The sequence below is a fragment of the Microcaecilia unicolor genome, chromosome 4 (genome assembly GCF_901765095.1).
Source record: "Microcaecilia unicolor chromosome 4, aMicUni1.1, whole genome shotgun sequence".
In the NCBI taxonomy this organism is placed as follows: domain Eukaryota; kingdom Metazoa; phylum Chordata; class Amphibia; order Gymnophiona; family Siphonopidae; genus Microcaecilia; species Microcaecilia unicolor.
This window is the reverse complement of record NC_044034.1, coordinates 371,440,030-371,572,416: the sequence shown is the minus strand read 5'-3', so window position 1 is coordinate 371,572,416 and position 132,387 is coordinate 371,440,030. Positions and strand designations below refer to the sequence as shown.

The window sequence follows — 132,387 nt, the reverse complement described above, 5'->3', positions numbered from 1 at the left end:
GGACCGTACAGGTCTTTTTCTGCTGTCATTTACTCTGTTACTATGAAACAAAAAGGTAAAAGATCAGTATCAGAGACAGACCAGAAATTACCCCAATTAGAAAAATAAATTTGTCCACACAGTGGTTAAAAAAAAAAAAAAAAAGAAAAATCTTGCATTTTCAGTTTTTAGTGTTTGGGAAAAAAAAATGTTAGGTTTGGGAATGTGCGTGTCTTACATTTTTGAATTTTGCATAATAAAAGAGGAAATTGTGTGGTACTGGTCAGACTTATTTCCTGGGATTTCCAGTCTTTTATTCTGTAATTTGCTATTTTGTGTCCTAAAAATAAATGTTTTTATGGGAAAGTTACTTACCTGTAGCAGGTATTCTCTGAGGACAACAGAACATGTATTCTCACACAGGGATGACATCTATCCAAAGGAGCCAGTGCGGTCGTGGCCCAGCATAATATCTCTTTAAGAGGCCTTTGGCAGCGTCTCACCGCGTATGCGTGGCTGCCCTCCTGCCCACACGTGAGCGAGGTGGGACCAGCAGTACAATACTCTAGCTGAAGGAATACAACTGTAAGGGGAGGTGGGAGGGGATGTGAGACTTCATCATTTTATGCTGCATTAAGGCCTGAAGGAAGGCAGTAGCCAGACCACCCAACAGGTCTGCATTTGGAAGAAAAATATAAACTGAAAACAGCTTCTTTTAAAAGCGGAGCAGGGCTTCCGGTGGAGCTGCCGGCCAAGATGGCCGCCGCACAGTGAGCTCCAGCTAGCAACGATCGGGGACCCCACCAAAACGCGATGAAATAGCTTCCAGAGTCGGCAGTTTAGCCTCCCCTCTCCTCCGGAAGGCGCACCAGCGCGATTGAGACCCGTAAACCCCGATTCGGGGGGGAGAAAAACGGCGAGAACAGATCGACGGCGGATCCCCGCCCACGTGAGGAATCGCGCCGAGAAAAGAGCGCCGAAATCCGCAGGCTGAGAAGCCTTCTTCTTGCAAGGCATAAGAGTAAGCAAAAGGGCTTGGCGATATCAAAGGCAGAGCGGAGGGGGAGAGGGAAGGCGAGCCGCAAGGCACGGAGGAAACATCGAGCGCAGCCCCCGAATGGCGGCCACGAAGTAGGTGGGAATATAAAAATATAAATGAAAGGAGACGCAGGCAGCTCTACAAACCGGCACAATAGCCAGCAGAATCGGCAGTCTGGACTTGGGCCTCTGTCTCAGCTAGTAAAACAGTAAATCTAAACAAAAAATTGGCAGTCTGGGCTTGGGCCAATATTTAAACTATTACAGCAGTAAGCCGCGTGACTCCCCAAAGTAGCTGGCAAAGAAAAGGGACAGACGCCATTACACTCTGCAGACAGATTACGTCGTGCTTACCCTCCAAAAGCATTTTGTATGGCGACCAGAAGTACAAAAAAAGAGCTGGAGAAGGACAAAACCAAGAGCGGAGGACCAAAAATGACGGAGAAAAACCCGCCTCCATCGCCACCAGTGAGCTCGGTTTGGGCCTCAGAAATAGTAGCAGAGGTAAGAATGGCGGTGGAGGACACCATGAGCCACAAGTTACAACAAATAATTGATAAGCTTGATGGCATGGACCAAAGGTTTACTACTTTTGCTAACGAACTTCAGGAGGTCCAACAGCGACTAGGAGACGTAGAAGATGCCTCACAGGAAACTTCTAAATCCATTGAACACCTCCAAAAAACAGTAACAATCTTAGAAGAGAAAGTGGATGATTTGGAGAACCGCTCACGTAGAAACAACCTCAGACTGATAGGTATACCCGAATCAGTACCAGATGCAGATCTGAGAGGTTTTCTGGAACCCAGGCTCACTAAGTTATTGCCAAATCAGAGCACGGCGGGGCAACTGAAGATAGAACGGGCGCATCGTTTGGGGCCGAGGAAGGAGGCAAATACCCACCCACGTGTAGTCATACTGAGACTGCTTAATTATCAACACAAGATGGAGATCCTAGCAACTCTCCGGAAAGGAGGAACGTTGGAGGTGGAGGGACAAAAGATACTATGCTTTCAAGACTACTCAACTAAAGTGTCCCTCCAACGTAAGCAATTTTCGCCCATTTGTGGGCGGCTACACAAAATGCGGATAAAATTCAGTTTATTGTATCCGGCTAAACTCAGGATTCAGCATAATGGGACAGTGAGAATCTGTGACACGGTAGAGGCCGCTCAAGAATTGGTGGACCGGATAGAGAGAGACAGCTCGGAAGCATCAAGAGACACATGAGTAAGGAATCCGAGGCTCACCAGTGGGAGAGACACTGCTGAACGACAGGGAGCAGCGAGAGACAGAAGATCTGTAACTATAATTGTGTGGTTGCCAATGTTGGACTTGATACTGTTATTTGATGTTATCTAAGGGGGGTTGTGAACATTAAGGGGGGGGGAGGCAATATGCAACATATGCAAACAGTAAGAATGGGGTCCCTGATCGGAGCACGGAGGCAGACAGCACACTTGGTGCTGTTCAGTTTGGGGGAAGGGGAGAAGACGGGAGGAGGGGGGAGGGGAGGGGGGGAGGAGGGGAGGGAGGGTATAGAGGAGAATAAGAGCTTCAGGGCAACAAGGGAAACGGGTAACATAAGAAACACACAAAGAGCTTCACGAGGAGAGCACTCTAGTGAAAAATCACAGTATCAGAGGTGGGGGGGACACTGGCTGGGATGTCCCCCCTGCACAAAGAGAGATATTCACCAGGTATTTAAAAAACGCTTGAGGATATGTGATGGTCCTTAAAGTTGTAACATGGAACGTGGGAGGCATCTCATCGCCGATTAAACGGCAGAAGATCCTTCACGCACTCCATAAGCAACAGGTATCAATAGCAATGCTTCAGGAAACACACTTAACAGCTAAAGAACACGAGAAATTATGTCGATGGTGGGTAGGATCATATTATGATTCACCAGCACTGGGGAAAAAAGCAGGGGTAATAATACTAATCAAGAAAGGGATTCATATTACTACACATAAGATCATAGCAGATAAGGAAGGAAGATATGTGTTGGCACACCTGACAATAGAGCGTCAACCAATGGTTTTGTGCAATGTATATGCTCCAAACACTTACAACAAAGCATTTTATAAAAAGCTTCTGCATCACCTAACAGGTCTGGAAGGAGTTCCACTGTTGTTAGGAGGAGATTTCAACGAAGTGGGAGACCCCAAACTAGACAGGTCACAGGGGGACAAAAGGAGGGGAGCGGGAGCAGAATCTAGAGGAATTGGACTATTGAGTGGGGTTCTTGACCTGGTGGATGTGTGGAGAACACTACATCCGTTGGAGCGAGATTACACTCACCTGTCCCGGGCGCATGCCACCATGTCGAGGATTGACTACATTTTTATCTCCCGTCCACTATTTACGAAAATCCGCAAGGCGGAAATAGGACCCATAAAAATATCAGACCACGCAATGGTAATGGCCATGTGGGAGCCCACAGAGAGTAAATCTAGTTCATACCAATGGAAGTTCCCTACAAGGCTATATAAAGATAGGAAATTTCGGGAATTTATACTAGCCAAATATAGACAGTTCCAAGACACTAATCAGGAGCATAGGACAACTCCCATATTATACTGGGACACAGCAAAGGCGGTATTAAGAGGTGAGATTATTGCATACACAAGCCACCAGAAAAAGATATGGGAGAGGGACATACAAAGGTTGGAAAAAGATATTACCCGACTGAGACGCGAGTATGGACACCACCATAATATTCTGCTGAAAGCTAAGCTTCTAGAAATGCAGCAAACACTAAATGAGAGAATACATGATAAAACACAAAAGAATCATATGTATTATAGGTATCACTTATACAAATTTGCAAATAAAAGTGGTAGGATGATGGCCAGGATGGCAAACCCAAGACAAGGAAATTACAAAATAAACGCGTTATACTCTTCGAGAGGGGTATTAGAAAATAAGGATGATTGTATAAATCGTATCATGCAAAAATATTATCAGAAGCTTTATGCTTCACCTGACCCGCCCCCAATGGACAGTGAGATATATCTAGCAGGGCAGGATCTTCCGCAGATAGACGCACAGAGCCTAACCATGCTGAATGCTCCCATGTCTGTTGAGGAGGTATTGTGGGCAATACAGCAAGCACCCCTAGGAAAGGCCCCAGGCCCTGATGGATATAGGGGAGAATTATATAAAATGATGAAGGAGGAAGTAGTAGAACCCCTTACTGCAATGTTTAACACGATAGTGCAAGAACAACGAATGCCCAAGTCATTACGAACGGCGCAGATTATAGTTCTTCCAAAGCCAGGGAGAGATGTACAAAAACCTGAATCATACAGACCTATTTCGTTATTAAATTTTGAAGCAAAATTGTTTGCAAAAGTCCTGGCAAACCGCCTGTCCCGAATACTACCAGATGTTATAGAGGACTCGCAGGTAGGATTTGTACAGGGCAGAACCATCACTAAAAATGTAAGGAAGATATTGGTAACATTGGAGGAGGTATCTACAAAGGCCACACCATCAATATTAGTCAGTTTTGACGCCGAAAAGGCGTTCGACAGGGTGGTCTGGGATTTTTTATTTGGCACGCTAGACGCGTATGGCATAAGAGGACCATTCCAGGATGCAATTAGAGCATTATATTACCTCCCACAGGCTCAGGTGTGGGTTAATGGAATTCTATCCCCTTCGTTCCCTATCCATAGGGGGACCAGGCAGGGTTGCCCCCTGTCACCCTTATTGTTTGTGTTAACGCTAGACCCACTGCTTAGAGATATCCAATGTAACCCTGATGTGCAGGGAATCAGGGTGGGTACAAAAAACTTTAAAATAGCGGCTTTCGCTGATGATTTGTTGGCACATGTGACTTCTCCTGAAACATCACTGAAGGCGCTATTAGAATGTATGGCAGAGTATGGGGACTTCTCTGGCTTTAAGCTAAACCTGGAAAAATCAGAAGCCTTATGCAGGAAGGAGGCCCAAGTGGGAGAGTGGCACCGACAGCTTCCATTGAGATGGGCAGAGGAATCCTTTCGATATTTAGGGGTGCGATTAACTATGGATACTACCACTCTGTATAGGATAAATGTTGACAAGCTGTTACAGGATACCAAAAGGGTTCTGGAGAGATGGAACCACTTGCCTTTATCACTAATAGGCAGAATAAATCTCTACAAAATGATCATATTTCCGAGATGGCTCTATATCATGCAGGTGTTGCCAATCCATATATTAGGTAAAGATTTACGGAAATTAAATAGGATGTCTAGGCAATTTGTGTGGGGGGGGAAGAAGTCTAAAATGCGATTTGAATATTTATATGATGGATGGGCTCAGGGTGGGCTAGGTTTCCCCTGTATTAAGCGATATAATCAGGCGTGCCTTTTGAGACATATCAGGGATTGGACACTTAATACACATCAACACACACCGACGAACTGGGAGCGAGCGCTATTCGACCCCTGGCATTTGAACTTTCTTCTGCAGGCAAAAACAAAGAATTTGCCAACTACTTGTAGAAGAAGTATACTGTTGCAACCACTGCGACGTGTCTGGCAGTTCCTAATGCACAGCTGGAGACAAGACCCGAATGTTAGTGATCAACTTCCAATACAGGGGAATAGGGATTTCCCCCCCGGGTTAGAGAAAGGGATAATGGCTAGATGGTCGGAAATGGGCATCACTTTATTTGAACACTTAATGAATGAAGAGGGAAACCTGCATAGCTTTCAGAGCCTGCAGCAGAGACAGGTGTTGGCCCAGAAGGACTATTATACATACAGACAATTGCATCATTACTGGCATAGTTTAGATCAGGCAGCCCTGGGCACAAAATTGGGTCAGAAGATACGTGAATTCCTGGAGGGGGATGCACATGGACAGGTATCAATATCGAGCTTACATAAGGCTCTGGTCCCGCTAGGTCCTCCCAGAACATATGAGAGGCTTAAAGACACATGGAGCAAGGACTTGGGATATGAGTTGAAGGGAATAAATTTTGCAAAACTAATCAAAGGTATACCGGGGCAGGTGGGGGGAGCAGAATTACAAGAGAGTCAATTTAGGGTTATTCATCGAGGCTACATAACACAATCCCAGGCTGCAAGGGCGGGATGGGGCTCTGATCCCCAATGCCTTAAATGTCAAAGAGAGAGGAGCACATTTTTGCATGCATTTTGGAGGTGTGATAAAATTAAAACATTTTGGAAAGCGATACAGGAATACCTAGAACAAGTATTGAGGCAAAGGGTGCACCCCTCTTGGAGAGGAGTACTCTTGAACAAAAATAATGCATATGGGATATCGGATAAAAACTTGGAGGGATTTTTATGTAAAGCATTTGCAGTGGGCAAAAAATGCATACTGAGACATTGGATGCAGGCAGACCCACCCTCTGTTTGGTTGTGGAGGAATAAGCTACATGAGCTAATGTTGTGGGAGGCAAGGGATGCATATGATAATTTGAGGAAAAGAAAGAAATTTCTTAATGTTTGGACTCATTATTTGCAAAATATATCCCACAGAGCCAGAAGTGCTATACTTAATAGATTAGGACCGATACAATGAAGTTATGAGCTCCTCGTGTAAGTGAATAAAGATTGGACAAGGTTGTACAAGAGTGTCAATAGGATGTATGAAGCTTTAATCCAGAGTGTAATGTTTCATTTTCTTTTGGGGGGGGGGAGGGGAAGGGGTAAATGTTAAAAAAGTGATGGGATAGACATGCTGTCAGATAAGGTGCTGTTATAGAAACATTGATAAGTTATACACTGTAAGCATTTACTATGTTTGAATTGAAGTTTGACCATCAATAAAAACCGTTTATACTTAAAAGCGGAGCAGGTGGGGGAAGAGAGGTTGGTGGTTGGGAGGCGAGGATAGTGGAGGGCAGACTTATACGGTCTGTGCCAGAGCCGGTGATGGGAGGCGGGACTGGTGGTTGGGAGGCGGGAAATACTGCTGGGCAGACTTATACGGTCTGTGCCCTGAAAAAGGCAGGTACAAATCAAGGTAAGGTATACACATATGAATTTATCTTGTTGGGCAGACTGGATGGACCATGCAGGTCTTTTTCTGCCGTCATCTACTATGTTACTATGAAATGTTCCACTCTGTCATGCAGTCATGTGACCCAGTGAACCTACTTTTTTTTCCCCACCATAGAATGCGTGATACCCCAATATCCTTGGTGCTTATTGAGTATCCTAATGGTGTTCACCCCCAGTCCTCGGTGACCACAACGGAGCCACATGTTATGCATGAGATTGCTATTACAGAGACCTGGTTTGGTGAATTCCATTATTATTAATATTTGTATAGCGCTACCAGACGCACGTAGCGCTGAACACCTGACATAGAGAGACAGTCCCTGCTCAATAGAGCTTACAATCTAAAAATAATACAGACAATTAAGGGTGAGGGAAGTACAGGGTGAGAAGGAACAAAGGGAGGGCAATTTGAGTAGTGGTTAGGAGCCAAAAGCAGCAGTGAAAAGGTGGGTTTTCAGCATAGATTTGAAAACAGGTAGAGATGGAGCTAGACGTACAGGCTCCACTATGGCCATATCAGGTTATAATCTGCTACAGCGGGGAAAAGAGATGGCTGAGAAGGGGCAGGTGCAACATTTTATATCAAGAATATCAAAGTGACTGAAAAGCCAGGGGCAATGAGTAAGGAGACAGCACTGTGGACTATCTTTTGGAAAGAGAAGATGGCAGTTACATCCATATCAGTTTTGTATACAGACCTCCATTTCAGATGAAGAACTAGACAGAGATTTGGCCAGATACTCAAAGACTGTCATTAATAGACCAGGGCCCTCTGCTCAGCAAAGAGAGACAAAACACCAGCAAAACCTGTACCTATCAGGGCCGCCGAGAAGGGGGGGAGCAGGGAGGACAAAATTCCCTGGGCCTCCAAGATGGGGCCTGGCGCTGGGAGTCTCTCTCTCTCCTGACGGGACCCGAGTGATCGTGTCCCAACAGGAGCAGGAAAGAGAAAACTCAGGCACCGAGCCCCCCTTGGAGGCTAGGGAGGTCCCGGAGCTTACTCTACCGCTGCTCTTCTGCCCGTTGCTGAGTGGCTGTTTTTCCTCTCAGGTGCGCAGGCTTGGTTTTGAAACTGAGCATGCCCTGAGAGGAAAAGCAGCCGCAGGGGCAGGCAGTCAGCGCTGGAGGAAGACGTCTTCTGCTGGCGGGGCCTGGGATTTCAGCAGTGGCAGTGATCGGGGTGGTGGCGGCTCTGCTCCGGGTCTGTTTCACTCTCTCAGCAGCCCTGGTACCTATACATGAGGTTTGAGAGACAGACACGGACAATTTTTGTCCTCAGAAACATTTGAAGAACATGGAATACATGAACCCAAAATCTTGACACCACAGAAGTAAATTCTGCACAAAGCACAAGCAATTTAGTTGTCAAAGAAATAAAAGAAACAGAATCTTTGAATTCATTCCATAGTGTGGTGTTTTTGCAAAGTTTATTTGTTTGTTTTGCAGAAATCTGAGCCACTTTCAGGAGGTACCATGCATGAGTTTATCATGGGATGCCTTTTGTACAACTTCATTTTTATGAGGGTTTCCATTCACAGCATACACAAAAAGGAGACAACAGATATTTACACTATTTTCATACAAGGCCATGAGCTTGTGCTGTTTTCATGGAGCAAAATGCAACGGAGTTCAGACAGCAAAACACATTAGACTAACAGGCATCACATTTAATCAAAATGAACCTGAAAAATTATTCTATTGCTTGTTATACTCCATAACTTTAACCTGTTCATTCAAACCAGGCGAGTGACCTGTTGAAATAAGCCTTCTGTTTACTTAATATATACAGATATAAATACACACGATTTAAAGAACATGGAACGTTGTAAGAACTGAAATAACGCCTTGATGGTGGCTGAGTGGCCACATCCTATCGCCAGCAATCAGATGTGCAGCCATAAACGGTTACCTCAGGGGTCTGGAAAACTCCAGGGCCATGGCTAATCAGACACGATACAGTTCTCCTGAACGACCCTGTCAAGTAGAGGCCTTCACACGCTGGATGAGGGAATAAGCGAAGCCACAACATCTCGAGGAGACCTCACTTCATTTTGGTAACATCAGAAAATTCTGAACTGCGATTCAACCTACAGCCTTCATCATGTGCGAATTCCAGGATACAGCACAGAAAAGGAGAATTACACTCAATACCAAACACGTACATTTTCTTTACTTTTCTCATTCTTCTAAAAACATTCTTGCATTTAATTCGAACGCAAGCTTATCTGGGTTCCCTAAGACACAATCAGTATTAAATGTAAAAAAAAAAAAAAAGTGTTACCTCCTGGACAAAAGTATAGAAACAGCAGAGAAATAACCTTCTAAGAGTTGATGATCACAGTAAATCATTATGTTACATCATGATCTGAAAAGTAAGCAATTAAACAGAGACCAGCTCTTGAAACAATTCTTACGCTGCCTATTAACCAAGTACACATACACACAACTACACGCATTCTGTTACACAGCTTAACAGTCTGGCTGAACAGTCCTGCTCCAGGACCCACCACCTAAGAACGGCTAAGGGGTGACCAATTGCAAAGCAGCATTAGGTACGTTAGGGGTCGGATGCGTGTTTCTCCACGCTGTGGTTATAGATGAAGCATTAAGCTTCACCATGACTAGTTTTATTAATTGCATTTGCAACTTTTGACCTGATCTTAAAATGTTTTTTATTGGAAAGGCTAGATGTAGGCAATGAAACAAAAGGAAAAAATACTGACGTTGCATGGTGGAATCTGCTGGTTCATTTCAGCGCATTGGGTTTATCGATTGACTAAGTGAAATAGTGTCATTTAAAAACAATTGTTATGGGGCCCTCGTTTGGGCGAGTTAGTGGGGGTCCCCTTTTCTGCTCTTCACCCTAGTAGAGCCATCCATCAATACTGAAATTTGAATTTGGTGAGTGGCAGCAGATGGGTGGCTCTGGTAGAGTTGCGGACAGTTATTAGGGGTTTCTCCCTAGTAGACATGACGTTGTATTCTCGTAGTTTGATACAGTTTTCCTCTGATGGGTGTCATTAGTGGACTTTAGGTTGTTTTTCTCTACACAACGTCAATGAACATTTGTACACTTGGAATAGGGCAGGAGATTGGGGAGGTGGGAGTAGGGTGAAGGGATGGTAAACGCTGATGACGGAATTGTCATATTGCTCTTGCTTTCTTGGTTATGTGACAAATGGTTGTGTACCGAATTTGCTGATTGTTATGTATGTTGGCTTTACTACATCATCAATAAAATTGTTGAAACATAAAAACGACTGTTATTTGTGAGTGGTTAGTCTGTTCTTGGCAATTTAAGGCCTAGCTTAAGTGGAGTTGCTTATGGAAACATGCTCTATACAGTATAATAGGCTCTGGACCTTATTCAGAAAGGATATTTTCCCCATCTATTGCCTATGGTGGGGTCCTTTTATTGAACAATGCCCTTGCAATCTTATAGAGCACTAAATGTTCATCTCCGATACAATGTGAACAGAAGAGTTATTATAAATCAACTTCTAAGCCTGGCAGCTTGATGGGTGCACTCAGGTCAGTCAGGGATGCTGCCGAGGCGTCAGTCACAGCTTCTGTGGGAGAGGAGAGGGATCGTGATGAAGGCCCAGGCGCAGGGTTCACCCACTTCCCTCAGCTTCAGGACACTGCCAGGGTGACCAGGCAGCAAATCAGCAAGTGCTTTGCAAAGGAAGGCTCAGAGCACCAGAATTCAACACTGGAAAGAGGGCAAAGAGGGACTACCAGTCCGAAAAGAAAAAAAAAAAATCACTGTAAACATTTACCAGCGAGTTTTTCAAGGCTAAATAAGGTGTATGGATAAAAGATCCTTAAAAGTGCTTTAAAAGTGTTATTTCTAATTCGTTCTGGTTTGCTTGAGGTTTATAGCAGGCAGTTGGAGAAGGGGTGCGTCTCCCCCCCCCCCCCCCAACTTAAAGTCCTCAAACCTCTGCAGGAAAATGCATCCTGCCACTGACTGTTTAGACCTGTTGTGTCACTTCCTCTCTCTTCTTCCAAAAGGAAAGTCTGACCTCAAGCGTGCATAGTCTGCTTTCATGCCAGAGCAGTTTTCCCCTGACCTGTCCAGTACATTTAATTAAAAAATAAAAATCTGGCTCAAAAAAAAGAACATTTTCCTCTTGAAATGTTAGCTGGATGTTTAATTTGACTGGGCAGCTGTGGACATTGGTGAGAGAGAAAAGTATTTTCTCAGCAAAGGAGCTGAAATTCAGCTGTGTGGCACTGAATACACTCTGCTAAGGTCATCAGATAAAAATATCCGGGTAACTTTCAGATGGTTTTGCTGGTGATCAGCTAAACCAAGGCCGCTTCCCCCAGAATTGCCAAATTGCCACCTCTTTTCGAAATCTTCTCTGGTCAGCAGAGGGGGGCATTTTAAAATCAGACTTGTACTCTGACAGTTACAGGGAGAAATCGTTTTGAGTACCAGTCTCACTGTACAGAGGAAAAGCGGTGGGGGTCTAATAGGTCTTTAGGCAGAGAGGGACTCATTTCGGCTACTCAATCCTGCTATTTTTAAAAGAAGATACATTAAAATACTGGCAATCGGGTCCATAAAAGCATAAGATACACAGAGGGGCATTTTCGACATGACGTCTAAATCCGACTTTGGACGTTTTGCAAAAACCTGTCCAAAATCTGAATAGGAAAGGAGGTCATTTTCAAAAAAGAAAAACGTCTATCTTTTGTTTTCGAAAATACTGTTCCCAACAACGTTTTGTGAGTTGGACGTTTTGTTTTTTGGTCCATTTTTGGAAAAAAAACAAATCCCCCCCCCCCCCCCCCCATCCAAGTGCAAAACGCACAAAATCAAGCCGTTGGGATGTAGGAGGAGCCAGCATTTTTAGTAGACTGCTCCCCCAGACATCCCGGGACAGCAATAGGGCACCCTAGGGGACACGGCAGTGGACTTCATAAAATGCTCCCAGATACACATCTCACCATTACTCCCTTATCTTGTCTGCTGAGTCCCCCAAAACCCACTACCCCCAACTGTACACCACTACCATAGCCCTTACGGGTGAAGGGGCACCAATATGTGGGTATAGTGGGTTTCTGGGGAGTTTTGGAGAGCTTACAGTTTTCGCCACAAGTGTAACAGGTAGCCTGAGTCCACTTATCTGCAGTGCACTGCACCCAACACTAGACTACTCCAGGGACCTGCATGCTATTCTGATGGACCTGAATATAAAATCTGAGGTTGGCACAGAGGCTGGCAAGCAATGTTTTTCATCACATTTTTTAGGGGTGGGAGAGGGTTAGTGACCACTGGGGGAATAAGGGGAGGTTATTCCTGATTTCCTCCAGTGGCCATCTGGTCATTTAGGGCACCTTTTTGTGCCTTATTCATTATAAAAACAGGTCTAGCTCAAAACGTCTAAGTTTTGGTCCCGGACGGTTTTGTTTTGTCTAAGTCTTAGGAAAGCCCAAATTCCGCCCTGAACGCCCCCTTGATATTTGGACGCACTTCAGAGAAAAACGTCTAAAAATAGGTTTCAGAAATACTGATTTGGATGGTTTGTGTGAGAAAAACGTCCGAATGCAGACTTACGCCACTTTTTGCAGGTTTTTGTCTTTTGAAAATGAGCCCAATTGGTCAGATATGGGATATCTCTGCCAAGCACAAAACTTTAAAGGACATACAAACATTTCAGTGGGTGCCAACGCTGAGTTCCATTTCATTTGTCAGCTACTTTCTAGGCCAAAAGGCTGAACTAGCTGGCAAGCTGAAATACTGAGAGAAGCCCAGAATGTCTTCCCGCTGTAAGGAGGAGCATTCAGATCCTGGTCTGAGTGATTTGAGCAGCTCCCTCTGCCTCACTTTACCCAACTGGAGCTGGGTAACCCTTTCTTCTTCAGCTTAGAAGTTGTCGTACAGATCAAGCACCAGAACTGCCAGCCAGACTTCACATCTCAGCTGCTGCTATAGGTATACTTCTTAAGACTGCAGCTTAGAACAAATTAAGATGCACTTCAGAGAAAAGGCCCTACAAAATAACAAAAAAAATTCTTCCTCTCCCCACACACTACGGTAGGTGGGTGAAAGCTACAGCCAGGACGACAGACTCATGCATGTGCAATTGTTACAGTCCCAGTTCATTAAATGGCTTCATGCACAGTTTTAAAACAAAAACAGGCTGCCCACCTGTGCTACTGTTTTGCAACACTCAGGGCCACCCTTTCCCATTTACTGCCAGCCATAACGCAAACATTTTAACTGGGAGAAGCAGCACAGTATTCATGGAAAGACTTCAATAAGACACGTGGCACAGTTCTGGAGTGATGCCAGCACTCGAGTGCAGATACCATCGGGCACAGTGCTGAAGTGATGGCACACTGCTGCCCATCTGGCAAGAAACATGGTTTTGGTATTACGCCTCTCAGTTTGACCAAATTTACCAACGAAGATGCCAAGCCAAAGTGTTCTGTTTGCTCCTTAGGAAGCCAAACACATGAAGTAAGGCTGCGGGGTGTCTACGCTTCATCCTACGCTCTGGAAGGTGGTCTAGGCATGCAAGCAGGACAACACTAAAGCACCGTTTGAACCTTGACTTCAGTGCAGCCTTACTTGCACGTCTGAAAGTTCTTATGGAAGGTAAAAGCCAAATAATCAGGCTTGAAAGACAGCAGAAATTCCCCTTAAGTTTGGTAACAGAAGGCAATTGGAAAAATGAATTATCTTCAGCAACACATGAACAGTAAACTTAAGCTGTACATGGCAAATTTGCCCATCATTTTATTGTTAAAGGAAAGTCTTCGTGGTTTACACCCTGGAAAACACCTACCCCGAAGCTGCCAGAAACCTAGCTCAGAAATGAAAATTATTCTCTTGGCAAATCATTAATTTAAAAAAAGAAAATGCTTTAACTAGGCTACAGTGTAAAAGTTACATAGGGTGAACCCGTCTCAAACCGGTATAAAAATATCTCACGTCGAAAATGTCTTGAAGAGAATCATTTGGCTGCTCAAACCCAATAGATGCAATCACACCAAAGGACTGAGCGTTTTAATTCAATTTAGAGCACTGAAATGAATTTAACAGCAAGGTTTTAAGTAGCAGAGATTATTTTTGCGTTTTTCCAATTCTAGACCAAATGTTTTCCTAGTAACTCACAAGACGGGACCCCACCCAATCAAAAAACTGCAGTATGCAACTTAAGCCGAAAACTGCTTTCCAATCACACGCAACTAACCCCTTATCTGTCAACCACCACCAGGGTGGAGAGGCACCAGCTCCCTTCACCACACTCCCATCTTCCCAGTGGACCTCATTTTACACACGTAGCTTCCAGCTTCAGAGCAATGACACTGCTCAGCTGTCATGTTTACAGTGGTCCTTCCATCTCCCACAAGCCCCTTTGTTAGTGACCTCTAAAGGAGTACTGTAACATCTCTTCAGTAAAGGTTATAGGGACTCATTCTAAAATGCTTGCTGTAAAACGCATTTTATCTTTTGTTAAGTGAATTTACCCTGAAGAAAAAAAACAGCATTCAGTACCAGTCTTCCTGCCTGCAGATCTGCAACCTGAAACCCCCAACCTATCACTGTTCAGGACGATGCAGTGTGGAAGCACAGGGAGGACCTTCAGATGATACAGACCACCACCCCCCCTCACCACGCACTCAGAAGAATGAAGGGATGCAGAGTGGTAACAAAGCTCTTGAGATATGCAGAGACCCGTCTTCTTGGATGCATGCTTTGAAGAACTCCCGTGGTGCCTGGGGGTGTCCACAGGCAGATTAGCTTAGGATAACACATTTACTATGGTGGCACAGATGAACGCAGCTTTACCATAAACTTGCAATAGCAAGAAATGAGTTTTCTGGCCTGTGTCTGGCAGTCAGACAGATTTCGAGGTTTCCATGACATCCAGGGAAGAACTGAACCTCCGACAGCCGCAAGTGTCCAACAGATTCAAGTGTAGCGTGGCATCTCACACTGCTCGCAACGGTTCATTAGGGGGTGATTCAGGAAGGTGCAGCTATCACAATTCCATGCAGCCCCTTCAAAGTCCTCATCTCTCTGCTCTACTCCAGCTCTCTGCTTGGAACTTGGCTGGTGATCTGTAGGAATCAAGAAGAATTATATTATTGCAAGAATTTGGAATAAGCCAACTGATGAGCAAAATGCACAATATTGACTAGACTCAGTAAATGGGACTCAAATTTGGGTGCAGAAAAAAAATGCACGCTGAGCACTACTTATAAACAGGGCTCCGAGTTGGGTGCTGTTCAGAGCAAAGCAGTGAAATCTGGTAAAAATCCTCATGCGTAAGTTAGGTGCAACCCCCCCCCCCCCCCCCCCCAGTATCTCTAGTGAACCCTGGCCCACCTATGCCCCTCCCATGGCCAAGTCCCTTTTCCAGTTGCACGCTCAAAAATTTGCAAGAACATCTTTATAGAATAGCACTTACAAAGATGAACACTCAAATCCCAATTAAATGCAATAGTTGGTCGTTAGAACCCAATTGCTAGTTATCACCTTGTCACTTAAATTGCGTACGCAAAATCGGCGTGTGCCCAAATTTGTGCGTGCAATTTTGGGCACCATGTCTAGAATTTGGGGGTAGATGACCATTTTACGTAAGCTTTTAGGGAAATCTCTTCTAATCAACTTGATGTTGATTAGAAGAGGTTGACGAGAGCTACGTTTTCTCTGGTGTTGGCTTTCACACTGTCTTCATTATGGAGCCCTTTTACAAAGGCGCGCTGAAAAATGGCCTGTGGTAATGTAGATGAGTGTTTTGGGTGCAAGCAGAATCACTTTTCAGTGCACCTGTAAAAAATGCCTTTTTAAAAATTTTTGCCGAAAATGGACATGCTTCAAAATCAAAATTGCCGCGCATTCATTTTGGGTCATAAGTACATAAGTATTGCCATAAAAAAAGAAAAAATACAAATGGATGGTAGGGGGTCGTCTATGATGAAAATAGTCGCATGAAACTGACAGTCAGCCAGTCATTCGAAGCGACAGTATGAGACTTCCCTTGAACACATTCATTGAGTGATCCCATTTACTTATCTCTACTACTCTGTTTTTGAGCTGTTTACACACGTAAAGTACAGTGTCATTTAGAAGTTTTGCAGTATCCTAGAAATGAAGCAGTGGATTTTTCCAAGTCCATTTAATAATGCCTTATGGACTTTCCTTTAGGAAACACTGCTCAATAGGAGAACACCTACTTAAATTTATAACAACATACAACGCAAATAAGCAGGTGGAAAATAGAAAAACCGTAGAATGTAATGCGGAGAAAAGGAAGGAAGGACCTCAGACTTGTGACATACAGCAATTACGCTGAAATATTATAGCCCATAAGGGCGTCACCATTTGTCAATCACTAGTCACTTTCCCACCTTCCTCTACCATATGAAAGCATAGTCAGACGTCAATCTTATATAAGACCCACTCCATGCTTACAAATTTTACGTGCCACTATTATTAACTAAAACACAAAAAGGCCACTTAGCTCAAGACGGTCGCCCACAGGCTGCCCTGCCCAACGGTCCCATTTCACCCACACTCGGGCTTCTTCAGGGGCAAAAAGGGAACAGCTCAAAGCTCACGCCGCTCAAGTGGCTACACGATTTTACCACACCCAAACTCTATGTGTGGAACCAAGGCAGCCATGTTTTTCCTTTAGGAAGCCATCCAAACCTTTTTTAAACCCCACTAAGCTAACTGCTTTACCACATTCTCTGGCAACGAATTCCAGAGTTTACAAATTGAGTGAAGAAAGTGATCTTACTTTTGCTTCCGAGGATGTTTGTCAATCATTCAGCTTTTGGGGTCTTCGACAGCATAAACAGCTGCTCTTTATTATCAAGGCAGGATTTACGTATTGTTAGCCCAGTATCCCGTTTCAAAACAGTGGCCAACCCAGATCAAAAGTACCTGGCAGAAACACAAATACTATTAACATTCCATGCTACCAATCCCGGGGCAAAACAGCAGCTTCCCCATGTCTATCTCAATAGCAGACTATGGACTTTTCCTCCAGGAACATGTCCAAACCTTTTTTTTTTAAATCCAGATATGCCAACCACTGTTACCACATCTTCCAGCAACGAGTTCCAGAGCTTAACTCTTCTTTGGGTGAAAAACTATTTCCTCCTATCTTCACTGAGTGTCCTCTAGTCTTTGTACTTTTTGAAAGGAGTGAAAAAAAAAATCGATTCACTTTTAGCTGTTCTACATCACTCAGGATTTTGTAGACCTCAATCATATTCCCCCCCACCCCCACCCAGTCATTTCTTTTCCAAGCTGAAGAGCCATAACCTCTTTAGCCTTTCCTCATATGAGAGGAGTTCCATCTCTTTTATCATTTTGGTCACTCTTTTTGAACCTTTTCTGATTCTGCTATATATTTTTTAAAGATACATCAGCCAGAATTGAATGCAACGCTCAAGGTGAGGTCGCATCATGCCACCACTGCATACTGGGCAGAAGATTTCAGCATATTGTCTACAATAACACCTAGATCATTTTCTTGAGTTCTGACTCCTAAGGTAACTATGATTCGGATTATTCTTCCCAATGAGCATCACTTTACATTTGTCCACATTACATTTCATCTGCCATTTGGATGCCCAGTCTTCCAGTTTCCTAAGGTCTTCCTGCAGTTTTTTACAAGCAAATTGGTGAGGCAAGACTTCCCTTGGCTGAATCCATGCTGACTTTGTCCCATTAAACCATTTTTACCTATGTGTTCAGTAATTTCACCTTGCATCCAAACCAAAGTTTCAGCGTGCTTGTCTGACATTGCTGTCTGGATGTCTCAACGCCACCTGAAATTAAATATGACCAAAACCGAGTTTCTCATTTCCCCCCCCCCCAAACCCACCTCCCCGCTACCCCCGTTTTCTATTTCTGTTGATGGCTCTCTCATTCTCCCTGTCTCCTCAGCTCGAAACCTTGGGGTCATCTTTGACTCTTCTCTCTCTTTCTCTGCTCATATCCAGCAGATTGCCAAGACCTGTCGTTTCTTTCTTTACAACATCCGTAAAATCTGCCCCTTTCTTTCCGAGCACTCTACCAAAACCCTCATCCACACCCTTGTCACCTCTCGTTTAAACTACTGCAATCTGCTTCTTGCTGGCCTCCCACTTAGTCACCTCTCCCCTCTCCAGTCGGTTCAAAACTCTGCTGCCCGTCTCGTCTTCCGCCAGGGTCGCTTTACTCATACTACCCCTCTCCTCAAGACCCTTCACTGGCTCCCTATCCGTTTTCGCATCCTGTTCAAACTTCTTCTACTAACCTATAAATGTACTCACTCTGCTGCTCCCCAGTATCTCTCCACACTCGTCCATCCCTACACCCCTTCCCGTGCACTCCGCTCCATGGATAAATCCTTCTTATCTGTTCCCTTCTCCACTACTGCCAACTCCAGACTTCGCGCCTTCTGTCTCGCTGCACCCTACGCCTGGAATAAACTTCCTGAGCCCCTACGTCTTGCCCCATCCTTGGCCACCTTTAAATCTAGACTGAAAGCCCACCTCTTTAACATTGCTTTTGACTCGTAACCACTCGCCTCCACCTACCCTCCTCTCTTCCTTCCCGTTCACATTAATTGATTTGATTTGCTTACTTTATTTATTTTTTGTCTATTAGATTGTAAGCTCTTTGAGCAGGGACTGTCTTTCTTCTATGTTTGTGCAGCGCTGCATACGCCTTGTAGCGCTATAGAAATGCTAAATAGTAGTAGTCCCATTGACTGTCCTCTTTCCATCAAGTCTCTGAGATGTCTATTATATCTACCTCTTCATTTAGTGCTGTATATTCCAATTCTTCTATCTTATTTTTTAGGCTTCTAGCATTTATATACGGACACTTCAAATTGTGTTTTTTCCTTGCACCTACAAGCTGCTTTAAAGTTAATGGCGATAATTTGCATCCTTTACTCTGCTCTCCCCTTAAACACTCCTGGCTTCCATTCACCACTGTTGAAACCTCTCTATTGGGATTCCCTAAAAATCCTGTTTCAACAGTATCCTTCAAGGATACTTCACAGCGAACCATGCGCTCCTTGGTGACTGTCGGCTCCCCCCTACCCTATTTTAATTTAAAAGATGATCTATCTCCTTTTTAAATGTTAGCGCCAGCAGCCTGGTTCCATCTTGGCTAAGGTGGAGTCCATCCTTTCAGAATAGGCTCCCCCTTTCCCAGTTCCTATCAAATCTAAATCCCTCAACCCTAATATTTGAAGGTTTTTGGATGTGTGAAGTCTTCTATTTTTGATCTGACTAATTTTAGAAGCGCCATACACCAGCGCTTGGGCATCTATCAAGGACAGACGCCTACATTTTGATTTCACAAAGCTTGGTTATGGATATCTAAACCTGAAGAATGTCCAAATGGCAAAGGGGAATGACATGGGCATATTGACATCCCCCCAAAAGTAAGACCTACCAAACTTTTTTTTAAGCAGGGCCGCCGAGGCCACCCGAGGTCGCCGGGCCCCCCCCCCTTCCGTCGCTCCCGGAACTAACCTGAAGCTCCTTTCACCTTCGCAAGTTCGGATTCGGATTCGAAGCAGCAGCGCAGCAGGGCAGACCTCTCCTTCCTTCCGTGTCCCGCCCTCGCCTGACATTACGTTACGTCAGGCGAGGGCAGGACACGGAAGGAGAGGTCTGCCCTGCTGCGCTGCTGCTTCGAATCCGAATCCGAACTTGCGAAGGTGAAAGGAGCTTCAGGTTAGTTCCGGGAGCGACGGAGGGGGGGCGCGCGACCTCGGGAGGGGGGGGGGGCCACCGATGTTTGCCAGAAAATAAGACATCCCCCCGAAAATAAGACCTAGCGCGTTTTGGGAGGAAAAATAAATATAAGACAGTGTCTTATTTTCGGGGAAACACGGTATTGTGGTAGGACCAGGGCGGGCCCAAAAATAGACCTTTATTCCCCATTTCAGGAGGGGAATGAACGTCTATATCCAAAAATATGGAAGTCCAGGTTTACCCTTCCCCATGACAATATTGCACACATGGTGCCAGTGGTCTAGAAAACAGCTCTCCTTCTCATGCTTTTGTGGTGGAGGCAGCTGGTTCTTGCAAGTTTATTGTCATCCATCTGGTAAAGCAGCAACAGGGAACAACTGGAAAAAAGAGTAGAAAAACACAAAAAAACAAAACATAAAAACACCCCCCCCCACCCATCAAAATAAACCCCAAATCTGTCAGCATCTGTGTTTGAAGATGCCAAGGAATCCTATCCCCCTCCCCTGCCTGGATGGGTACCATGTGCTCGAGGGCTGAAGACTGACCTTTCCTACGAGGCTTTGGTGGCACAAAAGGACCGGATGGCAAATTGTCGTAGAAGTTGCTCATGGCTTTTGGATCAAAGTTTTCTATTCCTAAAACAAAACACAAATCACAAAAATGTACCATTGCAGCAACGTATTTATGAACAGAGACAGCTCACCGGTCACACGGGTACAGCATTAACTCCCTAGAGAGTGGAGTGGGTTGTGCTGAACTTCTTTAGAGTGGCACTAACCTGGCAATAATCAGGCATCTGCCTGGTTACCACCAGGTTACTGTGGAAGCCCTTACCCTGCTCGATGGGTAGTGGTAAGTGCTTTCTTACAGAAACAAATGCCAATAAACGCAGTAAGTGATAGTGCTTAATTTAGCTAATCTAATACTATCATAAAAATTCACTAGTCTCAAACATTCAACAATGCTCTACCAGGGGTTTAGTCCTTTGGTTCTGAGGGCTTTTCTCCGATTAAAAAATTAAAAAAAAAATGTTAAAAAACATATCTGGAATGCACTGCCTGAAGGGCTCCGCTTAACACAAGACTACCTCTACTTCAAGAAGCAGGTGAAAGTTTGGCTCTTCAACCAAGCCTTTAAATGAAGAAGTAACTAACTTGTTAGTCTCATCACACAGACAAGGATTGAGTCGGGCTGCACATACTGCAGCGGGACATGTTTATCCACTCCTACCCTAGCTGAGACAATATTTAACCATCTCTCTGACCTCATGCGCAACTTTCTTCAAATCAATCACCTTACTTTCTAATTCTTCCTACTTTCTTACTCATCTATATGTTACAACTTTGCCTTACCCTTCACTACCAATTCTAATGTTCTAGTACAAATTGTGTTGTCATTGCAAGTAGTATACCATGCCATACTTTGTATTGTTGTTCAAATATTTTTACTGCTCTAATTGCCTATTGCTCGTGTTTGATCTATTCTTACTGTACACCGCCTTGAGTGAATTCCTTCAAAAAGGCGGTAAATAAATCCTAATAAATAAATAAAATATCAACATTGTTGAATGTTTGAGACTAGTGCATTTTTATGATAGTGGTAAGTGCTCCCTGCCGCATGGCCATGCGATAAGGGTTTTTTTTGGGGGGATTTTTACCCGCTGCGGTAAAAAGGGTTGTGGCACGTGGAAAAAAACAGCCCCCCTGCTACCTCAGGGCCCTTTTTCCCCGCAGCTTAATAAAAGGATCCTTAAGTGATGAAAGCTCTCTTTCCCTAAGTGAAAGAAATGCCTCACAACAGAACATAATGACCTTTACCAAAGAGAAGGTGTGGATAATATGCCTTCTTAACTGAAGAATATTAAGTTTATCAAGCACTTAATTCAACATTTTTATTATGTGAAAGACATATATTAAAGTTATAATGAAAACCCCAGAAAAACTGTACACACGTTTTGAAAATCAGCTAGTGACAGTGAAGTCGAAAGATCATCACAAGTCTCAGGAATTCAACCTTCAAAATGTCTTATTCACAAACCCCTCTAAAAGGTTTGGAAGAGTCTTCTCTTTACCTCTTGACTGAAGGAGGTCAACTTCTTTCAGTGTACAGTCAATGTTTATCTGCAGTTGTCTGTTCAAGCATCTCAATCTGGTCATTTCCTCTGGCTAATAAAAAAATATCCCCAAAAGAGTAAAGAAGGAGAAATGCCAGTCAGTTTCATTTATAAGGCTTATCGAAGAACAGTTGGTCAATTTAAGCTAACCTGAAATGACCCCACTTGAGGAAGCAGGTTGATAGACTGCTCTCCCACCATTCAAGCATGAGGCAAGAACATCAGGGCAAAATGACCAATGTATGCTTGAGTCTGGGTAGATAAGAACATAAGAAAAGCCATACTGGGTCAGATAAATCGTCTATCCAGCCCAGTATCCTGTTTCCAACAGTGGCCAATCCAGGTCACAAGAAGAACCTGGCAGAAACCCAAACAGTAGCAAGATTCCATGATACCAATCCCAGAGCAAGCAGTGGCTTCCCCATGTCTATCTCAATATCCTTGAAGAAGTGTGACGTCGTCATATCTTCTAGCATTTTATGAAGCTTGACTGTAGTGTTTTGTAAACGTACTGATAGATCACTTTTAAAACTGACACATCTAGGGTTCTTCCTCTTCCAAGTCCGCTCAACAGAGAACTTCATTTTGCAAAACCACTTTGGTGTGTTAGGGGCAATTCTTATAAATCCCCTTGATGATTCAAGAAATTTTGCGAAATAAAAAGCCTCCTCTGGGCAGAGTCAAAAGAGGAAGAACCCTGTACTGAAAACATATGAATGTGAAACTTTAGATGGACATTGTATATTAAAATGTTATTACAGGTGTTTATTTAGATAGGAATTCAAGTTGAAATTTTGGAAATCAGATGAATTATTTAATAGGGGAGGTTTTTGTAGGATCAATGAATTAAAGCTACTCTACTCTGTAAGGGTGTGATAATCTAAGGTCCTTTTCTCCTCTACTTGGATACTTCTGAATATAAATATTGATAATATTAGAAACAGTTTTTTGATTGTTATGAATCCTCCATAGGCAGAATAAACTAAGATTTTTTTTTTCTGTCCTTTACTCACAACTATGGGATTTGCAAGATGTTAAAAACTAACCCTTTTGAGACTCTGCCCCCAAGGAACAAGACATAAGGCAAGATCCGTGAGAATTCAATTGCTAGGGGAGAAGGACAAGGAAGGAGCAGAAAAATGAACGGGAAGCAGAAAGCAAGGGAAATAACCACAAGTAAAGACAGATGCCAGGAATAGTCTGACATACTGAATTTGCATATTAAAAACACAACCTTCTCCATTTCACATACATTGTGTGATATGCAAAAGATTGACAATTCAGTTACGCTGTCACTGGAATAATAAATAGGTAACATAGTAGATGATGGCAGAAAAAGACCTGCACGGTCCATCCAGTCTGCCCAACAAGATAACTCATATTTGCTGCTTTTTGTGTATACCCTACTTTGATTTGTACCTGTGCTCTTCAGGGCACAGACTGTACAAGTCTGCCCAGCACCATCCCCGCCTCCCAACCCCAGCCCCAACTCCCAACCACCGGCTCTGGCACAGACCGTATAAGTCTGCCCAGCACTATCCCCGCCTCCCAACCACCAGCTCTGGCACAGACTGTATAAGTCTGCCCAGCACTATCCTCGCCTCCCAACCACCAGTCCCGTCTCCCACCACCGGCTCTGGCACAGACCGTATAAGTCTGCCCAGCACTATCCTCACCTCCCAACCACCAGTCCCGCTGCCCACCACCGGCTCTGGCACAGACCGTACAAGTCTGTCCAGCACTATCCCTGCCTCCCAACCACCAGCCCAGCCTCCCACTACCGGCTCTGGCACAGACCATATAAGTCTGTCCAGCACTATCCCCGCCTCCCAACCACCAGCCCCGCCTCCCGATCCTGACTAAGCTCCTGAGGGTCCATTCCTTCGGCACAGGATTCCTTTATGCTTATCCCACGCATGTTTGAATTCCGTTACCGGAATTCAAACATGCGTGGGATAAGCATAAAGCTCTTTTGAGCTGCTAAAAATCTGTTTATCCTGGAAGAATGATGTTTGTTCAATAGTATTTTGATAAAGAAATACTTACAAAGACATAACACTAACTCTGGCCTTATGGCTTCAATGGATTTCAACATTCCTACAACATCTACCTAACACCTTCAGAACGTAAAATAATTAAAGAGATATTTTTTTTAAATAAACTTTTATTAGTGACAACAACAATTAACCATTCCAGTCTTATCACGATGGACATAACATTTTCATAACCATCATATAGCTCTTATCTCACATCGTCACACATTTTGCTGTTTCTCCCCCCCCCCTTCCCTTGAGCTAATCCCTCTCCCTCCCCTCCTCCCCTTGCCCTTCCCACCCCACCCACCCGCCCTTCCTCCCCAGGTAGTACTCTGATAGTATGTTTATGCCTAACCATTAAGTACTCTACTCCGTGCTAAGGGTGTTAGAGTATCTAGGAACGGTTGCCAACACTGGAAGAATTTGTCTCCCCTCAGGGATGCTAGATCAGGTAAATCTTTCCGTTCCATGGCGCATAATGAGATCATGTAGGCCCGCCACAACTGGATCGAGGGTCCTTCCTCTTTGAGCCACAGTTTAAGTATAGATTTCTTCCCCATCATCACCGCTCTCCGTAAAAAGGCTTTGAGGCCTGTTTTCTTTCTGCCTCTGGTTGCATACATCTCAAACAACAAGCCAGGTTGTCGAATAATTAAAGAGATATTAATAAAGGTTTCACCTTATATACTTTTTTTTTGCGTTATCGAGTTCAATTAATATTGAATCTCTTCTTGAGGTTAAAATCTCCTTCCTCAGGAGACTCACGACAAGTGGTCTAGGTGACCCAGATAAGATAATTAGCTACATGCGGTTGACCAATGAGCCACTCAGAATAGGGGGGATGTGGAGTAGGACTCTCTGAAGAACCAGTGGCATTTTGCCACTAGGACCTGTATAGTTTCCATTCCCATATGCCTACTTTCAAGTCAGCATTGACTCAAGACACCTGGAGTATGAATTGGCATTTTCCATTTGGTTCCATTATGCAAATCTGTTATAAATTGACTTGAACCTCAGGCAAATGGCGGAAGATAGGGGAAGCTGAGTTGTATCATTTCTCAGATGGGAAAGGAGAAGCACCCAGGCCTAGCTGAAATCAGACCTCTGGACTGACAGTTATTAGGAAGACAAGCCTTGGGTAAATATACACTTGCTTTTCCTCTTTATTCAACAAAGCCAAGTACTGGGAAAATTTAATAGGATTTGCTTCTCTCTTGTAACCAAACTGAACTGTGTTTAAAACAGTGGTAAAGCAACTATGTCATGCCACTACCTTGCATCTGAGTTTTTCTCAGGAGGAGTAGCCTAGTGGTTAGTGCAGTGGACTTTGATCCTGGGGAACTGGACTCGATTCCCACTGCAGCTCCTTGTGACTCTGGGCAAGTCACTTAACCCTCCATTGCCCCTGGTACAAAATAAGTACCTGAATATATGTAAACCGCTTTGAATGTAGTTGCAAAAACCTCAGAAAGGTGGTATATGAAGTCCCATTTCCCTTTCCTCATTAATGAATTGCTGTCTTTGATTTATATCCCACAAATTAATTGTACTGTGATTATTTAATTTGTGCTAATAAAGTCTCAAATCCATTCCATGAAGGAGTTTTATTTTTAGTTTACTAAGAGGGTATTTTACTAAGGTGCGCTTACGTTTTTAGTGCGTGCTAAAAATAGGCACACACTAAACGTCAGAGACACCCATAGGAATACATTGGTGTCTCTAATGTTTAGCGTGCGCTAAAAACATAAGCACGCCTTAGTAAAAGATCCCCTAAGGTACCAGCTCCTTCTGGGAATTGTACACACACGCTTAAAAGGTTGGGCAGGTAAATAGCATATACACAATTTTCCTTAACAGAGGCACTCGTACATCAGCGACACCTAGTGGCTAAAAGCTGGGTACAGATTTATCATGGTTCTGAAGAAGTCATGGTCTGGCCATAGACTACTGCAATATGTGATCTCGACTGCGGGCTATCTAATGAGAAGAACACTGGCTGTTTCTGACGAAGTCCTATTGCTCCATAAACCCAGTAAAGGTCGTTTCTCATTGTGCTGGAAACACAAAGAGTCAGATGCACTAAAGTCGTCGTTAGAGTCGTTCCCTACCGAATTCCATAGCGAATCGGTAGGGAACCGCAATGCATCAAGGAAAGGGAATGCAAATGAGCTGCTCGTTGTAGCTCACTTTCATTCTCTATTCCATCGTAAAACAGAGCAGCAAAGCATTACGCTGGCTGCTCTGCGCATGCCAAATATACAAAGACGCGGTGCCGCTCACCCCCCTCCCGCCGCAATAATAAAAACAAAAGTGCAGTTGAGGCCGGCCATCGAAAAAAGCCACCCGTTTTCACCGTCATTCCGCCCCCCGCCGCAATAATAAAAACAAAAGTGCAGTTGAGGCTGGCCATCGAAAAAAGCCGTCCGTTTTAGCCGTCATTCACCTCCGCAATAATAAAAAACGTCTTTTTTGGCCGTGCTTCACTCAGCTGAGAGACCTGGAAGTCTCTGAGCCAATCACAACGCATTTAGCTCAGCGAGAGGTACAGACCTCTCGTTAGAGTTTCCAGCGTTAAGGAAATCGGAAAAGCTTAGTGCATCTCATTACAATAGGGTTTCCACACAATTTGCTCACCTGCATTCTGTTTTCGTTAGCTGCTACCGTCGTCGTAAAATGGCTTTTAGTGCATTCCAGGGTTTACTACTTGCTCGTTAATGGCTCGTTAGGTTTAGTGCATCTGGCCCAAAGACAGCAAAGTAATACTTCCAGAACCCCCCCCCCCCCCCCCCAAAAAAAAAAAATAATACAAAATATTCTGGCATAGTTAAGTTTGTGACTTTCATCTTATTATTTGTTTGAACCTGTTAAAAATCAAATAGCTCAGAGAAGTTTCTCTTGCAGAACTATTTCTCTTTCAATGCAAAGTTGACTAACTTTTCCTCATTTGCCTGTAATCAAAGACCCAGGCTGCGTAACCATTTACATTTTCCATTTTTTCTTCTGCTCCTGACAAAGACAAATGCAGCAGCAAGAGTTTGTGGTTGGGTCTCCCTCTTCAACTGGTAGACAAACCACTGCCCTTCAAGATCAACGGAATAGCTGCACTTACAAGTCCTACTTGAAATGGCAATACCTGTGGCCATCTGAGGCCAAGACAAAGCATTAGCCACTGCAACCGTTCCTCCTGGCCAGCATTCAGGATTCATATTTCTTCATCCGAAATACAAAACAACCAGTTCAAGTCTGAATGAACGACATGCATCCAACACTGAAAGAGTTAACCGTCTAGGCGTATATGGTCTACTTACCGTTGGGTTTGATGTTGTACAGCTCACTCTCCTAAGACGCCTCTGCATCAGGTCATGCTCCATACCGTTCACGTCCAACTTCAGAATTTCAAGCGCATCCTTCTCAAATGCCAACGCTTTTGCTAGACGCTCCATCCTTGCCCGCTGATGCAGGAGCAAGGCTACAATATTAGACGCAAATACAAATTGACAGAAAGAGCAAATGTGTTATTTATACGGCACAAGTCAAATCAAAATAGGTTGTTTTGTCCATAAAGAGTTGAATGTGCATGCCAAAGTTAAAGGTTAATAAAGAATGCAACGTGTACCTGGGAATGAACTTCATTAAGAGAAATACATTTGTTTCATGCTTCACTGTCACATAGGCCTGAAAGTGTATTACAGTCAATAAAAATAACCAAAATATCAAGTCAGATACAAATAACACAAAAGCAACATAACAGAGTTACTTACTTGTAGCAGGTGTTCTCCAAGGACAGCAGGACTTGAAACCTCACATGAGGTGACATCATGAATAGGGCGTGGTGTGAGGAATGGCACCCCAGCAACTTTTCTGGTCCATCTCACTGTGCATACGGCCTATTCCCACCTGACGTCACGTGGGTCTTCCTTAGTCCATTTCTAGCTAAAAGGAACACAAACCCTTGGGGAGGTAGGAAGGCTGTGAGGATTCAAGTCCTCGGAGAACACCTACTACAGATAAATAACATTTTCTCTGAGGACAAGCCAGGACTGTGAATCCTCACACATGGGCCTCTCTAGCTACAAGCTGCCTTAAACAGAAAAGGGGGAAGATCAAAAACAAGCAGCACTGCAAACAGGCAGACACCAATATCTTTGGTAGCAATGGGGGGAGGGGGGATGGAGTTGGATTCTAAACCCCATATAAAATATAAAACAACCAGTACTTTTATGCTACCTATACCACTCAAATCTGTTTACAATTTAAAAATACATTATCAATAGAACAGAATCCTCTTCAGCCTGTAGCCCCATCCAACAACCAACCAACCAACCATGGCCTCCTTCTCCTCCTTTCCTGAGATCACCGAGAATGAAACCTCCCGCCTTCTTTCCTCCTTAAGTACATAAGTACATAAGTAGTGCCATACTGGGAAAAACCAAAGGTCCATCTAGCCCAGCATCCTGTCACCGACAGTGGCCAATCCAGGTCAAGGGCACCTGGCACGCTCCCCAAACGTAAAACCATTCCAGACAAGTTATACCTAAAAATGCGGAATTTTTCCAAGTCCATTTAATAGCGGTCTATGGACTTGTCCTTTAGGAATCTATCTAACCCCTTTTTAAACTCCGTCAAGCTAACCGCCCGTACCACGTTCTCCGGCAACGAATTCCAGAGTCTAATTACACGTTGGGTGAAGAAAAATTTTCTCCGATTCGTTTTAAATTTACCACACTGTAGCTTCAACTCATGCCCTCTAGTCCTAGTATTTTTGGATAGCGTGAACAGTCGCTTCACATCCACCCGATCCATTCCACTCATTATTTTATACACTTCTATCATATCTCCCCTCAGCCGTCTCTTCTCCAAGCTGAAAAGCCCTAGCCTTCTCAGCCTCTCTTCATAGGAAAGTCGTCCCATCCCCACTATCATTTTCGTCGCCCTTCGCTGTACCTTTTCCAATTCTACTATATCTTTTTTGAGATACGGAGACCAGTACTGAACACAATACTCCAGGTGCGGTCGCACCATGGAGCGATACAACGGCATTATAACATCCGCACACCTGGACTCCATACCCTTCCTAATAACACCCAACATTCTATTCGCTTTCCTAGCCGCAGCAGCACACTGAGCAGAAGGTTTCAGCGTATCATCGACGACGACACCCAGATCCCTTTCTTGATCCGTAACTCCTAACGCGGAACCTTGCAAGACGTAGCTATAATTCGGGTTCCTCTTACCCACATGCATCACTTTGCACTTGTCAACATTGAACTTCATCTGCCACTTGCACGCCCATTCTCCCAGTCTCGCAAGGTCCTCCTGTAATCGTTCACATTCCTCCTGCGACTTGACGACCCTGAATAATTTTGTGTCATCGGCGAATTTAATTACCTCACTAGTTATTCCCATCTCTAGGTCATTTATAAATACATTAAAAAGCAACGGACCCAGCACAGACCCCTGCGGGACCCCACTAACTACCCTCCTCCACTGAGAATACTGGCCACGCAATCCTACTCTCTGCTTCCTATCTTTCAACCAGTTCTTAATCCATAATAATACCCTACCTCCGATTCCATGACTCTGCAATTTCTTCAGGAGTCTTTCGTGCGGCACTTTGTCAAACGCCTTCTGAAAATCCAGATATACAATATCAACCGGCTCCCCATTGTCCACATGTTTGCTTACCCCCTCAAAAAAATGCATTAGATTGGTGAGGCAAGACTTCCCTTCACTAAATCCGTGCTGACTTTGTCTCATCAGTCCATGTTTTGTATATGCTCTGCAATTTTATTCTTAATAATAGCCTCCACCATCTTGCCCGGCACCGACGTCAGACTCACCGGTCTATAATTTCCCGGATCTCCTCTGGAACCCTTCTTAAAAATCGGAGTAACATTGGCTACCCTCCAGTCTTCCGGTACTACACTCGATTTTAGGGACAGATTGCATATTTCTAACAGTAGCTCCGCAAGTTCATTTTTTAGTTCTATTAATACTCTGGGATGAATACCATCAGGTCCCGGTGATTTACTACTCTTCAGCTTGCTGAACTGACCCATTACATCCTCCAAGGTTACAGAGAATTTGTTTAGTTTCTCCGACTCCCCCGCTTCAAATATTCTTTCCGGCACCGGTGTCCCCCCCAAATCCTCCTCGGTGAAGACCGAAGCAAAGAATTCATTTAATTTCTCCGCTACGGCTTTGTCCTCCTTGATCGCCCCTTTAACACCATTTTCGTCCAGCGGCCCAACCGACTCTTTGGCCGGTTTCCTGCTTTTAATGTATCTAAAAAAATTTTTACTATGTATTTTTGCTTCCAACGCTAATTTCTTCTCAAAGTCCTTTTTTGCCCTCCTTATCTCCGCTTTGCATTTGGCTTGGCATTCCTTATGATCTATCCTGTTACTTTCAGTTGGTTCTCTTCTCCACTTTCTGAAGGATTGTTTTTTGGCTCTAATGATTTCCTTTATCTTACTGTTTAGCCACGCCGGCTGACGTTTAGTCTTTTTTCCCTTTTTTCTAATACGTGGAATATATTTGTCCTGAACCTCCAGGATGGTGTTTTTAAACAGCATCCACGCCTGATGCAAGTTTTTTACTCTGCGAGCTGCTCCTTTCAGTCTTTTTTTTACCATTTTTCTCATTTTGTCGTAATCACCTTTTCTATAGTTAAACGCTAGCGTACTTGATTTCCTAGTTTCACTTCCTTCAATGCCAATATCAAAACCGATCATATTATGATCACTGTTATCAAGCGGCCCTCGTATCGTTACCCCCTGCACTAGATCATGAGCACCACTAAGGACTAAGTCTAGTATTTTTCCTTCTCTTGTCGGCTCCTGAACTAGCTGTTCCATGAAGCTGTCCTTGATTTCATCAAGAAATCTTATGTCCCTTGCGTGTACAGATGTTACATTAACCCCTTGAAATGCACCACCTGTTCCTCCGATCCCATCCCCACCAACCTACTTAACACCATCTCCCATACTGTCACCCCCTCCATCTGTCGCATCCTTAACCTTTCTCTCTCCACTGCAACTGTCCCTGACACCTTCAAGCACGCCGTAGTCACACCTCTCCTTAAAAAACCATCACTTGACCCTACCTGCCCCTCCAACTACCGCCCCATCTCTCTCCTCCCCTTCCTCTCCGAAACACTTGAGCGCGCCGTTCACAGTCGCTGCCTTGATTTTCTCTCCTACTTATGCCATCCTCGATCCACTTCAATCCGGTTTTCGCCCTCTACACTCGACAGAAACAGCACTCTCTAAAGTCTGCAACGACCTGCTCCTTGCCAAATCCAGAGTCCACTATTCCATCCTCATCCTCCTCGATCTATCCGCTGCGTTTGACACTGTCAATCATGATTTACTTCTTGCCACACTGTTCTCTTTTGGGTTCCAAGGCTCTGTCCTCTCCTGGTTCTCCTCTTATCTCTCCCACTGCACCTTCAGGGTACACTCTCATGGATCTTTCTCCACTCCCATCCCACTATCTGTTGGAGTTCCCCAGGGATCTGTCCTTGGACCTCTTCTCTTCTCAATCTACACCTCTTCCCTAGGCTCACTGATCTCATCTCATGGTTTTCAGTATCATCTTTATGCTGATGACACCCAGCTATATCTCTCCACACCAGACATCACCGCGGAGACCCAGGCCAAGGTATCGGCCTGCTTATCCGACATTGCTGCCTGGATGTCCAACCGCCACCTGAAGCTGAACATGTCCAAAACTGAGCTCCTCGTCTTTCCACCTAAACCCACTTCTCCTCTTCCTCCATTCTCTATCTCAGTTGATAACACCCTCATCCTCCCCATCCCATCTGCCCGCAACCTCGGAGTCATCTTCGACTCCTCCCTCTCCTTCTCTGTGCATATCCAACAGACTGCCAAGACCTGTCACTTCTTCCTCTTCAAAATCAGCAAAATTCGCCCTTTCCTCTCTGAGCACACCACACGAACTCTCATCCACGCTCTCATTACCTCTCGCCTTGACTACTGCAACTTACTCTTCACTGGCCTCCCACTTAGCCATCTATCCTCCCTTCAATCCGTTCAGAACGCTGCCGCACGTCTTATATTCCGCCAGAACCGATATACTCATATCACCCCTCTCCTCAAGTCACTTCACTGGCTTCCGATCAGATACCGCATACAATTCAAGCTTCTCCTCCTTACCTATAAATGCACCCGGTCTGCGGCTCCTCACTACCTCTCTACCCTCATCTCCCCCTATGTTCCCGCCCGTAACCTCCGCTCTCAGGACAAAACCCTCCTTTCAGTACCCTTCTCCACCACTGCCAACTCCAGGCTCCGCTCATTCTGCCTTAGCTCACCCTATGCCTGGAACACTCTTCCTCAACCCCTACGCCAAGCCCCCTCCCTACCCATCTTCAAATCTCTGCTTAAAACTCACCTCTTCAATGCTGCTTTCGGCACCTAACCTTTCGAGAAATATAGTATGCCCTATCAGATTGACTCTACACTTGTCTTTTAGATTGTACACTTGTCTCTTAGATTGTAAGCTCCTTGAGCAGGGACTGTCCTTCCACGTTAAATTGTACAGTGCTGCGTAACCCTAGTAGCGCTTTAGAAATGTTAAGTAGTAGTAGTAATAGAACAGAATCATTTCACATAAAATTCCAAACAGACAGCAAACGAAAAAGATCATCCTAAATATTTAGCAAATAGCCAACTTTTAAAAATGCTATGACATTTCAATTAATTGTACTCTGAACCCAATATTACAGATAAAGCATCCACCAATTTGGTGCCTTTCCCTTAAATGATCTATTGTATATCGCAAACAGATTCTTGAGGACTGTCTGATCAACCTTCTCCTACAAGAGCATGCAACTCTGGAACGCACTGCCACGCGGCCTGAGAGCGGTCTATGAGTTGACAGACTTCCACAAACGATTGAAGACCTATCTCTTTGACAAAACATACCGCAAGGATCAAAACATATAAATCCCATATACACCATAACAACGCCTCAAGATATTACCCCATGTACTCCACTTCCCCGTACTCTCTCCCATTCAACAATCTACCCACAGATAAAAAATGTCTACCCCCATCGCTCTCTTGTTATTATTCGATCAACGTAGTAATTCCCCAACGTCATATCCTTTAGTTTCTACGCCCCAAAGGTGATTGATCTGACTCTGTCTTCCTTAACTATTCACAATGTAACCATAATCGTAATGTAACAAACTGTATTTCTATTATTTACAATGTATTGTAAGCCACACTGAGCCCACAAATAGGTGGGAAAATGTGGGATACAAATGCAATTAAATAAATAAATACCATCATACCAAGAGCATCGATCTAGGCCAGTGTTGCCCAACCCATAGACCGCGGACCAAAACCTGGACCACCAACTTCATTTTCTGGCCCGCAGCAGCTCAGTAGAAATACAGATTTCTACAACGAAGTCCCTGTTTCCCTGCCCAAACTCCTCCAACTGCGAGACTTGATACTGCGAGACCAATCCAAACTTCCAGTGCTGTGCGGCTCAAGCTCACAGGAGTTGCAACAGGGAAGCAGGGATCTCACCAGAGGACTTTGCAGCTGAAGCCAGGTGTGGAAAAATCCAACTAAAACAAAAGGAGACTCTTCCTTTTCTCTTTCTCTGCTACTTTTTATAGATGTAGAAGGTAGGGCAAGTGAAGGGATCTATTGCTTTGCTCTCACACCTGACATTAAACCTTTTGCGCCCTCTTAAGTGGAATCCAAGTTCACTGAAGAAAATGTTAACCATTTAGTATCCAAACTCTTGAGGGCTAAGGTCTCTTTCTTGAGATGTAACAGCGCCCTAGTCCTTGCACAATCTGTCGGAAAAAACTCCAGTCTCATAGAATTTCTGATGGAAAGGTCCCACAGAAGTGGGAAGCATGTTTGTCTTGCCCAATAAGGGGCTATAAAAATCACGGCTCCCTGATGTTGACTGAGCTACAGAATAGTCTTCACTATGAGAGGTATTAGAGGTTACGCGTATAGAAGACCCTGTCCCCAATGGAGGAAGAAGGAATCATAGCAACATAGCAGATGACGAAAGATAAAGACCTGTATGGCCCATCCAGTCTGCTGGTGTAGGTTATAGCACAGCACCTCTGGATCTTTGTTTAGCTGTTTTAATTTGGTATCACTGAGGTATTATTACTCTTTTGTATTTTTAACTGTAGTAACATTTGGTGTAATTTTGGAAGGGTGATTTTATAATTTAATTAAACTCTGGAATTCGTTGCCAGAGAATGTGGTAAAGGTGGTTAGCTTAGCGGAGTTTAAAAAAGGTTTGGGGAAAATTCACTATTTCTGGGATAAGCAGTATAAAATGTTTTGTACATTTTTGGGATCTTGCCGGGTATTTGTGACCTGGATTGGCCACTGTTGGAAACAGGATGCTGGGCTCGATGGACCTTTGGTCTTTCCCAGTATGGCAATACTTATGTACTTCTGTAGTTATGACTGCAATATTTATTACTGCAATATGGTCACATTTTTTTTGTCAATACCTGATTGATCAAACCCAATCCAATAATGTTACTAATTTTTGTAGATCTCATGTTTTCTACCACCACCTCTGTTGGAAATCTTTGTGTCATCTGCAAAAACTTTTCTTTCTAACCCCTTGGCAATATCCCTCACAAATATATTACACAGAAATGGCCCCCGGAATAATCCCTGAGGCACTCCGCTACTCACTTTCCGTTCCTCCGAGCAAATTCTATTTACCACTACCCTCTGTGGTCTGTCAGCCAACCAGTTTCCAATCCAGTGACAGGACAGGAGATAAGGGGATCACGACTCAACAACAGGACTGATCAGTTCCAAGGGAAAAAAACAAACTGAGAAGGTCCTGTGCGACAGCGGCAGGTCAGAACAGGAACACATGCAGTGAGATGGGCCAAATGCTTTTATAAAAGTTGTTGGGATACACTCTCCAGCGCCGGCCTCCATCGGTGACATCACCCCAAGTGTGAGGATTCACAGTCTTTCTTGTCCTCGGAGAATTCTAAAAATCAATGTGCAACTAAAGCAGAACCTAATCCTCCCGATACATACAGTATTTATTTATTTATTCATGACATTTATACCGGGGGGCGTAGCCAGACTTCGGCGGGATGGGGGTCCAGAGCTCGAGGTGAGGGGGCACATTTAAGCCCCCCCCCCAGCGCCGCTGCCACCCCCCCACTGCCGCCACCACCAACTTTGACCCCCCCCCCGATGACCCTCTCGTCCCCCCTCCCTCGCCATTGTCGCCTACCTTTGCTGGCAGGTGACCCCAACCCCCTCCAGCCGAGGTGCTCTTCTTCTGGCGCAAGTCTTCGTTCTGTTTCTGTGAGTCTGACGTCCTGCACGTACAACGTGCAAACAGAACTACTACTACTAGTACTATTTATCATTTCTATAGCGCTACAAGGCATAAAGAAGAGGACCTCGGTTGGCAGAGATTGGGGTCCCCCGCCAGCAAAGGTAGCAGACGACGATGGCAGGTTGGCGGTGGGAGGGGGTCGAGAGGGTCATCGGTAGGGGGGGGGGGGTCCAGGGCCAAATCTATGGGGGCCCAAGCCCCAGTAGCCCCACGTAGCTACGGCCCTGATTTATACCCTGAAATAGACTCAAGTTCAATAAGGCTTACAAACAATAAAGTGAATAAAACATAATTATGAAGTACTTCAGCCTTGTTAACTCTACAGTCACCTCTGATGAAATGTTACATGGCATGAAAGCGTTGTATGCTTGGTCCTTTCTAATACAGAAATCAATGTTCCACAAACAATTAAGTCTTCCATGTTCTGGGGCCTGGTGTATATCCAGACTATTCTTTTCTTTGTCTAATGGCGCTCCAAGTCTCTGCTGGGTATATCATAGAGCTAGGCAATACTGCTGTAATACACCAGCACCCCAGTGAGTCTGGGTGCTTACATCAAAGTGCTTGAATGGGCTCTGCAACATTTAGCAGAACGCACTGAGGGAGACTTTTACTAAAGATCAGCTGGAGTTATCTGCAGGAGGGCCCATAGGAATAACTTTATGCACCCTGGTGCATAAAATCCTCTATGGTGAAGCTCCAGCATATAAGGACACCCTTATCAACTTGCCACCAAGGAATTCTCACAAATCATCTCGTTCATACTTAAATCTCCATTACCCAGCATGCTGTGGCCTCAAATATAAAACCACTTATGCATCCACCTTTCCCTATATTAGCGCACATTTGTGGCATGGATTGTGGAGGAGTGGCCTAGTGGTTAGGGTGGTGGACTTTGGTCCTGGGGAACTGAGGAACTGAGTTCAATTCCCACTTCAGGCACAGGCAGCTCCTTGTGACTCTGGGCAAGTCACTTAACCCTCCATTGCCCCATGTAAGCCGCATTGAGCCAGACAGAAGCAGAAGCCTGCGCAGCCACATTGGTGATCTGCAAGGGCCAACTTCTACATGGAATGTTGCTAGTGGAATAACCACATTCCATGTAGAATCTCAAATAGTAGCAACAGTGGAGGAGTGGCCTAGTGGTTAGGGTGGTGGACTTTGGTCCTGGGGAACTGAGGAACTGAGTTGGATTCCCACTTCAGGCACAGGCAGCTCCTTGTGACTCTGGGAAGTCACTTAACCCTCCATTGCCCCATGTAAGCCGCATTGAGCCTGCCATGAGTGGGAAAGCGCGGGGTACAAACGTAACAAAAATAAAATAAATAAAAATAAATCTGTAAAAACTACTCATGATCATTCGACTTTCAGAAAATCTCTCAAAACAAATTTATTTGGAAAAGCTTATGCCAAAGTCCCTCCTTGTATCCGTAACTCCTGAATTGTCGCTATCATAACGACATGTTGAACCCTATTACCCTTCACCTTCTCTTCTCCTCTGTAATTACTCACTAACCTCCTCAACTTCAATGTACTCGATTGTTTAATGCCTGTTTGATGTATGTCTTTCAGGCTGATGTAAGCCACATTGAGCCTGCCCGTAGGTGGGAAAATGTGGGATATAATAAATGCTATAAATAAATAAATAAACGGGCCCTGCTACAGATAAGCTAATTTTTAGTAAAAGACCCCCTGAATTTTAAAGAAAAGTAATGTGTGTAAACTTGTTTTCCTGATTGGCTCAGAGGTAGCCTTCTATGAGTAGAATATATTATTTCATCTTTGTGGACTTGAGCTGAGAACATTAAGAAACTGTAAATGCTAAGAAAATGGTAAAAAGGGATTTTGCAGTTCTATCAGGCTTACAATAACCTCTATTTTTACATATTTATATCAGATGTTTAACTACTAACAATCTTAAGATATTAAGCTTCATATTAAGTGATAGGCCTACAACAAAGACAAGAAATGTATTTCAGTTTTTCCAAGGCTTCCTAAAGCTTAAAATTCAGCTGGGATAGAGAGACTCTCACTCCTACAGCGAGAGGACAACTGCTGAATCTATGAACTCTGCAGAGACTTATATTACTCTAAGGTCTCATAGACAAGAGACGGAGAAGGGAAGGGGGTGGATTAGGAGTGAGTTGGGGGTGGGGGGAATCGGCAATGAGTTTGGTTAAGGGTTAGGTGTGGGATGGTACTCTTTAAGATTGCTTCTAGATTATTGCAGCGAGAGTGGGGGGAGGGAGAATAGGGGGGTCAGGGAAAATGAAAAAGAAAGCTGAATTGCTGGTATGAAGGCATGATGGTGTTGTAATTAGATGATGTTAATATTGTTAGATGTTATAATGCTGTAAGAATCTTTAATAAAAATTATTGAAACACTAGTAAAAAAAGGCCCGTTTCTGAGAAATGAAACGGGCGCTAGCAAGGTTTTCCTCTGAGTGTGTATGTTTGAGAGAGTGTGTGTGAGATTGACTGTGTGAGAGACTGAGACTGGGTGCGAGTGTGTCTGTGACAGTGATAGTGTATGTATGAGAATCAGGGTTGAAACTGTACAAAGCAGATCGTAGATAAACCAAAGAGATATTTTATTAATATGATAAAGATAAAATATGCACGGCCTATTTTATGGCCTGTGTCGGGCTATTTTATGTATACAGACTATTGTATGCATATTTTATCTTTATCATATTAATAAAATATCTCTTTGGTTTATCTACGATCTGCTTTGTACAGTTTCCACTTTGGAGTTTGCAGATCGTCTGCCCCTTTGTTTTCTTGAGAATCAGGGTTGCCAGGTGGAAAATTTTTTTCCCACCCAATCCAGCCTAAAAACAGCCCCAAACCCGCCCAAACTCAAACCCCGCCCCTGACACCCCCACCCCGTGTCATCACCCCGCCCCCGCCGTCATCAACCCCGCCCCCGCAGTCATCGGCCCCGCCTCCCCGTCACCGGCCCCGCCTCCCTAATCATCGGCCCCGCCCAGAACATCACTAACCCCGCCCAAAATGTCACTAACCCCGCCCCCCGCAGCCGAAAAAACCGCCTGAAAACCGCCCAAAAGAAAAAAAAGAAGCCCAAAAAACCGCGACCCACCGCGGGCAAAAATTTCCCACGGCGGGTCGCGGAAAACTGCCCAATTGGGCGGTAAAACCGCCCACCTGGCAACACTGATGAGAATCAGAGTGTGTGCCAGGGGCCCATCACTCCCTCCTCCCTCCCAGTTCAGAGTTTCCCTCCCCCCTCCCTGTGCACCCCAGCTGACCTTGTTAATCACCCAGGGCAACCACTCCAGGTGCCTGAGAAAACAATTGTGGCAGGAGTTAATTGCTTTACTTGCAACTCTCTTTTCCTTTGTGTACTAAACCCGATATCGATGCCACCTCAAGTTTCCGGCTGGAGGCTTCAATTAGAATGTTGGAGGTGCCTTTTATATATGTCCGCGGCAACCAGTAGTCCCGTGGCCTCACCTCGACCTCGTGGCTCAAGCTGTTGGGAGGCGAGAGACCCGGAGACGCTCAAGCACACCCAGTCTGGGCTGCGGTGCGGGGAAGCGGACCGAGATCCCGGCGGGAACTGCCTGGCCCTAACCGCCGAACCCACCGACCTCGTGGCTCGGGTTGTTGGGAGGCGGGAGACAACGCGAAGACCCGGAGGCGCTCGGATACACCCAGTCTGAGCTGCGAAGCGAGGAAGCGGACCGGGATCCCGGGAACTGCCTGGCCCTGACCGCCGAACCCGCCGCCAGCGTCGCTGACCACTGCCCGCAGGCACCTCCGGCAGATTGGCGCGCCTGGGCAAGGCGACTCGAGCAACCAGCTGAGACTTCATCATCACGGGTTCAGCGCTACCCGGACCCAACGGACGCGCCGCACTGATCGACATCGCTGAGGGAGGATCGGTGCCCTAGTCCAGGGGCCCACCAAGCGGAGGACTGGCTGGTGAGTGCCTAGACCGACCTGGGGTGCGCCGGAGATAGTAGACCAGGGCCGAATTCAGGTGAACTACCGGCGGGATCTGGTGGGCTGGAGGCTGATCGCTGCTACCTGCCAGCCACGCGACCGCCGAACCACGCTGACCAGGACACATCGACGAGGTCCGGGGACTGGGTAATCAAGCGGGGACATAAGGAGAAACAGGGCCTCTGCCTGCTTGCTTGCTTGCTTTGATTCGACCTTGCTTTACAGTCATGCCTGCTACTACAAAACTGCCTTTGATTCTACCTGCTTGCTTTGAGTTTGCCGTGTAGCTTGCTGACTCTGCAAATCACCCAGACTGCCCGGACATCCAAATTTGGAATTGCACTGGAGAGTGCGATTCAATTGTCTGAATATAAGGAGATACAGGGCCCCTGCCGGCTTGCTTTTGATTTGATTTTGCTTTTGCTTCATAGCCTTGCATAACTTTAAAAATGCCTTTGATCTTGCTTGCTTGCTTTTGATTTGCTTTTTACCTCGCTTGACTCTGCAAATTACCTTTGATTTGACAAAGGACCTGATAGAACTGCCACTACTGCTGCCAGGACGCATACGACCTGTCTGCTTTGCCTACTCACTTTCGATTTGCTTATCGCCCTGATCTGATCTAGCAAAATTGCCTTTACCTGCTAACTTTGCTCTGCTTATGCAATTCTGCAACACTGCCTACAAACACACACCAAAAGCCTCTCACACTGTTCTGCTTCTAAGCCTTAACTCCATCTACCTACCCTACATACTGTAAGCACCTGCACTACAACTGAACGATACCCTTACCACTTAGATCACTAACCCAAAGGTCTAATTATGCCAATGACTTGTTGAATTAATTACAGCTATGGACCACCTGTTCTAAGCACTGCAACACCTGCTGACACAACCACCGTCCTGAACCAATTGTTAAGACAGTCGATGCACCACAGATATCACAGACTCCGCCCAACACATCCACGAACACTGTCCACAAACAACTGACATCACTAACAACACCCAATACTACAACGAATACCATCCACAAAGCCAACATGAATACCAACAAACTACTGATAATAATCTACCTCACTCCCATAATCTACCACGCATGGACCACCCCTAACATCAACAACAACCCAACCACAATCCACCAACTCTATGCACAAACAATCAACAACCCACCAGACCAAAAACACAACAACCAACCTAAAGGAAAAAACTCCACATATGAACCTCACCAACAGAAAGAAAAAAAGAAAAGCAACAACGAAAAATTCAACCACCGAGATAACAAACAACTAATAAAAATAAATACATCTAACCTCCCAACAGAACCATACCGCTTCATCCGAATAGGATACATCAACGCAAGATCAGCAGTAAGTAACTCAATAGACATACTAGACTGGATTACCAGTCTAGACTTTCTATTTATCACCGAAACATGGTTCCATGGTCCCACAGACCCCGCCATCAAAGAGACATGCCCACCAGAATACAAAATCACCCATTGGGCAAGAACATACTCCTCGCCCTGCTGGCCGTGGGGGCGGTGTTGGACTACTTCTCTCTCCCTCCTCCAGATTTCAACCCCTTCTTCCACCTCAATCTCACTGTTTTTCCTCCTTTGAAGTCCACTCTATCCGCCTTTTCTCTCCTCTGCCTCTTCGAATAGCGGTCATTTATCGTCCCCCTGATAAGTCCCTTTCATCCTTTCTCAGTGACTTTGACGCCTGGCTTGCCTTCTTCCATGATCCTTCCTCCCCCTCTCTCATCCTTGGTGACTTTAATATTCCTGCTAATGATCCTTCCAACTCCTATATTTCCAAGTTACTCGCTTTAACGTCGTCCTTTAATCTCCAACTATGCTCCACCTCCCCCACTCATCAAAATGGTCACTGTCTTGATCTCATCTTCTCCTCCAACTGTTCACCTTCTAGTTTCCTTGCCTCTGATCATCCCTCCTCTGATCACCATCTTATAACTTTCACACTTAAATCTCCTCCCTCCCAGTCCCGTCCTATCCTATCTAATTTATCTAGGAATCTTCACGATATTGACCCTTCAACTCTATCCTCCCATGTTTCAAACCTCCTCTCTACTGTGGCACCATCCACGTCTGTCAACGAGGCTGTTTCTTCTTACAACAATACTCTATCCTCTGCCTTAGACACTGTTGCACCTTTGATGACCCGCCCTGTAAGGCGTACAAAACCCCAACCTTGGCTGAATTCTAATATCCGCTACCTACGTTCCTGTACCCGCTCCGCCGAACGCCTCTGGCGGAAATCTCAGGCCCTTGCTGATTTCTTACACTTTAAGTTCATGCTGACCTCCTTCCAATCTGCTCTTTTACATGCCAAACAGGATTATTATATCCAACTGACCAACTCTCTCTCTCCGCATTTTTAGGTATAACTTGTCTGGAATGTTTTTACGTTTGGGGAGCGTGCCAGGTGCCCTTGACCTGGATTGGCCACTGTCGGTGACAGGATGCTGGGCTAGATGGACCTTTGGTCTTTCCCAGTATGGCACTACTTATGTACTTATGTACTTAATCCTCGACTTCTCTTCACCACATTGAACTCTCTCCTCAAGGTGCCCCCTCACCCAACTCCCCCTTCATTATCTCCTCAGACCCTTGCTGAATTCTTTCACAACAAGATTCAAAAGATAAACCTTGCTTTCTCTACCTCACCAGCTCTCCCTCCACTAGTCCGTTCCCCTCTCTCTCCTTCCCCTCATTCCCTTTCCTCCTTTCCTGAAGTTACTATTGAGGAAACTACACTTCTCCTTTCTTCCTCAAAATGTACCACCTGTTCCTCTGATCCCATTCCCACCCACCTTCTTAATGCCATCTCTCCTACTCTTATTCCTTTTATCTGTCACATTCTCAATCTCTCACTTTCCACTGCGACTGTTCCTGCTGCCTTTAAACATGCTGTGGTCACACCTCTCCTTAAGAAGCCTTCACTTGACCCTACTTGTCCCTCTAATTACCGACCCATCTCCCTCCTTCCTTTTCCCTCCAAATTACTTGAGCGTGCTGTTCACCGCCGCTGCCTTGATTTTCTCTCCTCACATGCTATTCTTGACCCATTACAATCTGGTTTTCGCCCTCTCCACTCAACCGAAACTGCGCTTACTAAAGTCTCCAATGACCTATTACTGGCTAAATCCAGAGGTCAATATTCCATCCTCATTCTTCTTGATCTTTCCGCTGCTTTTGACACTGTCGATCACAACATACTTCTCGATACCCTGTCCTCACTTGGATTCCAGGGCTCTGTCCTTTCCTGGTTCTCTTCCTACCTCTCCCTCCGCACCTTTAGTGTTCACTCTGGTGGATCCTCTTCTACTTCTATTCCTCTGCCTGTCGGCGTACCTCAGGGTTCTGTTCTTGGTCCCCTCCTCTTTTCTATCTACACTTCTTCCCTTGGTTCATTAATCTCATCCCATGGCTTTTCCTACCATCTCTATGCTGATGACTCCCAAATCTACCTTTCTACCCCTGATATCTCACCTTGCATCCAAACCAAAGTTTCAGCGTGCTTGTCTGACATTGCTGCCTGGATGTCTCAACGCCACCTGAAATTAATATGACCAAAACCGAGCTTCTCATTTTCCCCCCCAAACCCACCTCCCCGCTCCCCCCGTTTTCTATTTCTGTTGATGGCTCTCTCATTCTCCCTGTCTCCTCAGCTCGAAACCTTGGGGTCATCTTTGACTCTTCTCTCTCCTTCTCTGCTCATATCCAGCAGACCGCCAAGACCTGTCGTTTCTTTCTTTACAACATCCGTAAAATCCGCCCCTTTCTTTCCGAGCACTCTACCAAAACCCTCATCCACACCCTTGTCACCTCTCGTTTAGACTACTGCAATCTGCTTCTTGCTGGCCTCCCACTTAGTCACCTCTCCCCTCTCCAGTCGGTTCAAAACTCTGCTGTCCGTCTCATCTTCCGCCAGGGTCGCTTTACTCATACTACCCCTCTCCTCAAGACCCTTCACTGGCTCCCTATCCGTTTTCGCATCCTGTTCAAACTTCTTCTACTAACCTATAAATGTATTCACTCTGCTGCTCCCCAGTATCTCTCCACACTCGTCCTTCCCTACACCCCTTCCCGTGCACTCCGCTCCATGGATAAATCCTACTTATCTGTTCCCTTCTCCACTACTGCCAACTCCAGACTTCGCGCCTTCTGTCTCGCTGCACCCTACGCCTGGAATAAACTTCCTGAGCCCCTACGTCTTGCCCCATCCTTGGCCACCTTTAAATCTAGACTGAAAACCCACCTCTTTAACATTGCTTTTGACTCGTAACCACTTGTAACTACTCGCCTCCACCTACCCTCCTCTCTTCCTTCCCGTTCACATTAATTGATTTGATTTGCTTACTTTATTTATTTTTTGTCTATTAGATTGTAAGCTCTTTGAGCAGGGACTGTCTTTCTTCTATGTTTGTACAGCGCTGCGTATGCCTTGTAGCGCTATAGAAATGCTAAATAGTAGTAGTAGTAGTAACTGGAAAAAGAGGCGGCGGAATAGCCATAATTTACAAATCTGAGTTTACCATAACTACCACTGGCGAATCGACCTCACCACAACTCGAGATTGCCTCAACAAGAATCACTCATACAAACCTACAAGGACACCTCAACACAATACTATTCTACAGGCCACCAGGAAAATGGAAAGACTCCCAAACGCAACTCACAGACTTCATCTCCAATACATGTGTCTCTGCCTCAAATATCCTCATAATAGGAGATATCAACCTACACCTTGAGGACGACACCTCAACAGGCACACAAGAATGCAAAGACTTCTTAAAACTCTGGGATCTACACGCACCTAATAATCAACCAACACACGAAAAAGGACATACACTGGACATCATTACACACAAATTCGACCCAGACCTTACCCTCCTACTTACAGATACAAGATGGACACCCACACCATGGACAGACCACCATAAGGCGATGGTCTCCCTCCACTGGCAAAAAATACACAGAAACGCAATTAACAAACATGAACGAACAACATACACCACAAGAGGAAAAATAGACCCCACAACATTCTGGCAACAGGTCTACCAAAGTGAATGGTCAACAAATACAGACACCATCCAATTCCTCCAAGAATGGGACGACATATGCAGTACAACATTAGACACAATCGCCCCAATCCAAACTAGAACATCACACAGGAAAAAAACAAATTCATGGTTCACCGAAGAACTGAAAAAACTCAAAACACAAGTCAGAAAACTAGAACGTACATGGAATAAAAAGAAAGACGAACACACACTGAACGCCTGGAAATCACTCCGGAGGAAATACAAATACACCATTAAACAGACTAAAAGACTACACTACAAAACTATGATTGGACCAAACTACAAAGACTCACACAAACTCTTCTATCTCGTAAACAAATTGCTTGACACCACACCAGTAACAACCAACAGCAAAGATACACCAGGGGTCGATGACCTCGCGAAATACTTCAAGGAAAAAATCATACAACTACGGCTCAAAATACCCATCAGCCCCACGGAATACACAACACTCCTAAGTTGTCTAGACCCAGAAGACGGAATATACCCAGCAGACAGGATCTGGACCGAATTCGAACTATTATCAGAAGACCTAATCTCTAAAACGCTCAAGAGATTCGCCAAATCCCAATGCAAACTAGATATCTGCCCAAACAACCTCATGAAATCAGCCCCCCAACAATTCATAATAGACCTAACTAACCACATGAACTACATGCTACAAAACGGACTTTTCCCAAAAGAAAAAGGAAACATTCTACTCACCCCAATACCCAAGGACACAAAGAAAAACACAAGCGAAATAACAAACTACAGACCAGTAGCATCCATACCACTAATAACTAAAATAACCGAAGGGATGGTTACCAAACAACTCACAAACTACCTCAACAAGTTCTCCATACTACACGACTCCCAATCAGGATTCCGGTCAAATCATAGCACAGAAACAGTGCTAATCACCCTAATGACCAAATTCAAACAAATGATTGCAACCGGCAACAATATACTCCTACTACAATTTGACATGTCGAGTGCCTTTGATATGGTAGACCACGAAATCCTACTAAACATTCTCGAATACTTTGGCATAGGAGGTAATGTTCTAAACTGGTTCAAGGGGTTCTTAACCACACGTTCATATCAAGTCACATCAAACTCAACTACGTCAGCTGCATGGACACCTGATTGTGGAGTACCGCAAGGATCCCCCCTCTCACCAACTATTTTCAATCTAATGATGACCCCCCTGGCAAAACATTTATCTAACCATAACCTCAATCCACATATATATGCCGATGATGTAACGATATATATACCATTCAAAAAAGACATCAATGAAATCTCTAACGAAATCAGCCAAAGTCTACACATCATGAATACCTGGGCAGATGCATTCCGACTGAAACTGAATACAGAAAAAACTAAATGCCTCATACTTACCTCCCAATACAACACGAATAAATTTACTGCCATCAACACACCTAAACTAAATCTGCCAATCTCAGAAACCTTAAAAATCCTTGGAGTCACCATCGACCGCCACCTAACTCTCGAGACTCATGCAAACAACACAACAAAAAAATGTTCTACTCCATGTGGAAACTGAAAAGAATTAGACCATTCTTTCCAAGATCTGTTTTCCGTAGTCTAGTGCAATCACTCGTACTCAGTCACCTGGACTATTGCAACTCATTATACGCAGGATGCAAGGAACAAATACTGAAGAAACTTCAAACAGCACAGAATACAGCAGCCAGACTCATCTTCGGAAAACCAAAATACGAAAGTGCAAAACCCTTACGGGAGAAACTACACTGGCTACCACTCAAGGAACGCATCACTTTTAAAGTATGCACCTTAGTCCACAAAATCATTCACGGTGAAGCCCCTGCATACATGTCCGACCTAATTGACCTGCCACCCAGAAACGCTAAAAGATCGTCCCGAACCTTCCTCAATCTCCATTTCCCTAAGTGCAAAGGCATAAAATACAAAGCACTGCACGGATCGACTTTCACATACATGAGCACACAATACTGGAATACACTACCCCGCAGCCTGAAAATGACCTACGAACTGACCGACTTCCGCAAACTACTAAAGACTTATCTCTTCGAGAAAATCTACGGCAAGGATCAAAACACATAAAGCCCATGCAATCTCATAGACGCGCACCAATACACTCTCTGAACCTCTACTCCCGCGCTTAAACCCTACCTACTGACCAAATTTGTCAGACCTCCCTATTCCCTCGATTATGTTTCCCCCCTCTCAACTCACCCCTGTTATAATCCACTATTCGATCCCCTAAGAATATCTTGAACTTACTCTGTCTTATATAATTCTTCACAATGTAACCCATAATTGTACTGCAACCAACTGCACTTCCATTTTTACAATGTATTGTAAGCCACACTGAGCCCGCAAATAGGTGGGAAAATGTGGGATACAAATGCAAATAAATAAATATTGAGATAAAATTCAGCTGGGAGAACTCCATCACCCATACAGTACATTCACAGGCCATTGTGGGCTGCGATTACAGTTACCTTAAATGAAAATGTCTACTGCTTAGAGTGTCCACTTAGTGCTTGGGCAGCACAGAAGACAATCAAGATCTTACCCACCACTGAAAATGAACAGGCTGGCCCAAAGGATATTTCTGGCAAAAGTGAAGAACATTATTCAAAGTAAGGTAAACCTGTAATCCACTTGGGTCTAAATATATGACCAAATAACCCACTTTGAATTCTCAACAAGTATGGCTACCTTGAGAGGAACATTAGACCTAAGTGGGTAGCGGCGCTTCCTTCTATTCTCGGAGATAAAATTCAACTGCATCTAGACCAAATACTCATAAATATCGTCATAGGCACGGAGTATGTCGCACATCTTGCTTGATATTGTCCAAAAAAGGCAGTCAATAGAAACAGAATAAAATAAAACATAGAAAATAAGATGATACCTTTTTTATTGGACTAACTTAATACATTTTTTGATTAGCTTTCGAAGGTAGCCCTTCTTCGTCAGATCAGATCTTTCTGATCTGACGAAGAAAGGCTACCTTCGAAAGCTAATCAAAAAATGTATTAAGTTAGTCCAATAAAAAAGGTATCATCTTATTTTCTTTTCTATGTTTTATTTTATTCTTTTTTTTTTTTTGTTACATTTGTACCCTGCGCTTTCCCACTCATGGCAGGCTCAATGCGGCTTATGTGGGGCAATGGAGGGTTAAGTGACTTGCCCAAAGTCACAAGGAGCTGCCTGTGCCTGAAGTGGGAATCGAACTCAGTTCCTCAGGAACTAAGTCCACCACCCTAACCACTAGGCCACTCCTCCACATTGGGCAGGGCACTGCTAATTTGAAGGTGGCGCTCGCAGGAGGAGGGAGTGCTACTCCATCATCGTATCTTAAAGTATGGGGGGTTTTCTACTGACTGCTTTTAGAAGTGGAATAACACGGCTACCACATCTCGCACTTCCAAAGCAAATTCTTGCTGTGTGAACACTACAGCTAGTCATATGGAACACTCTGAATTGTATAACATGGTGAATTACAAACATGGTGGCCTACTGCATGGGAACTAAAATGTAAAAAAAACAACAACAAAACCCTCTGCTCAATATAATATCCAAATATCTGCTTCTAAGGTTGGGTTGTTCCACTTTTAACAAAGTCCTGTACAAATAAAAGGCTTTTTATGTTTAAAGTAACAAGGGAAAGGCCACCCACTCGGCATCTATCTACTAGTAAGTTACAAGTCTTTCAGATAAGAAGTTTACCTTGCATATAAGCATATTCATCTGATCCAGAACTGGTGCTTCGCTGATATTTATGGCGTCCTCTCTCTGACCCAGATCCTGTCACCAACGAAATAGGCTGAATAGGTTCTGGTGCTCCAGCTTGCTGATCTTGGTCCACTAAATTTAAAATGTTTTCAGGTAGGGCAGGGCCTACTGTGATTTTAAGAACTGTTGAATTTGGCTGTGAAAACATTACATGCGAGGAGGGCGTAGGAGTTCCCGTATGTCCAGGTGCTTGGGTACATTTAATACATAATGGATTAACACTAAACGGGGGTTTTGACTGGGCAGGTATTCCTCTTGATGGAGAATTTGGAGTAGTTACAGGATACAATGGGTGTTGACTCCGTTGAGATGGCTGACTAGTTTTTGGTGAAGGACTCCTATTCACTGCTGTGCCAGGTCTCTGAGATGGCTCGACAGTAATTTCTATTTTCTTCATGGAACCTTTTGACAAGCTAGGCCCATATGGGAGGTAGGATACTGAATGGCCTCCCTGTTTTGGATAGTTTGGTGATGTATGCTGATACGAATGGGGTGGAACAGCTGAAGGACTAGGTGGCATAAAAACCTGCGAAGTCTGGTTTGGTTGAACCTGGTGTTGAGGAGACCCAAAGGAAGGGGAGCACTGAGAAGTAGGTGATGGCTGAAAAGCAGACTGAGGGATCTGAGTCTGTTTCGGAGAAAACTGTGAAGGTTGATAATTTTGAGGTGGACCATAAACCATGTGAGTAGGTGATGGATAATGTGGAACTGGACCCTGTGATGAGGAATGCCACGGCGTATTCTGAAGTATTTGCCTTCCCGGAGAACTTTGCGAGGTTTGTCTAATATAGATGGAATTTGGATTCCTATAAAGATTACTTTGACCTGGTGGAAAGATCTGTAAAGGTGTAGACACAATGTTTGGTGACAACGTGACTGTAATAGGCATTGTACTGTATCGAGGTACGGGCATATATGAAGGAGGCAGCCCTTGAGGAGCAGACGTATTCATTCCTGGCTGCAAGGATGCTGGCTGGGGGGGAGGAGTTGGTGTGTTCCGGCCCTGCTCATTCAGAAAGAAGGGATTATAGCTTGGAGAAGTTGTGACGACAGCAGGAGCAGAGTGTGGCTCCTGAACTAAGCAAATCTGCTGCTTCCCTGTTGTGCACTGTGGATCAATGTGGCCATCGCTAGAGCTATGTACCAGCGTTCGACCTCCATTCACCTGAGTCCCTTCCCCTGACTGGTAGTTACCAGGAGGATGTATTCCTACGTTGATGTGCAAAAGGTGATTCCTAGGCGTTCTGGTTTCATCAGAATTGTAGTAATCCATATACAGATATTTGCTACTCTCCTGAGCAAGGGCCCGGCAGCAAGCTTCAACATTGTTGTTGTTCTAGGGGAGAAAAAGAGAAAGGTTATTGATTTACTCTCAATATACATGGAAGGACACTAACCCCACCCCCCAAAAAAAACCAAAAACAAAGTCAGCTCGTAACCTTGGGGTCATTATCAACTCCTCTCTCTCCTTCTCTGCTCACATTCAGCAGATTGCCAAAATCTGTCGTTTCTTTCTCTATAACATCAGCAAAATCCATCCCTTCCTCTCTGAGCACTCTCTGCCAGAACCCTTATCTACACTCTTCTCACCTCTCGCCTAGATTATTGCAACCTGCTTCTCACCGGCCTCCCTCTTAGCCATCTCTCTCCTCTTCAGTCAGTCCAAAACTCTGCTGCACGACTCATTTTCCGCCAGAGTCGCTATGCTCACATTAGCCCCCTCCTTAAGTCACTTCACTGGCTCCCCATCCGTTTCCGCATTCAATTCTAACTTTTCTTACTGACCTATAAGTGCATTCACTCTGCCGCTCCCCAGTACCTCTCCACTCTTGTCTCTCCCTACGCCCCCCCTCGGGTACTCCATTCTGTGGATAAATCTCTCGTCTGTCCCCTTCTCCTCTACTGCTAATTCCAGACTCCGTTCCTTTTATCTCGCTGCACCTCACGCCTGGAATAGACTTCCCGAGCCTGTACATCTAGCCTCGTCTTTGGCCGTCTTCAAATCCAGGCTAAAAGCCCACCTCTTTAACGCTGCTTTTGACTCCTAACCACTACTCACTTGCCCTGTACCCTTTTATCCCCACCTCTTTAACTCCCTTACCTCTTAGTTGTTCTGTCTGTCCTATTTAGATTGTGAGCTCTTTCAGCAGGGACTGTCTTTTCATGTATGGTGTACAGTGCTGCGTATGCCTTGTAGCGCTATAGAAGTGATAAGTAGTAGTAGTAAAGTCCAAAAAAAATCCCTGTCCTGCTCTTAACGTCTAAAAAAAGGTCCATCTGATAGCCATAATCAAACAGGAAAAACATCTATCTTTCCTGTTTGATTATGGCTGTGAGATGAATGTTTTTGCACTGAAAACGTCCAAAATAAATAGCCATTTTCCAAAGTGAAAAATCCAACTTTTGAATGACAAAAAACCCCCCCAAACAAACCAAAAACATAAAACAAAGCAGTGAATGAACATCTGGCATCATTTTCAAAAATATGGCCACACAGACATTCCTGCAGAACAGAAGAGTAGCCTAGTGGTTAGTGCAGTGGCCAAGGGACACAGGTTCAAATCCCACTGTAACTCTTTTTTTTTTTCAGAACTGTGATACATCCAGGACCTGAAAAATACCTATTGTATCTGATTGTACACCACTTCAATAGTCTTCAAGGCTTGTAGATGTCATATATTTAGGAACAGTAGGTAGTGTTCTGTTTCTGGAGGGCTCAGAATTATTTAAAAAGAGTTTTAGTGGAACTTGAACCCTGGGTCCCTTGGGTTACAGTCAGGGGTGTGCTGGTAAATTTTTAACAACAGGCTCTTTCTCCGGACGTAGCCAGCTCTGCAGTTGGAAGGGCCAGGGGTGGCCAGGGGGGGTGGGGTGGGGGGGAGCAACACATGCCTTGCTGGCAGCCACCGCTCCCAACGTCTTGCTCTGAGCAGCATGCTGGAACTTCTCTCACATGCTGGAGAAGTCCCAGCCTACTGCCCAGAGCTGGAAACAAGGATCGGGGAGCAGCAGTAGTCTATTTACTTGGCTGGCAGGGCTCAGCATCCCCACCAGCAAAGTAAAAGATAATTCAGCAGGGGGCCCAAGCCCACATTTTGGGAGCCAGTTGTTAAAGTAGCCATGGAGGGCCCTACTTTAACAACCGGCTCCCAAAATTCTTAAAAACTTAACAACCAGCTCTTGCGAGCCTGCTCCAGCACACCACTGGTTACAGTCCACTGCGCTAACCACTAGACTACTCCTGCTTGACACTTTGTTCAGAATGGCCATAATACCTGCAGTTAAAAAAGCCTGGTTCTCCTTTCCAGTTTCACTTTCAGAAGAGAGGGAAGAGACAGCAACCACTGAGGGACTAAGGAGCAGCAGAGAGTCTTGGCACATGTGGGTACTAATGACATAGGAACACGTGGGAGGCAAGTTCTGGAAGCTAAATTTAGGCTCTTAGCTAGAAAGCTCAAATACCTCTAGGGTAGCATTTTCAGAAGTGCTACCCATTCCATGTGCAGGGCCCAAGCGAAAGGCAGAGCTCCAAAGGAGATAGAGCAGCTTTTAAACTAGAAACTGGGGAAGGCCAACAGTTGTTCAAAAGCGCATGGTTCAGAACAAGGTATCTTTCAAAGATATCACCAAAACAGGGAAGACAGGGTATCCCAATTGCGAGGTTGAAACAGAGACCACAGTAGACCAACAGGCTTATTTTCGAAAAGAAGGGAATCATTCGACACAAATCGGAAGATTGCCGTCCTTCTCACAGGGTCACCCAAATCGGTATAATCGAAAGTTGATTTTGGGTGTCCCCAACTGCTTTCTGTTGCAGGAATGACCAAAGTTCACGGGGGCGTGTCGGAGGCGTAGTGAAGGTGGGACTTTGGCATGCCTAACACATGGGCGTTCTCGACCCATAATCGAAAAAAGAAGGGCGTCCCTGACAAGCACGTACGACTTTACTTGGTCCTTTTTTTGTTACGACCAAGCCACGAAAAGGTGCCCGAGCTGACCAGATGACCACCAGTGGGAATCGGGGATGACCTCCCCTTACTCCCACAGTGGTCACTAACCCCCTCCCACCCTCAAAAAAATTCTTTAAAAATATTTTTTGCCAGCCTGTGTGCCAGCCTCAAATGTCATACTCATGTCCATCGCAGCAGTATGCAGGTCCTTGGAGCAGATTTAGTGGATGCAGTGCACTTCAGACAGGGGGACCCAGGCCCATCCTCCCCCCACCTATTACACTTGTGGTGGTAAATGTGAGCCCACCAGAAACCCACTGTACCCACATCTAGGTGCCCCCCTTCACCCATAAGGGCTATGCTAGTGGTGTACAGTTGTGGGGAGTGGGTATGGTGGGGGGGGGGGGGGGGCTGGGGGGCTCAGCACACACGGTAAGGGAGCTATGCACCTGGGAGCAATTTCTGAAGTCCACTGCAGTGCCCCCTAGGGTGCCAGGTTGGTGTCCTGGCATGTGAGGTGGATCAGTGCACTATGAATGCTGGCTCCTCCCATGATCAAAGAGCTTGGATTTGGTCGTTTCTGAGATGGGCGTCCTCGGTTTCCATTATCGCCAAAAATCAGAAACGACCAAGTCTAAGGACGACCATCTCTAAGGTCGACCTAAATTTCCAGATTTGGGCGCCCCCGACCGTATTATCAAAATGAAAGATAGATGTCCATCTTGTTTTGATAATACAGGTTTCCCTGCCCCTTCACGGGGACATCCTGCAAGGACATCCTCAGAAAAACTTGGAGGGGCATTAATCGAAAGGGACACCCAAGTGTCTTTAAATAAAAAGCAGATTTTCAAGATTGCACATTATCACGACCAACTGCTGATTAAGATATAAATAGGAACAACATCTGAAATGTCTATATGCAAATGCCAGAAGTCTAAGAAATAAGATGGAGAATATATTGCACTAAATGAAAAGATAGGTATTTCTGAGGCCTGGTGGAAGGAGGATAACCAGTGTGACACTGTCATACCAGGTTACAAATTATATCGTAGAGATAGGGTGGATTGAATTGGTGGAGGGGTGGCATTGTATGTTAAGGAGGGCCTTGAATTAAACAGACTAAAAATTCTTCAGGACACAAAACACATCTTGGAATCCTTGTGGATTGAAATTCCATGCGTAATGGGGAAAAGGATAGTGATAGCAGTGTATTACTGTCCACCTGGCCAGGATGAACAGACGGAAATTCCTCGACAAATCAAGGACTGCTTTATGGAGCAGCTGGTAGAGAAGCCAACAAGAGAAGGAAAAATTCTACATCTAGTCCTTAGTGGAAAGCATGATCTGGTGCAGGAGGAGGTAATGGTGCTGGGGTCACTTCATAATATGATCAGATTTGATATCAGCTCTGAAATAAGTACATACAGGAAATCCAATACATTAGCATTTAACATTCAAAAAACGAGACTATGATAAAATGGAAAGAACGGTGAAGAAAAAAACAAAAAAAACAAAACAAGAGGAGCAGTGGCTTCCCCATGTCTGTCTCAATAGCAGACTATGGACTTTTCCTCCAGGAACTTGTCCAAAACCTTTTTTAAACCCAGATATGCCAACCGCTGTTGGAACGAGTTCCAGAGCTTAAGTATTCTTTGATTGAGAAACTATTTCCTCCTATTTGTTTTAAAAGTATTTCCATGTAATTTCATCAAGTGTCCTCTGTACTTTTTGAAAGGAGTGAAAAATCGATCCACCTTTAGCTATTCTACATCACGCAGGATTTTGTAGACCTCAATCATATCCCCCTCCCCCACCCTCAGCCATCTCTTTTCTAAGGTGAAGAGCCCTAACCTCTTTAGCCTTTCCTCATATGAGAGGAGTTCCATCCTCTTCATTTTGGTCACTCGTCTAATTCCACTATATCTTTTTGAGATACGGTGACCAATCAGATTCGTTTGGCAGTATTTTCCTTTGTTAAAGCCATGTAGTCTCGGATCCTGCAACCCGTTGGATTCAAGAAAGTTAACTCTCTTTTCCTTCAGCAGCAACTCCATTATTTTTCGAACCATCAACGTGAGGCCTTTCGGCCTGTAGTTTCCCACTTGCTCCCTATCCCCACTTTTGTGAAGCGCGATATCAAATCCTCTTTAACCTCGTGGAACCTCTCCCCCCTTTAAAGATCTATCAACTAAATCCTTAATTGATCCCGCCAGGATTTCTCTGAGCTCCCTTAGTATCCTGAGATGTATCCCATCTGGTCCCATAGCTTTGTCCACTTTCAGATTTTCAAGTTGTTTATAAATGTTTTCTTCAGTGAATGGTGCAATAAGCACATAAGCATTGCCATACCGGGACCGACCGAAGGTCCATCAAGCCCAGTATCCTGTCTCCTACAGTGGCCAATCCAGTTCACAAGTACCTGGCAAGATCCCAGGACAGCAGAACAGATTTTATGCTGCTTATCCTAGAATATGCAGTGGATTTTTTCCCCCCATCTTATTAATGGCTTATGGACTTTTCTTTCAGGAAATTATCCAAACTTTTTAAAACCCTGCTAACCTAACTGCTTTTACCACATTCTCTGGCAACGAATTACAGAGTTTAATTACTCGATGAGTGAAGAAATATTTTCTCCAATTTGTTTTAAATGTACTACTTAGCAGCTTCTTTGCATGCTTCCTAGTATTTTTGGAAAGAGTAATGAAGTGATTCACATCCACCTGTTCCACTCCACTCGTTATTTTATAGATCTCTATCATATCTCCCCTCAGCCGTCTTTTCTCCAAGCTGAAGAGCCCAAGCTGTTTCTGCTTTTCCTCACAGGGAAGTCGTGTCATCCCCTTTATAATTTTTGTTGCCCATCTCTGTACTTTTTCTAATTCCACTATATCTTTTTTTTGAGATGCGGCGACCAGAACTGCACACAGTACTGATAACCTCATCAGTTCTGTTTTCCATTCCTTTCATAATTCCTAACTTTCTATTTGCTTTCTTAGCCGCTGATGCACATTCAGCAGAAGATTTCAATGTATCATCAACGATGACACCTAGATCCTTTCCCTGGTTGGCGGACTCCTAATGTGGAAACCTGTATCACATAACTACTGTATGGCCTGAGTTCCTCTTTCCCACATGCATCACTTTGCACTTGCTTACATTAAAAGTCATCTGTCATATCCACTCCATTCCCAGATACACCCTCGGCAGCAGACCGCAATCCTTCTCCAGGATTTACTTCCGTGAACACATTTGCTTTACTGTCATCACTCACCACATAACTTTCTCAGCATCTTTTAGTCTTACAAGTCCATTCCTACCTTTTCTCCTTTCCCCAATATATCTGAAAAAGATCTTGTCACCTCTCTTTACATCTTTAGCTGTTTTTTCTTCTGCCTGTGCTTTCAATACCTGTATTTCCCTCTTGGCTTCTTTTGAGTTTAATCCGGTAATCTTTTCAGTGACCCTCTTGTTGCGTTCTTCTGTATTTATTGAAGTAAACCCAATCTACAAAAATAATGTGTTAATAACCATATTCCCCCTTCAGTGGTATGGAGAAGAGACCTCAGTGAAATACACAGCAAGCAGGGAAATAAAGTGACTCATGGAGGTATCCAGTACAGATTAAGCCTGAGGCGTCTTCAAAACTGAAGACACCTCCAGCCTAATCTGTACCGGATGCCTCCATGAGTCACTTTATTTCAAGTTAATTATGAATCTTACTAGGAAAAAATGCCCGTTTCTGAGCGCAATGAAACGGGCGCTAGCAAGGGGCCCCCTCCCTCCGTCCCTCCGAGCTACTTGCCTTGTTCGCTGTGGCGTTTCCGTTTCGGCCCTCGTCGAGTGTCATAGCTCCGCCCTCGACGTCATGACGTTTTGACGTGAGGGCGGTGCAGACACTCCAGTGCACACCGGATATCTCGGGCGCCTCAACTTCCGTGGAGGCTTCAGAACGTTGGGGTTGCCTTTTATATAGAGAGATTATAACAATTATTTTGATTTAAGCACAATTGTTTTGATATGTTTGGATACAATTTAAGTGGACTTTACAACTTTTAAATGAGAGGTGTGGTAGCCGTGTTACTCCACTTTTCAAGGTAATCAATAGAAATAAAACAAAATAAAACATGGAAAATCCTACTGATCAACTTTTAAATGACATTTGAGAAGTATTTTTATGACGTTTTTCTGACCCATGGTGTCGATTTTTTCAGGGGTTTATTTCCCTGCTTGCAACGTATTTCATGGAGATCTTTTCTCCATACCACTAAAGAAGGAATATGGTTACTAAGCTATTATTTTTTGCAGATCAGGTATGTTTTGGTATGCATTTTTCCTGTTTCCTACTGTTACATCTTGTTATGCACAAAGTAACCCATCTGCAGACCCTGCCCCGAAAAACACTTTTATTCTATCACAGGCTAAAGAGCCACATAGGCCACTTTCTCTCAGTTTAACAAGTTTAGATCCAATTTCATCCTATATAGTAAATGACATAGTAAATGACGACGGATAAAGACCTGTACGGTCCATCCAGTCTCCCAACAGACTGGATGGACAGACTCATTTTACATGGTATGTGATACTTTATACCCGAGTTTGATTTGTCCTTGCCATTCTCAGGGCGTAGACCGTAGAGGTCTGCCCAGCACTGTTCCGGTACTAAAAGTTCTGAAGATTCTGGAATCCTAAAGAGTTACAAGATTCCAGAATCCCAATTAGTAGCAACATTCCATGTAGAACCTACTACTACTACTTAACATTTCTAAAGCGCTACTAGGGTTACGCAGCGCTGTACAATTTAACATGGAAGGACAGTCCCTGCTCAAGGAGCTTACAATCTAAAAGACAGGTGTACAATCTAAAGACAAGTGTAGAGACAATCTGACAGGGCATACTATATTTCTCGAAAGGTTAGGTGCCGAAAGCAGCATTGAAGAGGTGAGTTTTAAGCAGAGATTTGAAGATGGGTAGGGAGGGGGCATGGCGTATGGGTAAAGGAAGATTGTTCCAGGCATAGGGTGAGGCAAGGCAGAATGAGCGGAGCCTGGAGTTGGCAGTGGTGGAGAAGGGTACTGAGAGAAGGGCTTTGTCCTGTGAGCGGAGGTTACGGGCGGGAACATAGGGGGAGATGAGGGTGGAGAGGTAGTGAGGAGCCGCAGACTGAGTGCATTTGTAGGTAAGGAGGAGGAGCTTGAATTGTATGCGATATCTGATCGGAAGCCAATGAAGTGATTTGAGGAGAGGGGTGATATGAGTATATCGGTTCTGGCGGAATATAAGACGTGCGGCAGCGTTCTGAACGGATTGAAGGGGGGATAGATGGCTGAGTGGGAGGCCGGTGAGGAGTAAGTTGCAGTAATCAAGGCGAGAGGTAATGAGAGCGTGGACGAGAGTTCTGGTGGTGTGCTCAGAGAGGAAAGGGCGAATTTTGCTGACGTTGAAGAGGAAGAAGCGACAGGTCTTGGCAGTCTGTTGGATATGCGCAGAGAAGATGACTCAGAGGTTGCGGGCAGATATACGGGGAGGATGAGGGTGTTATCAACTGAGATAGAGAATGGAGGAAGAGGAGAAGTGGGTTTAGGTGGAACCCCAAAGAGTAACATAGTAAATGACGGTAGATAAAGACCTGTACGGTCCATCCAGTCTGCCCAACAAGATACTTTATATGTATATCCGAGTTTGATTTGTCTTTGCCATTCTCAGGGCACAGATCGTAGAAGTCTGTCCAGCACTGTTCCTGAACTAAAAGTTCTGAAGCTGACGTCGAAGCCCCTTAAAATTTACACTCCAGCCCATCCCTATCTATTCAGTCACGATCAGGGCGCAGACTGTAGAAGTCCGCCCAGCATTGGTTTTACTCTCCAATTACTGGTGTCGCTACCCAATCTCCACTACGATTCCATAGATCCATTCCTTCTAAACAGGATTCCTATAATTTCAGCTATTTAGTTTTGCATAATGCAGAGCTGGACAATGGGGATTGTTTTCTCTGCCCATCTCATAACGTCTATGCATCCTTCAATATGTTCCATTGCTATAACAAGGATACTATTCTGTATTGTCAAGTTTGATCTTGCTTGCAGCGAAGGTAAATTATTATTTTTAATTTAACTGAAAGGTACAAAAGCAAGCTCCAGGTATTTTACACAAAGCAGTGGCACCCACGTGAAAAAGGTGGTAGGTGCATTAAAGGGGAACATTTCAAAATGAGATGGTATGGAGAAACCACCTGTCAGATGCATAATGGGAACCACAAATAGAATCTGACCACCAATGGCTCCAAATCTAGTCCTATATTGCAGATCTTCCTCATATATATATATTCACTGTGGATATTATCAAAACCAGAACTGTTAAGGAGCTCCCAGAACCAAGCTGGATAATACAGTTCAGACCAGTGATCCATCACCAGCTCATTTTCAAGACTAGACCTCAAATTGATGTTAAACAGGACCATTTAACTATTCTGATATATATGTTATACATAATTGTAAGGACACCAGACCTGCAATATATCTCAGAAGCAGAGGACCTTTGGAGATCAAGATGCCATTTTACACTCTTATTTTCAGTATGCTATAGTCTTTGTAAGGAATTTGCGACTTCTCCACGCTGGAACCTACCTGCAGAAAACACCGAGATACCACTCCATGTGGGATCTCTGGGAAGCGATTTTGGAGGTCATTCAGAATCTGAATGTCCAACTGCTGGCCACTCTGTGCCATACCTGCAGCTCTCCTACCTCACGATTCTCTCAGGTACAGGTCAGTGGGACCTCCAGTGGTTATGATCTTCAGATCCTTCCGGCATTTTCTATGAAAGACAGACAATGAGTTAGCCAATATCTGCAAACATTAGCAGCTCCAAATGAAACCTACGGCTCTTTCTTAAAATTTTCCGAAGTGCCAAAACCAAAATGCCCTTGGCAGGAAGACCACAGATTAAGATCTGTGAAAGCCCAGTTTTAAGGCACAAACAAGCAGGCCGAGTGCAGTAAATTAGTCCTTTTAAGCAACATCACCTTTTTCCCAAAATCTAGAAGGGTAAATTATTGCCAATATGTTGCGTCCCTTCAGAAAATACCAAACATTTTGTATTTTGGAGTAAAGGGAGTGTACCCCTGAATGCTGGCCAAGTATAGCCACCAACCCCAAGCTCAACTATACCTGAAGAAACAGGTAAGGAGCTAGTCTCAATCCAGAGATATGTCCTTCCACCTGCTGAGATATACAGAATACTGAAAGTGAGGCCGCTGAACAGTACCCTTTATGGCAGAGCTGTGGCGTTCTCTCTGTCTCCACCTGCTGGTTGAGGGACATAACCCACTCGTCTCTGGATTGATCTGTGGGACGCTATGGAAGCATAATGATTTACAAGCAAACATACATCACAAGAAAAACAAACATCTGGTTAAGTATACTAGAAATGCAAACACCAGACTGGACATACAAGGCTGAAGAATACATAAAAAAAAAAATCTGCACCTACACCTATCCAAGCCACCACAACAAGACTTAACAAGCAATAATTTCCAAAATATGCAACCAGTTGCTATCATTTAAATCTTTTTTAAAGATAACTCATAGCCCGGACTTGAGAACCAGCAAAATAATCTCAGCATCACTTGTCTGCTAGAAGCAGCCACATGGTAGCCAGCTGCCCTCTCTAAAACATGAGTAAACAATTTACAGGTCCTGCTGGATGGAATGAGGATATGAAACAGGAAATGGACACACCAACACAGAACTTACATACATAGTAGATGACGGCAGAAAAAGACCTGCACGGTCCATCCAGTCTGCCCAACAAGCTAAACTCATATGTGCTATTTTTTGTGTATACCTTGATTTGTACCTGTCCTCTTCAGGGCACAGACCGTATAAGTCTGCCCAGCACTATCCCCGCCTCCCAACCACCAGTCCCGCCTCCCACCATCGGCTCTGGCACAGACTGTATAAGTCTGCCCAGCACTATCCCCGCCTCCCGCCACTGGCTCTGGCACAGACCAACACAGAACTTAAAACTGGAAAAGGAAGTGGCCAAATAGAAATGAGGGGAAATGGCCTAGTGGTTGCAGCAGTGGGCCGAGATAAAGGGAAGCCAAGGTTCAAATTGCAGTTTTTCCCCGCTGACACCCCTTACGACCTTGGTTGGGCAAGTCACTTTACCCTCCTTTGACTCAGATATAAATTTAGACTAAGTCCACTTGGGCAGGAAGTATTTATTGTTTCTAACTCACCTGGCACTCACATTTGGAAAGCGAATAATGAAATCTAAAACCAAAGCCTTTCTGAAAACTATGTTGGCTGCTTGGCTGGATTTGGATTTAGCTCTAGCTCACACTTTTCAAGATGAGTTAAATTTAGGTACAGCAGTTATTTTCTTGTCTCCAGAAGGGCTGATAATCTAAAAGAGCATTATAGGATACTCCAAGAAATAGCACCCAAAGTTTTTATCACTGGCCCTAAAAAGCATCATTCTATACTCAAACAATACACTCCTCTATAGTCTACTATCTCGGTAACAAATTAATAAATAGGAGGAAAAAAAGCCTCAATTACGGGAAGATCACGCCTTCTTCGTTGGACTTAACTTAGGGAGTGTCTACCTAATCTACCTCCTTGTTGTAAATTTCATACATTTCGTGTCTCCTAGCTCTCTAATTTGTACTAGGATCACTTATGACTTTATCGTCACTGGCCGAGTTTCGACTCCTGCCCATGATGATTAGGTAGACACTCCCTAAGTTGAAGTCCAACGAAGGAGTGATCTTCCCGTAATTGAGGCTTTTTTTCCTCCTATTTAACAATTTTGTTACCGAGGTAGTAGACTATAGAGGAGTGTATTGTTTGAGTATAGAATATTGGCAGTTTCACTCCAAAAGCTCTATAGCATTGAATTTAGTTCATCCTAAAAAGCATCATTCATCAGTGTTGAGCCATGGGACATGCAGAAGGATGTGGGGGCCTCATTTGCAGTAGGGGCTGAAAGGCAGGGTCATGTTTGAAAAACACTCAATGCAGAACCGGCCCTGTCACCCAAAACAAAATAGAAAAATAAGGAAAAGGAAAGGACTTTAAACATAACAAGCTTTACAATGACCCAGAGTATTAACAGTCATTTCTTGTTCCATGTTTTGATTTTTTAAAAATCATATGGAGAGGGTGAAAGAGGGACAGATGTTAAGATGACGACTCATCTGTGGGTGCAGGGACGGCCCAGTAAGAGAGGGTGAACTGAAGGAAAACTGAGAAAGATTGGTTTGGTTTGTGGGCCTGGGTCTGCGTGGTGTTGGGTGCGACCCCTGGGGACTGAGCTAGTGGTAAACAAGACCTGGGTTACACAAACTGGCACCTGTAACATGGGACAATGGGGTTTAAGTTGGAAGGACTTCAGACCTAGAAGATTGCCCAATACTGCAGGAGTGTGGCATGGGCTGATAAAATAAGCCCAGAATTACTGCTTGTTTCAGTATTAGGCCCCTAATAAACTACTGTGTTTTCGGCTGGTCATTTGGATTTGGTTCACCTCGACCCCCGTATACTTTGCACAAATATTTCAGCACCAGAGAAACAACTGCTGGATCAGACCCGGTGAATGCCAATTTTCCCGCCCAGAAAGAACAGCGCAACTGGCCATCCCAACTGCTAGGTGGACCGGAGCGATAACATCAGAATTGCGAGTACCTGTGAAATAGCGCAAAAGAATTTGCAAAGTCATCATGGCCGTGTTTCCCGCGCTTGTGGAGAGGGGAGGAGGAACGCATGCCAACTTGCCGCACACTGCGTGGAATACTGGAAGTGAGTTTCCATTGGTCGGCCGACTCAAATGGCGTCACCCGTTGTGCATGTGAGACAGGTCAAGTAAGAGGATCGACAGGGGCAAGGCAGATAGATGAGTGCGATGGTGAAGATCCGAGAGACGAGTTAGAGCGAGAGATGTTTGCGGACCGAAACTCTTTCAGGGGTCGGCTAAGCTGGAAGTTATGACTGAAAACCGGAGCGCAGTGAGGCGCTTTGCATGCTACTGCTGCGAGTATTTTCTTAGATTCCTCCTAAGCCTATTTCCTCTTCACCCTAAGCCCTCTCACTCCAGCGTTTTCCTTCATTTGAAAAAGGCTCACCTGTACATTAATGCCACAGAGGTATTTAAGTGTCTCTATCATATCCTCTCTCTCCCGCCTCTCTTCCAGCGTATACACGTTGAGGTTCATAAGCTTGTCCCTCTATGTTTTATGATGGAGACCGCTTACCAATTTTGTAGGCGCCCTCTGGACCAACTCCATCCTGTTTATATCACTCCCAAGTCCCAGAAGAACTTCACGAAAGAAGACCGGGACTTGGGAGTGATTGTGTCTGATGAGCTTAAGATGGCCAAACAGGTAGAAAAGGTGACGGTCAAAGCCAGAACAAGGCTTGGGTGCATAAGGAGAGGGATGACCAGCAGGCAAAAAGAAGCGATAGTGCCCTTGTATAAGTCTCTGGTGAAGCCCCATTTAAGAGTACTGTTCTGTGCAATTCTGGAGAGCTCACCTATGGAAGGAAATAAACAGGATGGAGGTGGTCCAGAGGGCAGCTACAAAGTTAGTAAGTGGTCTCCATCATAAAACATGATGACCAGAGAAATAAAAAATAAAATAAAAATAAGAGTATGTTTAGTATTCTCCAAGTAGGAACGTTATTGAAGTACATGTTACTAAATGATACAGAAAGTTATCTACTATAATAAAACTCATCCTCAACGTTCTGAAGACACTGACGTCAGTGAAGCCAAGCCACTGATAACGGTTCCTTCAGGTTCGAAGGTTCGTGGTGGTGAAGCCACCAGGCCCCGCCCTCGTGTCAAACGTCATGACGAGGGCGGAGCAAACATTGGGGGTGAGTTTTATTACTGTACCTGTGCTCCGCCCTTGCATCAAAACGCAATGTCGTCGAGGGCGGCACAGGAAAATTGACACCCACAAAGAGCAACGCTAACAACAGCGGCGACAAACGAACCACCTACAACCGCGACGAGCCATGGGGCGGCCCAGGAAAATCACCACTGATCTCCGTATGTGAGTCACCTCCCCCCCCCCCCCCCCCCCCCCAAAAAAAAAGCTAGCGCCCGTTTCATTGCTCAGAGAAACGGGCCTTCTTTCCTAGTGTTAAATAAAAGTTCGGTTTGTTTGTTGAATAAAGTTTTTCTTACTAACTGTTGGTGGTGGGGAGAAAAGAGCATGTAGTATGGGAGAAGGTTAAAAGCAGGTTAAACGTGCTTTGTGTAATTGTGGGAGGCTGAGCAGGTTGTCGCTCCTGGATCATCCGGGTGTCCGGACTCATGATTAAAAAGAGGAATAAATATAGTTTAACCAGGCTGCCACCCTGCAGTTTATGGGTGTCCTGTCTGAAAGAGGAAAATACAGGGAAGAGATGTGGAGAATTCTCCCTAAGAGGAGGAGATTCCGGTTCGACAATCAATACGGAAAAGAAAAACAGTGAGAGCAGACACAAAATGGTGGGTGGACTGGATTGAGAGAGGGGAACAAAGGGTAAACGACAAATCTGCTGGAATATGAGAAAGCTAAAAAGTACATCAAATGGCAGTTGGTGTCAATGAAGGACAATGAAAAAAGGAAATCAAATATGTGGTTAAAAGTGTGTTGAGTTTCAAGGAAACAATGAATATGGTTTAAATAAAAGTTGATCATGTTGTGTGGGGTTATTGTTGCTCCATGGAAGGGAGAACAAAACCTAGAAAGTCTGGCTCTTGAGGACAAGGGAAAGATGATTCCTTGTGATGGAGTCAGGGAAATTATCTTAATCCTTTATGTTTGCAAGCAAAAGGATGTCGGTCTATAACTAGCTGGTTGGGTTGCATCCAAAGTATCATTTGTGTAATTTTTTTTAAGTATTTGTTTCTAGGAATTGGTTAATCACTTACTTAATATTTTTTGACTTCAAGGTTAAGAACATAAGAATGCAAGCTTTACTATACTGGGACAGACCAAAGGTCCATCAAGCCCAGTAACCTGTTTCCAATCCAGGACACAAGTACCTGGCAAGATCCCAGAACAGTAAAACAGATTTTATGCTGCTTATCCTAGAAATAAGCAGTGGATTTTCCCAAGTCCATCTTAATAATGGCTTATGGACTCTTCTTTTAGGAAGTTATCCAAACCTGAGTCCGGATTTTCTAGAGGAAAGGACCACTAACCATTATTTAGCTGGGTAGCCTAAGGTATGCAGTCCACAGAAGCAGAACACACATCTTCAAATTTAAAAGGCGTATTATATTCTTGCCACTTTAAAACACAACCCAACATGGCCACGTTTCACCTCTCTAGAGACTGCGCGGGGGTTAACAACTATTAGGGTCCCAAAGGCCACAAACAGCTAATAGATTAGTCCAAATCAAATGCAGCAAAGAAAACAGCTCGGCAGCAGGATTCTCACATAAAGAGTGTCTCCTCCTCTCTTAGTAGAATATAGAGAGCAGCTGATAAGAACACTCCAGTGGCCTGGATTGACCATTGTTGGACTCTAGATCTGGGCATTTTAGTTTTATTGGCGCACTAAATAAGCATTTTATGTTAACAGAACAGCACTAAGCTTTAATGGCCATGAGAAGAACAGACTTGTTAGCTGTACTGTTTATTGCCAAGGTTGCCGTCAAGTCATTTTATTCAGACCCCACACAGACAGCATTTGCATAGTTTTTGTATGACTTGTCAAAGTTGTGTTGAATGCTTGTGAATATGTTCTTTCCTCAACAGCCCCTAAGTAGTTGGCTGGAGAGGGGAGCCGAAGACCACTCTCTACCTGTGTTTCACTATTAGAAATGAGCATGTTAAAGAACGACCTTCGCGCTAAATGTTGTTTCACTTGGTAATGCACTTTACATAGAAACATGATGGCAGATAACGGCCAAATGGCTACCAGAAGGTGGCTACTAAAATGGTCAGTGGTCTTCATCATTAAGTCTGACCCACACGCTTTAAGATCTCAGTAAATTTACTCTGGAAGAAGGGCAAAAGAGAGGACATTTAAATATCTCCGTGGCATTAACGTACAGGAGGCGAGTCTCTTCCAATTGAAGGAAAACTCTGGAATGAGGGGGCATAGGATGATATTAAAAGGCTGCAGACTCAGGAGATATCTAAGGAAATAATTTTTTAAGGAAAGGGTGGTGGATATGTGGAACGGCCTCTCCGTGGAGGTGGTGGAGACTAAGACTGTACCTGAATTCAAGAAATTGGAGCACAAACACGAGGGATCTCAGAGAGAGGAGGAGATAGTGGACGGTATGGATGGGCATCATGTTTCTATGTAAAGTGCATTACCAAGTGAGACAAAATTTAACACGAAGGTCATTCTCCAACATGCTCAATAACAGAAGATGATTATTTAGTGCACCAATGAAACTAAAATGCCCAGATAAATTCACTCATATTTGTTTATAGTTTAGGAATTATGTGCTGTAGGGTAATAATCATCTCTCAAAGCCCTCATTAAGCCACAAAACTGTGTCACGCATTGGCCGAGGTCCCTATAATGTGCAGGGACATTGCAGAAAGAGCTGTCATGCACAGAGCTGTCCACACCAAAAAGGGAAAGGCAATATAATCGACTGTTCTTCTTGGCTAAAACAGAGAGTGAGGTTTCAAAATTCAAATCCAAACCGGAGGCTGGAGGAAAGGGCTGAACCCTTCTGATATGGACAGAGGTGGATGTGGAAGGGGAAGAAGCTACAGACAGTCCTACTCACGCCAATAGAGTGTTATCATTACACAGGATGATTTCCAAGTGAGTAATAGTTGTACTAGGACTTTCACGTGTGGATCTTCTAATAGAGAAGACCCAATCCAGGAGAAACTTATTTCCTTCAGAAACACAAGTGGGTCATGCTGTGGGTTTCTGCCTTCCTCTGTAATGTAACGTGGGTTTATTCACACCTTGTGCAAGGCTGTGACAAATACACTGCTTCAATGATGTAGCTGGACCATTGGTCCGACTCAGTATAAACTTCCTGAGCCCCTACGTCTTGCCCCATCCTTGGCCACCTTTAAATCTAGACTGAAAGCCCAACTCTTTAACATTGCTTTTGACTCGTAACCACTCGCCTCCACCTACCCTCCTCTCCTCCTTCCTGTACACATTAATTGATTTGATTTGCTTACTTTATTTTTTGTCTATTAGATTGTAAGCTCTTTGAGCAGGGACTGTCTTTCTTCTATGTTTGTGCAGCGCTGCGTACGCCTTGTAGCGCTATAGAAATGCTAAATTAGTAGTATGGCTATTTTAATGTTTTTAAGCTGGGCAGGGTTGAATACTCATTTTGGCAGTCTTCTTTCAACCACAATGCCACAGGTGTATGAAAACATGACATTTCTTTCAAAACAGATCGATTCCTAGCAACTAATGGGACACTCACATTAAACAATAAAACCAGAGCTAGAAGCTGCTTATTGGACCACGAGAGGTTCCGGTTGGGACAGGGTTCCTCAAACCTTTTCCTGGGTTTTCAGGATAGCCACAGTGAATACGTATACTGCACAGCTGCTATTTGCAAATGTCTTTTGTGTACACCAGTGGTTCCCAAACCTGGTCCTGGAGGCATCTCAGCCAGTCAGGTTTTCAGGCCATCCACAATGAATATTCATGAGACAGATTTGAATGAGGTGGAGGCAGTGCATGTAAATCTCTTTCATGAATATTCATTATGAATATCCTGAAAATCTGACTGGCTAGGGTGCTTCAGGACCAGGTTTGGAAACCACTGGTGTACATGGAATGTAGCAGGAAAGGTCTGGGAATCCCTGCATTAGACATTTAAGACTAGATTCTATATATCACGCCTAAAAAATCAGCGCTGAAATACGCTTGGGCATACTTTATAGAATAAACTTAAATTTATGCGCAGTTTATAAAATACACCTAGTGCCCGTCCACACAACTAAATTTAGTCGCGGGCAGTTACTCTGGAATGCATTGCCTGAAAGGCTCCGCTTAACACAAGACTATCTCTACTTCAGGAAGCAGGTGAAAACTTGGCTCTTCAACCACGCCTTTAAAGGAAGAAGTAACTAACTTGTTAGTCTCACTCACACACACGAGTACCCCGGCTGCATATAATGCAGTGGGACATGTTTATCCACTCCTACCCTAGCTGAGATCATATTTAAGGAGGAGTGGCCTAGTGGTTAGGGTGGTGGACTTTGGTCCTGAGGAACTGAGTTCGATTCCCGGCACAGGCAGCTCCTTGTGACTCTGGGCAAGTCACTTAACCCTCCATTGCCTGCCGCATAGAGCCTGCCATGAGTAGGAAAAGTTTGGGGTACAAATGCAAAAAAAAAAAAAAGCATCTCCCTGACATCACGTGCAACTTTCTTCAAATCAATCACCTTACTTTCTAATTCTTCCTACTTTCTTACTCATCTATATGTTACAACTTTGCCTTATCCTTCACTACCAATTATAATGTTCTATTATGTATTGTGTTGACATTGCAAGTAGTAAACTATGCCATACTTTGTATTGTTGTTCGAATATTTTTACTGCTCTAATTGCCTCCTACTGATGTTGATCTATTCTTACTATACACCGCCTTGAGTGAACTCCTTCAAAAAGATGGTAAATAAATCCTAATAAATAAACCATGCGCATAGATTTTAGAAATGCTCATAACCCACCCCCTTTCCTAGTATATGACTTAGAATACGACAGGATTTGCATGCGCAACTTAAGTCGCACTATTTGGAAATCAGGGGTTAATCTTCTCAGCACATCTCTACCAGACCCAGTACATTTGCAACTTTTGCCTATTGAGCACCAGCATCAGTACTTGTCACCTCTTATTGAAATACTTGTCAATGACTGATTTGAGCGACTGGAGAATTCGATCCAGGTCATGCACTGATGTGCGGCTTTACCAGGATTTCAGCGGAGCTTTGGATTCTGGTCTCACACAGGAGGGTCATTAGTTAACTGAGCATCTGGAGGTGGACTGGATCAGAAACTGGCTGAATGATACAACAGAGGGCAGTAGTAAGTGAAATCCACTCTGAGGAAAGAAAAAGGATCAGTCCTGGGGCTGGTTCTGTTCAATACCTTTATAACTCAGACTGTGGAGGGCTTAGAAGGAAAAAAGCACGTCATAAAGATTTACAACCGAGTGGACACCCTGAGGGAGCACAAGTAGCAAAGCTCCAATAAGGAAAATGCAAAAACGTCAGGAAATATTTCTTCACAGACAGTGTAGCAGATGCCTGAACACCCTTCTGGAGAGGAAAGCGGAGGCAAACGATTACAGAATTCTAAAAAGCATGGGATAAAAAGAAAAGACACCATTCCTGATGGCAAGAGAATGATAATAAAGCAGAGGTAACCTGACAGAACGGCAGTTCACCCAAGACAGCGGTGGTATGACTGGACTATGCCTCCCCAAATGCACTGGACACCTGCCCAGTATGGCCCCAAACAGCATTAACTGTCATTGTACTAAACCATAGCCATAAACTATTCTTACAAGCTCATTTTCAAAGCACTTAGCCTCCCAAAGTGCTTTGAAAATGTGCCCGTTAGAGACTTAATATTCTGTTCTTATCCAAGGTGGAGAAACAAAAACACAAAATCATAAACTACATAAAACCATTAAACAATCGAGACAATACCACTGTATCAATGAATGTTTTAGGAAAGCAGGGAGTAGTAGTCATAACCCTATGCAGTCCAAGAAGTGTGGAGTGAACTGTCTGGAGGCAGAATGATTAAAATCCAATTTTAATGAACAGAAAAATTCATTAAAAGAAAAAACCAGCAGTCTTGCTAAAATGAGTAGAGTGGTGAACAGCACAATGCTGCTTTCAACTCCTGACTTGTAACTTTTACCTTATCCTTATGTGTCCTTCTGTCTGTCCTTCCCTTCTCCTTTTTGGTCCTGTCTGTTTGTCCTGATTTAGATTGTAAGCTCTTTTGAGCAGGGACTGTCTTCTACATGTTCAATTGTAAAGCGCTGCGTACGACTGGTAGCGCTATAGAAGTGATTTATAGTAGGTTTTTTTTTGATCCCCCTCAACTCACTGCCTTTTTAACAGATAAGGGATCTACTGGGAAGGGGAAGGAATAGCTCTGAGTAATAATTAACTGGTACCTTTTGGGAATCAGACTCAGCAAATTCCTGGTATGTTTTCTAGATAATTAATTTAAATATCCATATATGTAACATTTTGAATCTCAATTGTGGACTTGAGTATATTCTGGTGAGATTTTTTTTTTTCTCCAACATAAGATTTCATATATAACTTTTCTGTACAAGTGTTATACTTTGATTATAAGTTAAAATTCTATAAATTCAAAAAAAAGTGGGGCTGTGTGCTAACTTCTAATATCTAAGCGAATGCTAAAGTTCCAAGGCCTGACGTAGCCACTGTTAACAGATTTTCAGTACGCTTGGGACACACGTGAAGAGCATGAAAGCAACTGAAAAGTGAAGTAAGACGAGCCAATGTTTGGAATTTGTGTCAACCTACCCAAAGTTGCCCATCTCCCAGTAAATTGTCTTTGTCGTATTCGTAATCCGTACGTATCTAAACTGGTTATTTGAGCTTCAGGTACAATTGAGATACTGTTACCTGAAATTGTCTCTTTCTATTGTAGGTCCAATGTTGCTACTTCCTTTTATCACAAAGACTTGGAAAATGTGGGTTGTTTTTTTTTTTTTTAGAAGACAGCTGAAGACTTTTGGTTAAATTGTTGTGTTTTATTTTGTTTATCTATCTCATTATTAATGCTGTCCTGTAATCCAGTAAGAACCGTTTTAATTGCATTTGAGAAACTTGCTCCTCACCGGCCTCCCACTCAGCCATCTATCCCCCCTTCAATCCATTCAGAACTCTGCTGCACGTCTCATATTCCGCCAGAACCGATATACTCGTATCACCCCTCTCCTCAAGTCGCTTCACTGGCTTCCGATCAGATACCGCATCCAATTCAAGCTTCTCCTCCTTACTTACAAATGCACTCACTCTGCTGCTCCACCCTACCTCTCTACCCTCATCTCCCCCTACGTTCCTGCCCGTAACCTCCGCTCACATGACAAACCCCTCCTCTCAGTACCCTTCTCCACCATTGCCAATTCCAGGCTCCGCTCATTTTCCCTTGCCTCACCCTATGCCTGGAACAGTCTTCCTGAATCCCTACGCCAAGCCCCCTCCCTACCCATCTTCAAATCCTTGCTTAAAGCTCACCTCTTCAATGCTGCATTCGGAACCTAACCTTTCGAACATATAGGTTGCCCCAATCTGTCTGACCTATCAGATTAACTGTACATTTGTCTTTTAGATTGTAAGCTCTTCGAGCAGGGACTGTCCTTCCATGTTAAATTGTACAGCGCTGCGTAACCCCAGTAGCGCTTTAGAAATGTTAAGTAGTAGTAGTAGTAGTAAATATAAATTTCCATAAACTTCTGCACCACAAAATTCTGAACTACAGGATTTTCAAACTACCAACTTTATGCAACAATGAGAAAGGGAAAGGGATTCGATATACCGCTTTCTGTGCTTATAATCAAAATGGTTTACATATTTGATACAGGTGCAGCATAGCTTGTTATTCAATTGTGAGGGCAGTTACATATGCACCATTCATTGCTATGAAAAATAAAAAGCATAAGCTCTTCGCCATCTTGGCAGTCAGCATGAAGGTCGAACTCTGCAGTTTCAGTGGCTACAAGATAAACCCGGGCCACGGCCGGCGGTACGCCAGGACAGATGGGAAGGTTTTCCAGTTCTTGAATGCAAAATGTGAGGCTGCATTTCTTTCCAAGCGGAATCCCCACCAGATCAACCGGACTGTTCTGTACAGGCGCAAATACAAAAAAGGCCAGTCTGAAGAACTACAGAAGACGTGTACTCGCCATGCTGTCAAATTCCAGAGGGCTATCACTGGCACATCTTTGGCTGAAATAATGGCCAAGAGAAACCAGAAGCCTGAGGTGCGAAAAGCTCAACGGGAGCAAACCATCAGAGTTGCAAAGGAAGCTAAGAAGGCAAAGCAGGCTACCAAGAAGGCTGCCTCCTCCACTACAAAGGCTCCCCCAAAGCAGAAAATTGCTAAGCCTGTGAAAATGCAAGCACCTCGTGTGGGTGGAAAACATTAAAGGAATTGCATCTGGATTGTTTAATAAAGCTTGGACAATTGAAAATTCAAAAAACAAACAAACATAAATATAAGGTGACTAAGGACCAAGTACACCTACAGACACACTGTACACAGATTACAACAAATTAGGGCATATAGCAAAACCCCAAGGAATCATCTCTGCACAATATCTTAGACGTTGGTAGGTAAGATCCAGTGAGAACAACAACCGATGCCTACAGTCCCCAATAAGAGGTCCTGAAAAAGCCTAGTGGTCAGAGAAGTGGAAGAAGTACCAGGGAAGCCTGGGATCAAATCTCACTGATGCTCCTTGTGATCTTGGGAAGTCACTTATTATTATTAGCATTTGTATATGCTACCAGACGCAAGCAGCGCTGAACACCTGACACAGAGAGACAGTTCCTGTTCAATAGAGCTTACAATCTAAAATAACACAGACAGACAAGACAATTAAGGGCGAGGGAACTACTGGGTGAGAAGGAACAAGGGGGGGGGGGGGGCAAATGAGTAGTGGCTAGGAGCCAAAAGCATCAGTGAAAAGGTGGGTTTTCAGCATAGATTTGAAAACAGGTAGAGATGGAGCTAGACGTACAGGCTCAGGAAGTTTATTCCAGGCATAAGGTGCCACGAGGGAAAAGGAGTGAAGTCTGGAGTTAGCAGTGGAGGAGAAGGGGGACGACAAGAGAGATTTGTCCAGTGAGCGGAGTTCACAGGGAGGAATGTAGGGAGAGATGAGAGTGGAGAGGTAATGGGGGGTCATAGAGTGGATGCATTTAAAGGTCAGTAAGAGAAGTTTGAACTGTACGCAGAAGCGGACAGGGAGCCAGTGAAGTGACTTGAAGAGTGGGCTAGTGTGGGTATAACGATTTTGGCGGAAAACTGTCCACTGCCTTGGGTGCACAATAGACTAAGGGGTCTATTTACTAAGCCGCGCTAGCAGCTCCCGCATGGCATTGCCGACACAGCCCATTCAAAGTGAATGGGTTGTGTAGACACTAGTGCACAGCAAGCCATGCTGCCAGCTTAGTAAACACCAGGGACAGGAAAATACCTAGGGGTCTCTTTACTAAGGTGTGTTAACGATTAGTGTGTGCTTAATGCTGCCCTACCCTATAGGCTGCATGGCACTTTTACTCTGTCACTAAGGGGCCCTTGTAAAAAGTTGGCCCAAGGTATAAAATAAGATGCACAGCATTTAGGAGCACTAATGCCCATTAGCTTGAGCTAAACTTTAGTAAAAAGGCCCCGAAGTTAGTGCAGTAGAACAATTTAATTTATTGGGTTTATTAACTGCCTTTATGAAGAGATTCACCCAAGGCGATGTACATAAGTACTGCCATACTGGAAAAAGACCAAAGGTCCATCAAGCCCAACATCCTGTTTCCAACAGTGGAACATATAGGTCACAAATACCCGGCAAGATCCCAAAAATGTACAAAACATTTTATACTGCTTATCCCAGAAGGAGTGGATTTTCCCCAAGTCCATTTAATAACGGTCTATGGGCTTTTCCTTTAGGAAGCCGTCCAAACCTTTTTTAAACTCCACTAAGCTAACCACCTTTACCACATTCTCTGGCAACGAATCCCAGAGTTTAATCACACATTGAGTGAAGAAATATTTTCTCCGATTCGTTTTAAATTTACTACATTGTAGCTTCATTGCATGTTCCCTAGTCCTAGTATTTTTGGAAAGCGTGAACAGACGCTTCACATCTACACATCTATCATACCTCCCCTCAGCCGCCTTTTCTCCAAGCTGAAGAGCACTAGCCGCTTTAGCCTTTCCTCATACAGTTTAACATAAAACTTACAATTTTATTAGCAGCATAACAGTAAAATAGCCAAGAATAAACATAAATACAATAAATGAGGTAAACTTTGAAATGGCAAATAGACTAACAAGTACAGAAATACACACATTTAACAGCACTGTAAAACTATTGTACAACAGTACAACACAAATGATACCATAATAGACGGCATGGAAGAACATTCAAATATTCTATTTCTAAGTGACAGAGCTTAACAGCTAGAATAAATATCCCAATCTTTGAAGTAAACATTTCAAATATGCATTTTTTAAGAGGGAAGTTATTATTATTAGCATTTGTATAGCACTACCAGACGCATGCAGTATGCTGAAGTATGCTTACGATCTCATGTGTGGTATGGGGGGGGGGGGGGTGTACATTAACTGGGACACAAACTGGAAATGTAAATTCCACCTCCTTCTGGGAAAATATCTTAGGTCTGGCGAAGAACTACCTGCTTCTCACCCTCTCTAGTTTATTGATATAAGCATGCTAAGTGTTTCTGTGTAGAAAGGAGCTCATTTAGATTTACACAACAGTCAACTGTTTTGCCTTTAGCTGACGCTTTTTAAAGTCCCAGATGATCAAACACAGCAAAGATGACAACGAAATCACAACAAAGTCAGTAATGGTGTCGTCACGACATTTTTCAATTCTGTACTGCACCACTAGAGTGATGTTCGAAGAGAGGCAACTGAATAGTGTGTGCCATTACTACTCGATGCATAATGTGTATGGTGCATAAGGATACAGAATTCCACAACTCTAGTGGCATTAGGACATGACTGCCCTCTTTAAATCAGGGTTCAAAGCACATGTCATACAGAGGTTTTCGCACAATAAAAGGCTTATTGACCAAAACCTGATGCAGGCCCATGTCGAGTCGTGCCTTGTTTTGAATAAAAGTTGTGACAGCACCATTACTGACTTTGTTGTGATTTCATTGTTATCTTGGCTGTGTCTGTGTTGGTTTGCAAAGATCTGCTCTTCTGCTTTGCTGCAGCAATGATTTTCTCTCCCTTAAGTGTTCAGGTGCTAGAAAATCATGCAGGGCTGTAGAACTGTAAAATTATTTCCAACCCCTCAGTAAACACCAGAGCTGATCTTCGCCTCTAGACTTGCCCATAAAACTAAGGTTCACCCTAAAATTCCCAGATAGCAGGGAATGAGGAGGAGGAGGTGTTTGGGAGCGGAGGGCAGGGGCCTGTGGGGATAGGAGGGGCAGGGGGGAAGGGTTTTAGGCAGAACATTAGAGGCTACTTTGGTACAGATCAGGAGGTTTGAGGTGCTGCTGTGACACAGGAGTATTGTGTTCAATTCTGGTCGCCGCATCTCAAGAAAGATATAGTAGAATTGGAAAAGGTGCAGCGAAGGGCGACTAAAATGATAGCGGGGATGGGACGACTTCCCTATGAAGAAAGACTAAGGAGGCTAGGGCTTTTCAGCTTGGAGAAGAGATGGCTGAGGGGAGACATGATAGAGGTATATAAAATAATGAGTGGAGTGGAACAGGCGGATGTGAAGCTTCTGTTCACGCTGTCCAAAAATACTAGGACTAGGGGGCATGCGATGAAACTACAGTGTACTAAATTTAAAACAAATCGGAGAAAATGTTTCTTCACCCAACGCGTAATTAAACTCTGGAATTCATTGCCGGAGAATGTGGTGAAGGCGGTTAGCTTAGCAGAGTTTAAAAGGGGGTTAGACTGTTTCCTAAAGGACAAGTCCATAAACCGCTACTAAATGGGAAAAATCCTCAGTTCCAGGAATAACATGTATAGAATGTTTGTACGTTTGGGAAGCTTGCCAGGTGCCCTTGGCCTGGATTGGCCGCTGTCGTGGGCTCGATGGACCCTTGGTCTTTCCCAGTGTGGCATTACTTATGTACTTGCTACCTCTCTTTAAATCTTTAGCCATTTTTTTCTTTCTCCTGCACTTTCCCTCTTTGTTTCTTTTAGTTTATTCCAGTAATGTTTTCTGGGATCCTCTTGTTGCGTTCTTCTGTATTTCTATGAGAGGTAGGGGTTCCAGGTGCTGCTGAAGGGCAGAGGTTAGACGTGCAACTGCAGTACCAGTAAAGGGAGTAACTGGTAAAGGGGGAGGGGGCCTGACAGCCATTGGTGAATGCACAGAGCAGGGACGGCGCGCGTGCACACACTGCAAGAGCACCGGGGGAGGGGGAGGGGCGGCGCCGCTGCTGCACGTTCTCTCGCTTACCGTGCCCGGAATCCGCGTTCCTCGGGACGGACAGTCTGCGCGCGCAGGTGGAGGGAGGAGACGAAGGGGGCGGGGCTCCCCCGCGTCGTTGCCTTTTCCGTCACGGGGGCCGCGTTAAAGCCGCAGACACGAGCGCGATCCGGACAGCCCCCCGTCTCTTCCTCTTCGCTTACTTCCGGGGTCCGGCCGCTGCGCTGCGTCACACGCACGGGACACGGCCGGAAGTGGGGCAGGACACGCCCCCCTCTCCACCACAGTCATCTCGCGAGATTGAGAAGGAAGCTGCAGAAGATTGGATTGGCTCAGCGGAGTGACGACACCCCAGTGCGGGATCCTCCCCTGCCACTCAAGGAGGTTAGGCTTTAGGTCTCCGCCCCCTTTCCTTCACGCCAGATCGGGCGTTGTACCGCGTGGCATGCATGGAGTTGTAGTTCTGATTGATTGAGAGCAGGGGACGGCGCGAGGCTACCTGGCCCCATGACGTGGGTTGAAGCCAGTAGGCGGAGCTTCAAGTACACCCAAAACAAACGCTATTGAAAGCGATACAATAGTAAGATATAACTAAGGGACTGTGAAAAGTCTAAAGCTGTTCCAGTTGGATAGGCAGTGCCTTAAAAGGTACTACTACTTGACATTTCTAAAGCACTACTAGGGTTACACAGCGCTGTACAATTTAACACAGAAGGACAGTCCCTGCTCAAAGAGCTTACAATCTAAAGGACAAATGTACAGTTACTCAAGTAGGGGTCATCTAGGGTTACCATATGGCTCCAGAAAAAGGAGGATGGATTGAGCCAGCCGGGTTTTCCGGCTGGCTCAATACTTCCATTGAAAGCATTTGCTTTCCATTGAAAGCAATGGAAGTAAAACCCGGCTGGCTCAATCCGTCCTCCTTTTTCTGGAGCCATATGGTAACCCTAGGGTCATCACTCCTATCTGTACCCTTCTCTACCACCGCTAACTCCAGACTCCGCCCCTTCTGCCTCGCATCACCTTATGCCTGGAACAGACTTCCCGAGCCCATACGCCATGCGCCCTCCCTGCCCATCTTCAAGTCCTTACTCAAAGCCCATCTCTTCTCCCTTGCTTTTGGCGCCTAACCACCTTCCCCATTCATGATACACTGACTACATAGTTTGTTACCTTTAGATTGTAAGCTCTCTTGAGCAGGGACTGTCCTTCCCCTTGTTTAAAATTGTACAGCGCTGCGTAACCCTAGCAGCACTATAGAAATGCTAAGTAGTAGTAGTAAGTAGGGGTCATCAAATTGGGGCAGTCTAGATTTCCTGAAAGGTATAAAAGTTAGGTGCCGAAAGCAACATTGAAGAGGTAGGCTTTGAGCAAGGATTTGAAGATGGGTAGGGAGGGGGCTTGGCGTAAGGGCTCAGGAAGTTTATTCCAAGCATAGGGTGAGGCAAGGCAGAATGGGCGGAGCCTGGAGTTGGTGGTGGTGGAAAAGGGTACTGAGAGGAGGGATTTGTCCTGTGAATGGAGGTTTCGGGCGGGAACGTAAAAGGTGAAGAAGGTCAAAAGATTTAATGGGCATTACTGAGACCTGGTGGAAAGAGGATAACTAGTGGGACACTGTCATACCGGGGTACAAAGTATATCGTAGTGATAGGGTGGACCGGACTGGTGGAGGGGTAGCATTGTATATTAATGAGAGCCTTGACTCAGATAGTTTACAAATTCAGCAGGACACAAATCACACCTTTGAATCATTGTGGGTTGAAATTCCATGTATAAAAGGGAAAAGGACGGTGATAGGAGTGTACTACCGTCCGCCTCGCCAGGATGAACGGGTAGACGCAGAAATGATACAAGAAATCAGAAACGCAAACGAAATGGGCAATGCGATAATAATGGGTGACTTCAATTATCCAAATATAGACTGGGTAAATGTAACATCGGGACACGCTAGAGAGGTACAATTCCTTGATGAAATCAAGGACAGCTTTATGGAGCAGCTGGTGCAGGAGCCGACGAGAGAAGGAAAAATTCAAGACTTGGTCCTTAGTGGAGCGCATGATCTGGTGAGGGACGTTATGGTACTGGGACCGCTTGATAACAGTGGAGGAGTGGCCTAGTGGTTAGGGTGGTGGACTTTGGTCCTGGGGAACTGAGGAATTGAGTTCGATTTCCACTTCAGACACAGGCAGCTCCTTGTGACTCTGGGCAAGTCACTTAACCCTCCATTGCCCCAGATACAAATAAGTACCTGTATACAATATGTAAGCCACATTGAGCCTGCCATGAGTGGTAAAGCGCGGGGTACAAATGTAACAAAAAAAAATATGATCAGTTTTGAGATCAACCTTGAAGTAACTATACACAGGAAGTCAAATACATTAGCGTTTAACTTTAAAAAAGGAGACTAAGATAAAATGAGAAGAACGGTGGAAAAAAAAACTTAGGGGGACAACTGAGAGGGTAAAAACTGTACAGCAGGCATGGACGCTGTTCAAAAATACCATCCTGGAGGCCCAGGCCAAACATATTCCACTAATTAGAAAAGAAAGACAGAACTCCAAAACACAGCCGGCCTGGTTGAAAAGTGAGGTGAAGGAAGCTATTAGGGCTAAAAGAAACGCCTTCAGAAAATGGAAGAAGGAACCGTCTGAAAATAGCAAGAAGCAGCATAAGGAGTGTCAAAGCAAATGCAAGGCGCAGATAAAGAAGGCCAAGAGGGATTACGAAAAAAAAAATAGCATTAGAGGCAAAAAAACATAGTAAAAATTTTTTTCGGTATATTAAAATAACAGATCTGGAACGCACTACCCATGGCCCTGAAAAATATGGACAATCTAACCAGCTTTCACAAATCTTTGAAGACACACCTCTTCAACAAAGCCTACGAAAGACTTCCTTAATAAATCATTCCTTAAATCACTCAGGTGCATCAACAACACCTCTCTCAACACCTTTCTAGCACCTTGCATCTAATTCATCTAATTTCAGCTTATGTATTTAAAATCATGTAATGACCTTTCAGCATAAGTATCTAAGATCATGTAATGACTGCATCATAACAACACTCTGTAAGCTACATTGAGCCTGCAAAAAGGTGGGATAATGTGGGGTACAAATGCAATAAATAATAAATAATAATTAAAAGCATGAAGCCGGCAAAAGAATCGGTTGGGCCGCTGGATGACCGAGGGGTAAAAGGGGCGATCAAGGAAGACAAAGACGTAGCGGAGAGATTGAATGAATTCTTTGCTTCGGTCTTCACCAAGGAAGATTTGGGTGGGATACTGGTGTAGGAAATGATATTTCAAGCGGACGAGTTGGAAAAACTTACTGACTTCACGGTAAACCTGGAGGACGTAATGGGGCAGTTCAGCAAACTGAAGAGTAGCAAATCTCCTGGACCGGATGGTATTCATCCTAGAGTACTGATAGAACTGAAAAATGAGCTTGCGGAGCTACTGCTAGTGATATGCAGTTTATCCTTAAAATCGAGCGTGGTACCGAAAGATTGGGGGGTGGCCAATGTAATGCCCATTTTTAAAAAAGGTTCCAGGGGAGATCCGGGAAATTATAGACCGGTGAGTCCGATGTTGGTGCCGGGGAAAATGGTAGAGGCTATTATTAAAAACAAAATTACAGAGCACATCCAAGGACATGGATTACTGAGACCGAGTCAGCACGGCTTTTGTGGGGGGAAATCTTGCCTGACCAATTTACTTCAATTCTTTGAAGGAGTAAACAAACATGTGGACAAAGGGGAACCGGTTGATATTGTGTATCTGGATTTTCAAAAGGCGTTTGACAAGGTACCTCATGAAAGGCTACAGAGGAAATTGGAGGGTCATGGGATAGGAGGAAATGTCCTATTGTGGATTAAAAACTGGTTGAAGGATAGGAAACAGAGAGTGGGGTAAAATGGGCAGTATTCACAATGGAGAAGGGTAGTTAGTGGGGTTCCTCAGGGGTCCGTGCTAGGACCGCTGCTTTTTAATATATTTATAAATGATTTAGAGATGGGAGTAACCAGCAAGGTAATTAAATTTGCTGATGACACAAAGTTATTCAAAGTCGTTAACTCGCGAGAGGATTGTGAAAAATTACAGAAGGACCTTACGAGACTGGGAGACTGGGCGGCTAGATGGCAGATGACGTTTAATGTGAGCAAGTGCAAGGTGATGCATGTGGGAAAAAAGAACCCAAATTATAGCTACGTCATGCAAGGTTCCACGTTAGGAGTTACGGACCAAGAAAGGGCTCTGGGTGTCGTCGTCGATAATACACTGAAACCTTCTGCTCAGTGTGCTGCTGCGCTAGGAAAGCGAATAGAATGTTGGGTATTATTAGGAAAGGTATGGAAAACAGGTGTGAGGATGTTATAATGCCATTATATCGCTCCATGGTGCGACCGCACCTTGAGTATTGTGTTCAATTCTGGTCGCCGCATCTCAAGAAAGATATAGTGGAATTGGAAAAGGTGCAGCGAAGGGCGACTAAAATGATAGTGGGGATGGGATGACTTCCCTAAGAGGACAGACTAAGGAGGCTAGGCCTTTTCAGCTTGGAGAAGAGACGGCTGAGGGGAGACATGATAGAGGTAAATAAAATAATGAGTGGAGTGGAACAGGTGGATGTGAAGCGTCTGTTCACACTTTCCAAAAATACTAGGACTAGGGGGCATGCGATGAAACTACAGTGTAGTAAATTTAAAACAGATCGTAGAAATTTTTTCTTCACCCAACGCGTAATTAAACGCTGGAATTCGTTGCCAGAGAACGTGGTGAAGGTGGTTAGCTTGGCAGAGTTTAAAAAGGGGTTAGACGGTTTCCTAAAGGACAAGTCCATAAACCGCCACTAAATGGACTTAGAGAAAAATCCATAATTCTAGGAATAACATTTATAGAATGTTTGTACGTTTGGGAAGCTCTGGATTGTCCACTGTCGTGGACAGGATGCTGGACTTGATGGACCCTTGGTCTTTTCCCAGTGTGGCATTACTTCTGTACTTATGAGAGAGGAACCAACCAGAGGGGGGCCGGGGGGGTGAATTCCATGCCCACCCACCTTGGGCTCGGGCCCACCCAAAATTAGCCATCTGACTACGCCCCTGTGATGTAGCACTTTTAATGTAATCCACTTAGAACTATTTAAGAACTGTAAGTGTCATCAGATGAAAAGCACGTAACTGTGGTAATCCCCAGTCACACTGGTCAGCTCAGGACTTCAGTCAAGAGCGGTTTCAGGTCTCTGGTTACAATTCTTGCCGTCCCATGGCCTCACTTCTTAAGATTTCTCACAACTCTTGATCTGGTGGAGGTCACAAGATCGATGTGCACCACAGTAAGAAAACAAGAAAAGCTAATTTCATACGTTTGTTTCCTGAGCGTTTCTGCCATGTTTATCCAGAGCCCGCCTGTTAATGGCTTATCGATCTTTGCTTCTCTTCAAAGGATGGGTCTATTTCTATCTTTAGAGCTTGCTAGTAATGAAGAACCATCTAGCAGAGCTCAGAGTAATTACAGGGCTACAGTCCACAGAGAAAGGTCTCGCTGGGGATTGGTCAAGCTTCGAGCTATTTAAAAATAGTTTTATTTAGGGGAGAGGGAGGTTAATACAGGAATCGAATAATGAAAAGGGAAGTGCTTTGAAAACAAATTCATAATAAAATATCTTATGGAAAGTTTATTCCCCTATTATAAGAAATCTCCCTCACTGTCACTCAACATTGTGAGGGTTCATTTACATGTATAAGTGAACAACTTACTGTGTATAATTCTGGAGACCACATCTTCAGAAAGATAAAAGCATGGAGTCGGTCCAGAGGGCAGCTACTAAAATGGCCAGTGGTCTTTATCAGAAAGCATATTTATTTATTTATTAGGATTCATTTACCGCCTTTTTGAAGGAATTCACTCAAGGCAGCGTACAGTAAGAATAGATCATGACCCCCTCCCTTAATTCCCCCAGTGGACACTGACCCCCCTCCCCCTCCCCCCCAAAGATGTGCGAGTGACAGTACATACCAGACTGTGTGTCAGCTCATTCCTATTAGAGCAGCAAGCTGGTCCTAGGAGTAGGCTATTGGTCAGTGCAGTGGACTGTACAGAAAGGGACCCAGGTCTATATCCCACTCTAGGTAGTACATAAGTATTGTTAAAATATGGAACTCTCTACGTATCGCGTTGATGAAAAGGAAAAATGGTCACTTTTTTCTTTATTTTCACCCTTTTAGCGGTCGTTCATGCTGACTGCCACATGGGTGTGTTATTTATCTGAGGGCATTACTCCATATTTATTTAAGTACATAAGTATTGCCATACTGGGAAAGACCAAAGGTCCATCGCGTCCAGCATCCTGTTTCCAACAGTGGCCAATCCAGGTCACAAATACCCGGCAAGATCCCAAAAGTGTACAAAACATTTTATACTGCTTATCCCAGAAATAGTGGATTTTCCCCAAGTCCATTTAATAATGGTCTATGGACTTTTCCTTTAGGAAGCCGTCCAAACCTTTTTTAAACTCCGCTAATGAATTCCACTTGTGGTGGAAATTGTGAGCCCTCCAAAATCCACAAAATGCCAACTGTAGCTATAGATAGGAGACACCTGCAGACCTGAGGGCTTTCATAGTAGTGTACAGTTAGGTACTGTTGTTTTTTTTGTGTGTTCCTGGAGGACTCGCAAATCAAAAATAAGGGTGTTAAGGTGAGATTTGCACCTGGGTCCCTTTTTCTGAAGTCCACTGCACTGACCACTAGGCTGCCCCTCTGCTCTGCCTGGATGTGTGCGGCCAGTTTACTAGAAATGGAGCCACACAGCCAGCAACGAAACCAAAGCCCGTAATGAACACTGTATAACTCTTCTTCTCTACGATTCTCCTAATGTGTCTGTAACACATGAACCTCTTTGATAATAACATCACTTTGTATTTGTTTCATCACCGGAGGCGACTAACGCCTCACAGTACTATGTAAGCCACATTGAGCCTGCAAATAGGTGGGAAAATGTGGGGTACAAATGTAACAAATAAATAAATTCCTATGGCTTCTTTTTATGCATTTTTCTCTACGATGTTTAAAAAAAAAAAAGTTACCTAAAGAAATATGTACTAAGTGCAAAAATGTCTGGAAAATAGTGATTTTTGAAACAAAAAAAAGATATTTTTCCAGTTTGAAAATTGCCGTGTTCAGATTGGATTTTTAGATGTTAATCCGCAAACGAACCTTTTCCCGAGATGGGAGGGCGGTAGAACGAGAGGTCATGAAATGAGATTGAAGGGGGGCAGACTCAAGAAAAATGTCAGGAAGTATTTTTTCACGGAGAGAGTGGTGGATGCTTGGAATGCCCTCCCGCAGGAGGTAGTGGAGATGAAAACGGTAACGGAATTGAAAAATGCGTCGGATAAACATAAAGGAATCCTGTTCAGAAGGAATGGATCCTAAGGAGCTTAACCGAGATTGGGTGGCGGAGCTGGTGGTTAGGAGGCAGGGATAATGCTGGGCAGACTTATAAGGACTGTGCCAGAGTTGGTGGTGGGAGGCGGGGATAGTGCTGGGCAGACTTATACGGTCTGTGTCAGAGCCGGTGGTTGGGAGGCGGGGATAGTGCTGGGCAGACTTATACGGTCTGTGCCAGAGCTGGTGGTGGGAGGCGGGGCTAGTGGTTGGGAGGTGGGGATAGTGCTGGGCAGACTTATACAGTCTGTGCCAGAGCCGGTGGTTGGGAGACGGGGCTGGTGGTTGGGAGGCGGGGATAGTGCTGGGCAGACTTATACGGTCTGTGCCCTGAAGAGCACAGGTACAAATCAAAGTAGGGTATACACAAAAAGTAGCACACATGAGTTGTCTTGTTGGGCAGACTGAATAGACCGTGCTGGTCTTTTTCTGCCATCATCTACTATGTTACTATGTTCAGCAAAACATCTATAACTGGACTTGGATGTCATATTGAAAATGCCCCTCCACATTTCTATAGCGATCAAATGCTACAGAAGAAATTTCTAGTGAACTAATTCTGAAAAGTACCTCTTGCATACACTCTGCTCCCGTTTACCCTCATCTTTTCAACTTTCCTATTTCTTCATTACCTCCTTCTTTATATCCCCTTGTTCTGCAAAAGCAAAGCTTCTCTTTTCATAGGGTCAGTTTGCTTCGCCAGTGTCTTTCCTCTGTGGGATTAAAGTGCTGTGTGCCTTGGCGTCCAGCAGGTGGAGCCAATGTACTGCTACTACCTTCGTTATTCATGCAAAGTGTAATCCATCATTTCTACTGCAGTAAAACTACACAAAATTAACAAGAAAAGCAGAAAGAACTAACACCAGCTGGACCACTCATTTCTGGAGAAAATGCAGGACTTAACATGAATGGGGATGGTAGTGCCTGATTGGAACAAGCCTTATACTCGTGAAGCAGCACACCAGCAGGGTCACCGGGTCCTTCACAGAAGACTGGATCTCTTGTGCTCTCCTCACTATTACATAGTAACATAGTAGATGACGGCAGAAAAAGACCTGCACGGTCCATCCAGTCTGCCCAACAAGATGAACTCATATGTGCTACTTTTTGTGTATACCTTGATTTGTACCTGTCCTCAGTGGCGTACCAAGGGAGGAGCGGTGGGGGCGGTCCGCCCCGGGTGCACGCCGCTGGGGAGGGGGGGGCGCGCGCCTGTCGGCTCTTCGTTTTCATGCTCCCTCTGCCCCAGAACAGGTTACTTCCTGTTCCGGGGCAGAGGGAGCATGAAAACAAAGAGCCGGCAGGCGCGCGGCACCCCCCCCCCTCAGCGGCGTGCACCCGGGGGGGGGGGTTCTTTCGCCGGGGGGGCGTTGCACCCGGGGGGCGGGGCACATCAGCGATCCTCCCCGGGTGTCAGCCCCCCCTAGGAACGCCACTGCCTGTCCTCTTCAGGGCACAGATCGTATAAGTCTGCCAGGCACTATCCCCGCCTCCCACCACCGGCTCTGCCACCCAATCTCGGCTAAGCTCCTGAGGATCCATTCCTTCTGAACAGGATTCCTTTATGTTTATCCCACGCATGTTTGAATTCCGTTACCGTTTTCATTTCCACCACCTCCCACGGGAGGGCATTCCAAGCATCCACCACTCTCTCCGTGAAAAAATACTTCCTGACGTTTTTCTTGAGTCTGCCCCCCCTTCAATCTCATTTCATGTCCTCTAGTTCTACCGCCTTCCCCTCTCCGGAAAAGGTTCATTTGCGGATTAATACCTTTCAAATATTTGAACGTCTGAATCATATCACCCCTGTTTCTCCTTTCCTCCAGGGTATACATGTTCAGGTCAACAAGTCTCTCCTCATACGTCTTGTAACGCAAATCCGTGACCTTACTTTTTAACCATGCTACGGACCACTTCCCTCTATGACACCATTGTGCACCAAGCTAGTAAACGGAAACCCAGTGCCACTCTTCTGTGCACAGTACACAAAGCTATAACAGATACGTTATATTACATCTGAGTCTTCTAGCCAATATTTACCTATACAGTTCAATAAAGGTAACAAAAGAAAACTAGAGCATATTTTATTTATTTTTGGTACATTTATACCCCACATTTTCCCACTAGAACGAGCTCAATGTGGCTTACAATATTACAAAAGGTTACAATGCAAGGAGGGTAATGGCACAAAAGTCAGAAGGACAGGAAAGAACATAAGGATAGTACACGTTATAGGCAATGTGAAGAAGGGAGAGACAGCATTATTTGGGGGGATAAGCTTTCTCAAATAAAAATGGTCGCCAATCACTTTTAGATGCCTTGGTAGGACGTTCCAAGACTTTGGGCTGCCGTAGGCGAAAAGAGCAGTTTGTATTTAACCAGGGCTTTTTTTGAGAGGGTACTTGGGGGTACTGAGTACCGGCACCCTTTTCATTGTCTGCTAAAATTGAGCCATGGTTCCCAAGTTTTAATGAAAGAGCTCAGGTTCTACACACCAATTCTGCCTTGCCATAGATTCTGTGATTGGTTGCAGGGGGCCTGGTTATTGTGGGATGGGTCCCTCAGTGATCACCCCACCCCACCCCTGAAAGGTGGCCTGTCATTTGAGTACCGGCACCTTTTACGCTAGAAAAAAATGCACTGTATTTAACAGACTTGCAGCTTGGGTAATGTAGATTAAGGTAGGATCGAGCAATCTCCGAAGCATTTCTTGATGGTCGATCTAGCAAATCTAGCATGTAGGCAGGGGCTTCCCCACATATTATCTTGTGAGTCAATGAGCAGATTTTGTAGGTAATACGGTCTACAATGGGGAGCCAGTGCAGATTAAAACGGAGAGGTTGAGCACGATCAAAGCGTGTTTTGCCAAAGATTTGCCTTGCAGCTGTGTTTTGAGCAGTCTGGAGTTTTTCCAGAATGAAATTTCGGCAACCAGCATAAATTCCACTGCAGTAGTCAATATGCGATCGGACCAACTAGTGAGTAAGGGTTCGGAAGAGCTCCCTGGTGAGGAATTGCCTGAGACGCCTCAATCTCCACATGGAAGCCACAATGCAATAAAAGCCAAGAATATGCACCGAAATCAGGTTAGTAGTGTACAGTTAGGTACTGTTAGTTTTTAGGTGTTCCTGGAGGGCTCACAAATCAAAAATAAGACCAAGACGAATCGCTGCCATTGCTGAGCAGTTGAACGGCCTGTATCACATTAAAGAAGGTCTGGCAGGGGCGTAGCCAGACAGCAAATTTTGGGTGGGCCTAGTCAAGAAGTGGATGGGCATCAAGCGTTCTCCCACCAACTTAAAAAAACATATCTCAGCTTGCAGGAAAATGCTGCTGTCCAGCTTGGCAGTGTTCCGCAGGCATGCACTGAGGCCGGTATCAGCAGCTTTGGAAACTTAGACTGCTGGAGAGCACTGTTTTTGACATCATCAGAGGGACGTCTTCAGCTGGCAGAGCTTGGGAGCCCCACTAGCTAGCACTAAACGTGTGGTGCTGTTGGGTGGGCCTGAGTCCTAAGTGGATGGGCCCTGGCCCACCCAGGCCCACCTTTGGCTACGCCACTTATTCAGTCCCCTGGTGAAAAGGGTCCCCATTGGGACCAGGATCTTCCCGCTTTAGACGGCCATACATGTGTAGTTCAACTTTCTGACTGCTATATAAGCTAAGTTCAATATTTAGTTCCCTTTTGATTGGGTTGCTCAAATGTCACTGTACAATTTTTGATGGGATTGTCTTGCACCATTAAGGATTTTTTTTCCATAAAACAATAGTCTATTGGTGTGTTTGGGGTTTTTTTAATGACTGATGATAGAAGTTGTGTATTGTGGTTTGGACGCTGTGATTTTATATTATTTGGCATCTGTAAGGATACTGCAGGTCATCTGAGGTCTCCCCCCCCCCCCCCGTTCCTTTATGGTGTTTGACTATGCAGAGGCTGTTCCTCACTCTATTTTGTGAATTGAGTTGTTTGACCTGAATCAGGTTACAAAGTTAGCAAATAAAAACACCTTAGGTTGTCTCGATAATCATTTCTAATTGTTCTAAGGACCTCTTTTGTCAAGCCGCATTAGTGATTCCCGTGTGGCAATGCTGATGGAGTCCATTCAGGGGTCCTGTTACTAAGCTGTGGGGATAAAGGGTCCTGCGGTAGCGGTGGGGGGCTGTTTTTCCCGCGTGCCAGGGCCCTCTGTACCACAGTGGTTAAAAAGTCTCCCCCCCCCCCCCAGAATGGCCATTACTCTTACCACGTGGCCATACAGCAGGGAGCAATGCTCGATTAGCACAGGGGTTAGCACCGCAGTAGAAAAAAAATGTATGGCGCACCGGAAATGGCAGGCACTCGACCCGGAAGTACTGCCGGTGGCTGCATTGGGCCGGTGGTAGTTCAGATTTAACATGCGGTAAGTCTGCGTTGGGCTTACCGCCGCTTTGTAAAAGACTCCTTAATTATTAATGAGCATCCTATAGGGTGACTTCGGGGGCAGATCATAGAAGCAGGCACCGAATGGCAATACATGGAGTGGCCTAGTGGTTAGCGCACTGGGTCTTGCAATCCAGAGGTGGCAGGTTCAAATCCCGCTGCTGCTCCTTGTGATCTTGGGCAAGTCACTTAACCCTCCATTGCCTCAGGTACAAACTTAGATTGTGAGCCCTCCTGGGACAGAGAAATATCCAGAGTACCTGAATGTAACTCACCTTGAGCTACTACTGAAAAAGGTGTGAGCAAAATCTAAATAAATAAATACAGATCTTTCTGGAAGACAGATGAATTTAATGCAGGGATGCCAAACCAAAATTTGCATACTTCAATTTTTTTGAGGGGTCTTTTTGTTTAACTGGTTAATGCATCCATCAGAAACTGGACTGCTATGCCCAGTGGATGGTCAACTGGAGCCATGACCTGCACATCACCTCTAATGGTCTGACTGGAAGACACCGGACAAAGTGGACCTTTGTCTGAATCACCGTGACAATCCCTGTACTTATTAGATCATACCTAAATGACAAGAGAAAAACAAGTTTCAACCAGGAACTAGATAAGATTTCCAGCTGCTTCTTACAACAGCCCCCTCCTTAACATCTAGCAGCCTAATTTGGACTGTGTGCAGATCTAATAGACACAAATTACATTTCTGGAAGCTTCCCTGAAGTGCCGAATGCCGGAGATGCTTTATTTTACCCTGTTACTCACAGCCCCCTGTAGATAAATCTGTGCTGTCTTCCCTGCGCCTAGTTATTAAAGTACACGATGCCATCACTTAGAAAGCATTTGAGGACCTGCTCCAGTATGATGACACTTGTTTCTGGCCATGGAGGCTCTGCCGCACAGTAACCGGCTTATTTTGATGTAAAATACAATATGAATGTGTCATTGTGAGAGTCAGCAGGTGAAAGTTGGCTGGGTGATTGCTGAGGAGGGGAGTTCCAGGCAGCAGGAGAGGTGGTGGTGGTGCGGGGCGGGGGGGGGGGGGGGGGGAGGCTCATTTTAATGCCTTCAGCTGATGTAGCCCAACACCTGTCTTTCTGGGGGTTTCTAATAAAAATAATTGAAATGGAAATGTCCCCAGTCCAAGCTTCTGAGAAGAACTCTAAAAGGGAGGTGACTCCTGTAATGCAGCATTGCCAGATTCTGCCTTATCTGCAAACAATACCACTAATAAAGCCCAATATTTAGGGGCTGGAGGAAAGGGGAATGGGATTTGGTATACCGCCTTTCTGTGGAACAAAGAGGTTTACAACCTATGCATCCAGCGTTTCCTACCTGAGCTCTCAAATGTGGAACGCCCTACCAAAAGCAGTAAAAACCACATTCGACCACTTCAATTTCTGGAAAGCACTATCAATAGAAATCAAACAAAATAAAACATGGAAAAGAAAATAAGATGATACCTTTCTTATTGGACATAACTTAATACATTTCTTGATTAGCTTTCGAAGGTTGCCCTTCTTCCTCAGATCGGAAATAAGCAAATGAGGTAGCAGATAGTATATATGAGAGAAACATCAAAGCATTACTTTGACTGTCTGACAGAGTGGGAGGGTGGGGGTATGCATGGGGACATCAAAGCATTTCATTGATATTCTAACAGGATGGGTGTTGGTAGGTGAGAGGAGGGTAATAAACAGAGAAATAAACAGAGAAATACAGCTTTATGTTTTACTAGTAAAAAAGGCCCATTTCTGACACTAGCAAGGTTTTCCTCGGAGTGTGTATGTTTGGGAGAGTGTATGTGAGAGTGACTGTGTGAGAGACAGAGTGAAAGTGTGAGTGTGTGTGTGTGAGAGAGAGAGTGAGTCTGGGTGTGAGTGTGTTTGTGAGAGAGTGTGTGTGTGAGAATGAGAGTGTGTGCAAGTGTGTATGTGAGACACAGTGTGAGAGAGAGTGTGTGTGTGTGTGGGCGAGAGAGAGAGTGTGTGTGAGACACAGATTCTCTGTGAGAGTGAGTGTATGAGACCAAGCGAGTGTGTGAGTGACTGTGTGGCACATAGAGAGTGAATGTGATACAGTGTGAGACAGAGTGTGTGAGAGTGTGAGTTAGAAAGACATTGTATATGAGAGAGCCCTGCCCTCCCAATCCATGCCCATCTGTCCCCTGCCCCCTCCATTCATTCTTTTCCAGCAATTCCCCTCTCTCCCTGAGCCCTGCCCTCCCAATCCATGCCCATCCATGCTCCTCTGTCACCTGCCCCCTCCATCATCCCTATCCAGCAATTCCCCTCTCTGCCTGAGCCCTGCCCTGCAATCCATATCCATCCATGCCCATCTGTCCCCTCCATTCATCCCTATCCAGCAATTCCCCTCTCTCCCTGAGCCCTGCCCTCCCAATCCATGCCCATCCATGCTCCTCTGTCCCCTGCCCCCTCCATTCATCCCTATCCAGCAATTCCCCTCTCTCCCTGAGCCCTGCCCTCCCAATCCATGCCCATCCATGCTCCTCTGTCCCCTGCCCCCTCCATTCATCCCTTTCCAGCAATTCCCCTCTCTCCCTGAGCCCTGCCCTCCCAATCCATGCCCATCCATGCTCCTCTGTCCCCTGCCCCCTCCATTCATCCTTTTCCAGCAATTCCCCTCTCTTCCTTCCATGACCCCTTCCTCGCATCCATGTCCCAGCCTGGCCCGCCCTCTTCTCCCCCCCCCTTCGCATCCATGCCCCCCCCTTCGCATCCATGCTGTCATTTCTCCCCTGCCCTTCCGCTCCCATTGTTGAACTTTACTGCCCACCCTCTTCTCTCCCCCCAACATCCCTTTTTGTTGTTTTTTTTGTTTTTAAATTTACCTCCGTGGCGGTTCCGGCAGCGCAGCGTCAGGGAAGGAGGCGGCGCTCCCGATGTCTAGCCTTCCCTTCGCTGTGTTCCGCCTTCTTCTGACGTCATCGGGAGCGCCGCCTCCTTCCCTGACGCTGTGCTGCTGGAACCGCCACCACGGAGGTAAATCTAATATAATTTTCCGCCCTCTACGTCATCCGCCCTCGACGTCATGACGTTTGACGCGAGGGCGGGGCAGAGACGGCTGGCTGGCTTCACACCACGAATCCACGAACCCTACAGCCAGGGAGTGTTTGAGTGACTTCAGAACGTTATCTTCAGAACGTTCACGGTGCGTTTTATTATATTAGATAATGAGTTAGAAAACCCAGATCCTTATTAAGTCCTGTTTGTTGGGTGTCAAAATATTCAATCATTATTATTTCAAAGGTCTTACGTTCCTGTATTGTTTTTAAATTACCTTTCAGTATTCTTACTGTGAAATCACTGGTGCAGTGTTCTGGTCTTGTAAAGTGTTGGCCCACAGGGGTGGGGGCCTGACTGGCACCGGCTATTGTCATGTGATGTCTGTGTAGATTGAATCTTGTCTTAAGCATCTGGCCTGTTTCTCCATTATAGCATCCTTCGTTACATTTCTTACACTGATACCACATTGGAAGATGAGTATGTAAAATAGTCCTTTATGTTGAATATTTTTCCTTTGTGAATGACTGTGGGGTCTTGTGAAATGTTTTGGCATAGTTTGCAGCTGGCTGTGTTACACGGGAACGTGCCCTTTTCTTTTTTCGTCTGTGTTGGAAGTTTACTTTATTGGAAAGCACTAAAAACAGAACTGTTCAGAAGGACATACCCCACCAACCCAACATAAAAAACCTGGACATTTGCGACACAACGTAACCAAAGATCATAACGGACGTATCCTAACTCTTCCTTTCCCTCACTAAGTTCTCCCCAATTGTCTTTACCATACATGCATCTCACTCTACCATAATATCACCTTGATATTACTCGCGACTTGTATTTGTCCACACCGGAATCGGTTAACGCTGATTACGATACTATGTAAGCCACATTGAGCCTGCAAAGAGGTGGGAAAATGTGGGATACAAATGCAACAAATAAAATAAATAAAAATATGTAGGTACTTTCCTCTGTCTCTAGAGGGCTTACAGTCCTTTTACTAAAGTGCGCTGAAAAATGGCCTGCGCAGGTGTAGGCGCATGTATTGAATGCGCGCAGGTCCATTTTTCAGCGTGCCTGCAAAAGCCTTTTTTTTTTTTTGCTGAAAATGGGACGTGCGGCAAAATAAAAATCAGCACACATCCATTTTGGACCTGAGACCTTACCACTATTCATTGACTTAGCGGTAAGGTCTCAAGCAGTAACCAGGCGGTAATCGTCATTGCGTGTACACTGCCAGTTACCACCCGGTTAGCGCCACATGGTAGAAAATAAAAAATATTTTCTGCTGTGCGTATTGGATACGCAAAAAAAAAATGGAATTACTGCCCTGAGCGCGCAGTAGCAGGGCGGTAGTTCCAAACTGACATGCATTGGACACACGTAGATGCCTACGCGCCTTAGTAAAAGGGCCCAGAAGTTTTGGTACCTGGGACAATGGAGGGTTAAGTGATTTGCCCAGAGTCACAAGGAGCTGCAGTGGGAATTGAACTCAGTTCCCCAGGATCAAATTCCACTGCACTAACCACTAGGCTACTCCTCCAATAGCAACATTCCATGTAGAAGCCTGCCCTTGCAGATCAGCAATGTGGCCTCGCAGGCTTCTGTTTCTGTGAGTCTGATGTCCTGCTCAGACTCACAGAAACAGAAGCCTGCGTGGCCGGGTTGCTGATCTGCAAGGGCAGGCTTCTACATGGAATGTTGCTCGTGGAATAGCAACATTCTATGTATAATCTCATTAGTAGTAACATTCCATCTAGAATCTCCAATAGTAGCAACATTCCGTGTAGAATCTCAAATAGGGAAAGGGAACTGGGACTTGATATACTGCCTTTCTGAGGTTTTTGCAACTACATTCAAAGTGGTTTACATATATTCAGGTACTTATTTTGTACCAGGGGCAATGGAGGGTTAAGAGATTTGCCCAGAGTCATAAGGAGCTGCAGTGGAAATTGAACTCAGTTCCCCAGGATCAAAGTCAGTCCACTGCACTAACCACTAGGCTACTCCTCCACTCATTCCACCAATAAGAGCCAACATCATCAGTGATGTCACAATGGCTTGATTGCCCGATACTTGGCTCACTTCTGATATTGTGATGTCATAAGGGAAAGGGGGAAAGGGAAATGGGACTTGATATACCGCCTTTCTGAGGTTTTTGCAGCTACATTCAAAGTGGTTTACATATATTCAGGTACTTATTTTGTACCAGGGGCAACGGAGGGTTAAGTGACTTGCCCAGAGTCACAAGGAGCTGCAGTGGGAATTGAACTCAGTTCCCCAGGCTCAAAGTCCACTAGGCTACTCCTCCATTAGCAACATTCCATGTAGAAGCCTGCCCTTTGCACATCACCAATGCAGCCATGCAAGCTTCTGTTTCTGTGAGTCTGACGTCCTGCACTCAAATAGTAGCAACATTCCATGTAGAATCTCAAGTAGGGAAAGGCAAATGGGAGTTGATACATTGTCTTTCTGTGGTTTTGCAACTACATTCAAAGTAGTTTACATAGTATATACCTGGGGCAATGGAGGGTTAAGTGAGTGAGTGAGAGGCGTTTTCTTTAACTTCCTGCCGGATTCTTTCAGTTAGCGTGTGCTTGCTCTCCAGCTTACTCTGATTTTACGACCGGTTATGAAACAAGGTTCCTCCCTGAATGAGATCTGTTAATGATCTTTTGGGATTTCATGATGCTGTTAAAACTTACTTGTTTTAGTCTAGCGATTTGATGAGTTCAAATGGAAGGTGTCAGAGCGGAACTGTTGTTTAGTTTAATTTAAATTTGTTATATGTTGTACTGTTTTATTATATTACTAGTAAAAAAGGCCCGTTTCTTAACGCAATGAAAGGGGCGCTAGCAATGTAATGAGTTCCTGCCATTAATGTTTCCACGGTTGTATTCTGAATATAATTGTTGTTTACATAGTAACATAGTAACATAGTAGATGACGGCAGAAAAAGACCTGCACGGTCCATCCAGTCTGCCCAACAAGACAAACATATGTGTATACCTTACCTTGATTTGTACCTGCTTTATTCAGGGCACAGACCGTACAAGTCTGCCCAGCAGTACTTCCCGCCCCCCAACCACCAGTCCCGCCTCCCATCACTGGCTCTGGCACAGACCGTATAAGTCTGCCCTCCAATATCCTCGCCTCCCAACCACCAACCCCTCTTCCCCCCACCTGCTCCGCCAGCCAATTTCGGCTAAGCTTCTGAGGATCCATTCCTTCTGCACAGGATTCCTTTATGCATATCCCACGCATGTTTGAATTCCGTTACCGTTTTCATCTCCACCACCTCCCGCGGGAGGGCATTCCAAGCATCCATCACCCTCTCTGTGAAAAAATACTTCCTGACATCTTTCCTGAGGCTGCCTCCCCTTCAACCTCATTTCATGTCCTCTTGTTCTACTGTTTACATGTGTAAGATTTCTTTATATACAATATATTTTCTGTAATCTGTGTTACAATGTGGTAAAAGTTTTCCTTCAATCAGTTTAACAATCACATCAGAACAGCTCCTTGCTCGTGAGAATGCGACATACAGTTGCCCATGTGAGAGACTGAGAGTGACAGTATAAGAGAGAGATACACAGAGTGATTGTGTGTGTGTGTGCGTGTGTGTGTGTGTGTGTGTGTGTGTGAGTGACAAAGTGATTAAATGTTTGTCTTCCTTTCCGTTCTGTGCACTTGCCTCCACTGAGAGATACACAGAGTGATTGAGTGTGTGTGTGTGTGATGTCTGTGTGATGTCTGTGTGTGTGTGTGTGTGTGTGATGTGTGTGAGTGTCAAAGTGATTAAATGTTTGTCTTCCTTTCCGTTCTGTGCACTTGCCTCCACTGAGAGATACACAGAGTGATTGAGTGTGTGTGTGTGTGATGTCTGTGTGATGTCTGTGTGTGTGTGTGTGTGATGTGTGTGAGTGTCAAAGTGATTAAATGTTTGTCTTCCTTTCCGTTCTGTGCACTTGCCTCCACTGAGAGATACACAGAGTGATTGAGTGTGTGTGTGTGTGATGTCTGTGTGTGTGTGATGTGTGTGAGTGACAAAGTGATTAAATGTTTGTCTTCCCTTCCGTTCTGTGCACTTGCCTCCACTGATGTTTGTACCTCCCTGTATATGATCGTTTGTTAGAGATTCAATCCACTCCACTTCCCTCCTCCAAGTTCCGTTCTGTCTGATTGGTTCTTCGTTCCTGTGATGTTGCGTTTGTTTGCTTGGCAACTATGCAGCGTTCCGTTTCCTCGACGTGAGGGCGGGGACAGTGAGAGCCAATGAAACGCTGGACTACAGACTTACGAACAATACACTGCCACAGAGTCAGCTTCAGAATGTTGGAGGTAATTCTGTAACCTGTTCTGGGTGCTGTCGGGAGGACAGGCTAAATAATAGAATGAATTAATCAATCAATCTAGGATTGGCCTATTATCTCTCTCCTAGATCTAGGGAACTTGGCCACTCTACTTGTCTTTTGCTTTGGTTTGGGAAGGTGGAGGAGGGGTTGTTTTTATAATCAGTGCGTTTTTTTTCTAGTGAAAAAGATGCCGGTACTCAAATGCCAGGATGCCCTTCAGGGGTGGGGTGATCACTGAGGGACCCACCCCACAATAGCCAGGCCCCCTGCAACCAGTCACAGAATCTATAACAAGGCAGAATTGGTGTGTAGAGCCTCAGCTCTTTCATTAAAACTTGGGGTCCATGGGTCAATTTTAGCAGACAATGGAAAAGGTGCCGGTACTCAAATGCCAGGTCACCCTTCAGGGGAGGGGTGATCACTGAGGGACCCACCCCACAATAGCCAGAATCTATGACAAGGCAGAATTGGTGTGTAGAGCCTGAGCTCTTTCATTAAAACTTGGGGTCCATGGGTCAATTTTAGCAGACAATGGAAAAGGTGCCGGTACTCAGTACCCCCAAGTACCCCCTCAAAAAAAGCCCTGCTTATAATCGTACATCTTGATGGTTGATTCAGTCCTGCTTTGACCCCAGTGCAGGGAATTATAGTTCTACTTTCACTATGAAATACAAGAATGCAATGGAGTAAAACCTGGACTGAATCAATGGAGCTAGTTTATCTTGTTGGGCAGAGTGGATGGACTGGGCAGATCTTTATCTGTCGTCATTTATTATGTTCCTATGTTTACCAGTTACCCCCTTTTTGCTCTCATCGCACTGCTTCTGTTCCTCTGCAGAGTATTCCAGCCCATGTGTTTCTGCTTCTCACATCTTCACACATTGTACCACAAAAAACTCTTGCTTGGCAGCTGCTTTCACATGTGTCTCAGAAATGTGTTTTGCAAATGTTCCTGTAACACTTTCCGTGTTCTGTTCCTTCCTGACCAGGCTACTCCGTGTTTCTGTGTCCATCAGATGTCTGTAATGACAGTTTTGTCAGTTGTATACAGGTTACCCAAATTTCAGCGCTAACATACAGGGTGCTGAGCGTGAATTCTGTAACCAATCTGGGCACCCAGTTTCCATTATAGAATATCAATAGAAATCAAACAAAATAAAACATGGAAAAGAAAATAAGATGATACCTTTTTTATTGGACATAACTTAATACATTTCTTGATTAGCTTTCGAAGGTCTCCCTTCTTCCTCAGATCGGAAATCTGATAACCTTAAGAGTGGACTAACACGGCTACCACACTCCTTCACCATTATAGAATAGAGTTTAAGTTGGCATTTGCGTGACTATCACTTACACAATGTAAAAAACAAATGCGCAGTAGAGACCCTCTCTGTTCTGCCCTCGTCATCACGTATTTACGCGGGGCTGGCATTAACCACCAGCGTGTCATCATCCCACAAGTACAAATCATATATATAAATGGCGAGTGTCGTACTCACTCGCAAATGCGCAGTAGAGACCTTCTCTGCCCTGCCCCCACGTCAATACGTGATGACAAGGGCGGAACAGAGAGGGTCTCTACTGCGCATTTGCGAGGGACACCGCCGTCGCTAACGCTCCCCCCACCTGGAGTGGCCGCCACCCACCTTCCACCCGGTCGGGCCCTTGCTCCGCTATTGAAACAGCTGGCCTTCCTTCTTCTCTGCCTGTGTCCCGCCCTCGACGACGTTACATCACACGAGGGCAGGACACAGAGAAGAAGGAAGGCCACGACAGCTCAGCAGTAGAGCTGTGTGCTGCGTGCCCTCGCTGTTTCAATAGCGGAGCGAGGGCCCGACCGGGTGGAAGGTGGGTGGCGGCGACTCCAGGTGGGGGGAGCGTTAGCGACGGCGGTGTCCCTCGCAAATGCGCAGTAGAGACCCTCTCTGTTCCGCCCTTGTCATCACGTATTGACGTGGGGGCAGGGCAGAGAGGGTCTCTACTGCGCATTTGCGAGTGAGTACGACACTCGCCATTTATATATATGATTTGTACTTGTGGGATGATATAGAACAAGTGTGACGCGTATTTCTCCATCTTTGGCTGTGTTCAAGGTCTGGTCTAAAGACTCTCCTCTTGTGATTTGCTTTTAAACCCCAAACTCCTGACTCTTCCTGGCTGTCTCCCTTCAAGCACTGTTTTACTGTAATACTTACGTGAAATGCGTGTCGGTGTGTGTATCAGCTGGTTTGTAAGTTCCATGAAGCAGAGGCTCCTTCCGTTATGTGTCTGTACAGTGCTGAGTGCGTTCTGCTTCAATACAGATCTAAAGTAATTTAACGAGGGGGGGGGGGGTCTGTTGGGTGCCTTTGTTTGAGATCTGTTCTGATTATACTATTTTTATCTACTGATCTTCTTGGCTTTACAATACTTTTAAGACTCGTGTAACAATTCTGCTACCAAAATATTATATTTTTCCATTGAATTTTGGTTTACTTTAAGGGCTTATTTCAAATGATACTTTCCATGTGTTTTAGGAGGTGATTGGTCATGCTCACTGTCTGAGACCTCTGCATGGATTAATCTTTTAGGTGGCTCTAGAATGGGAGAGAAGACTCCCCCCTCCAGGCATGCAGGAGCTGGACCAGGGGTAGAAGGGGACAAGTAGTAACCCCCCACTCTGGATTTGATAAAAGAGGGGCTTCCTCCTCGATTCCTGTCCCTTTCATGACAGCTGGTGTCCCAACTCCCCCTCTCCCCTTTGAGGTGCAAAGGTGGACTGGTGGTAATTCAGTTTCACAACCCTAAAGCTTAAGAGTGGAGGAGTAGCCTAGTGGTTAGGGTGGTGGACTTTGGTCCTGGGGAACTGAGTTTGATTCCCACTTCAGGCACAGGCAGCTCCTTGTGACTCTGGGCAAGTCACTTAACCCTCCATTGCCCCATGTAAGCCGCATTGAGCCTGCCACAAGTGGGAAAGCGCAGGGTACAAATGTAACAAAAATAAAATAGATACTATTGGAGATTCTAGATGGAATGTTGCTACTAATGGAGATTCTACATGGAATGTTGCTATTCCACTAGCAACATTCTATGAAGAAGGCTGCGCAGGCTTCTGTTTCTGTGAGTCTGACGTCCTGCACGTACGTGCAGGACATCAGACTCACAGAAGCAGAAGCCTGTGCGGCCACATTGGTGATCTGCAAGGGCCGACTTCTACATGGAATAGCAACATTCCATGTAGAATCTCAAATAGTAACAACAGTGGAGGAGTGGCCTAGTGGTTAGAGTGGTGGACTTTGGTCCTGAGGAACTGAGTTTGATTCCCACTTCAGGCACAGGCGGCTCCTTGTGACTCTGGGCAAGTGACTTAACCCTCCATTGCCCCATGTAAGCCGCATTGAGCCTGCCATGAGTGGGAAAGCGCGGGGTACAAATGTAACAAAACATTAAAAAAATAAATATTCACATGTACACATCACCACGCGTGCACACACACATGTACACTAAAACAGATGCTTGGCCCATCTGAGCATTATTTTTTTAAATGAGCTGTACTTGGAGTGTAAGTATTACCTAGTGGTTACAGCAGTGAATTTAGACCCCAGAAACTAGGCTTCAAATCTCACCGATGATCCTTGTGACCTTGGGCAAGTCACTGAACCTGCCATGAGTGGGAAAGCGTGGGGTACAAATGTAACAAAAATAAATAAAATAAGAGGGTGAGTCGGAAATAGAAAGTATTTTTGGGATAGACAAGGAAGTGCTTCTTACAGCCCAGTGTCAATAGGCGGCCACATTCTCTGCCTGGGGTAAATCCAAACTTGTTTCTCAGGCCAGCTCAATCCATGTCTATTGCTTACCAAAAATATGTCTTTGAATTGAAAATCATGAGATGATATGGGATTTTTAATGGCTGCTAAATTTTTGGATGCTAAGGATATGGTAAATAATAATTAAAAAAAAAAAATATGAACTAGCAAAAACACCCAACAAAACCCCTGAGCTAATGCTGACTGCACCATCTGTTTCCTCCAGAGCAGATTGCCCCCGTGTTGGTGTGGTGGACAGGTGAATAGATCAAGCCTGGGTCTGTCCAGCTCGGACAGCATCATATTAACATGTGGAGGATGAACATCGACAAACCTGTTGCAATTAATTTTGAGCTGCCACTGTGCTTAGTACTTAAGCTTTTACAATAAACTGTTCTGCATCCAGGTGGAGAATCAAAACCCAAATGAAATGCTCATCAGCACGTCTACTTACCTCTAGCAGCCTTTCAGGTCACCCAGTATCCGCCCTAGATCTCTGCTGGACAGCAAGAAACAGGCCTGGAAAACTACTCAGCCGTCCATGCTGACTGCGCTAGGACAGTGGTTTTCAACTCAGTCAAGGACAAGGTTTTCAGGAAAGGTCCAAGAAAGCAGTGGGTGATACTTTATATAGTCTACCCCTCTGAGATTTTTAACAGTCCTTGACGAAGCCCTAGCTAGGGTGAAACATGGTTGTGTAACGGGGATCCTCAGGAGCTTAGCCTAGAATGGGTGGCAGAGCTGGTGGTTGGGAGGCGGGGCTAGTGCTGGGCAGACTTATACGGTCTGGGCTGGGGCTGGTGGTTGGGAGGCGGGACTAGTGCTGGGCAGACTTATACAGTCTGTGCCAGAGCTGGTGGTGGGAGGCGGGGTTGGTGGTTGGGAGGCGGGGATAGTGCTGGGCAGACTTATACGGTCTGTGCACTGAAGAGGACAGTACAAATAAAAAAAGTAGCACATATGAATTTATCTTCTTGGGCAAACTGGATGGACCGTGCAGGTCTTTTTCTGCCGTCATCTACTATGTTACTATGTGTCGGACTTTTAACTATTTATCCATTTTTTTTTGTTTCATGTGTAGTGAATACATTTTGGATAGTTTTGTTTTTTAACCTCTATGATGTGAGGTTTTTGTTTACATAAAAGGCATTACATGCAAATCTATCTCATGCATATTCATTACCTCCCACAAAAGTAACTACAATCACTGTTACATTATTTGACTTTATTAGAAAAAAACTTCTGTATGACAAAATTTTTTTAAAAACTTTAACCTTTGGGCTCATTTTCGAAAGAGAAGGGCGCCCATCTTCCGACACAAATTGGGAGATGGGCGTCCTTCTCTCAGGGCCGGCCAAATCGGCATAATCGAAAGCCGATTTTGGGCGTCCTCAACTGTTTTCCGTCACGGGGATGACCAAAGTTCAATGGGGCGTGTCGGCAGTGTACAGAAGGCGGGACGGGGGCGTGGTTAAGAGATGGCGGTCCTCAGCCGATAATTTATTTATTTATTACATTTGTACCCCGCGCTTTCCCACACAATGCAGGCTCAATGCGGCTTACATAGTAATTTGCAATACAAAGTTATAGAATAGAAATTTCAAAAACAGTACTGAAACAATGTAAAGTTGGGCTTGGTAGTGTATGATAAGTTGAGCTTGATAATATATGACTAGGAAAAGAGAGGTTAGGTAAGATAGGATAGTATGATTTGTGAGAAAAGGGGTAAGGAGGGATAGAAGTAAGGAGAGATGGAGAAGAGAAAGATGGGAGGTCGGTATCTAAGTCAGAACATAATGGAAAAAAGAAGGGCGTCCCTCACGAGCATTTGGCAGACTTTACTTGGTCCCTTTTGTTTCACGACCAAGCCTCAAAAAGGTGCCCGAACTGACCAGATGACCACCGGAGGGAATCGGGGATGACCTCCCCTTACTCCCTCAGTGGTCACCAACCCCCTCCCACCCAAAAAAACAAATTAAAAAACATTTTTTCCAGCCTCTATGCCAGCATCAAATGTCATACCCAGCTCCATGACATCAGTATGCAGGTCCCTGGAGCAGTTTTAGTGGGTGCAGTGCACTTCATGCAGGTGGACCCAGGCCCACCCCCCCCCCACCTGTTAAACTTGTTGTGGTAAATGGGAGCCCTCCAAAACCCACCTGAAACCCACTGTACCCACATCTAGGTGCCCCCCGTTACACTTTAAGGGCAATGGTAGTGTTGTACAGTTGTGGGTGGTGGGTTTTGGGGGACTCAGTGCCCAAGGTAAGGGAGCTATGCACCTGGGAGCAATTTGTGAAGTCCACTGCAGTGCCCCCTAGGGTGTCTGGTTGGTGTCCTGGCATGTGAGAGGGCATCAGTGCACTAGAAATGCTGGCTCCTCCCATGACCAAATGGCTTGGATTTGGTCGTTTTTGAGATGGCCGTCCTCGGTTTCGATTATAGGCGAAAATCGATGTTGGCTATCTCTAAAGTCGACCTAAATGTTGAGATTTGGATGTCCCCGACCGTATTATCGAAACGAAAGATGGCCGCCCATCTTGTTTCAATAATACAGGATGCCCTGCCCCTTCGCCGGGCCATCCTTAGAGATGGGCACCCAGTTCGATTATGCCCCTCCTTGTCAGCTTCCTCTTGCTGCTTACATCAAAACACAATCATCGTCATTCAGCCCCATCATTCACACACACCCATTATTGAAACCACCTCACACTCATTCTTCTGAAGGACTAAACGGGTACCCAGACCAACTATATGCCGCTCAAACAAAAGTTTTTCTTACAGTTTTAACGCGTTTATATTGTTCTTGCATTAACACTTGGCGCATTGCTATGATTTATGGTCATAATTGTCATAACCAAATCAAGATCAGTAACCTTCATATCATTCACTTCAAAAAGGCCAGTTCAATCAGTACTAATAGCATCTGTGTCCATCAACATATCCCAGACTTTTTGAAATCTCCAATAACTCTTGAAGACTTAAAGCCTTCAGTATGAGTGAAAGAATTATATCCATTTGCTGGGTTATTACAGCCAATGTGTGTGTGTGAATGATGGGGCTGAATGAGGGTGATTGAGTTTTGATGTAAGCAGCAAGAGGAAGCTGACAAGGTTAAAGTTTTAAAAAATTTTTGTCATATAAAATTAAAAAAAAAAAATTAAGTCAAATAATAGAACAGTGATTGTAGTTACTTTTGTGGGAGGTGTTGATTTTTGTAACTAGAATAAAATACAGTTACTCAATAGGAAGGGAGATGCGTATTCATTGGGGATACCCTGAAAAACCCGACTGGCCAGGTGGTCCCTGAGAACCCGGAGATGTAACCAAAGGAATCCCACCAGGACAAACCAACTTCATGTTACCCTGCTCTTCCATCTCAGGCATCATTTACCAAAAATGCATTTTGGTTTCATCAATTAAATAATAATAAAAAAAATCCAGCCAAAATTGGGCTTTTGGGATGATATAATTGGTTTTGTAAGACATAAATGTTTTTTTTTCTTCTTACATTTCTACCCTGCGCTTTCCCACTCATGGCAGGCTCAATGCGGCTTACATGGGGCAATGGAGGGTTAAGTGACTTGCCCAGAGTCACAAGGAGCTGCCTGTGCCTGAAGTGGGAATCAAACTCAGTTCCCCAGGACCAAAGTCCACTACCCTAACCACTAGGCCACTCCTCCACTGTTGCTACTATTTGAGATTCTACATGGAATGTTGCTATTCCACTAGCAACATTCCATGTAGAAGTCGGCCCTTGCAGATCACTAATGTGGCCGCGCAGGCTTCTGCTTCTGTGAGTCTGACGTCCTGCGTCAGTCTCACAGAAACAGAAGCCTGCGCAGCCTTCTACACGGAATGTTGCTAGTGGAATAGCAACATTCCATGTAGAATCTCCAATAGTAGCAACATTCCATGTAGAATCTCCAATAGTATCTATTTTATTTTTGTTACATTTGTACCCTGCACTTTCCCACTCATGGCAGGCTCAATGCGGCTTACATGGGGCAATGGAGGGTTAAGTGACTTGCCCAGAGTCACAAGTAGCTGCCTGTGCCTGAAGTGGGAATCGAACTCAGCTGACAGGTGGGCAGAGCATGACAGGTGTTAACTGCAGGGGAGTGTATACGTGGGTCAAGCATGGATGGGCTATGGGTGTTTCTCCAACTTCCACATGTAACCTATAGAATACTAGAAGTTACATTCTTTGCATGGCACACTTAAGTTGCCCATTTAGCATTGCAGGGCTTAAAACAGGTTTTGGATAATTTCCTAAAAGATAAGGTCATTAGCCATTATTAGAACGTAAGAATTGCTATACTGGGACAGACTGAAGGTCCATCAAGTCCAGTATCCTGTTTCTAACAGCGGCCAATCCAGGTCACAAGTACCTGGCAAAATCCCAGAACAGTAAAACAGATTTTACGCTGCTTATCCTAGGAATAAGCAGTGGATTTCCCAAGTCAATTTTTATCATGGATTTTTCTTTTAGGACGTTATCTAAACCTTTTTTAAATCCTGCTAAGCTTTTACCACATTCTCTGGCAACAAATTCTAAAGTTTAATTACACGCTGAGTGAAGAAAATGTTTCTCCTATTCGTTTTAAATGTACTACTTAGTAGCTTCATTGCGTGCCCTAGTCCTAGTATTCTTGAAGAGTAAACAAGTGATTCACGTCTGCCCGTTCCACTCCACTCAGTATTTTATAGACTATTCAGATGGACTTGGGAAAATCCACTGCTTATTTCTAGGATCAGCAGCATAAAATCTGTTTTACTGTTCTGGGATCTTGCCAGGTACTTGTGACCTGAATTGGCCACTGTTGGAAATAGGATATTGGGCTTAATGGACCTTTGGTTTGTCTCTGTATGACAATGGAGGCATGGCCTAGTGGTTAGGGTGGTGGACTTTGGTCTTGAGGAACTGAGTTCAATTCCCACTTCAGGCACAGGCAGCTCCTTGTGACTCTGGGCAAGGCACTTAACCCTCCATTGCCCCATGTAAGCCGCATTGAGCCTGCCATGAGTGGGAAAGCGCAGGGTACAAATGTAACAAAAAAAAAAAATACTTATGCCTGCCATTAAATTTAAATAAATCATCACACCTACATTTAGACAGGCCAATTCAGATTTACACTAGTATTCGAAACACTGCACAAGTGATTCACTGACTCCTTTGCCATTACAATCTGAAGAAGTTCCAGAGGTTGGTCAGGGTAAGTTATCGCCTTTTTGCTGTTCAGGGTACTCCCGGATTTGTTTTTTTTTCCGATATGTATCCTTTTCTTTTCTGGAGAGGATACTCACGACAGGGAGAAAGGTCCAAACAGGCCGACAATCAGCACAATCACCAATCCACAAAGTTCAGGAGGAATAAATGTTCAGAAGGCAGCGCCTCACCCAAAACGCAAACACATGGTCCTTTTTTAAACAAGTAACATAACTGCGTGCTTTATTGATATACATGGTAAAGCATTTATATGATACAATAGTAAGGCATATATTTGGTGAAATTTGATATGTTGTGAATATGCAGAAATAAAATTGAGGTTTATAAAAAAATAATTAGTAACCGTTACAGCATTGGTGTTAAATCACGATATAAAACCAATAGAGAATGACAGTGCATGCCATAGGAGGTCTGGCCGTTCAGTTACACCAAGTATGTTTCATAGTCTGTTAATTTGTGCTTAGAAAGGAAATTTGCAAACTATGCTCAAAGCAACAAGAAAACTCTCAATCTCTCTTTTTTTTTTTAAATATAATTTTGACAGACTCACTCCAAAAAAGCTAATATGTAAAAGATCAAACGAAGCCAATGAAAACGAAACATGCAGATCTATCCAACTTCTGTTTCCGGCTATTGGGGTGTCCTGAAGAAATATATTTGAAGCACAAAATCAGGAGGAAAGACCACTATCCTCCCCTTCTGGAATAGTCTATGCAACAGGCAGGAAGGGTAATGCGCTCTGAAACATCCAATGACTGGGGGAAGCAACGTCTTCATTGGTCTGCAGACAGTGTCGCTTCCCCCTCCCGCATAAACTCTATTCCCTTCTCCCTTGGCGGAAAATGGAAAGGGTGGGGGTGGGTGGGTGGGTGAAGGAATACAGGGATAATACTGTTAAAAGCTCCATGGAGCTGGTGATTGTATCTTAACTGGTTTTCCGCCCTGCATTTGGTGTTTCAATAAGCTGGATCTACTTTTAAGAAAGACCATTTTTGAAAAAAAGTCAGCCAAAGTAGAGGGGATCTTAGAGAAAACTGGGAGGGAGGGAGAGAGGGAGAAGAAGTCGCTCAAGAAGAGAAAGATCTTTTAATAGAGACAACTGCTCACGTGCTGAACGTGGTGAATGAGGTCACGTTTACCTGCACAACCGTCCAGGAACACCACAGAACCAAAGTGAGGTAGAAGAAGCGTGAAAGCCATGTCCGATGTCAAGTAACAGATTAAAATGCTGAAAGAATTCTAAAACACAAACTTTCCTGGGACTCATTCTGCTCTTTAGAAGAGGGGGGAAATTCATTCCCCCCCCCCCAGCCACGTTCACCAATACAAGTTAAGCAATATCCTTGCACGGATGCTACAGTCAGCCAGAAGGACGTTATCTAGTGTCACTGGTCTGTCTCTCCACTCTCTGATGACCTTCTGGTGACAAGTCCCTGGCTGAAGGATTTGGTGCAGTTACTCCCGAAAACCAATGTGAAAAACCCTGTGTGGCTTCCATCAATAGCATAGAAGCACTTGAAGGGAGCGGCGATAGTGTTAACATGCCTCGCTTTCAGCAACAGGCAGTCGAGCATCCTCAGTAGCCCTCAAACTCCTTTGCTGTGTCCAGGAAGAGGTAACTTGCATTGAGCTTAGCACCCCCAATGGTTTTGGAAAGCGGGCTCCGACGGTTACATCTGAGCTGTGCTATTGGCTAACCCTGAACAAGGACCCACAACACATTACAAAAAGGATTTTCCCATTCATTAGCCACGGGGGAAAAAAAAATCTTTATTGTACTGGCCAGACTCCGGTGCGTGGCAGTAACAGATTTTAATCCACACGTGGTGTCCTGCACAGTAACTCTGTTCAAATGTATTCTCCCCACGGTGCTCCAAATCCTTTGGCACAATAGGAAGAATGATTAAAAAGAAAAAAAAAAATCAACAAAACAAAAACGCCAAGTATTATAGTTAAAGAAACAAAACACACACACACATTTTTGGTTTTACGCTAGCAACATTCGCCTTTAGGTGGAAATTTCCTATTACTGAAGGATTCTTAATGAATGCTCTGGGATGGACCTTGAGCTTGGTCTCCTGTGGCCGGTTCTTTGGTCACTGGGGTATACCAATCCCACATTCAGAGACCTATCCAAAGGGAAATGGGTCCCGGAGAAATGCAGCTCGGATGCTGGGAAACATACAGGGCGTCTGGGTGTTTGCGCTGGACTCCTGTGTCATCGAGATAGGGAAATGGTGAGGATGTTAAACTATTTGGAAACGTTCCAAAGGAAAGATGCCACCCTTGCTCTGATATTGCATTTCTGGTTTTAGCAAAGTGAGCTGTGTCTTTGCAAATATTCTCATCATAATGACATCCACTGATGCCACCTGCCCTGATTCTGGCTAAATAAGATTTGGATATTCAATGCTGAGCCACGTCTGGAAACTGGCACTGAACGTCTGGGTCTCAGGGGACTCGGCACTTAGGCGGGTCCCGGCTGAATATCAGCTGGGACTTCCGTAAGGGGATCAGTCATTTTTCCCTCCTCTCCCCATCCCAGGCCCACCTTAGGCTTCTTGGTAGTCTACTGGATTAGGCTGGGCAGCAGCAAATCCCAGGCTCCCTTTACTAAGCTGCAAGAAGGGCCTTGTAGTAGCAATAGGGACTGTTTTTCCCACACCCCAGGGCCCTTTTTATCGCAGCGGGTAAAAAGCCCACCCAAAAAATGGCCATGCGGTAAGATAACTCTTACCGCATGGCCATGCGGCAGGGATCAGTTACTGCCACCCATTGAGATGGCAGTAAGGGCTCCCTAGGTATCTCAGTGGTAACCGGGCAGTGCGCGGCCATGCCCGATTACCGCTGGGTTAGCGCCACGCTAGAAAAAAATGTTTTTTTTACAGTGTGCCGGTAATGGTGCATGCTTGAGTCGGAACTCAACTACTTTGGGCCAACAGTAGTTCCGATTTATCGCGCGGTAAGCCCACGTTGGGCTTACCAATGTTTTCTGAAAGGATCCCCCCCCCATTAGCTCCTGCCCCTAGCGCCTCAAGCTGTAAAATTACCACTATAAGCTATAGTGGCAGTTTCATAGTACTACCACTAGAGGTCAGCCTTTCATATATGAGCTTTTCAGCAGCCACTTTTCAGTAGGAGACGGTATGGAAAGGAGTCAGTGGGGTTTGCTCCTGCCCAGCTTCCTCCACTGGACTACCAGGGAGCTTAAATTAGGCCCAGGGAGGGCCCTACAGGTGGGTGGGTGATGGGGGGTTCAGGAGGGGAAGCACCTATTTTGGGGGTGGGTGCTGGGAGGGGGGGGCTCCTATTAGGGGAGGGTCTGTTCATGGTGGTGGTTTGTGAGGAGGGTCTGCTAATGAGGGGGCAGGAAGGGGATCTGTTCATAGGGGGTGGGGGGAGGGAGTGCTGGCTCATATTTAGTGCGGGTGTCCACATAGCTAACTGGGAAAGTTAGGACTGCTACCTGCCTGGCTGGCTCTGTGGGCACCAGCACTGAAACGTAACTCCCAGCTGCTCCCCGACTCCATCCCCGAATGCCCCTCGCCTGCTGGTAAGTGCCACTGAGTGTACTGGTGGGGAGCCCCGCTGAGTGTAATGGAAGTGAGCAGAAGCCTCTTCTGCCTGTTTAAATCGCTTTAAATATCAGGCCCTGTGCCTCAAGCTCCTGATGATCTGGAGATCCAGTCGTATGAATTTTCAGTGGACAAACAGAAGACGGCAGGACCCGGAGCATTTGACTGAGAGGCTCACCATATGCTATCAAAATTAAAGCATGAATTTCTGGAAGCTGAACACTGACAGGATCAGTGTTTCTGTGAGCCACCTGCACATCCGTGTACAAACCGTGCCAGCAATCTGGGGTCCAGCCTCAGATACTGCTGGAACCTTCGAATTATGCAAAGGTGGACACTGCCTTTCCTTGTCACAATCTACAGCTTGCTGTGGAATCTCAGTGACCTCAAGTACAGCCATAAACACACTCAGTCAGTGCCACAGGGTAATATACTGAAGGAATCCGTGGCTGCCTGCAGGAATCCCAGCAAAACTTTGGGGGATTTTCAGCCACTGCTTCCTCTGTCCTTTTCTCTATGTGGCCAAAAGATGTGATGAGATCACAGGGTTCTGGCTTCTCTCTTTCTTTTCCTGTAGCTAACAGTAGCGTTGACATCATTTCGGTGTTATTACAGAACTCACTTCTATTTGCTAAACCGGGAAAATAACAGAGAACATACGTATTTTTCCTATAGAGCAGGAATGGGCAACTCCAGTCCGCAAAGGCCACACACCAGTCCGGTGAGTCTGCATGAGGGAGATCTGCATACATTGGTGGAGCATGCAAGATCTCTCTCGTATGTAGGTATTAGGGTGGGTGGCCCTGGAGGATGGGAATTTTCCACCTCTGCCGTAGAGTGACAAAGCTGAAATGTTACTAGACAAATGCACTATCTCAATGGTTGTAATTTTTTTTTGTCATTTTTAAAGGGTTTTTATAAAGTTTTCTTTTTTTTTTAATATAAAGCACATTTTAGTTTACAATCTCTCTTGGTAACTTTTATAAATTTTGTTTTTAAACAACCCCAAAATGCATTCTATATAAAGAGATGGCAAGTTATTGACCTATCAGGATTTTACAGGTTGGGTTCTCTTTTTGTACAATTGCATAGATGTGTAAAACTTACCATTGTTAATAAAACAACAGGACCTAGGAAAGTACTGAAATCTACAGTAGAGTCCCAATTACCCTTCACAAAAATAGAATATTTGTTTTCCTTGTAAACTCTTGCAGTCTAATCCTCTTATTGAAGGAATATTATAAAAAGATTGCGCAGGATGTCTGAAGCTGTAAAACGTTCGCTATCCTAATGCCTCATCCTCACTCGTCTGTCATCACTGTAACCAAGGTTTCCATGGCTCGGCCCAAATCATCCGCCATGTGGAAGAGGCTTCCTACATTGTGTCCTGAAAAACAAAGAGAGATGCATGTCACACTCAAGCGGCAAATACAGCATTTTGGACCTTTACCCTTGGAATCTATGAACGGCGATAAAAGCTGCGTGTGCAAACAAGCGAACGTAGCCGATTTGCAGACGCATCTTAATTGCTTAACAAGCCAATCAGTGCCAATAATTGACTGCTAACAACCAATGATTAACACATCACAAATCCTGTCCCACAGCAATATTTACAGATTTTTTTCTGAAAACCTCAGCAGTGTAACTTGACAGCAAGAATTTATAATACCAACCTACTACTACTTATCACATCTATAGCGCTACAAGGCATAAACAGCGCTGTACACCATACACGAAAAGACAGTCCCTGCTCAAAGAGCTCACAGTCTAAATATGGAATGTTGCTAGTGGAATAGCAACATTCCATGTAGAATCTCAAATAGTAGCAACAGAATCTCCAATAGTAGCAACATTCCATGTAGAATCTCAAGTAATAGCAACATTCCAGAATCTCAAACAGTATCAACATTCCATGTTCCGCTGCCCTAACCACTAGGCTACTCCTCCACTAGCAACATTCCATGTAGAAGCCTGCCCTTGCAGATCAGCAACGCGGCCGCGCAGGCTTCTGTTTCTGTGAGTCTGACGTCCTGCACGTACGTGCAGGACGTCAGACTCACAGAAACAGAAGCCTGCGCGGCCGCGTTGCTGATCTGCAAGGGCAGGCTTCTACATTACTACTACTATTTATCACTTCTATAGCGCTACAAGGCATACGCAGCACTGTACACCATACATGAAAAGACAGTCCCTGCTCAAAGAGCTCACAATCTAAATAGGACAGACAAACAGACAGAACAACTAAGAGGTAAGGGAATTAAAGAGGTGGGGATAAAAGGGTACAGGGCAAGTGAGTAGTGGTTAGGAGTCAAAAGCAGCGTTAAAGAGGTGGGCTTTTAGCCTGGATTTGAAAACGGCCAAAGACGGGGCTAGACGTACAGGCTCAGGAAGTCTATTCCAGGCGTGAGGTGCAGCGAGATAAAAGGAGCGGAGTCTGGAATTAGCAGTAGAGAAGGGGACAGACAAGAGAGATTTATCCACAGAACCTCCTCATCGGTAATCAGATGTATTTTTTTTACAAACATTTTTATGTACATCAAATACTTTTGTATATCATGAAACTCAATAAATATCAATTTCAATTCTTTTCCTACCATTTATAAAAAAAGTATTAAACTACTTATCTTAAGGCTGTATTTAATATTAGTCAGACCCAGGTACCTTTACCTCCAATTTAACTAACACAGTGGACTAGATCTGACGGTGGGAGCTATGCTGAAGCTGAATGCAACATGCAGAGTGCAGGACACAAGGTAAGTTATCATACCGCTCTGGAATACACTTCAAATGGGGGGGAGGGGCAGATGGGTTTCTAGGCTTCACGCTATGTCAATTCCCAACCTTAAGGGTTGCAAATGAGTTGGGTTTACAGGCTATCCCTAATAAATGTACATCAGATAAGATTTGCATATAATGGGGTAGTATGCATATTCATTAAGGGTATCCTGAGAAGCCAACAAACATGCTGGGGACCCTTGAGGACCATTGCTCGATGTCCTTATCACAGAGCATACAAAAAAGGACTTGCCCTGAGGATGCTATGAAATGGCAGCGAAGTGCTTGTTAAATGTACCCTTCCATTATTACCAGAATATTATCTTGTTAACAACTCAATATGCAGATAATCGAGCCTTTAATTGTGTTTTGCTTTTCCTTTGGAACAGACGTTACAACACCTTCTGTTAAAATGGGATTTCTACATGTGGTAGGATTTGAATACTGCAGAAACACACAGCCACTCCTGGGATGGAAAGCTAGGCATAAGTAGTCAAACAGCTTCCAGAGGGCAGAAGTAAGAAAGAATTATTTTCATACAAATACAGTTGAGCTAAACATTATGTACAAGGTGATAAAAGGAACAAATGTCTGCTTCTTCTGTTGTAAGCTGTGGTTGGGGGAAAGGGACAGGAAGGTCTAGTCAATCTCATCACTGGGATTAACTCATTGTGCTCAGCTCTCATCCCATAACCTGAAATGCACAGGGTCAGGGTGACATTCATATAAGAAGCAGGCAGGTGCAGAACCCATGACTGTACGTGTCAAGAGTCCTGTTCTAGGTCTTAGGTCTTCTGTTCGACCAGATCTCCATTTCTTTATTCTATCCAACTGTATCTGTCTCCATTTTCATGTCTTTCTCTTAAGACTAGTGACTGCTATTCGGTCACTCTGAGGTTATAGGGATTCTAGCTCTGCTGCTGATGAGACTCAGATACAAACAAACAGTGGGAAATAGACCAAGCAAACCAGAGACAGACGAGGAAACTTCAGTCGCTTGAATAAAGTTTCTTGATAAATGATTCGACACAGGATCGTGTTTTGGCCACAGGCCTGTTTCAGGAGTCTTTGTGGAAAATGTTTAAAATAATCCGATGTTCAATGGTCTATCTCACAACAAAATTGAAAACAGATGGTCTTTAAAAACGCCTTAGTTACAAAGTTCCACTGAATCCAAAAAATGCAAAATGGCGGAACAATGTTTATAACAAAAGTCTTTTTTAAGACCAACAGTTTTCAATTTTGTTGTGAGAGAGACCATTGAACATAAGATTATTTCAAACATTTTCTACAAAGACTCCTGAGGCAGGCCTGTGGCTGAAACCCGGTACTGAGTCGAGTCTTCATAAATAAACTTTATTCAAGCGATTGAAGTTTCCTCGTCTGTCTCTGGTTTGCTTGGTCTATTTCCCACTGTTTGCTTGTATTAGTCAGGGGATCTCGGCGGACTTCCACTGGGCTGATGGGACTCAGCCATTTGTCTTTCAGATGCTACATCTGGCACCTCAACCATAAGCAGACCAATGCTTGGCAAAGTAAGTGGCAGAATGCTGCCCAAACATCACACCCATATTTCACAAGTCAGGAGTAAGTCTGAAGTTTCAACATAAACCTGCTTGAAACAATTTTTTTTTAACTTTGCTTTTGACGACAGATTTTAGGGACATGGTGAATCTATACCAAATGTTTCAGAATGCCGAATCAAAATTTCCAGCTATTTTCTGATTCTTTTCAAATTGTTCAGAATTTTCTTGAACTTTTTCCAAATCCACTGACAAAAATCCGCCAACTTCCTATTAGAGATACAGAAAAATCTAAAAATTCCATAGGGCTGAAATGTCCCAGGTTGGAGTTTAAAGATCAACCACAAAGTGGAGGAAGACTGAACACTACGAAAAATAGCCAGGAGAGAAGGAGCAGTGTAGTCAACAGGACACTTCCAGAGAATGTACCAAACACAGTTCATAAAAAGGAGTTGACATGGCACCGTGTTTCGGTGAGTGTGCCTGCCTCAGGAGTCTCATAAGTTCATTAATAGTAATGGAAATGACTTGAAGATCAAATGGTGTAAAATAGTCTTGAGAAAGACTTTAAATGCTGGAATTCTAAATCCGTAGAAATGCGCTGACACAGCAGTGTGAAATTTTGTCAGTTATCTCTTTTTCAAGACTATTTTCTCAAGATTAGACTCTACCATCCAATTAAAGCCATGTCTGCCACTAATGGAAAAAACAAATCCGAACAGCAATAGCGCATACTTTTGAAAGTGGCAGACATGGCATTAATTGGATGGTAGAGTCTAATCTCCTTGAGAACTTTACTGTCAACAATCCAGAGACTCCTGAGGCAGGCCTCACTGGCCGAAACACAGCTGTGTCGAGTCTCGGTTGTTGTATAATAAACTTATAGACTCTTTAAAGCATTGTCTATTCATTTTTGAGTCATCTTCGCTGATTTCCTGAGAGATTGGGGTTGCCTACGCATATGTTTGATATGAAATCCATGAAGTCTTTTTGAGTCGTTTTCCAGATTCCTGGGGGGTCTATAGAATAGAATGCAGCATAATTGGTTAAGTAGAGTATGGTCCTTGATTTTGATTGCGGCGATTTCCAGTTGTGGTGTAATGGATTCTGCTATGGCTTCTACCATTAGAAAGGATCTGTTGATCAGAGCCTCTGCCTCTTTTCCTATTTGTGGTCTAGTGTAAGATTTTGTAGCCTGGCGGACATAGATCCAAAATAATGGGGTCTTCTTTGTCATGGATCCATGTTTTGCTTAGGAAGGCCTAGTCAAGGTCTTCATTGGTTATCCAGTCTTTTGTTGTTTCTGTTTTGTTTACCTCTGATCTGGCGTTGATGTAACCCACTGGTATAGGTAGGTAATCATCTTTTAGTAGTGTGACTGTGGTTATTTTCATTAGTTGACGTTAACTTGGGTCTCTGTGCTCCTTGGTTTCCTTTCTGGTCCTCTGTTGTGTTTGGATGTCTATTGAGTGGTTTTCTTTATTTGGAGTGCTCCATCCTATTGATTGGGTTCTGCCTGGGAATAGGTCGGCTCTTCCCGCTGGGTGACGCAGGTTGCATAGTATTGGTATGTTGTTGCTTTCCCCTCGAGTTAGGGCCTCCATAGACGTTAGTAGCGTTAGGGTTAGTGACCCTATTCGAATATTTGCTTCTTTGGAGTGTGGGGGAGGTTAGTGTGATGCCTGGTCTCTGTTTTTGTTTTTTTTTGTGTGTGTGAATGAGTTTTGAGTAGGCTTTTTTTGTTTGTTTATTTTATGGTATGTGTGTGTGTGGGTCTGATGTGGTCTGTGATTTTTTTTGCTTTACCTGGGGTTGTGAGTACCTTGTGCAAGGAGTTTTCCCCTGTAAAGGCTTAATTCCATCCAGAAAGTGGTGGTGGTGGTGGTTGGGAGAGGTTGGTGCCTCAGTTGCCTACCCAACAACACATCTATCGAGGCTAATCTACCACACACTTGCTGGTCATCCTGGGCTTTATCTACCACATGGTGCTGGTCATTAATGGGGAATCTCTGTCAGCAGAGGTTGGCGCTTCAGTTGCCTGTGTAGCAGCACTTGCTTAGCTGTTCTCCAACTTCTCCCCTAACCCAGCAGTTGGAGATCGCAAAGCCACCTGCAGATCCAATGCTTGTCCTCCGGTGCTTGTCTCCCCTGCACCTGGCCGAGGGTACCGGGCTTGCCTCGCCATGCTGTTCCAGTCATGAGTGTGGGATTCCTATGGTAAATGGTGGCTGTGAGGTGATAGGGATCAGCATTTCATTCGCTAATGTACCCCAGTGAGGCCTTCGTTCTTGTCCCCTGTGCACTTGGCCGATGGTACTGGGTTCGCCTTGTCATGAAGTGCCAGTTGCGAGTGTGGGATTCCTGTGGGAAACGGTGGCTGTGGGGCGAGAGAGGTCAGCGTCCCTTCTGCTGGTGCAACCCAATGAGGTCTTTGTTCAGTAGGACTCCGGTCGCTTGGCAGCCTCGTCCGGTAAACTGGGGTCAGCAGAGCAGTGACCGGCAATGCTCTGGGGCTGGGCAGCTTCCTCTCCCAGTGTGTTTAGGGAGGCTCGAAGGTACGGTCGTGTTTCCGCCTTTGATTCTTGATTTGCCGATAGCTTCTTGGTTGGGCTAGGCGTCAGCAGGCCTCCATTCAAGTCTAAGTCCGAGGTCTGGCTATCGGATCTAACCGCTCCCATGCCTTCCTAGTTGGCCACCATCTTGTGAAAAGATCTTCCCTCCCCCCTGAGCTGCACAGCACCCTCACTCACAGCACACGACAATAAAGTGACCTAAACCCTGGAGTCGATGAACCTCACCTGTATTTTTTGCTATTTGCAGGACACAGACCATATACTATTTCACACTGCACAAGCTGCTAACGAGAGGTAAATTCGATTTAGTTATCTTATGCAGTGATGAAAGGCATAGGAGCCGACTCTGTGGGTGCTTAAGCACCCCCAATATTGAGAAAATTCCTTGTATGTGTCCAGGGAGGGGTTATTTCCATTAGGCTTAGCACCCCCAATAATTTTGAAAAGTTGGCTCCTATGATGAAAGGGATTTTGATAGCTTCAATTGGTTCTCATTCTAGCCCTATAAAAATATCATTTCCCAGATTCTTTTGATCTGGTTGATACATTTCCCCTAAGCCACTCCTGGGACATGGATCTTAACTAACTCTCTTTCATCCAAGGCTCTGAAATGCAGGAAGGCACTAGGGTTTTTCTCTTTCACTCTCTTGGTTCATTTTAGTGATTGAGATGTTGGCATATGCTGGCAGGCGCTCTGAGACCCCCCCCCCCCCCCCGGGTTTGAATAGAGGGGGATTATTTCAGGAGTAGCTCTGAAATATTTTCTTTTACTGTGATTTCTTAAGCAGATTTGCTTTGATGTGACCAGATAGGTGATTCAGGCAGTTGCCAACAAGTGCAGCTCATTCAATTTACAGCTGCAAAGTTAACCTTTTGGGAACAAAAGAGGGTTATACTATATTGCCTTCCTAACACTTGCTGCCAATGGATTTGCAGTCATATGCACAGTCCTACATGCTCACAAGATACTTGTGGTATTGGAATGAGCTGTACCAGGGACCAGACGATCTCAGATATCCGACATTGCTGCCTGGATGTCAAACTGCCACCTGAAGCTGAACATGTCCAAGACCGAGCTCCTCGTCTTTCCACCTAAGCCCACTTCTCCTCTTCCCCCACTCTCTATCTCAGTTGATGGCACCCTCATCCTCCCCGTCTCATCTGCCCGCAACCTCGGGGTCATCTTCGACTCCTCCCTCTCCTTCTCTGCGCATATCCAGCAGACTGCCAAAACCTGTCGCTTCTTCCTCTTTAACATCAGCAAAATTCGCCCTTTCCTCTCTGAACACACCACCCGAACTGTCGTCCACGCTCTCATTACCTCTCGTCTCGACTACTGCAACTTGCTCCTCACTGGCCTCCCACTCAGCCATCTATCCCCCCTTCAATCCATTCGGAACTCTGCCGCACGTCTCATATTCCGCCAGAACCGATATACTCATATCACCCCTCTCCTCAAGTCGCTTCACTGGCTTCCGATCAGATACCGCATCCAATTCAAGCTTCTCCTCCTTACTTACAAATGCACTCACTCTGCTGCTCCACCCTACCTCTCTACCCTCATCTCCCCCTACGTTCCTGCCCGTAACCTCCGCTCACATGACAAACCCCTCCTCTCAGTACCCTTCTCCACCATTGCCAATTCCAGGCTCTGCTCATTTTGCCTTGCCTCACCCTATGCCTGGAACAGTCTTCCTGAATCCCTACGCCAAGCCCCCTCCCTACCCATCTTCAAATCCTTGCTTAAAGCTCACCTCTTCAATGCTGCATTCGGAACCTACAGTAACCTTTCAAACATATAGGTTGCCCCAATCTGTCTGACCTATATAATTAACTGTACATTTGTCTTTTTAGATTGTAAGCTCTTCGAGCAGGGACCGTCCTTCCATGTTAAACTGTACAGCGCTGCGTAACCCTAGTAGCGCTTTAGAAATGTTAAGTAGTAGTAGTAGTAGATACTGCATACCATAGGGGTAAAATGCAATCTTATATTTGGGAAAAGTTAAAAACATAGTTGTATGAGAAATTTATTGATGATAATTCTGGTTTGTTTAACTTTGTTTTATATTTTTGGTAAGTATTAGGGTTTTCTTTGTTTATGACGAATGCATCTAATTTTGGGGGGAAGGGTTTTAATCGAGTGTGATAAGGAGTTATGGGGAGGTTAATTGAGTTTTATTGTTGTGTGTTTTTGTATATCTGCCCTGATTTCTATGAAGGTGGTTGTGATGCAGGATATAAATAATAAACTAAACTAAAACTCTGCAGAAAAAAGTTCATTGTGCAGCGATGATCTGTTTTTCTCTGTCTGACTGATGCAAGTCGGTATCTGTACTGGAAAAGCAGAGTGAGGTACCAGGCTACTGAATCAGTTTCAATAAACCCAAAGCCTTCCTTGCTCGACTGTAGTTTATAATCCTTTCACTCTCATCTCAACCTAAGGTAACAAGTCAGAGATTTCAGCCTTTGAGAAGAAAGATGGAGTGGAGTGGAGCGGGTAGACGGGAATCGCTTGTTTACTCTTTCCAAAAATACTAGGACTAGGGGGCACACAATGAAGCTACAAAGTAGTAAATTTAAAATAAATTGGAGAAAAGAATTTTTGGCTCAATGTGTAATTAAACTCTGGAATTCTTTGCCAGAGAACGTGGTAAAAGCAGTTAGCTTAGCAGGGTTTAAATGGTTTCGATAACTTCCTAAAAGAAAAGTCCATGAGCCATTATTAAGATAGACTTGGGGAAAATCCACTGCTTATTTGTAGGATAAGCAGCATAAAATGTATAGTACTGTTTTGGGATCTTGCCAGGTACTTGTAACCTGGATTGGCCACTGTTGGAAACAGGATGCTGGGCTTGATGGACCTTAGGTCTGTCCCAGTATGGCAACTTATGTTCTTATGTAGATAGCTAATTATCCCCTTGTAGCCTAAAGATTAAGCAAGACTCACAAGCTTGGGATAATCTACATATTTCCTGGGGTTTCAAACTCATTTTCTTAAAAATCAGCATTTTGCCACAGAGGCATGTCCCACGTAACAATCCTGCTAGAACAGTCTCTGAACTATACAGCCTGACCTCTAGGTGGCAATATTGATCCACTAGAATCAAATTACTTTAGATACTCTTTCAATAGCTAAAGACAGGGATGGAATAGTTCTACCCAATCTCAGAACACATTTCTGGGCGGCTATGTTGGTATCTGCAAATGGTTGGAGATCAGGTGAAGCCTGGCCAGGCTGTGTCTGGATTCTTTTCAAGCAGAGGACACAGATCTGCCACATTTGTTAATGTTCCTTTATCCTCTTCCTGGGTTTGTCAAGTTAGCAAAGTCTACTGCACCTGTGCTCTTTGCATCTACGGCGGTTCCTGGCAAATTCTTGGCAATACACAAAGACAAAGTTTTCCCTTACTGAAGCTCTTAATTGTAATTCTCGTTTCTCCCTTTACTTTCATTCTGGACATAGCGGGGTGGAGTGCAAAGGATTTAAGGTTCCAGTAGCAGACTCGGAAAGACAGTTCAATTAAAGCCTTCAGTGCACACAGAGAGGAATTCAGAACTCAATTTCCGTCTTTAAAAGAGTACAGAACAGCTGGTTACCTGTGGATGGGTTTCCCATAAAGTGCAAAACTAGGTGTGGCATCCCTCCCTTTTCATTCTGAAGGGGATGAAGCAGCATGGCTGCCGTGCTCAGAAGTGAAGCGTTGCGCTCAATGCTAATTTGGACATTTCTTTACAAAGATGGATTCCCTTCACTTGTCTGCTGGAGGGAATGTGGACTGGCACAAATATACACACGTGATGGTCCTGGGACCTGGGGGGGGGGGGGGGGGGGGGGGGGGGGGGGGGGGGGGGCAGTTCTGGCATGAAGATCAAGCTGAGATTTTGGTCAGTGCTTTTTTGGTTACTTGGTCTCAGGTGCTATGGTGCTGTTCTGGTGCACTGTACATCAAAGGTGGTTCACTTAGTACAGGGGACTAATTTCATTCTGAGAACTGAGCAATGAGAATCAAACGCATTACTGAATATCTGTCCATAGGCTGAGACATGAGTTGGAACTATATAATCAGATTTTGAGGTGATACTGGTGTTTTTCCTTCTTGCGTCTACATTTCTGTATACTAAAGTTCTGTTAACTTGATAACATTTTGAACATTAGAATAGCCATACAGGGTCACAATGACTGTCCATCTAGCCTGGCAAATCAGGTCACGAGTACCTGGCAGAATCCCAAAGAGTAGCAAGATTCCAGAACCCCAAAGAGTAGCAAGATTCCAGAACCCAAAAGAGTAATAAGATTCCGGAATCCCAAAGGGTAGGCAAGATTCCAGAATCCCAAAGAGTAGCAAGATTCCAGAACCCCAAAGAGTAACAAGATTCTGGAATCCCAAAGAGTAGCAAGATTCCAGAACCCCAAAGAGTAACAAGATTCTGGAATCCCACAGAGTAGCAAGATTCCAGAATCCCAAAGAGTAACAAGATTCTGGAATCCCACAGAGTAATAAGATTCCAGAATCCCAAAGAGTAACAAGATTCTGGAATCCAAAAGAGTACCAAGATTCCAGAATCCCAAAGAGTAGCAAGATTCCGGAATCTCAAAGAGTAGCAAGATTCCATGCTACCAATCCCAGGGATAAGCAGATACCATGTAACTTCCTTGAGTGACCCTAGTCTTTGTACTTTTTAAAAAAGTAAAAAAAAAATCGATTCACATTTACCTTTCTACACCACTCAAGATTTTATAGACCTCAATCATATCCCCCCTCAGTTGTCTCTTTTCCAAACTGAACAGCCCTAACTTCTAAAGCCTTTCCTCATATGAGAGTTGTTCCAGCCTCTTAATCATTCTGGTCGCCCTTCTTTGAACCTTTTCTAATTCTCCTAAATCTTTTTAAAGATACAACGACCAGAACTGAACGCAATGCTCAAGGTGAGGTCGCACCATGGAGCGATACAGAGGTATTATAATGGTCTTAATGTCTATCCCTTTCCTAATTAATCCTAGCATCCTGTTTGCTCTTTTGGCTGCCGTGTATTGTCTACGATGACATCTTTTTGTTGAGTGGTGACACCTAAAGTGGAACAAACCACGCATGCATCACTTGTGTCAATATACATTTCTTGTATTTTTGCTCAAATAAACAATAAGTTTAATGATCATAATAATACTAATACAACACAGGAAATGTACGCATGCTACTGACAGTAACACATGCTGTCTCTCACGTCTGTTCATGGTCTACATGTTCCAGAACTGCTTCTCCCAGTTCATCCAGAGCAGTGGTGGATGCCAAGAAGAGGGGGTGCTCTGAGTTTGCACAGAGGGCATTTCTCACACTGTGATACCTCTCGACCCTTTTCAGATAAAGCCCTGTCCTCTATATACTCGTTCCCCCCCCCCCACCAAGAAAAAAACAGCTCAGTTGTGGCCAAGAGCAGAAAAGACTGACAGATGAGCTGTTTGCTCTACAGCCAAAGACTGTCCTAAATGTTCCCCATGTCTTCGGCTGATGAAACCTCCCTCTCTCACTGCCCCCCCTACGATCTGACCGCACTTTCCTCTTCCTCATAAATCCTATATAATAAAATGCACCTCCAGCATTCTGAAGCCGAGAAAGTGTGAGAAAGTGAAGCCTTCAAGCCTTGAAGCATTCGTGCGCTCTGTAAGGCTCCATCTCCTCAACTGACGACACGTAGTTCCGGAACGTTGCAGGAATGCTTCAAGGCTTGAAGGCTTCACTTTCTCACACACACACACTCACTCACTCTCTGTCTCTCATATACACTCTCTCTCTCACACACACTGTCTCTCACACTCTCTCTCTCTGACACAAACACACACACACTCTGTCTGTCTCTCTCTCACTCACTCATTCTCTCTCACATACACACTCCATCTCTCACCCACACACTCTCTCTCAAACATACACACTCCGAGGAAAGGGGGGCATGGTACACGCTGGGGAGGAGAGGGAGGGGGGCATGGAACTTGGAGGGAAGGGGGGGCAAGAACTCAGAGGGGAGGAGAGAGAGGAGAGGAGAGGGAGGGGGCCGGCACCTCGGACAGAAGGGGGGCCTGGAACTCGGAGGGGAGGAGAGGGAGGGAGGGAAGGCGGCGGTCATGGAACTCGGAGCCCACACACACACACTCACTTTCTGTCTCTCACATACACTCCCTCTCACACACTCTATCTCTGTCTCTCACACACACATACACTCTGTCTCTCACACACTCTCTCTCTGACACAAACACACACACACTCTGTCTCTCTCTCACTCATTCTCTCTCTCACTCACACACACACTGCATCTCTCTCTCTCTCTCACACACACACACACACACACACACACACACTCTCTCTCTCTCAAACATACACATTTGTGTCAGAAACGGGCCTGTTTTACTAGTGAGTTAATAATGATAGCCACGGATGTGGATAAAGAATTTACACATGCAAACAGGCTGTAAGCATGTTGTGGTATAGTGCACATACTTATTCACATTAGGAGGCAGTGCTTGCCATGCTGTGGTTAAGGCAAGGGGTGGGGGGGAGGGAGGGAGAATAACACACTTTTAAATGCATAGGCGTTCTTACCCATGAACAAAGTACCCACATGAATGCAAGTAGAAATGCCCACAGGTTCTTGGTACCCCCAGCAAGTTTGAAAGTGACAGTAAGCACGGACTTTTTCTTTGAAAACTGGTGCTGAGCAATTGATGCTTCGATCAAAAGTACATTTGGAGTTTTGTTTTCAGGTTTTGCTCTCTGCTGTGATACAATGGGGTACTTTGCCCACCACAATTTGCTATCGAAGGTTGCAAGGCAAGTCTGTTCTCATGGCAGAAGTGCTCAGCATGAAAAACACAATGTTAAGCACACAGAGGCCGCACACAGCTAGCGAGGGTGGCACAAACAGAAGCCAGGGTTCAAACTCACTGACCTCTCTCATTGGCTTCCCAGGGATAGTTCTTCCTTTAGGGACAGACAGGGAGAGCAGAGAGAGAGACAGAACAATGCATCAATATGGAGAGAAAACATTCAGCTCCGACCCCCAGCAGTTACACCCATTGTGGGAGAGGGGCAGATACATTAGGTTTTCATTCCTTTACCTCAGGCACAGGACTCATTTACAGCCAACAGCTATCACCTGGTCATTTGGATACTGACCAATACAGGTGTTTTTTTTAATTACCCACTGTGAATTGTAAGGACAGAGCTGATGAGCCTAAACATTGCTTCCACTGTACAAAAGTATTACCATAGAAGTAACACAGTAGATGACGGCAGATAAAGACCTGCACGGTCCACCCAGTCTGCCCAACAAGATAAACTCAATACACATGGTATTGATACTATTGAGCTTATTTTCAAAAGAGATCGCCGGCCATCTGCCGACACAAATCGGGAGATGGCCGGCGATCTCCTCATTCCGGCCAAATCGGTATAATCGAAAGCTGAGTTTGGCCGGCGTCAACTGCTTTTTCGTCACGGAGCCGGCCAACCTTCAAGAGAGGGTAAAGAAGGCGGAACGGGGGGGGGGGCGGAGTGTGGGCGGGATGGGAGCGTGGTTACGAGATGGCCGGCTTCAACCTATAATGGAAAAAAGATGGGTGGCTCAAACGAGCATTTTGCCAGCTGGACTTGGTCCATTTATTTTAAGGTCCAAGTCACCAAAATGTGCCCCAATTGACAAGATGATCACAGGAGGGAATCGGGGATCACCTCCCCTTACTCCCCCAGTGGTCACCAACCCCCTCCCACACACACAAAAAAATTAAAAAACATTTTTTGCCAGCCTGTATGCCAGCCTCAAGTGCCATACCCAGCTCCCTGACAGTAGTATGCAGGTCCCTGGAGCAGTTTTTAGTGGGTGCAGTGCACTTCAGGCAGGTGGACCCAGGCCCATCCCCCCCTACCTGTTCCACTTGTGTTGGTTAATGTTGAGTCCTCCAAATCCCCCCAAACCCACTGTACCCACATGTAGGTGCCCCCCTTCACTCCTTAGGGCTATGGTAATGGTGTAGAGTTGTGAGGAGTGGATTTTGGGGGGAATTTGGGGGGCACAGCACACAAGGTAAGAAAGCTATGCACCTGGGAGCAATTTTTGTTTTTAATTTTTAGAAGTGCCCCCTAGGGTGCCTGGTTGGTGTCCTGGCATGTCGGGGGGGGGGGGGGGGGCAGTGCACTACAAATGCTGGCTCCTCCCACAACCAACTGAGTTGGGTTTTGCCGGGTTTGAGATGGCCGCCCCCGGTTTCCATAATGGCTGAAAATCGGAGCCGGCCATCTCTTCTCAACCCGGCGATCGACTTAGCCGGCCACATGCATATTTCGAAAATACGCTTGGCTCCGCGCCCTCACGGAGCCGGCCCCAAAGATGGCCGGCCCTGTATTTGTCCAGCGCCGTTCGATTATGCCCCTCCACGTATGACTGACCTTTAATTGTCCTTGAAATTTTCAGGGCACACTGTAGAAGTCTGCCCGTCACTGGCTTTGCTTCCTAATTCCCAGAGTTGCCACCCAATCTCCGCTAAGCTTCCGGGGATCCATTCATTTTTATCACAACGCACACAAAAGTCAAAGAGTGTTTGAAGTGTGTTTTTTAAACATTGCAAACAGTTAGCATCCTTTGCTTGAGATGCAGATTTCCAAATTGCAAGGTCTTCCTGTAGATTGGCAGGGTCTACATTTTCCATATTTGAACCCCCGACACTCCCTGTTCTCACCTTTCCAACAATGCACAGGACAGAGGAACAGCTGTATAAGAGGTGCTTCTACAGAACAGATCTGCCCAAGTGTCTCTTTCCAAACCATTACAGAGAAGGAAAGCATCACTGGTGTCAGAACTAGACCACTCACCTGCCAGACAGGTAACTGACGATTGGACTTACCAAACTACCAGGGGCGTAGCCAGACTTCGGCGGGAGGGGGCTGCAGAGCCTGAGGTGAGGGGGCACATTTTAGCCCCCCTCCGGCGCCGCCGACCCCCCCGCCATTGCCGCCACCACCACCAACTTTGAACCCCCTGCTGACGACCCTCTCGACCCCCCCTCCCGCCGCCAACCCTCCCCGACCGTCGCCTACCTTTGCTGGCGAGGGACCCCAACCCCTGCCAGCCAAGGTCCTCTTCTTCCTTTGTTCTGTTTCTGAGTCTGACGTCCTACACAGCCCCATGGGGGCTTGGGTCTGCTTAATATGCGTTACCTCATGGTGGCCTGTGCCATGAGACATCTCAATGACCGGTTTAGAGGCAAGTCTGATTTCTCAGTGACTCCACTTGAGACTGTAATATTTTCTACGGATCATGTCAGTTTGGACATGAGATGAGATTGAAGGGGAGCAGACACAAGAAAAATGTCAGGAAGTATTTTTTCACAGAAAGAGTGGTGGATACTTGGTGGAGATGAAAACGGTAACGGAATTCAAACATGCGTGGGGTAAACATAAAGGAATCCTGTTCAGAAGGAATGGATCCTCAGAAGCTTAGCCGAGATTGGGTGGCGGGGCTGGAGGTTGGGAGGCGGGGCTAGTGTTGGGCAGACTTCTACAGTCTGTGCCCTGAAAAGGACAGGTACAAATCAAGGTAAGGTATACGCAAAAAGTAGCACATATGAGTTTACCTTGTTGGGCAGACTGGATGGACCGTACAGGTCTTTTTCTGCCGTCATCTACTATGTTACTATGTTACGTGCAAGATGTCAGACTCACAGAAACAGAACGAAGCCTTGCGCCAGAAGAAAAGGACCTTGCTGGCTGATCTCCAAGGCTTCGTTCTGTTTCTGTGAGTCTGACGTCCTGTACGTTGTATGTGCAGGACGTCAGACTCAGAAGGAAGGAAGAGGACCTCGGCTGGTGGGGTCCCCAACCAGCAAAGGTAGGTGACGGCGGGTTGGTGGCAGGAGGGGGAGTCAAGAGGGTCGTTGGCAGGGGGGTTCAGGGCCAAATCTATGAGGGCCCAGGCCCCCATAGCCCTACATAGCTATGCCCCTGCAAACTACACTGAGAAGTGGATCCCACTGCACAAAATGGGACTGCAGTAGAACAGTGTGCATTAGTGTGAGTGTGCACTAATGTGATAGTGTAAAGTATGTTAACAGTGTCAGTGTGTATTAAGATGGTAGCGAAACAAGCGTTAACAGTGTTACTGTGCACTTACATGGTAGCGAATCGTGGGTTAACAGTGTTACTACGTACTAATGTGGTAGCGTAACATGTGTGTTACTGTGCACTAACATGGTAGTAAAGCGTGCATTAACAGTGAGATTGTGAACTAACATGGTAGCATAACGTGTGTTAAGTGTGTTACTGTGCACTAACGTGGTAATGTAACATGTGTTAAGTGTGTTACTGTGCATTAATTTGGTAGTGAAACGTGTGTTAACAGTGTGAGTGTGCATTAATGCGGTAGCGTAACGTGTGTTGTGTTACTGTGCACTAACGTGGTTGCAAAATGTGTGCTAATAGTGTGTGCACTGTGGTAATGTAACCTGTGTTAAGTGTGTTACTGTGCACTGATGTGGTAGCGAAACGTGTGTTAACAGTGTGAGTGTGCACTATCGTGGTAGCGTAACGTGTGTTAAGTGTGTTACTGTGCACTGATGTGGTAGCGAAACGTGCGTTAACAGTGTGAGTGTGCACTATCGTGGTAGCAAAACGTGTGTTAACAGTGTTAGTGTGCACTAACGTGGTAACGTAACGTGTGTTAAGTGTGTTACTGTGCATTAATTTGGTAGTGAAACGTGTGTTAACAGTGTGAGTGTGCATTAATGCGGTAGCGTAATGTGTGTTGTGTTACTGTGCACTAACGTGGTTGCAAAATGTGTGCTAATAGTGTGTGCACTGTGGTAATGTAACGTGTGTTAAGTGTGTTACTGTGCACTGATGTGGTAGCGAAACGTGTGTTAACAGTGTTAGTGTGCACTAACGTGGTAGCGTAACGTGTGTTAAGTGTGTTACTGTGCATTAATAATACCTAACATTCTATTTGCTTTCTTTGAGCTGCAGCACAATGACCAGAGGGTACAGATATCCGAATAAAAGTTATACGTGCATAGTTAGTTATACAGATGCTACCGCTAAATATACACATCTCTTACTCAGAAAAATAACTGCGATATCTTTTGCAGAAAAGCCTTCTGCCTTGCGCTAGCATTTGTCTGACTCCTACTTGCAAACCTGTCGGGTTCAGCCTCTCTTTCCTGAGGCTGTTTAATCAGAGCTCTGGTTTATAGTGAAAACATCATCTCTCTGAGACCCCTTCTCCGTCAGGGTTAAACAAATGACAGAGGTGACAATAAAGTGTCAGCCCTCTGGCTTTAACACCTGTTTGCAGACAGGCACAGCAGATGTGGAAGTCAGCTGGGTCAGCTGTGAATATGCTGCAGGCAGCCCAACACCAAGAACACCAGGGGAAAACCTCTTTCATTCAGGAAAAGGGAAACTTCCTTCAAGAGATCAGTTACTGTGGACTGAGTGAACAGCTCCACTGCAGGAACTTCCAGCAAAAAAGCAAAGCCCACCAGGACATTATACCTCTATTCAGGAAATCTAGACTGCCCCAATTTGTTTGACTGCACATTTTGTCCATTAGATTGTAAGCTCCTTTGAGCAGGGACTGTCCTTCTTTGTTAATCATTATTAATATTTATTTATTGCATTTCTATCCCACATTATCCCACCTATTTGCAGGCTCAATGTGGCTTACATAGTTTTGTAAACATTGTCGTTACAGGATAGCAGATACATTTAGTGTTGTGTAGAAATTAAGTGAGGGAAGAGAGAAGAAGGAAGGGGGTGAGTAGGGTAATTATAGGAGGTAGGTTATCTTAACTGAGGCCCAGATGCATTAACCCTTCGTAAAAAATCTCGAAACGTAAAACTGCTTACCGATTTCGAAAGTACGAGCAATGCAGGAAAAACGCACCGTAGAAAATTTCGGAACGGTACTCAGAAGTCGGATGCATGAAAATTTTGGAAATCCGTTCGGAAATGCATACGCACGGATCAACGTGGCTAACCTACGTGTATGTAACGTCATAGGCGTGCGTCCACGGCGTGTAATAGTCGAGTCACAGCTTTTTAAAATCACAAGTACCGAGTGCTGTGACTTGATTGTTGTGTGTTGTTCTCTGTGCTGGCAATAGAAAGACGTTTACAAAGTGAAAATTTTGATTTTTAGTAAATTGCATTGTTTTCCACATGTTTTTTTTTTGCTTTCGCTGTGTACCGTGTGGTTTCAGCAACTCTGCTTTTTTATGGGTAGTTTTCCTACTAAACAGATGATAAGTTTGCAGCCATGCTCCTGTTGTTTCATTTCACATTTTCGTGCTTCGAAGGTGCTGCCATGTTATTGTTCCTTTATGCTGCATTTTATTATTGTCCAAGGTGTGTGGCGTGTAACATGTGGTTCCCACAATTTTTGGTCCATAAGTGTTCCTAGGTGATTAAATTGTTTTGGGGTGTATTTTTGTGCCATTTTTATGTGCATTGACATGTTACGATGGATTTGTCTGACATGTGTGGCCTGAACGACAGATTCAACTCCTCGTTAAATCTTTTGCGGTAAATGAATCATTGTATGCGTCGGTATGGTTGGTGCATTGCGATTTGTTCATATTCAATTGGAAGTGACTCGTTTGATCCTGTTTTCGTTGTCTGCTATCGGCTTCGGAAAAGGGCCCTTAATGCATGAGACGGTGGGAAATTTCATTGTTCAGCGGCAGTTAAAGGGTCATTACAGTTTTGTGCATCTAGACCTGAGTGGGTTGGTGAGGTGGACTAGTGTGGCTATCGGTTCTCATTGTAGGCCTTGTTGAAGAGATAAGTCTTCAGAGATTTGCGGAAAACAGTTGTTTCGTCAATTGTTCTCAGGTCTGTAGGCAATGCATTCCACAGCTGCGTGCTTATGTAAGAGAAGGTGGTGGCGTGCATCTGCTTGTATTTTAGTCCTTTACAGCTGGGGAAGTGTAGGTTGAGAAATTTGCGGGATGATCTGGTGGCGTTTCTTGGAGGTAGATACACAAGGTTTATCATGTAGATTGGGGCGTCCGCATGAATGATTTTGTGTACAATCGTGCAGATCTGTTAAACTGTACAGTGCTGCGTAACCCTAGTAGCGCTTTAGAAGTGTTAAGTAGTAGTAAGTAGCAGTAGTTATAAGAAGGGAGCAGATAAACTGGAACAGTACCAAGAGTCACTGTAATCAGTTTTGTGTTACTTTCTCCCGTTATACAGTTTCCTAATCACCTTTCTTTGCAAAATGTTAGAACCAACTTATAAAAATAGGTATACCCACTCCGAAGGGACACCACCTTATAAGTGGTGGAGGGGCTTCCGTGTTTCAATGACTCAGAGGGCTATGCTGAAGGGTTACCCATATCAGACAGGCCTCTGAGGAGAAACCAGACAAAGAGTGTCCCAAATTAGGGAGAGGGGAAAGATGGTGACCTGAAGCTCGTACACTCAACGGCCCAGCTGTCCTCTAAAGTTCAGTTTTTGTTCACTTGAAATTTCCTCTCTGCATTGCAGTTGCCTTAACAGAGGAAGGGGACAATGGGGGGTCAGCCACCGATGACCAGTGTTTTGTCCCCTGTGCAGCAAGTGTGGGACCGCTGTGTGATGAGCTACCCATAGATGACTGAGTTGATGAGTCCTTTGATTAGTGCCGACGAAGGAGCGTCGATGCTCTTGGACCTGGAAACAACTTCATCGCTCAAAAATCATTTAACCACCATGCCCAAAGGAGTGGAGGAGTGAGTCAGGAGTGTATGCTGAAACGGAAGTCGTTTACAGCTGAACCCGTGTCGGAGGTGCTACTCCTAAACCCTTAAGAGTTATCAGCTTGGAGTTTTTGGCTCCCGTGGAGGTTGCATTGAATGTCATCTGGAGAGTGCTCCAGGACCTGACGGTGGTGGAGAATGACTTTGCTTCAGATATAGTCTTGTTAATTAGCCACATGGATAATCTAATCGAATCCTTTGAGAATATACAGCAAATGAAGTTCTACTGAAGTAGGAAATGGTTAAGATTTGAAAATGATAAAAGACCAGAAAAATTTGAACAAAATGAATATTGTTACAGATGATTAATATCGAGATTGATGTTTTCCCAGAGTTCCGGGTATGACCCCTAATGTTTTTTTTTCCTCTGAAATGATTCCTCTTAATATATTAATTCAAAAGGAGTGAAGCCTGTGAAACTGGGATTACTTTAATCAGCGGGAATTGGATTGGAGATTCAAGGGTTTGTATTGTTAAACAATTTCTGGTTTTAAAAGGGAAAAAAAATGAAATCAGGTGTATTACTTTCACTAATATTGGACAATAAGTATGTTTCGAATGAAATTGATGGACTAAGCACCGTTATGGTCTTGAAGAAACCAACCAGATGATCAATGTGGAATAATGATTCAGATAAATAATAACTGGGGATAATCGGGTTAATACCACGTTTTCTTTGTTTGTTGTTGTTTAAATTGATCTCCTTGTCTTGTTTCACTCTCCCTATTTATTTTGTGGTCTAAGAAAGAGAAAGATTGTATAAAATCCATTTATCTTGTTGAGATTGTTTTCTTCTAATATTGTCTTAATGTACAATCATCTCTGTTTTACTGTTTTGCAAGTGATCCTTGTAAAATGAAAAAATTATAAATAAATGATTTAAAAAAATAAAAAAAGGTATGAAAATGAAATGGATAGTTATAAAATCTGATGCTGTATTCAAAGGTCATAACGTGTGGGTAGCTTTCTCTAGAGCGAGCAATTTCAAAGAACGTTTAAGTCCGGCTAATTTACCCAGAGTTCAGGAGACGAATCACTGTAAAACTTGCTCTTTAACTTTGGAAATGACAGAACATCTCAGATGAAACATAAGACTACGTGTCAATCTGCATACGTGATTTATATTTTACAATGCACCTGTATGAGGTGGTATGTGAGGAAATCCATTTGGCGTTTACATCAGCGCATTGCAGAGCGTTGCTAGTAGCGCATCGTATAGCTGCCAACCACATTTTGAAGCATTCAGATGTTTTGTGATTGATCGCGTCCCCCAGAATGTTCGAGGGGGTGACAGAGGGGGAATCCATGTTTTACAATCACTGGAACCCAAAGGGTTAAATTCTCGTATTGAGTGGACTGCTGTTTTGTAACTGGCGAGGCTCTTCCGTTGGTTACCTCCTTTCCTCTTGTTTCTGACATCATGGCGTCGCTACGTCTTCCACAGAACGGAAAGGATGAGGTCCGGCCAGGAAGTAGGGAGCGCGGAGGCGTCTGTGATAAGGAAAGAAACGCCAAGCCATATAATGTAAGTTTAGGCTTTTAATATTCCTGGTTGCCATAGGAGCCCCGTATAAGAGGCTTGGGGAGCAATGGTCGACTTCCGTTTGGGTTTGCGCCCGCCCTACCCGCCCCTCTCGCGCGTGCGTTTTAATTGTTTTACTTCCGTGGCAGCGACATCATTGACGTTGCTTCCACGGAGAGTACGGAGGTCAGGTCCGCCCCCTTGGCAGCGACATCATTGGCGTCGCTACGGAGGTAAGCCCCGCCCCCTTTAGCCTCCCCAAAACAGTTGGCTACCGACAGTCTATGCTGGTTGCTATTTCCCATAAGAGCTCCCCTGAGGAAGCTTCGTAGAAGTGAAACGGAGATACCCGTCGGGACCATAATATTAAAGCTAAGTGTATACGAGATGCGATGCGAAATATTGAGGAGGTTTTTTTTACGTCCAGTGATGGTAAAGGAGTCTAGCCTATGCTTGAAAGTGTTATGGCAGACTTTTGAGGTCTTTTTTCCTCCTGTTTTATATTTTTAATGATGTATGCGTAGTGCTGCTAGGTAATTATTTCAGCTGATTTGTGGATTTCATTATTATTAGCCAGTTAGAACTAAGTAAACTGAGAGACAGGTTTTGGTGCCGGGCAAGCGGAGTTGAACTTCCTTCTCAGTATTTCTCCAGGCTCACACTTCAGTGCTTGGCACCTCTTCCCTGAAGCAATTAAAGTTGGACGTAATGAAAGCAGAGCACGGACCAGACAGCAAAAATTAATTTACTGCTTGAAAGCCACTGATGTCCCCAACTCAGAGGGAGCGTGCCAGGCATTTTTTAAACTGATAACATGTCACGTGTGTGGGTATGGGATACAGCCAACGATCACCTACTCTCAAGTGCACCTTCTGCAAATCTGCCACAGAGTTTCTACTTAAACACCTGCTCAGGCTTGAGGCTGGGGTGGGCTGGGGGGTAGAGAGAGACTTAATGACTGCAAACTGAGGCCCCATTTTTTAAGCCATCCTAAAACAGCACACTGCTTCTCTGTTTTACTGTGCAAACATTTACCGCAGGTTAGTAAAATCGTGTTGGAAATTCGATTTTGCATTGCTGCAGCCAGGGCAGTGCAAGACCAGCAGCTCCCAAGCTGAATCTGTCTTCTTTTACAAGGGCCAGTCTATGATGGTAATAAACTTGACCTAAACCCCCATCTCCCCATCAATACTGCGCCCCCAAGTACTCTTCCAAAATAAGTCCTAGGGAACTGAGGAGGGAGTTATCTTTGGAAAGGGATCAAGGAGTTGGTGTTCGGGGTGACATTAATATTAAAAGGGGACTGGGAAGGGGTGTGTGTGTGTGGATTTTGCTAGGGGATTCTTTGAAAAGCACCGGCCTCTTTAAATTGCTCTGTGGGAACAATGGGCTGTTATCATTCCATCCGTAATGAAGCCTCTGAGGTTTAGTACAAGCTGCACTGTTCATTTTGCATAATAATGACCTGCTTTGCATGTATCTGCATGCTCCACATCTCATTATTATCTGTATGTGCTGCAGAAAAAAAAATCCTCTCTTAAGCTACGTTACTGCCATAACGTTATTGTCAATTAATGCCCGTCAATTGGTAAATAACGCAGGTCATTGCCACCGTAGTAAACAGGACCCACGATCTGTATAATCCGGGGTTCCATTCGTTGTTTGATGCTTCTCTTCCTGGGTTGGGTGAATGTCCATGATTTGGGAAACCTGACACAAAGTCACTTGAAAATACTACAGCTGGTGGACAGAGGTTGCTGCAATCATTCTGGCTGGCCCTGGTTTTCTTTTAGCTTGCACGGGGGGACAGCAGGCCACATATTCTAGCACTTCCAGTTCTCAGATGCTGCTGTTAGCAGGAGACTTTGCTGCAACGGCTATTTTGCTACTATCCCTGCTTTAATATTTTGCACAAAAGGCAAAAATTCTGCTGCAAATCAAGTGAAACGCAGCCTTTTTTTGTGTCCTGAACAGAGGAATGATGGCAATACTAATTCAGCAGCAGAAACCCAAAAGTTACCTTTCTGTTCCTTGTGTTATTTTTTAATTTACAATTTCATATTAAATTCACAGGGCAAACTGCATCGCTTCCTCCGAGAATGTCGACTTTGTGGTATCATCCTATTGAGCTAAATTAGGAACAATTACACTTTCTTCAGCACTCAGCGTAAATGGATCTGGCATCTTACTGGGCCAGTTTGCTTCACCTCCCATACACGCTGACGAGTCAGTCTCATTAACTGCTTCAGTCTACCCTGGCACCTGATGTGCTTCTCTAGTAAAAGCAGTTAGCTTAGCGGGGTTTAAAAAAAGGTTTGGATGGCTTCCTAAAGGAAAAGTCCATAGACAATTATTAAAATTGACTTGGGGGAAATCCACCGCTTATTTCTAGGATAAGTAGCATAAAATGTATTGTTTTGGGATCTTGCCAGGTACTTGTGACCTGGATTGGCCACTGTTTGAAACAGGATGCTGGGCTTGATGGACCTTCAGTCTGTCCCAGTATGGCAATACTTATGTAATCACACAACAAGGTCTGGACCAACTCTCTAGTGTTAAACACGCAACTTGAGTGTGATTTACAGGAGATTTTCTTTATCCACTGCCACACCAGCTGGTCACACTTGTAATCTACTTTACCCTCACGATTTTCCGCATATTCACATAAAAATATTCTCGGCTCCCTTAGCCAGGGCCGCCGAGAGGGGGGGGGCGGGGGGGGGCAAAATTTCCCGGGCCTCCAAGGGGTCCCGGCGCCGGGGTCAGGACGCCGGCGCTGCAGTCCACGGTCTCACCTGCCTGCCTCCTAGGCTCTGGGCCCCCTTCATTCAAAGTGCCAGTCGCAGATCGCGGAAACTGGAAGTTACATCAGACGAGGGTGGGACACAGGGAGGGAAGGCCAGAAGAGACACGATCTGTGACTGCCGCTTTGAATGAAGGGGGCCCGGAGCTGTGGAGATAGGCAGGTGAGATCGCAGACTGCAGCAGCGAGGGGAGCGATGGGGGGGCAGCAGCAGCAGGGGGGGGGGGGCGGAGGCAGGGCAGCCTTGCCCCGGGCCCGGCCTAGTCTCTCGGCGGCTCTGCCCTCAGCCTCCTGACCCCGAATCCCTAGGGGTTGAT

General features: G+C 44.8%; 2 protein-coding genes and 1 pseudogene across 7 annotated transcripts in view; 1 reads left to right on the top strand and 2 right to left on the bottom strand.

Annotated features, from left to right (window-relative positions):
* Positions 1-12,434: 12,434 nt before the first annotated feature.
* TAB3 (TGF-beta activated kinase 1 (MAP3K7) binding protein 3) lies at positions 12,435-75,476 on the bottom strand. 2 transcript variants are annotated; one of them, XM_030202364.1, is made up of 7 exons: positions 75,284-75,476; positions 58,738-58,927; positions 48,099-49,500; positions 27,230-27,390; positions 21,844-21,937; positions 20,318-20,407; positions 12,435-15,122 (listed from the first exon to the last, which is right to left on the bottom strand). In XM_030202364.1, the coding sequence occupies exons 2-7, from the start codon at positions 58,837-58,839 to the stop codon at positions 14,974-14,976; spliced, it is 1,998 nt and encodes a 665-aa protein (XP_030058224.1). In that variant the 5' UTR covers positions 58,840-58,927; positions 75,284-75,476; the 3' UTR covers positions 12,435-14,973. The 2 variants fall into 2 exon arrangements, with proteins under 2 accessions (XP_030058224.1, XP_030058226.1); XM_030202366.1 differs by lacking the exon at positions 75,284-75,476 and adding an exon at positions 61,801-61,889.
* Positions 70,772-71,266, top strand: LOC115469576 (annotated as a pseudogene).
* A 32,549-nt stretch (positions 75,477-108,025) lies between the features above and the next one.
* Positions 108,026-132,387, bottom strand: part of DMD (dystrophin) — a 2,615,032-nt gene continuing 2,590,670 nt past the window's right edge. For all 5 annotated transcript variants that reach the window (XM_030202363.1, XM_030202359.1, XM_030202360.1 and 2 more), the window contains one exon: positions 108,026-108,484. In XM_030202363.1, the coding sequence (XP_030058223.1) occupies positions 108,399-108,484 (86 nt within the window). In that variant the 3' untranslated portion in view covers positions 108,026-108,398. The remainder of the gene's footprint in view (positions 108,485-132,387) is intronic.

Excerpts from the sequence above, each read along its gene's own strand:
- TAB3 (XM_030202364.1), bottom strand. The coding sequence starts at position 58,839 with ATGGCACAGAGTGGCCAGCAGTTGGACATTCAGATTCTGAATGACCTC. Across the intron at positions 21,938-27,229 it reads GTACAACATCAAACCCAACG|CCAGAGGAAATGACCAGATT; the intron begins GTAAGTAGACCA and ends TTTTTTTATTAG. Across the intron at positions 20,408-21,843 it reads TGACCTCCTTCAGTCAAGAG|GAATAGAAAACTTTGATCCA; the intron begins GTAAAGAGAAGA and ends GTTTTGTTTTAG.